Below are 110,845 nucleotides of genomic sequence, written 5' to 3'. Positions count from 1 at the left end.
CCCTACTTCCATACCCCACCTCCCCACTCCCATTCCCACCACCATCTCCACTACCTCTACTCCCACCCCCACACCCCCAATCCCTACCCCTACTCCCAACCCCTCACCTCTACCACACCCATCCCTACTCCCATCCCCCCACCTCCCACCCCCACACTTACTCCCAACCCCTCATCTCCACTACACCCATCCCTATTCCCATCCCTCCACCTCCCACCTCTACCCCAACTCCCAATTCCCCACCTCCCACCCCTACTTCCATCCTCCCACCTCCCCACTCCCATTCCTACTACCATCTCCATATCTCTACTACCTCTACTCCCACCCCCACACCCCCAATCCCTACCCCTACTCCCAACCCCTCACCTCTACCACACCCATCCCTACTCCCATCCCCCCACCTCCCACCCCCACACTTACTCCCAACCCCTCACCTCCACCACACCCATCCCTACGCACATTCTCCCATCTCCTACCTCCACCCCTACCCCATCGCCCCACCTCCCCACTCCCACCCCTACTCCCATCTCTACCACCTCTACTCCCACCACCCACACCCCTGCCCCAATCCCCCCATCCCTACCCCATGCCCAAGGAGGCCTTCGGGACCGCGCCACCCCGGGTCCCGCTCCGCCTCCCAGCACAGCCGCCAGGCCCATCGGTCACTTTCCCGAAAGAGTGAATGCTTCCAGGATTTTCCTGAACTGGGGTTATCCCCCAAAGTGAGCAATAAAGAAACGAGAGTCAGGAAATGCTGTGAGAAGTCTGGATTTATGAGCAGGAGTGGTTGGGGGGCGGGAGGAGGCTGCTGGCAGGATCTCAGTGCCGCTGACTTAGACGGAGCAGACGAAGGGCAGTTGCTTGTTGCATTTAGCTCGTCGCCAGTAACCTCCTAGCAGCAGAGAGCACAGTGAAGTCAACCGCCCCGCGGGGTCTGGCCTGGGCTTCATCTCCTTCCCTCCTCAGGGGCCCCCTATGTCCCCATCAATGGCCATCGTCATCTGCCAGCTGTGTGCTTGCCCCACATCCCTACTGGCTCACATTTGCTGAACTCTTACTGCAAGCTAGGCTGTGTGCTAAATGCATTAGATGGACTTAGGTGGACTATTGCATTTAATCCTTACCACGACTCCAAGAGGTGGGTGCTGCCATTATCTCCATTTCACAGATAAGGAAACCGGGGGCTTAGTGGAGATAAACAATGTGCCTGTATCTCAGTCAGCAAGTGGCTGCGCTGAGATGTGAACTGCAGGGTCTTTCTCCAGCACATATGGTCTTAGCCACTATACTAAAGTCCGTCACATCCGGCACCCATGCTGCCGCCCACATCTGCTGTTGGAGGCAGGCATCTTGTCTCTCAGCCACCCCTAATTTCCCCATCCTTCCTTTTCTCTCATCCACACCTTATATCCACTTCTGCCACTCTCATTGGTCACATCTGTTGTTGGAATCTATTGCCCTCATATCGAAGGAGGCAAAGAATTTTCCCACACACACACCTTCCAGCCCACCCCCCACCCCCTCTCCGGAACTCCTATCACCTGGTTTTGCTTTGAGGATTCCCTATGTCTCAGCCCTCCTCACACACAGGACTTTGATTTTTAAGTCAGCAGGAGGGTCTGAGTCTGGGGAGGTGTGTTCAGGCAGCTCAAAGGGGTAGTATTAAGAATTCCACTTTACTACCCCTTCTCCCTGCCCTGGTGCCCTTCCCCCTCACCTTTGGTGCATAGGGCCACACAGCACCCACGCCCATTCCCAGGTTGCCCTGAGGACCAGTATGCAAAATTCCAGTGGCTCCCATCAGTCCAGCAAAACCGCTTCCACAGGAACTAGAGAAGCGACAGGCTAGGTCAGAGGGCAGAGGTTCAGATCCAGGACCTCACAGAATACCCCCTGTTGACTTCTCTCACTGCCTACCCGGCCAGGAGCCAGACACCCTAGAGACCCACTCCTAAGAGTTTCCAGGCAGTGACAAGAAGAGCAACCATCTCTGTCAGCCATCACACAGAGCAGGCTTCTCAAACTTTACTGTGTGTACATTATCTCCCGGGGATCTTGTTAAAATGTAGGTTCTGATTCGAGAGGTCTGCAGTGGGATCCAAGATTCTACAGTTCTAACAAGTTCCCAGGTGATGGTGGCACTGCTGATCTATGGACCATACTTTGAGTACCAAATATAATGTCACTTCTTCACCCACAATTCCAGAACCACCCTGAGAGAAGAAGGTCCCCATTTCGGGGATAAAAAAAAAAAAAAACAAGGCTCTGAGAAACTTATTTAGCTAGCTTTCTAAGTGACTAAGCTGGGTGGGCCTGGACTCTGTCTCGTGACTCCAGTGGTATGCTGGTAAATGTTTATACCAGCTCTTGGGGTGGTTGGAAGGATGGGGAGTAGAAAGGAGCCCTGATGTGTAGCAATTGCCAATTTCTTGTGTGTAAATACTCCCACCATGGCTGATGTCAAGCTGCAAGCATGTAGTCACTGAGCATGGAGTTGGGAAGAGATGTGCACCATCAGTTCTCCTGAGCCAGTACACGCCAGCTCCAGAACATCATTGCCTGCCACATTAAGGACACTTTAGCTGCTGGCCTGAAGCTTGGCACCATCAGGTGCTACTTTAACACAATCAGAAAGAACTTACTGCACCCGAGAGTTCGCCCCTGACTTACCCAGCCCCTGAGGATGCCTCCAATCCAGACCTGGGCCTGGTTGGTTGTGCTAGCATAACGCTGAATGCGATAGTTGAAGTTGAAGTTGTGGATGGAGAGAAGGTTGCCTCCGTAGCATTTGCTGCAGACGTTCTGCAGACAGAAACAAAGTAGAGAATTTCCTCTTATTTATTTCAAGTTTCTGAGTCTCCAGGCAAGAGCCCAGCATCCCTTTTCAGGTTAAAAATAAACCTACTTGGGCCGGGCGCGGTGGCTCAAGCCTGCAAACCCAGCACTTTGGGAGGCCGAGATGGGCGGATCACGAGGTCAGGAGATCGAGACCATCCTGGCTAACACAGTGAAACCCCGTCTCTACTAAAAAATACAAAAAACTAGCCGGGCGCGGTGGCGGGCGCCTGTAGTCCCAGCTACTCAGGAGGCTGAGGCAGGAGAATGGCGTAAACCTGGGAGGCGGAGCTTGCAGTGAGCTGAGATCCGGCCACTGCACTCCAGCCTGGGCGACAGAGCGAGACTCCGTCTCAAAAAAATAAATAAATAAAAATAAAAAAATAATAAAAAAATAAACCTACTCGCCTCCCTTAATCCTATCTTTTGCTCTTTCATTAGCTGTCAGGACAATCCTGCCTTTTATTGAGGCATAAACATATTGTCAATAATAAATATTGTCATATTTATTATTGACAATAAAACCACCTTTTATTGAGAGTTTATTATGACCCAGTGACTATTCCAAACACTTTTCATGTATTATCTCATATAATACTCACCACAACCCTAAGAAGTTGGTGCTATATATCTTCATTTTACAAAGGAAGGTGCTCTGAAAGGCAAAGCGACTTGCCCAGGTAACACAGCCAATAAAAGGCAGAACCAGAATTTAACACAGGTGTTTCTAACACTGAAGCCTTTTGTTTAAATCAGTGGTTCTCCACCAGACCAACAATATCATCATCACCTGGGGATTTGTTTTAAATGCAAATTCTCAGGCTCCACCCCAGCCCTCCTAAATCAGAAGTTGTGCGAGTGAGGCCCATAAATCTGTTTTAACAATACCTCCAGGTGACTCTGATGCACTAGCCTAAATGAATAGGGAACAGAAGACTGAATGTACTCTCTTCTCCCCCAGGTCCTCCGCAGTAGCCTCCCTACTACTTACCTGAGCATTTGCAAACGTTGTAGGAGTCCGCACCAATAGGTAGTGGCAGGCCTTGCACCTTGGACTTCCCTGCACTTCAACTATATCTTCTTCCCTGGGACACTGAAAGTCCTTGTCTAAGGCAGCTGGGTCCGACTCCATGGCTTCCTCATCCTCAAAGGCGTCTTGACAGGCAGAAGCCTTGACCTCCTCTCCCTCTGCCTGAGTCACCTCCTTGGTCAGAGCCAAGTCTCTCTCCTGCTCCCTTGAACTAGCTAGATCTTGGCCTAGGTCTGCCTCTGTCTCTAGGCTCTCCAGATGGGGGACATCATTCTCTGGGAAAAAGAGGTAACCTGCCATCAGGTCAAGAGCTTCTTTGTTCCAGCACCGTGGACAGCTCCAGCAACTTCCCTGGAGCTTTCCTAGGAACTCCACCTGCAGCCAAGCCTGGAAGATTTCCTTGGTGTTAGGTAAGGAGAGATCTCTCGGGTCACACCCACAAATGGACAAGAACCTGACTCCTGGCCGACACCATGAGTGCATGTTTTGAAGGTGGGAGAAAGCACGTGTGAGAAGCCCAGAGCAGTCACCAGCCCTTCATCTTAACAGGTGGGTGGTTTTTCCTTTTGAAAGTACAGGTTACAGTTGGCCAGGCACGGTGGCTCAAGCCTGTAATCCTAGCACTTTGGGAGGCCAAGGTGGGCGAATCATGAGGTTAGGAGTTCAAGAGCAGCCTGGCAAATATGGTGAAACCCCGTCTACTAAAAATACAAAAATTAGCCGGGTGTGGTGGCATGTGCCTGTAGTCCCAGTTACTCGGGAGGCTGAGGCAGAAGAATTGCTTGAACCCGGGAGGCGGAGGTTGCAGTGAGCCGAGATCGTGCCATTGCTCTCTAGCCTGGGCAACAGAGTGAGACTCATTCTCAAAACAAAAAACAAAAAAACAAAAAAGAAAGTTCCAGGTTACAGTTCTGAGTCCAGGTGATATCTTACCGGAGATGAGCTGTATCGGCTAAAGAGGGAAGGCTGTGGTCCTGACCTCATGAGTGCAAATAAAAGCTGGGGGAGGGGAGTGTAGGAAAAAGGAAAAAAGAGAAAGACGGATGAAGAGGGAAGGGAGAGACTTACCCAGATGAAGAGCAGAAACTGTTCCCAGCAGAAGAACGGGCAGGAACAGGAGGCGTTGCATATCTACTGTCTTTTAGTGAGGACGCTACTCCACCTTCCTTCTGCGGGCTGTCTTTGTGTATCTAGTGTAGCCCCTGGCACATAGTATAGAGGGAATGTTTGTTTAATTGTTTGATTAAAGAGCAAACTCGATTGCTTTCTCTTCTTGCCATGAACAGACGCTGAGCTGGAGAGTCTAGAAAAGGAATAGTGGGAGGGATAACTCAGGTACAAAAGTTCGTCTTCCAGTCTCCGTTGCTGCTCTCCAGTATCACCTTCAGCCCAGACTCCTGCCCCGGCGGGGACAGGTCTGCTTAGCCATGATGTTCCTAAGGACAGGCCTCCTACATGTTTGCCCTATGAGGTGCTTCTTCTTCCCAGGGCCTACATTGGTCCTGCCTGGGCAGCCGGAAGAGAACTCACCTTCCAAGAGTCTGAGACCTCCACTCTCAGTGCCTCTGCCTTCGGGGCCCAGAAGCAGCCTTTATACTGGGTTTCTGGGGAAGTGGGAAGAGGCCAGAATGATTGCTCTAGGTCAGCGTTGGGGACAAAGGAGCTGATAACGAAGTTTGCTCAGTTATCTCAACCCTGTGCCCTGCTCTCTGCTGGGACTGCAGGGACCTGCCTCCTGGGGCCTACTGCCATGTGTGGGTGCCCCATACCCTGGTTTGCTTCAGGAGGCCCTGGATGTTATGTCCATTGTCCAGGCATAATTATTATTTATGCCCCCTAAAGCGCCCCAGTCTGAACAACGCACCTTAACTCCAGGAGTAGCTTCCTGTTTGTGGAGATCCCAGGGAGCTTGTGGGAGACAATGAGGGGAGGCAGTAAGAGGGGAAGGGGAGGCTCAGTGCTCCCAAGCTCTCACCCATCCTAGGGGTGTTGTGGGCAACACACCCCTCACCCTCATCTCCACCTCGTCTCCACCAGGCATGTATGACCACCCCTACTTCACAGAGGCAAAATGTGAGATTCAGAGAAAGAGAGAAGGCAACTTGCAAAGGTTCCGTGGGAAGTAGAAGAACTGGAATTTCTAAGTCTTTTTGACTCCAAAACCTTCTCTCTCTTTCTTTCCTCTCTCTCTCTCTTTTCTCTCCCTTCCTCTTTCTCACTCTTCTTTCTCATCTTTTTTTTTTTTTCTTTTTGAGATGGAGTCTTGCTCTGTCACCCAGGCTGGAGTGCAATGGCGCGATCTTGGCTCACTGCAACCTCTGCCTCCCGGGTTCAAGCGATTCTCCTGCCTCAGCCTCCCGAGTAGCTGGGATTACAGGCGCCCACCACCACACCTGGCTAATTTTTGTATTTTTAGTAGAGATGGGGTTTCACTATGTTGGCCAGGCTGGTCTCGAACTCCTGACCTCGTGATCCACCCACTTCGGTCTCCCAAAGTGCTGGGATTACAGGCACGAGCCACTGCGCCTGTCTGCCTCTTTTTTTTTTTTTTTTTTTTTTTTTTTTGAGAGACAAAATCTTGCTCTGTCACCCAGGCTGGAGTGAAGTGCTGCGATGATAGCTCACTGTAACCCTGAATTCCTGGGCTCAAGTAATCCTCCTGCCTCAGCCTCCTGAGTCACTGGGATTACAAGCATGAGCTTTCTCATCTTTAATGTGTGAAAAATCTACATCCCTTCTTCTGTGCTGTGGATCTAGATCAAGGTTCCTCAACCTTTGTGTTATTAATGTGTGAGGTCAAATAACTCTTTGTTGTGGGGGACTGTCCTGGGCGTTGTAGGAAGTTTAATGGCCCCTCTGGTCTCTACCCACCAGATATCAGTAGCACCTCTCCCCATCCCCGCAGATGATCAGAAACGTCTCCACATGTTTCCAAATGTCCTCTGGGGAGAAAAATGGCCCCAGCTGAGGATCTCTGATCTAGAATATGCCACCTTGTCCAACCTTAAGGCATAGCTTCAGGGCTGGCAAGAGGCAGCATGAAAAGCTCCACGCGGAGTCTCTCCAGCATTCTGTAGATCATCCTCTCCACCCAACCCTCCCCTCCTCACCTCCCATCTCCCACCAGCCTTGTGTCACCCCAAGGTCTGGACTAGAATCAGGCAGGGGAGGTGCTCAACTCAGGGACACTAAGAAATTAAGGGGATACTAAGAAATTCACTATTCGAGATAAATGAAATAGTGAAATAGAAATGAAATATTTCTTGTAAATTGAAATTAATGCAAAACAAAACATCAAAATTTTAACTGACCAAGCTCTAACCAAATTTGCTGCATGTTAAAGAGAGGCCAGCATGTCTCAAACCTTGAATTTGCCAGATACCTCTGCCAAGAGCTCGTGGACTTGTCAGGGTGAACTCAGAGGCATCCTTGTGGTATGCTTCTCAGAACATGAGTATGCCTGGCACATGAGTGGAGGGTGACCCTTGTCAATTAGAAAGTGCAGATTTGTAGGGCCGAGCACGGTGGCTCATGCCTGTAATTCCAGCACATTGGGAGGCCTGGGCGGATGGATCACCTGAGGTCAGGTGTTTGAGACCAGCCTGCTCAACATGGTGAAACCCCATCTCCACTAAAAATATAAAAATTAGCCGGGCATGGTGGCAGGTGCCAATAATCCCAGTTACTCAGGAGACTGACGTGGAAGAATCGCTTGAACCCAGGAGGCAGGGGTTGCTGTGAGCCGAGATCATGCCACTGCACTCCAGCCTGGGTGACAGAGTGAGACTCTGTCTCAAAAAAAATAAAATAAAATAGGTACAGGTTTATTCTCCATATTCCACCCCAGCCCTCCAGGGCTCAGGGAGCAGGGACAGGCAGCCCAGAGGGTAAGAAGACCTAAATTCCTTCCCCTCCTCTGCTCTCCCAAGGTGACCCACAAATGGAGAAGTAACTGAGAGGCCACTTCTGAGTCTGATTGCAGAGTAACGGCCTTGATCACTATCTCCTTAGCCCAACGGACCAAACCCTCCACTTATCTACTTGACTGTAGGAGGATGGGCCAGGTCCAGGACCTAAAAACCTGGTTGCTGAATTCCAAGCTTGAGACCTCCCTAGTGGTGGAGGGTAGAAGCATAGACCCCCATTTGCCATTATTCTTCCTCATCCATTGACCCAGGTCAGGGGTACCATTTCACTTGGTGATTGGGATGACTAATAAGGTTGGCTGCTCTCAGGAACCAATGCCACCTTAAGCCTCACACTCACTCATTGTTTCTTTTTTCTTTTCTTTTCTTTTCTTTCTTTCTTTCTTTCTTTCTTTCTTTTTTCATTTTTTTTTTTTTTTTTTCTGAGACAGTCTTGGCTCTGTTACCTAGGCTGGAGTGCAATGGCATGATCTCGGCTCACTACAACATCCGCTTCCCAGGTTCAAGCGATTCTCCCGCCTCAGCCTCTCGAGTAGCTGGGACCACAGGCACCCGCCATCATGCCTGGATAATTTTTTTTATTTTTGTAGAGATGGAGTTTCACTATGTTGGCCAGGCTGGTCTTGAACTCCTGACCTTAGGTGATCTACCCACCTTTGACCTCCCAAAGTGCTGGGATTACAGGCGGGAGCCACCACACCCGGCCTCGTTTCATTTCACAGATGGATAAATGGCATCTCAGAGATTTTAAACAAGTTGCCCAAGGTCACACAGTAAGTAGAGACAGGCCTGAACCATAGGCTCCCAGCTCCTTATACACCCACTAGCTGTGTTTCTCTAGCCTCCTCCCATCAACCTCCCTCCTGAACAGACCATTCCCTCTTTCATGTCAACCCTGTTTTCATTGTATATAAACCCTTGGCAAAGATATTCCAATGACCTCAGTGACCTTTTCTGTCTGATTTAAAACAAGAAAAAACTTTTTTGAAGGTCTTCCATGGACCAGACACTATGCTTCATTAAGGTTTTTACATCTGTTACTTAACAACCGCTTAATCCTTAAAAGTCATCCTACAAATTGGGCATTGCCATCTCTAGTCTATATATGTACTACAAAAACTCAGAGAAGTCAAATGACTTATCCAAGTTTGCACAACTAGTAACAAATGATGCATCAGATCCTAGCCTGTCTGACTCCCAAATCTTTGCTTTGGATATGTTACTTCCAGATGATCTAGCCAATGATGCCAACATTGTTTTCAGCATCCGTGGAACCCCAAGCCTCTGGCTTAATGTTTGCATTTATGTTCATAGGGGTTTCAAACTCTGCCTCTTGTTCCAAGATTCAGTCCATCCCCTCATTATTCAGAGGGTAGGCCTTGCCATCTTGAGAGGCAGTGTAGGATGATGTATAATGAAATCACAAGTTCCAGGGTCAGCCCCTCTCTGCCTCAGCTTTCTCATCTGTAAACTAAGGCTAATGACAAGATTTGCCTCCTGTGAGATCAGCTTAAGCAAAGCTCTCAGAAATATGTCTGGCACATGGGTTGAGTGAGGGTGCCCCTTGTCAATGAAAAAGCAATGAGTGTACTGTTGATTGAACCCCTACTCTGTGCTCTGCACTGTGTAAGGAACTCCATGGATTCAATGATAAAAAATCATTGATAAACTGTTTCACAGAGCTTAGTTAGTATCTTACAGGAGAGGAAAATGCACACACAAACCCATATTTTGCAATATTAGCCCAGTCCCTTTATTTCATGATTTTTACTTTTTAAGAAAAAAAAAATCTATTTATTTCTTTTGAGATGGAGTTTCGCTCTTATTGCCCAGGCTAGAGTGCAATGGCACAATCTCGGCTCACTGCAACCTTCGCCTCCCAGGTTCAAGCGATCAAGTGATTCTCCTGCCTCAGCCTCCCGAGTAGCTGGGATTACAGGCATGCGCCACCACGCCTGGCTAATTTTTTTGTATTTTTAGTAGAGACGCGGTTTCTCCATGTTGGTCAGGCAGGTCTCAAACTCCTGACCTCAGGTGATCTGCTCATCTCGCCCTCCCAAAGTGCTGGGATTACAGGCATCAGCCACCGTGCCTAGCCAAGAAAAAAAATTTTTTTTTTTTTAGACGGAATCTCGCTCTGTCGCCCAGGCGGGAGTGCAGTGGCGCAATCTCGGCTCACTGCAAGCTCCACCTCCCGGGTTCACGCCATTCTCCTGCCTCAGCCTCCCAAGTAGCTGGGACTACAGGCGCCCGCCACCTTGCCCGGCTAGTTTTTTTTGTTTTTGTTTTTGTTTTGTTTTGTTTTTTGTATTTTTTAGTAGAGACGGGGTTTCACCGTGTTAGCCAGAATGGTCTCGATCTCCTGACCTCGTGATCCGCCCCTCTCGGCCTCCCAAAGTGCTGGGATTACAGGCTTGAACCACCGCGCCCGGCCCAAGAAAAATTTTTTAATGAATGTACACTGTGCTCCTATAAAGCACACTGTAGAGTGGACTGCTCGGGGAGTCTTTGTGGTGAACACACCAATGTGAACATGCCTAGGTCGAGATACAGAATGTGACTAGGAGCCCTGCAGCCTCCTTCATGCCACTTCTTGATATTACTCCCCCAAAGAAGATCTCTGTGGACTGGAAGTCAAACTTCTGTCAAAGCACACACCCATAGCAGCAGAGATTTATGAGGAACCAGACAAAGCTCACCTACCATTTAGCACAAAACCTGATACCTAGTCAATGCTTAATAAATGGGAAATATTATTACCCTTTGTTGTTAATATTGAAATAAGGGAAGCAATGCCTTCCCACACTAGAATATGAAGTCCAATAGGGCGAGGAGTAAAAATTCCACCTCAGTTTCATCCTCACAGCACTCATCACAGGGCTGAACCCATAGTCCACCATCTTTGAAATCAACAGATTCTCGTAGAGCAATAGTTGAAATGGACCTGAGTTTGATTTCTTTCTCAACTTACTGTGTGACCTTAGACAAGTAGCATCCCTTCTCTGTGCCACACTCCAAAAAAAATAGAGTTCTTGTTTCACCCCTCTCTGAGCCTCCAATCATATATGAAGATCTGTGAATTGGAGGCATGGTGGAGAAAAAAATGGCTTTAGAACTTTGAATTATTTTCTTCTGCTGACCTCTGCAGTAGAGAAGGGGTTGAGAATGCCTTCCTCCCTCCCTTCTGATTAAAGCTGTCTCACCTCCAGCTGGGCCAGAGTCCTGTGTCCCAAGATAAACCCAAGAGTGAGACAGTCTATCTTTCCTCCCGCTGTGCTTCATCCCCGTGTGATCCTAAGGGGAGTAACCAGCTGTAAAAGCACAAGGGTTAAAGGAACATGCTTTGGAGCAGAGTTGAATTTCAGTATGGGTTGCATTTAGAGGTTCAGTCTCGGGCAAGTCTTTTGACAGGTCCTAACTTCTCTGAGCCTGGTTCTGTAAAATAGGGCTAATAATTATTGATCACATGAGGTCGTCTAGGCAGGGTGCCTGCCACAGCAGGGGGTATGTTGTAGGCACTCAATAAGCGGTAACAACTAGTAGATGTTTTTGTGCCTATGTTACAAACAACCATATATCCCAAGTGCCAGGGAACTACGTCTTGTATTCCCAGGCCTCATTCAGAGTCTGACACATGGCAAGCTGTCTTATATCAGGTTTCCCCAGAAGGAGATCCTGAGACAGGGAGTTGCGTACAAGTGTTTATCTGGGAGTTGCAGAGAGTAGGAAGGAGCAGAGAATGCAGCTGAGGAAGGGAAGGCAACCCATAAAATGCATGAAATAAGGCCAACTAACACAGCAGGCCACTGGGAAACGGTGCCCAATACATGTTAGGTTTATTCCACTTGAGGGGTCGGGGATTGGGGTACTTATACATTCATTCCTGAGAGTTGTGGACTGTTCTCAGGGACATGTTAATTTCCTTACATATCAAACCAACCACAGTTCTGGGGTTGGAGAGAGAGAGAGAGAGAATGCCTTTGAGTACAGAGATGCAAACTGGGCCATTGGGAGTCTACCTACAACCTTGAAAGGCCCTAGCAGCACCTATTTAGGTGCCCAGTAATGAGATGTTCTATGAAAAGAGCCAGCTGAACCCATTCCTCCATCTCCAAAAGGCTCCATAGACCCAACTCCACCCTCCATCCTCCTCCTCAAGTAGTGTTAGCTTCTGACCCTTCTATGAAAGGTGTGGTGTGGGGAGAGTGGATCAGCAATCAGATGAGAAAATAAATCTGTTTTAGTAAAACTCATTTTATTGCAGGGAGGTGGAGGGAGAAACGGCAAGCAGAGGAGGGGAGGCAGCTGCCCAGGGGAGGATAGCTCTGAACTGCTGGCTGAGACCAGCTCAGTAGGAACAGATGAAAGGAAGTCTTCTGAGGCAGTGGGCTCGACGCCAGTGGCCTCCTGTAAAGGCAGAACAGAAAGGGACTTTCAGCCTCTTGTCCACCCCAATTCAACCCACAGAAGGGCCTCTTCTCCCACCCACACACCACTGTGGAGTCGAAGTATACAAAAGACCCAGGAAACCTCTCCCTCAAAGGGTCAGGCTCTTCGTAGCAACTCCTCCTTGGGGCACTTCCCACCTCCCAGACCTTTCCATCGTTCATCCCCAGCCCCACCTCACCTCGGGTACACAGGGACACACAGTGACCACCGCGGGACCAGGGCTGGTGAGCAGCCCAGTACGCAAAGTTCCAGCGGCTGCCGTCAACCCACTGAAAGCGTCTGCAGCGACCCTGGAGAAAGCAAGAGGGGAAGAAGGGATGGGGCAGAGGGAAGGCAGAGAGGCAGATCTGGCCCTGTATCTGCCAGCTCCTCCTGCTGCCCACTGGGCAATGGGCCCTTCCCTGCTGGACCATGATGGGAACTGTCCTGGTCATCTGAAATGCTGATCCATGGCAATCATCACCATCAGATTCTATGTATCCCAGTGACAGGCTTATCCTTCCAGCCCTAACAAAAGGTTGGCAACAGGGGTTGCCAACTCATCCTAGAGATGAGGAAGCAAACTCACGGTCTTGTTTTTATTTATTGTTATTTATATATTTTTTTGAGGCGGAGTTTTGCTCTTGTTGCCCAGGCTGGAGTGCAATGGCTCGATCTTGGCTCACCGCAACCTCCGCCTCCCAGGTTCCAGTGATTCTCCTGCCTCAGCCTCCCGAATACCTAGGATTACAGGCATGCACCACCATGCCCTGATAATTTAAGTTACGTAGATAGTGAGAGATGGAAAGGAACTTATACCCAAACCTCCTGATTCTAAATTCTTAGCTCTTCCCTGAATGCCCAGGCAGCCCCCTCGGTGTTGTCTGTGGGTGTCCATCTATCCCCGGTTCGTCTGGAGATTATAGAGGAGAAAAACAGACAAATCTGCCGCAAGTTCAGTACTGGCTGAGATCAGCAGGTGCACACCATTTAGTGTTCACACCTCTCTTACCGAGCCTGTGATCCTGCCTCCAATCCAGACTTGACCCTGGTTGAGCGCTCTGACTGACCACTGGATTCGGGAATTAGTATTGAAGTTGTGGATGGAAGCCAGGTTGCCCCTGTAGCACCTCTGGCAAGTAAACTGCAGGGCAGGATAAAAGACAAAGAATGGAGCATCCTTCCTACATGAATTCATGTGGGTCTTGAGTTCCCACAATTCATGTCCTCCCTCCCTGCCACAACCATTTAAAGGTTGGAGACCAAAATGCCACCTCTGTTTCTAGGTGGACTTCCCCTCTTACCCCAACACCTCTGTGAGGCTCAGGTTCTACTGAGCCCTCACATCTACTGAGACAGGGCCTCTGGGACATCTACTGAGCCTCAATGGGGAAAAGAGCCAGTGATAGCAATGCTAGAGACATGTCCCACACCCCTCCCATGCTCCCGCCTCAGCCTCAGCCACAGGTCACTCACCCAAGCTTGGTTAAACGTGTGAGGACTTCTCACCAGGAGGTAGCGGCAGGTCGGGCACCCAGGGATGCCCACCACTTTTACTGTGTCCTCTTCCTCAGGACATGTAAGGTTTTTGTCTACCATATCTGGGACTGAGATCAACTTAACAGCCCCATCTTCCTTGGAGGCATCTTCACTTCCAGAGCCCCCCTCCTCCTCTTCCTCCAGCTCCCTGGAAAGGATCTCCTCCACCTCCTGTTCTGGCATCTCCTCATCCTCAGGCAGGGTCTTAGCACCCAAAGTGCTCTCAAAGGTGGAAGTCTCAGGCCCTGGCAGGGAGGATGGCCAAGTGTCCTTCCTTCACATCTCCCCTTGTTCCTCCCCAGAACCACGGACAGCTCCCACCTTGCCCTGGGCATCAGAGTGCTCAACCCTGCCTGGGAAGAGGAACCCGGAACCCAGTCTCCATGAGGGGAACCCAACATGCCTGACAAGGTCAGGGTGGTTAAGAGTATGGACTTAGAGTTGGGCAGTCATGGGCTTGGGTACTGGTTCTATCATCCACTAGCTTTATTTATTCATCTGTGAAATGGGTATACAATACCACCTACTTCATGGAGATGCTAAGAGAGTTAAAGAAGAGAAGGCATGGAAAGTGCTGTGTACCCAGTAAGCTCAAAGTAAGCATCATGGAGAAAGGACAAAATTGGGGGTGTCACAGCAAAACCAAGACCACAGACATAACAGAGGCCCTGAAAAATTCTTTCAACTCATGGCCATAGGGTCCCCATCCCTTTAAGCACAAAGAAATTCAGAAATAGAAGACGATCAAAGAAGGGGGTGGGTGTGTAACTCTGATCTCATTTACTATAGAAAGGAAAAAAATGGAGAAAGAAAGACTGAAGGCAAACAACACTTACTCAGATGAAGAGCAGAAACTGCCCCAAATAGAAGAGCCAGAAGTAGGAGGAGTTTCATCTTGGCTTTATCCTGCAATGGAGAACACAGTTTGTCATTGACACACACAGACACACACACACACACACACACATCACAATCACGCCATTAGGGGACTGTGGGAGTCAGGTGGAGAAAAAGAAGGCCTGAATAGAAATCGGGATGGGCCAGAAAATCTCACGCCACGCTCAGCTCCCGATGCTCCAGGATCCAGGACACAAGGACCTCTTTCCAAACAGGACGCAGCAAACCCTGAGGGGTGGCTGAGGCTGGCTTTCCTTCAGGCCTGGAAGTAAAGAAGGAACTATTACACTTGTTTGTTTGTACTTAATGGGTCCCTCAGAGTCTATGACATAAAAGAGGAGGGAGAAGCAATGATTATTGGCTTTCCTAGGAACACACAGGACTTAGAAGGTATGTCCCCTCCTCAAAGCTCAAGAAGCCATCCAGGCTCTCCTTCATGTCTCCACCGTCTTCCCCAGCCAAGGAGCGCTTTCACATCCCACAGAAGGAATGTGCAAGGCAGAGGATGCAGGCTGCCCCTGCCGACACCTCGTAACCTGAAAGCCACTGGTAGACCCCTGCCAGCCCTCCAGAAACCGTCAGCCACAGCTAGGGACCTCCTGGGAGAATAAACTGTCGCCAGCTCCACCACAGCAGAGAAAGCACTCACTCACCTAGAGACCTTCCTGGGTCTTTAGATCTTCCCAAAGCCCAGGTCCTTCTCGGCTCCCTCTCACAAAGACATCTTATATAGAGGCCTTGGAGGAACTTCCCCCAGGGGGAGAGAGTTTGCCTGTGTCAGAGGGAGATAGCAAGGCTGATAAGGACCATTTCATCACTTCCCTGGGGAAGTCCACTCATTCAGTGAAGATTTCTCTCCTGGTACCTCCTTCAGGAACCCAGGGACCATCTGCAACAGCCCTGGGCAATGGTTCTCATCCTGGTCTACACTTCAGAATCGCCTTGGGTGCTTTTCCAAAATACACATCTCCCCTGCTTTACTGGTGTTTTGAATTGCCACAAACATTTTGAGAGCAAATCTGTCCATATCTATTAGAATAAAAAATGCACATTTGATCAGTTTCACTCTTTGGAGACCATCCTTTAGACATAAAAGCACCTATAAGTAAGAAAACTTTTACAGAGTTGTGTTATTGCTTGTCTGTTTGTAGAAATGAAAGCAATCTTGAGATCCATCAATCGGACACTGAATAAAATGTGTTATCTCTCTTCTACAGAAAGTTATATGGCTATGAAAAGAAGAGCTGGACCTGTATCTATAAACCTGAAGAGATGTGTGCGTGACATTATGAAGTGAAAAAAGGCAAGATACTGAGGAAAGTATTTAGTATGTGAATAGTTTTACAAGGAAAACAAACCCACACAGGTGCTTATCTGTGGGCGTCCTTATGTGGCCATTGATGGAGGGAATGCTAAGAGGAATCACACCAAATAGTTGACCTTGTTGCCTCCAGAAGCAGGGGAGGAGAGGGAAGAAAGCGGGAGGCAGATTGTTGTTTATCCTCTTTTTATAACTTTGCACTTCTTCAGTGATTATGGCAAATGTGTGCTGAACCTGTAATTTTGAGGCTGCCTTAGTAAATATTTTTTAAAATATGCAGATGCCCTGACCAGAAACTTCTGATTGGCTAACAGGTCTAGAGTGAAGGTCAGATGTCTGCATTTTTGCTTAAAGTTTCCCAGCTGATCGTGATGGAAGATGGGTCTAGGAGTGACTGTCCTGAGGATATTCAAGTACAGGAAATGTTCACATACGTCTAACTGCTTTCCTTCTGAATCACACCACTGAGTTGGCCAACCTACCAGCCTTCATGTGGTAACATTTACTGAACATTTTTAAATGCCATGCATGGCAAGCGGCTGGATGCAGTGGCTTATGCCTGTGATCCCAGCAGTTTGGGAGGCCGAGGTGGGCGAATCATTTGAGGTCAGGAGTTTGAGACCAGCCTGGGCAACATTGCGAAGCCTCGTCTTTACTAAAAATACAAAAATTAGTCTGGTATGGTGGTGCCTGCCTGTAATCCCAGCTACGTGGGAGACTGAGGCAGGAGAATCACTTGAACCCAGGAGGTGGAGGTTGCAGTGAGCTGAGATTGCACCACTGCACTCCAGCTTGGGCAACAGAGTGAGACTCCATTTCAATCAATCCATCAATTAATCAATAAAATGCCATTCATGGCAAGTATCACCTCATTTAGCCTCTTTTTAAAAACCTAGTGAGGTAGGTGGTTGATACCCCATTTTCCAAGTGAGAAACTCAGGCTCTGTGTGGCTCCTGACCCCCCCGCAACACTGCCCTTATTGGATCAATGCCCTGTATACACCCTTTTGTAGCTCCAAGGGCTTGTCCTTATCACAGTCATTTTACTTTTCTTGTGAGATTACTTGGTTAATGGATTAACATCGGTCTTCCTTCATGATGGAGAAGGCTGCATCTCTTTACTCACCATTGTGTCCTTGGTGCTTAGTATAGTGCCGGGCACATAGTAGGTACTCAATAAACATATGTTGAAGTAATTAATGGTTAAGTAACGTGGTCAGGTAAATAACAGGGTTAGAATTCAAATCCAGTTCTTTCTGGCACCAAACTTCTCTCCCCTCCCATGTGTCTGCTTATGTGTCAAAAATGATGCTGTCCAGGTGGAGATAAAAACAGAGCGAAGCGTAGATCCTGTATTCAATTTGCTTACAACCTAATTTGTAAGATGAGTAAATCGACGTCAAACAAAAGGAAAAGGGTTAAGACCAACCTAGGAAACACCCTCTGCTAATTCAGAAGGAAGTCCATCCATAGTAAAAGAGAGCAGAAAAGGCTCCATGAACCAAGGAGCTGATTCCTACCTGGATGGAAAGGTGCAACTAAAAGGGAAGGAAACAGGCATTTCAAGTAGAAGGAACAGCTTGAGCAAAGACGTGGAGGTTGGACAACCTTGGCGTATGCACAGGACACTGTTATTGCCTTCATAACTAAAGTTAACAGTACACACATTGGGAAGGAATCAGAAAAACAAGGAAGGATGCCTTTCATCTTGAGCCGAGGATGGAGATAACCGTCCACTGTCTCCATTGATTTAAAAGACAGAAGCAGAAGAGGACAGACTCAACAAGAGCCTCGTCAGGAGCTTCGAGCTGGGTTCTGCCCACTCCCATCTGCAAGCCCTCCCCGCAGGGCCTCTTTGGCAGTTGGACAGAGGATTACCATCAGAAGGTGATGAGAGGGAGCCCATTCTTGGAAGCCAGTTGACTGCTCAGGGACACTCACCCCTAGGGAAGTCTCTCTTTTAGGTCACACAATCCAGGATCTGAAATCCACAGCTTAGCCACCCTGAAAATTTCATTTCATCAACATTCACTGGAAGTATACAGCAGTGTCTGAGAGGGTGGGTTCTGGAGTCAGACAGTCCAAGTCAGACTCAAAGTGACTGGGTCTAGCTCTTAACAGCTGTGTGTCGTGTCCCTGGACAAGTTCGTTAAACTTTCTGTACTTCATTATCATCATTTATGAAATAGAGATGACAATACCTACCCCACGGGGTAGGGTGAGAAATGAATGAGATAATTCACATGTAGCATGCGTGCTGTGAGATGCCCAACCACCTCACCCCTTTCTGTGGTTTCTGGGATTCCATTTCTTATGGATCTTGGTGGAGGGTAGGCCTCTCATTTTTTAAGACAAAAGTGCCTAATAGATTTCCAGCTTCCTTTGCAGCTAAGGCATATGACTGGGCTCTATCAAAGAGAAGAAGCGTCTGTTCAAGACTTTGAATCTGGAGCTAGTGACCAAAAAGATGGAGGCCAAGAAGGCCTCTCTCTGGCAGTGGCGTTGGCAAGATTGAGTACCTGGAGTTGCAGTACCCACAGAGGCACTGCAGGATACATTGATCCAGGGTCTGAGCCCTACAACATCCTGGGTGCCAGCCACAAGGTCTAGGTCTCAGCAGCAGTGGGATTCTCCCTAGACCTGTTCTGCAGCCTGACTTTGGCTCCATGTCTGGTTTTCTGGCCCTTCCTGCAATTTCATGAGCTACTCCATTTCCTTTCGGTCCTGGATTTTTCTACTCAGATCTGCCGTGAAGAGTTTCTGTTGCCTGCCATTAAGAGCCCTGACTGATGCAGCATTTAGCTCAGGAACTGGTATTTAGTTATTGCTTAGTAAATGAATGCTACCCAGGGTCTTTGGGTGTGACCGACATTAATCAAACTCTCAAGAGACTGATGTCTACTTCTGGTGCCAATGACATAAATGAGGTTGAACTGTACTCACACGGGGCCCACTTGCCCAGGCTCTCTGATAAGTACATTCTCTCTCCGCATCACAACTATGGTGTGCTTAGGACTTGAATTTTCAATAGGAGCAAAGAGCTGGAGGCCTTTGGGTCCGGTGCCTTTGAGCAAGAGAACTGATACCCATCATCTCCATTTAATCCTCGGCCCTGCCTCCTTCCCCAAGAAATGTTGACTCAACACTGCAGGATCCTGAATCTTAGGCATCCTCCTTTCTAGCCCTAAAGTTACTACAGAGGCTTGGAGGTTCCTCAACAGACTCAGTCAATCCTCTCCATACCAGCACTCCCAAAGGGGACCTGACAGATCACCACTGCATTTAGTCTTTTCTGATCTCATTCTCGGGGACTTGTGGGAGAGTGTGCTATAGCCCCTGGTACAACCTGTCTAGTGTCAGACCTGGCACTGAGGGATCTGCCCCTCTACAAGGGTGGGCTGCTGCAACAGGAGAAAAACGTGTGCACCAGGCAGAGCACAGATCACCTTGGAGATGGTGCCAATACCAAGGAGCTCTCGGGATGCCCCTTGCATGCCCAACCCCCAACACATGGCAGCTTAAAGACTAAAAAAAAATCACAGCTCTAGATACGCAGCTCACACTATTTAGCCCTCACCTCCGCCTGCATCCCTCCCCACACCCTGCAGCAGAACTTTTCAAACTGGAAACTACGAATAGGCTTCAAGGGACCGTGAACCCTGCAATTATAGACAACATATGGTGTGATGTTTCTAGGGTGAGGGTCCAAACCCTCCATGAGATTCTGTGATGACTTCCCAAAAGGCAAGAGAACCTCTAACTTTACTGGGTGATTTTTTTCCAGAAGAACCAAGAATGACATCCCACTGTTCTTCACCAAAATAATTCTGCTTGGCCCTTTTGATAGGCAGGATTCAGTTGTCCCCTGGTGCGCTCTGCATAATCGCTGGGACTGTAAATAGGATGGATTTTACTCCTGTGGTTGTGTGATGTTACATGCCACAGTTGACTTTAAGGAAAAGGGACTGCCCTGTATGGGTACGATCTAATCAGGTGATCCCTTAAAAGGCACAGGGCTCTCTTCCTGAAGTCAGAGATTCCAACCATGTGTGTGATTCAATACAAGGGAAATTCTCCATTGCTGGCTTCAAGGATGGAAAAAGACCACGCACGTGGCAAGGAATGTGGGCAGCCTCAAGGACCTGAGAGCAGCCCTCATCTGACGGTCAGCAAGAAAACAGGACCTCAGCCCTGCAACAACCCCAGGGAACAGAATTTTGCCACAACCACATGAGCCTAGAAGAGAACCCTAAACTCTAAATGAGCACACAGCCCAGACAACATCTTGATTTTAGCCTTGTGAGACCCTGAGCAGAAAACCCAGCCACGCTGGGCCCACACTGCTGATGGACTCACGGTGAGCTAATAAACATGAGTTGTTTGAAGCTGCTAAATTTGTGGCAATTTGTTATGCAGAATAGAAGACTAATACAGCCCTCAAGGCCCATCTCCCTCCCATGGTGAAATTTACAGTGGGTGCAGGAATTGGCAGAGAAGGGTCCCACAAGAATGGGCTGAGCAGCTGCTGGAAAATAACCCAGGGACAGCAGAGAAGTAAGATGGACAGTGAGAAAGAGAGGTTTGATTCAGGCCAGAGATCTCACCATTCTCTCCCTCAGACCACAGGAAGCCAGGTGGCCCTTCTAGTTACAAGTTCTGCTCCAGGATTCTCTCCCCGCCCTCAGAAAAGTGATGGACTCCAGGGACCTGCCCTCTGGGGCTGATCAACTGCTTGTTAGCTGGGCTTGGCCAATATCCTCACGGGGCAGATAAAAGCTGGTGAAAGTGCTAACACCACCGCAGGGGCGAGTGGCCCGGGAGATACGGACTGGGCTGTTGTTCTGTGAAATTGGCCTGGACAACAGTTCCCCATTTGGATGCCCCAACGATTGACATAGACCAAGACTATTGGCATGTGAGATCTGGAAGGCCCCTTAGAAACGAGCCAGCCCTGTCCCCATGCTCAGATAGGTTCTTCCCGCTTCCTCAGGAAGTGACATTATCCTCCTTCCCCTCCAGGGACCTCTGCTCCCAGAGACCATGAACATTCAGTGAGCTTAGAAGGAATATGACTTTGCAGTAATTGCCTCCCCTGCCCCACCTTCCACCTTCCCCAGTCCATCTACTTCTCCCCACCTCTGCTGCCACCTCACTAGCCCCTGTGACCATATTTGATAACATGTATCACAAGCCATTGTCCCTATGCTTCCCATTCAAAGTCTTCCCACATACTAGCAATTAACTCAAACCCATTACAACCATCTGCAAAGTCTTTCATGATCAGGCTCTTGTCTACCAGCTCAAACTCACTGGCATACCAAGTGACCCTTGTCATACTGGTCCCCGCTCCATTGGCCAAGCTAAAGCATTTGTACTGGTTAAAAGTCTACCTCCTCAGACGAGCCTTCTCTGAGAACTCTTTCTAAAAGAAGCCCACCTACCCCATTCTCCTATTTGGAACTTTTGTTCCACGTCATCATATTTATTTCCACCAGAGCATTTACCAAAATGATACAATCTTGCTTTCTTACTGGTTTCTTGTTTATTGTCTGTCTCTTTCAGAAATTAAACTTCATGACGACAGGGACCTTGTCTGTCTCGTTCACGGCCCTATAACTTACCCAGATCATAGAAGGAGTTTTTCCATTACATCATGAATTAATTAATCAATTGACTAATCAACTTGAACTTTACCCCCTGGAGAAAGTTTAACTGTGTTTAGGTCAGAGTACAAGTCTATTTATTTCGATTCTGCAGGTATTTTCTGAGCCTCATCCACCATGCACACAAGCCTCCGCCAGACTCTGGATCATCCATTCATTCATTCATTCATTCATTCATTCATTCATTCATTCAATAAATACTTAAAGAGAACCTCTAGCTTCAGGGAGGTTTAAGGTAGCTGATAAATAAGGCAAACAGGATGAACATATTAGTAAAACAGGGCAATGTATTGAGGAGACACTCAGAAGTGTAGAACTAACATGAATGGAAGACACACACATTTTCAGTGCTGCCAGGATCACATAAAGGGCAAGGGCAGGCAGAATAAGGCTTTCTTGAGGAGAAGTGCTGATCCTGGGCTCAACAGACTGACAGACAGGATAGGATAAGCAGAGGAGAAGTGGGATGGCATTTTTGGGGGCCAACCATGTCCTGGTAGTGCTGGAATTTGAGCCAGGATATGGATGATTTTGTGTTTCTTGGAGGTTAAGTCAATGAGTGAGCGGGCTTCTCTGATTTGCACCAAAGCCAAGCTCCTCCAGCAAGCAATGTAGACTCGCTGACCACTTCCTCAACACCCTCTTCCTCCTCATACCATAGCAATCTTGTTTCTGTTATCCCTATTGCTCCACCAAAACTGCTTTTGCCAAGGTGCCCACTGACCACCCCATTGCCAAACCCAACAGACATTCTTCAGTTATTATTCTACTTGACCTCTGCAGTAGTGATACCTCTTCACTTCCCCCTTCTTAAGAACTACTTCCCTTCTCAATAGCCTTTGTGGCCATTCCCTCCCAATTTCTGTTGGCAGGCTCCTCTTATTCTTCTGGATGGTTAAATATTGGGCATCACCTGGCTTCTTGGTGCACGTCTTTCCCAACTCTGCACACCCTCCACAGGTTATGTCATCTCTCGTGGCTCAAGCTACCAAATATATACACAGGTCATTCCCAAGTCTTCATCTCCAGCCCCAGGCCTGCTTCTGAGATGCACTCACACATATAATCACCCAAGATGCTTCTCCACTCCCATGGGCATTGTGAATCCAACACATCTCAGACTGAGCTCAACACACAAACACACACACACCACACACACACACACACAAACCCGCTTCACTTTTTGTGGGCACTTTCTCAGAAGAAATCATCACCTTCCAACTAGACCTGCAAGGCAGCACTCTGGGCATCCTTCATCCCTCCTGCCCGTCATCCACACATTAGTAAGTTGTAGTGCTTTCTTCACCATCTCATCCAGCCACCCATCCCCATTTCCTCTGCCACTTTCCTAGTCACCTGCTGACCATTTTTCATCTGGATCATTTCAGTGGCTCCCAAATTACTTTCCCTACCTCCAGTCTTACCAACTCCTCCACCTCTGATGCACTGTCTACAAGCAGCCAAAATGAGCTTTCTAAAACCCAGAACTGATTACACCAGCACTTTCCAATTACTCCTTCTTGCTCTCGGGCACACTCTCTTTATGTTTTGGCCCCTACTTACCTAAACCTCTCAACACTGTGGACATTTTTGACTGGATACTTTTTTGTTACAGAGGCCTGTCCTGTGCGTTGTTAGATGTTTAGCAGCCTCTCTAATCTCTACCAAAACGGTACTAGTAGTACCTTCTCTGCTGGGCTGTGACAATTAAAACATGTCTCCAGACATTACCAAATGTCCCCTCTGGGACAAAACTATGCTCAGCTGAGAACCATTTCGTGACAACCTCAGTTCTCCCCCTCACCACACACACACAGTGCTCCAATCATGTTGAACACCCTGCTGTTTTCCTAACGTGCCATGATCGCCCATATTTTGTCACATGTCATTTCACCTGCCCAGAATGTCCTTTCCTCCCCAACCACTGCGCTCATTCCTTTTCTTCATGGAAATTTCAGCCAAGGATCACCTCTTCCAGGAAGCCTGCCTTGGCTCTCCCGGAGAAAGGTAGCAAGGAGACCAATCAGGGCTTCTCTCTAGTCCAGCCCCCTTCCCACCTCATTGTAGCAATCTTCTTGCTGTTTCCTCAGTACAGCCAGAGCCTTGCCTCCTTCACCTGTGCCTCTCTGGTCCTGCACAGTTCCGGAAACACAGTAGAGGCTCAATGCATGTTTGCTGTGTAAGTGAATACATGAAGAAAAACAATTTTTGTTTAAGCCTGTCAAAGATTGAGTTGGGCTCCCTGAAATGAGATCTTAGGCAGGAATTTCTAGGTGCTAAGTATGTTAAGTGCTCCATATCATTCAATCTTCTAAACAACTTTAGGATGCAAGTGCCATTAAACTTCCTAAATTACAGACAAAAGACTGATCCTGGGAACAGTTAAGTCACTTGCCAGGCAAGTGTCAGAGCCAGGGTCCGAATGAAGAGGCTGCGTTCTTGTGCATGCCTCACTTCCCCGTGGTGGTGAATAACTAGCACAAAGCCATTTGCGTACAGTTCTTTAATGTAACTTACCCTTTGCTTACGTTCTTTGTGTGTACATTCTTTAATGTAACTTACCGTTTGGGTATGTACATTCTTTAACGTAACTTACCCTTTGCTTATGTTCTTTGTATGTACATTCTTTAATGTAACTTACCCTCTGTGTATGTTCTTTAATGTAACTTACCCTTTGCATACGTTCGTTAATGTAACTTACCCTTTGCGTACTGTTCGTTAATGTAACTTACCCTTTGCGTACTGTTCGTTAATGTAACTTACCCTTTGCCTATGTTCTTTAATGTAGCTTATCCTGTAAGTTGCATGGGGTAGGTGATGATTTGGAAAGCACAAAGAATGTGGTCCTTGGATTTTAAAAGACCCTGGTTCCATTCTTGGTTCTGCTGGACCACCTTGGTAGTTCCCTCATCCCCCCCAGTCTCCTGTTGCTCATGTGTGAGTTGTTAAGGATGACCACCTCGCAGATGTTGCAGGGCTTGAGGAGGACCAACTGAAATGTGGTGACTACTAAGTGCCTGAAACATGGTGCCCCTAACAAACAAACAACAATCCTGAATATTGTCCTATGTTAGGGATAGAAAAAGCAAGGCCTGGAAAACTTAAGTGGTGGTCCAAATTTTGCATGCCAGTAAATGGTGGAGCTTGGAAAAGAACTCTAGTTGTTCGTGAGGAGAAATTTTCTGAGCCTCTTCTACATAAATGCTCATTACCACGTGAGACACATCACAGTCCCCACCATCAGGGAACTAGAAGCTCAGAGTTGGGATTGTAGGTTGAATCTCTCTCTCTCTCTCTCTCCCCCCCGCCATGTGTCCAGTATTTATGAAGCCTCCATTCTGTGCTAAGTAGGGTACAAATTTCTTAGGATACAGTAGGCAATAAAAAATATACAGTTACTGTCTGTGTGGAGTTCCCGAATGAAAGCCTAATGGAAGACACACCTGAATATTTTTAAAATCCTATGATGCTGCAATAAACATACGTGTGCATGTGTCTTTATAGCAGCATAATTTATAATCCTTTGGGTATATACCCAGTAATGGGATGGCTGGGTCATATGGTACATCTAGTTCTAGATCCTTGAGGAATCGCCATACTGTTTTCCATAATGGTTGAACTAGTTTACAATCCCACCAACAGTGTAAAAGTGTTCCTATTTCTCCACATCCTCTCCAGCACCTGTTGTTTCCTGACTTTTTAATGATCGCCATTCTAACTGGTGTGAGATGGTATCTCATTGTGGTTTTGATTTGCATTTCTCTTATTGCAGCACTATTCACAATAGCAAAGACTTGGAATCAACCCAAATGTCCATCAGTGACAGATTGGATTAAGAAAATGTGGCACATGTACACCATGGAATACTATGCAGCCATCAAAAAGGATGAGTTTGTGTCCTTTGTAGGGACATGGATGCAGCTGGAAACCATCATTCTTAGCAAACTATCACAAGAACAGAAAACCAAACACCGCATGTTCTCACTCATAGGTGGGAACTGAACAATGAGATCACTTGGACTCGGGAAGGGGAACATCACACACAGGGGCCTATCATGGGGAGGGGGGAGGGGGGAGGGATTGCATTGGGAGTTATACCTGATGTAAATGACGAGTTGATGGGTGCAGCACACCAACATGGCACAAGTATACATATGTAACAAACCTGCACGTTATGCACATGTACCCTACAACTTAAAGTATAATAATAATAAATTAATTAAAAAAAAATCCTATGATGGTACATTAAACTGCAACTGTGACAAGCTCTATGCCAGAGAGGTACCTGGTGCTATGAAAACCAGTACTAGGAAACAGTACAGAAAGGAAGGGATATCTGAGCTGAGAACTGAGGGAACTATAGGAGTTAGCTATAGGTTAGGTAGGATGCATTCCACAGAAACACAATAAAACTGTTTCACGGCCAGGCCTGGTGGCTCATGCCTGTAATCGCAGCACTTTGGGAGGCTGAGGTGGGTGGATCACAAGGCCAGGAGTTTGAGACCAGTCTGGCCAATATGGTGAAACCCTGTCTCTACTAAAAATACAAAAAACTTAGCCGGCGTGGTGGCGCATGCCTGTAATTCCAGCTACTCAGGAGGCTGAGACAGGAGAATTGCTGGAACCTAGGAGGTGGAAGTTGCAGTGAGCTGAGATCACGCCATTGCACTCCAGCCTGGGTGACAGAGCAAGACTCTGTCTCAAAAACAAACAAACAAATAAAAAACTGTTTCACTGTCATATAGTGTACTTGACCTGTAATATGATTTTGCATATGTAATAAAAATTAGTAACTGCCATTAATGAAGGACCTACTATGTGCCAGGGCCGAGCACTTTTCACGTGGAGACTTACGTATCCTTATTACTCTCTGAGGTGGGCACTATAGGTAGCAAACAAAGGCACTAAGATGCTTCATGACTCCTAAAATGACACCTGATCTGAGAACGTGATAACAGGACTCAGATCTGTCTGCCTGCACTCTTCCCCAGGCCAGGGCTCTGAAAGGAATTCATAGCCTCGCCCCTGATAACTGACATTCCTGTGCACTTGGATTCTCTCTGTTGACTGCTGGGGAGACAAAAGTATCGCAAAATTTGAATGTAAAGATTGATATTTTTCATTGACTTTGGCTTAAGATTTGGAGTAATTCGAAAGTCTTTTTTTTTTTTTTTTTTTTTTGCCTTTGAAGTTTTCCCATTCCAAATAGTAAAGAACTTGTGTTATTTTGTTAGGTGGAAACAGGCTAAGGCAAGTGCTTGAGGGGAGGTTTTCCATCCTGACCTATAGTAGTGGCATTCCAGACTCCACCAGGAGTGAAATGTGGTGCAAGCTCTGAAGGGCGCACAGATGTTACTAATAACACCTGCGGCCACACACAGCACATCTGCTACAAGCCAGGTGGTTGATATTGATCACTCACTACATGCCAGGTCCTCTTTGAAGTGCTTGATGTTCGTCCAGCCACTCAATCCTTACGACTCTATAAAGTATTCCTATTGTTACTCCATTTTACAGATGAAGCAGTGGAGGTACCAGGAATCTAAGTGCCAGAGCTTGTGTTGGGAGGAACTGGAAGTTGGTCTTGGACAGTCCATTTCCAGATGGACTGTCCAGAGCCCAAGCTGCTGCTACCTTTTATTCCCAAGGTTAGTCCTTGCAACAAACCCCTGTGGTACCTATTTCCATTACAGCTGAGGAAACTGAGGCTCAGGGTGGTTAAGGTCACACAGCTGGTCAGTGCCTGCAAAGCACAGAGCCTTTCCCACACACCCTACTGCTCTAGCCTACCTGCAGGCCTGGGAGGTGACACTGGACCCAGGAAAGAATATGCTGAGGGGCCTGTGCGCAGATGTTTGGAATTAGAACATAAAAACTCAAAATCGGGCCGGCTGCAGTGGCTCACGCCTATAATCCCAGCCCTTTGGGAGGCCGAGGTGGGAGGATCACGAGGTCAAGAGATCGAGACCATCCTGTCCAACATGGTGAAACCCTGTCTCTACTAAAAATACAAAAATTAGCTGGGCGTAGTAGCACCCACCTGTAGTCCCAGCTACTCAGGAGGCTGAGGCAGGAGAATCACTTGAACCAGGAGGCGAAGGTTGCAGTGAGCAAAGATTGTGCCACTGCACTCCAGCAAACAAACAACAACAACAACAACAACAACAAACACCTCAAAATCCCTGAAGAGTCTGGTGTGAACACAAGCCATGGTCCTGGGTTTAAGACTCACTCAGACATTGTCCTGTCTGTGAACTCCTTATCACCAAAGGACTGGAGCTTATTATGCCTGGAAGCCTGGATGGAAAATGTTCTTCCCAAAGAATGTCAGAGGAATGACTCACTGCTGTGCCCATGTCACACCTGAAGCATTTGAGAATCATCTATCCCCTGAGGGGCTGGCAGGAAAAAGGGCTCCTAGACATAACCACTGGGACCATCACTCCAAGCTTTGAATTTGGGAAGGATTGCTCGAGCCTGGGAGGTCAAGGCTGCAGTGAGCCATGATCTTGCCACTACAGTCCAGCCTGGGTGACAGACTGAGACCCTGTCTCAAAACAAAAAAAAACAAAATAAAACAAAAAATTGTTGCAGGAGGAAGGCTCTTAGGGCAGAAAGATGAGATCTGTGCCTGTGGGTCGCTTCTCCTGCTTACTCCCTCTCGCCCATCTTCCCTAGAAATCATCTCTGATTCTCACAGAATAGAAGTGTTCGTGGCAGCACCTGGGCAGGACCTGCCAGCACCTTCAGCTAAAGCACAGTTAGCACCAGATTATGGATGGTGATTAGCAGGTGTGAGGTCGTTCTCTGGAATATCCCAAGGTGCTCTTTTGTGATAAGCCCACTTGACAACTGCTCGCCCGTCCGCTGAGTGTTATTATTATTTGTACTCTCTAGTCTGCTGACCGAAGATGCCCTCTGGCTCACCACCATCTAGGACCCCTGCAAAAGCAGGGAAGGGGAAAGGGAGTAGGGGGTGGATGGGGATAAATAAGGTATGGCAGAGCCATGAGATGGAGTTGTGAGCAGCCATTTAAAATCATGGTTTTGGCTACTATTTGATTACATAAGGAAAAGCTTATGAGATAATTTTAATTATCACATACATCCAGTCAAATGACAGGAGGGAACATAGCAACATGTTAACCATGATTATCTCTGAGTTGTCCATTTAATAGTGATGTGTCTTTTTCATGCCCCTCTTTATTTTCTCATCTGTTTTACAATGATATCTTTCTTACAAGAGAATAAATGCAGGCTGGGCATGGTGGCTCATGCCTGAAATCTCAGCACTTTTGGAGGCCAAGGCAGGAGGATTGCTTGAGGCCAGGAGTTCAAGGCTGCATTTAGGTATGATGATGCTGCATTCACCCTGGGCAATAGAGCAAGACCCCACCAGAAGAAGAAGAAGAAAAGAAGAGGAAGAAGGAGGAGGAGGAGGAGGAGGAGGAGGAGGAGGAGGAAGAAGAAATGTAAAGTAAAGGTAATGTCTAAATGAATGTGACCTTGCAAGTCAGACAGACCTGGTTTAAATACCAGCCCCACAATGCACTAATGGGTAAACCTGACTTTCTTCATCTGTGAAATGGGGCTGATCATATGCACTTCCCTGGGCTGAATAGGCTTAAAGGGGATCATCACACAAAGTTCCTATTTCATGCTGTTTTCTGTTCCTTACACAGCAGGTGTTCTCCCCCGATGGAAGGGCCCAGGTTGGCACTGCGGGGGTGTGATGGGGGCCAATTCATCTCCAGTTCCTCTCTACTGAGGCTGGTTGCAGGAGAGAAGGGTTGCATTGGAAGCCCATTGCTGATTGAAATCAAAACTTGTGAAACCCCTGGGTTGCTTGCTTCCTCATTGGTTCCACTTGAGGAAGAAGTTGCAGGAGGTGCCAGGTACAGTGGCTCACACCCATAATCCCAACATGTTGGGAGGCCAAGATGGGAGGATCACTTGAGCCCAGGAGTTTGACACCAGCCTGAGCAACAGAGTGAGACTCCCCAATCTCAATAAATAAATAAATAAATAAATAAATAAATAAATAAATAAAAGATTAGCCAGACGTGGTGGCATGAACCTGTAGTCCCAGCTACTCAGGAGTTCAAGCAGGAGGATTGTTTGAGCCTGGGAGGTCGAGCCTGCAATGAGCTGTGATCATACCACTGCACTCCACCCTGGGTAACAGAGTGAGAACCTGTTTCAAAATCAATCAATCAATAAATAAAGTTGCAGGAGAAAGCCTCTCAGGACAGAACGATGGGAGCTTCGCATGTGGCCGCTTCTCCCACTTACTCTCCTCCTGCCCATCTTCCCCAGAAATCATCTCTGATTCTCACAGAAGTGTACTGTACACTTCCTGGGGAATCCAGGCATCTTTTCTTCCTTTAAATAACAGTTTTATTGAGATATAATTAACATACCATAAGTCCACCTGTTTTCATCACCCAAAAGAAACCCCTTCCTCATTAGCGATCACTACCCATGGCCTCCACCCAGGCCTACCCAATCATGAATCTACTTTCTGCCTCTACAGATTGGCCTATTCTGGAAATTTCTTTTTTTTTTTTTTTTCTTTTCTTTCTTTCTTTCTTTTTTTTTTTTTTTTTGAGACAGAGCCTCACTCTGTCACCCAGGCTGGAGTGCAGTGGCACAATCTTGGCTCACTGCAACCTCCACCTCCCAGGCTCAAGCAATTCTTGTGCCTCAGCCAACCAAGTAGCTGGGATTACGGGTGCATGCCACTACATTTGGCTAATTTTAAGTAGAGACAGGGTTTCACCATGTTGGCCGGGCTGGTCTGGAACTCCTGGCCTCAAGTGATCTGCCCACCTTGGCATCCCAAAGTGCTGGGATTACAGGCATGAGCCACTGCACCCTGGCCCGACATTTCATATTTAAATGGAATCATTAGCAGTTTCTTGTGTTTGGCCTTCTTTCACTTCGTCTAATGGTTTCAAGATTCATTCGTGTTGTAGCACGTCAGTACTTTTCTTGATTGCCAAATAATATCCCAAACATGGTACATTTCCTTTGTCCGTTCACCAACTGATGGACATTAGGCATCTTTTTTTGGTTTTAATATATCATCTGTAATGCTAGCTGTGATCTGTTCAACCTACCAGGTGCCGAGCATTCGACCGAATTTGTAATCCTTACAACAGCCCAGAGAGGCATGTCTATTTCTCCCACCATACTGACAAAGAAGTTGTCCATCCAAAGTCACAGAGCTGATAAAGTAAGTGACAGAGCTGAGATTTCCAGAAGGGTTTTTTTCCACTGCACCACACTGCACCTCCCCTACCCCCATGTGTTTTTTCTGGCTCCTTCTAATTGGTTCTGAGGCCAAAACAAGAATCCACTCATTCAGTGATCATTCATTCAACAAGAATTAGCTGACACCATGTGGATGGTAAGCACAGATTAATTAGAGCCAGGTGAGACCAGACCTTGCCTCCTGGAGTTTGCTGCCCAAGCAAGGGGTGGGAGGGTCATGATGTGGAGGCAGATGCCAGTCACCAGGAAGGGTGTAACCAAGTGCCAGGGACTCAGACATGCTGGAAAGCCTGAGTAATGATTTTTGGAGAAGATGACATTTTGAGCAGGATCCCAGCAGACCAGATGGATTTCACAAGCTGAGGCAGGGTGAGCCGCCCACACAGAGGAACTGGTGCACACACAGACCCAGAGACCGGGAATCTTGGTCCACGGGGATGGGTTCTGCCCCTCTGTTGGTAGGAGGTAAAGAGGGCAGGGGAGAGGTTGAGATCACACTAGTGACAGCCTTGAATGTCAGGCTAGCATCTGGGTTTTTGTCCTGTGGGCAGTGGGGAGCTGCTGAAAGCTTTTGAGCAGGGTAACAAGACCAAATTCAGCCATTAGATTTAGATGCTGCTCACAGACACCACTAGAACTCTGGTGTCCACCCTCAGACCCAGGCTCTTGGGCCCCTGGAAAGTATACCCCGATGCCTACAGGAAGAAGGAAGAGCTGGGCTTCAGACCCTTCTGCATCTTTATAGCCCCAGCACCCAGGACAGGGCCTGACACGTGGCAGGTCCTTGATAAACATTTATTGAATGAATGGATGGATGAACCTGCCTGCCAGCCCCCTGCCTTCCACCCCCATCCCCGCGCCTCCCACCGTTCTTCCCTAATCCCTCTGCTAACAAGGTGGGAATGAGACAGCTGGTGTGCCCCAGATTCTCCCATCCCACCCACCTGCCATCTCTCCTCCTGCACCCTCAACTTCTCCCTCTTTGCCTCCGTCCTCCCCGAGGGTCATGAGTAAACACAGGAGCAAACCCTCATGTGCTCCCACCACGTGCTAGGCAGTCGAAATGACTTTACACTCTCACCATCACCGTCAGAGATAAAAATGATTACCTGTACTTTGCAAGTGGGGAACTAGTGTCTCAGACTGGTTAAGGGGCTTGCCCAGCTGCTGAGGGGCAGAGTTGAAACTCAAACTAGGACTTTCTGATTCCATCCAGTGCTCTAGCTGGGGATGTGGAGTGAGGGGTAGGGTTCTGCTGAAGGTTAAGGATGTGGAGAGGAAGAGGAAGCAGAGGGGTTCCTGGAGGAGGAAGTCTCTGGGCCCATGTGCCAGGACCAGCGGGGTGAATCATAGACAGGGTTCTCGCCCCACCTCTGGGTCCAGCTGCCACACTAGGATGTGTAGCCAGATTTCCTACGCTCTTCTCATGCCAGGGTAGGGCCTCCTCAGAAACACACACATACACACACATATACACATACACACACACACACACACACACCCCAGCCCCAAAGCCTAGAGAGATGCAAACAGTAGTTGCCTTAGACACAGAAGTTTTATTTTTCTATAAAATTATTCCCCAGAGAAATTTTCTTTTAAATGCCCAAAGTAAATAACTTATATCCCTTCTTGAAGAGGAAAACATCCCCAAAGATAGTTTGTCAGAAATCCTTCGGTCAAGCAGGTCAGCTGGCTCCCATGGCCCTTGCAGTGGCCTGACTCTGTCACTGTCCCTAAAACCTTCTAGGACATCTGCTCCAGGAAGAACCTTCAACACCAAAACTCATCTCAATTTTACAGATGGGAAAAGTGATTCTGAGACCAGACCAGGGTCAGGCCAAGGTCATCCAGCATCAGTGGCTGGGCTGAGACTGGGCCCAGGGAACCCTGTCTGCTCCTCTTTTTCCCAGAGCTGTGAGTTCTGTAGCCAAGGCTGCACTCTTGAGGGAGAGCTGGGAAGTATAGCTGAGGCCAGGACAACCTCACTCTTCACCTGAAAATTTAACCCGTGGCAGAGGATCCAGGCACACATGGGCTTCAGAGCCAAACAGGCATAAAGAAGTAGGTGACACACTTCCTCCCCCGTGTCATCTCCCCTGGAGTCACCAAGGCTAAGTGCAAGGAGACACTCCTGTTTTGAAATAAAGAAGTTCCACATGCCTTTGCTTTGAGTCTGTGCAATATCAATCTGCTTGGCAACTGAGATTCTTTTCTTGCTGCTCAAACGTCCTTGTTAACAGTTAAATATGTCTTTGCGTGTGTGTGTGTGTGTGTGTGTGTGTGTGTGTGTGTGTGTGTGTGTTTGCTGGGATAGGCAGTCTTTTGGGACACGAGGTCCTCAAAGGTGGAGAAAGATGAACAAAACCATCCTCAGGGCTGAAAAGTGAGGGCTTCTGAACTATGCAATTGCAGAGGGAGTTTCTTTCCAAGTGCGGCATTCCCGGTATACCAGAAAGGGGTGGACGAATGTCAGAAGAATGGCAAGCATGAACATCACATTTACCTGCAGGGAGAGCAGAAGTGAGGTGAAATCCAGGAATTCTGAACAACAGAACTGTTGCTCAATGAAGGAAGCACTGATCCATTCCATGACCAATGAAGGGACCAGAAGTCTACCGAGTTTATATTCTACTTTTCACCCAGACACTATGGTGCCCCGGAGGAAGGATTTTCAGTTACTTTTCATTCTGCACTACGGGGTGGGGAAGGGGAGGAATATTAAGCCCATTTCACAGGTAAAGAAACAGACGCCTAGCGAGCATTCAATGTCATGTTCACGGTCACATGTGAAGCTGGTAGAGGCACCAGCTAGAATACATATCTGATTACTTGGTCATCTGATGTCACAATCAAGTCATTCGCCTCAGATTTCAAGTTTAGTCTTTTGGCCATGCACAGTGGTTGACGCCTGTAATCACGGCGATTTGGAAGGCAGAGGCGGGTGGATCGCTTGAGGCCGGGAATTCAAAACCAGCCCAGGCAACATAGCGAAACCCCAGTGTCTATCAAAAAAATAAAAAATAAAATAAAATAAAAAGCTGGGCATGGTGGCACATGCCTGCAGTGTCAGCTACTCAGGAGGCTGAGATAAGAGGATCACTTGAGCCCAGGAGATCGAGGCTGCAGTGAGCCGAGATTGTGCCACTGCACTCCAGCCTGGGTGACAAAGCAAGACCCTGTCTCCAAAACAAAAACAAAAAACATTTAGTCTTTCTTTTCTCCAATGATGGACTTAAACTCCTATTCTACAATTTGCTGCTCTTTTTTAAAAAAATGAGGCAAATAAGAGCTGTGCCGTGGTCAAAATACAGAATTCAAGGTTGAAAGGCTTTTGCTTCTTAGCCAGTGCCTCTGAACACATAAGTAACCTCTTTGAGCCTCAGTTTCTGCAAAGAGCAGGAGAGTCATGCCCACTTCCTAGAGCAGGACCTCAGAGCATCCCTCCAAGTGTAAGGACACAGAGGTGAAAGCACAGAGCTCCTGTCCCTGGGGCCAACTGTGGAAACCCTGCGTGGGCCTAGGGGAGAGGCCAGGGTGGGCCCACACTCACCACAGGCAGGCAACACCTTTGAGGTCTCAGGATTTTGCTTGAAGTTTTGTGAGAATTTCCACCCTAGTCCAGAATGTCTGTTTCCTCACACACAAAAATACTTTTGCCCCAAATATTTGAATAACACACTCTTTGGGAAGCTGCGCCACGCTACATACCCAGGCCATCACAGCCAGATTTGGGGCAGCCAAGGCCTAAGGCCAAGGCCTCCTGCCAGGGATGCCCATCCTCCCAGTACTCACGTAAAATGGGTCATTCTGAAGGGGGCCTTTGATGAGCGTGAAGATGGGGAACTGGAGCAGAGACACCACAGCTGACAAGGCCATCACCAGCCCAAAGAGCTTGCCAAAGTGCTCCGAAGGGAAACTGGGGAGAGAAACCAGAGGAGTTCCAGTGAGCTTCAGGGACCCTCCCTCCAAGCAGGAGCCTGGCTTCAGGGGCCTCTGTCAGCTGCTTGTTCCCAGCTCCCCTGTCCTAGGCCTGCCCCTCCACCCACACCTGTCTGGCCTTTCCCTCTTCACCTCTGCTCAGACATTTGACCCACAGAACCCAGAGAAGGCACATGCGGGGCCCTGGACAAACAGAGAGGACCCTCATGCAGGCTACACCAGGGAAGAAAAGACAGGCATGTAAATGGATAGCATGCCAGACAATGCACGTACTAGCAAAGGAAGTAAGACTAGAGTACTAAGGACACAAAGAAGGGAAGACACTTCTCCATCTCTTCCCTGGAGAACTGGAACAGAAGTGGGCCTCAGAGGATGAATACAAGTTCACCAAGTAGAAAACAGAGGGAGAGGGCACCGCAGATGTAAAGGCTCAGGTGCATGAATGTTCTATCCTTCCCACCGCCTCTGGTCTCACCCCCTCCACACCTGCCCCCAAACCCAGTCTCCCGCACCTGACTGCTTCCAGGCCCAGCCTCACATCCCAACTTCTTTACCTCCAGCTTCTCTTTGCCCCAGTGTGTCCCATTGCATAAGAGCCCGCCCCAAGGCCACTTACGCAATGGTGAGGAAGGCCGCGTTGCTCCCATAGAGGAAGGAGCGGCTGATCACTTGCAGGATGAAGGTGAGATACTGGAGAGGGAGGACGGGGACTGAGGCACAGAGGGCGAAGCCCAGGCACAGCAGGGATGTCAGGGCCAGCGAAGGCACCGTCGAGCAGAGAGCCACTGCCAAGGTGGAGGAACCTGGGTGAACAGAGAGGAAAAAGAGGGTCTCTGTAGGCCAACCCAACAGAAGTCAGGGAAGGGCCAAGGAAGACTGGAAAAGGGGGAGGAGCCACTATCCATTCACTGCCCCAACAGAAACCTGGGAGTCATCCTCGAATCCCTTCCCCACAGGCCCCACCTCAAATTCATCAATGATGCTGATCATTCACCTCCTACATACCATTCAAATGTGCCCACTCCTCTGCAACCCCACTGACTTGTCCTAGCTTTAAACCACCATTAACTCAGTCATGGATTACTGCAATGCCCTCCTTACAGGCTACACACATCTGCCCCTCCCCGCCCTGAACATGTGGCCAGATCCTCTTTGTAACACTACCGGTAATAGCAAAAGGCTGGAAACAATCCAAATAGCCGTCAGTACGGGAACGCTGCAGCAACTAGGTTGCAGCCATATAATGGAGACCCAGGCAGTGGTTAAAAGGCATGAGGAGAGGTCCCTGCTACACAGCACCCTCAGGATAGAGCTACACCAAAAAAAAAAAAAAAAAAAAAAAAACCCTGCGGAATAGTGTGTACAGTATACTACCTTTTATCTAAAAGAGAGGGAGACGTATTGATATGGTTTGGCTGTGTCCCCACCCAAATCTCACCTTGAATTGCATCTCCCAGAATTCCTACCTATTATGGGTGGGACCTGGGTTGGGGAGGTAATTGAATCATGGGGGCCAGTCTTTCCCATGCTATTGTTGTGATAGTGAATAAAGCTCACGAGATCTGATGGGTTTATCAGGGGTTCCTGCTTTTGATTCTTCCTCATTTTATCTCGCCACCACCATATAAGAAGTGCCTTTCACCTCCTGCCATGATTCTGAGGCCTCCCCAGCTATGTGGAACTGTAAGTCCAATTAAACCTCCTTTTCTTCGCAGTCTCAGATATGTCTTTAGCAGCAGCATGAAAACTAATACATGTATATACACCTACGCAATGTTTATATTAAAAAACATAAAAATGGTTACCTAAAGAAGAGGAAAAGGGGTACAAGAAACAGAGAGGGAAACTAAACTTTTTTGAATATATCTTGTTTCACAGTTTTAGCTTTGGGAAAATGTAAATGTCTGATATGTAAATGTTTTACAAATACAATTAAATAATAATAGGAAGAAAACAAGTAAAACAATCTAAAAAATCGGAAACAAAATAAAATAAAATGAAACCAATGAACATAACTCTATACCAAGCTGGTAATCCTTAAAATACAGTAATTTGGCCCAGTGTGGTGGCTCACACCTACAATCCCAACACTTTGGGAGGTCAGGGCAAGCTTGAGCCCAGGAGGTCGACATTAGCCTGGGCAACACAGACCCTTTCTCTACAAAAAAAAAAAAAAAAAATTAAATTAGCCAGACATGGTAATGCACGCCTGTAGTCCAAGCTACTTGGGAGGCTGAAGGGAGAGGATCACTTGAGCCGAGGAGGTTGAGGCTGCAGTGAGTCGTGATCGTACCACAGTACTACAGCCTGGGCAACAGAGTGAGACCTCATCCCTAAAAATAAAAAAGAAAATATGGCAACTTGACTGTACATCTCTCATGGGATATATCCTAAGGATGAGAAAGGAATAAGAAAGGACAGAAAAAAGGAAAGAAAGAAGTAGCAACAGTATTTAGCAATTGTACTGTTATCAAGTAACATCAATATTGCTAAAACCAGTAATTATATTTAAAATACTATATATGTGTATGTACGTGTATATATGCATATGTTAGGAACCAAGATTATCAGAGGAAGAGAAAGGGCTGCAAATGTAAAATCAAGGAAATAAAAATTCGAATAAAAATATCAGTATTAAGTATTTATGATATTTTTCTTATCAAAAATTGCATACATGTTAACTCTATCCAAAGCACAAAAGCAGTGACAATGCAGGAGCAATAAGAAACCTCGGCATCCAGACTGTAGCCTCTAAATACCATTTCCAATTAAAGAAACCCAGGGTCAGTTGGGAAAAAAACGACGATTTCAGGTCTGGGGCAGGAAACACACCTAGTGAAATGGACCTGAACATTTAATTGTGCTAGAAAGTAAGGATACTGTCTAGAAATCATATGATTTTGTCTAAAAGACACAGATTCTGGCTTGGTAAAGTTTTCAACGGCCAAAGGTGAGACAATTTGAGCATCAAGAAGAATCATGACAGAACAGATTGAAACATGTCAAATATATTTTAAAATGAAATTTTATTTTAAAAAATGAGTAGCCATGTCTGGAGGTCACTAGGGTACCAATTCATTATTTCGGACTGGTAAATAAACATGTAAACCAAGCATTTATTTCTAGGTAACAAAATAGTAAAGAATGTTTTTCTTTCTAAAAGAATTCTAGTGATTAAAAGCAGAAGATAGAAATAGAAAATCATCCTTTTGGCCAGGAGCAATGGCTGTAATCTCAGCACTTTGGGAGGCCGAGGCGGGTGGATCACCTGAGGTCAGGAGTTCGAGACCAGCGTGGCCAACATGGTGAAACCCCATCTCTATTAAAAATACAAAAATTGGGCCGGGCGCGGTGGCTCAAGCCTATAATCCCAGCACTTTGGGAGGTCGAGACGGGTGGATCACGAGGTCAGGAGATTGAGACCATTCTGGCTAACATGGTGAAACCCCAGTCTCTACTAAAAAATACAAAAATCTAGCCGGGTGAAGTGGTGGGCGCCTGTAGTCCCAGCTACTCGGGAGGCTGAGGCCGGAGAATGGCGTGAACCCAGGAGGCGGAGCTTGCAGTGAGCTGAGATCCGGCCACTGCACTCCAGCCTGGGCGACAGAGCGAGACTCCGTCTCAAAAAAAAAAAGACAAAAAAAAAAAACAAAAATTAGCCAGGTGGTGGGTGCCTGTAAAGCCAGCTACTCGGGAGGCGGAGGCAGGAGAATCGCTTGAACCTGGAAGGCGGAGGTTGCAGTAGGCCAAGATTGTGCCACTGCACTCCAGCCTGGGCAACAGAGTGAGACTCTGTCTCAAAAAAGAAGAAAGAAAAGAAAATCATCCTTTTGTAATCCTAATAAAATAATGGGCCTAGGCATTGATCATTAATGGCTGCTAAAATCACTAAGTATATGGTTGATGGGAAACTTTACAGCGGATGGATCAGACTGGCAATGTCTAAACCAGTTGATCAATCTTAACACAGCAACAAGACAACAGACACCAGGGCCTGCTGATGGGAGACCAGAGGAAACCCACAGCTCTACCTCTGAGTTATTCATGCAAAAAAAAAAAAAAAAAAAAAAACCCAAACAATTAAACTGTGTTTCCTCCAAGCTTCTAATCCCACTGTTTACAGGAAATACCCAAGGAAAGGAATATTTTAAATAACACATTAAAACAATGCCAAATCCAAAATATGGGGAAATGGCCCAGTTTCTTCAACAAATAAATAAGAAAAGTGGGGAGGACTCTTCTAGATTTTAAAAGCTATAGAAGACACAGCAACCAAATACACTGCATGGACCAGGCATGGATCCTAATTTGAACAAACCAAATGTAAAAAGATGTATTTGAAATGATTGAAGGAATTTGAACAGTGACTGCACAGTAGGTGATATGAGAAATTATTGGTTTTTTTAGGTGTGGCCATGATTTTATGGGGATGTTTAAGTAAAAGAGGCCTTATATGTTAGAGAAACATTTATGGGTATAGAGAAATATTTACAGATGAAATGATATGATGTCTAAGATTTGCTTTGAAAACTCTAGCAGGTGTGGGAGAAGCAGGTGCATGGGGTGGGAGAAGGGATAGATGAAATAAGTATGTAAAATGTTGGTCTACTTTTGTCCCTCCTGCCCCAGCAGGTTAAAATACCTCAGCATATCTCTACTCCTCCAACCATATCCAAGGACCAGGCCAAAACTCCCTGATGTGGTAAACAGCCTGACCCCTTCTTACCTCTCTCTCTCCAGCCACTTCCCTAAGATTCCCCAGGGCTCTGTGTCCTAGCCAGCCTGATTCACCTGCCCAGATCCCTCAGTGTTTCACTCTGTCATTCACCATTTCGACCCCACTGTGCTCCTGGGCCACTCTCCAAGGCCCCACTTCTTCATCTCCTCCCTTCTTACTCATCCTTCAGGTCTTGGTTTAGATGCCACCTCCTCCAGGAAGCCTTCCCTGGCACCAATCCCATCCTCACCCAGAATAGATTATGTGCCCTTCTTTGTGCCCCCATAGCCCCCTGTGGGCTTGCTTCATGGATTGTAACTGCCTATCTGCCTTTCTCCACCCTCTAGACTGAGAACACCTTGAGAAAAAGAACACATCTGTCTTGTCTGCTGTTGAATTCCTGGTATCTGGTACCATGGCTGACACATAACTGTCACTCAGTGACTAGTGTTTTAATGAATCAATGAGTGTAACCAGACAGGGTTAAGAACACAAAAGAAGACTGAGCATGGTGCTTCACGCCTGTAATCCCAGCACTTTGGGAGGCTGAGGTGGGCAGATCACCTGAGGTCAGAAGTTCAAGACCAGCCTGACATGGTGAAACCCCATCTCTACTAAAAAGACAAAAATTAGTAGGGCATGGTGGCACACGCCTGTAATCCCAGCTACTCGGGGAGCTGAGACAGGAGAATCTCTTGAACCCAGGAGGCGCAGCCTGCAGTGATCCAAGATCACACCACTGCACTCCAACCTGGGCAACAGAGTGAGACCCTATCTCAAAAAAAAAAAAAAAAGAGAAAGAGAGAGAGAAGACGTCATGGGGTAAATGAAGACTCCCTTCCTGGTTCTCTGACCAGCCCTGCCCTCCCCCGCATCTCACCTGTCTTTCTTGCTTCCTTCTGGTACTTCTGTTTAAGCCGGTCCATGAGCAGGCCATTCCAGGGAGCACACAGCACTCCGAACTGAGTGAAGGCAAAGGCATTTGTGTAGGTGCTGACTACAGAGGGAAGAGAGAGGTTGGTTGATGAGAAGTTTCCAAAACTCCCTTCCAGGCAGGGACTCTCCCACCTTGCTCTTGTCTGCACGTCCCTCCTCCCCACACCATCAGACCCTCCTCTGGTGTGTACAGCCCTGCTGGGAGGCTCTGTGTTCCCAGCTGGGATGTGCAGATGGGCTACCTCCCAGCCCCACCACATACCTCGTGCCACGTCCCCACCGGCCATGTTGGTCAGCAAGGAGTTGAGAGTGCCAATGAAGAGGTAGTGCCACAACTGTATCACAGACAGCCACACCAGGTGCCAGGCAAAGCGCCGAGACAAAGCGTAGCTCCAGAAGGAGCGGGGTTCCTGCTTCTGCCCTTTCCCTGGGGTCTCTAACGGGGAGAGGAGGATCTGGGCGTGAATTGCGAGGAAAGTGGACAGGTAGGATGGGGAGGGTGGAGGCTTCAGTGGAACATTTCAGGTCCAGGCCCACCTTCTACCCTTGGCTCCCATAACTCACCCGGCATGCTCTGCGCCTGCCTCAGACTCACACATCCCCACCTCCCTGCTTTGTCATGCTGGCCCTACCACCTTGGATGACCCTCTGTGTTCTTCTCTATTGAAATCCGATCTGTCTCTCACAGCCTGGTCAATGACACTTCTTGCAGTAATACCTTCCTGATCTTTCTCAGCCAGAAAGGTGAAAGGAATGACAAGGAGAGGAGAAAGTCAGAAGGAAGACGAGGATGAGTGTGGACACTCTGTTCTAACCTGCTCCTCAGTGCCTCCCTTTCTTTTGGTACCAGTATCCTGAGTTTCCTTAGGAAATCTTCCTCTACCTTAATCTTCATGATCCAGATGGCACCGTGAATTCAGGGTTCTGTTCCTCTCTCAAGGTTAACCAATGAGATGGTTCCTCATAACAAGGCAGACCGGCCGTAAGTTTAGATTAGGACGGACCTAATCTAAAATAGGTCCTACATCCTGGCAAGTTCAATTTCCTCCCTTGATTTTGGAAGCTTCCCAGAACCCTATTCTTCTTTCTTTAAAACAAATAAATAAATATGTGTTTTGGATCCAACTGTCAGATGGTAAAAAAAAAAAAAAAAAATCAATTTTATTGTGTATATTTAAGATATACAACATGAGGTCATAGGATACATATAGCTACTAAGATGGTTACTATAGTAAAGCAAATTAACATATCCATCATCTCACATTTCTACCTGTTTTGTGGCAAGAGCAGTTAAAATCTACTTGTTTAGCAAAGTCCCAGACACAATGCAATTTGATGACCTAGAGTCTTCATGCTGTGCATTAGATCTCTAGGCCTGTTCCTCCTGCTCATCTGCTCCTTCATGTCCTTCAACCTGCATCTCCCATCTCCTCTCCCACCCCGTTCTTATTTCTACTGTAGCTAGCTGCGGTTTGTGATGTGTGTAATCAAAGACTCAGAACAGAGAGGAAGGAAAGGAAGCAGTGATAGAGTTGGGACAATAAGAGAGGACAGACCCAGGAGACCTGGAGAAATGGGGACATTGCACCAGACTTAGTGCAATGGCATCACAGAAGAGGGCAGAACCGAGGAGTTGGGGGAAGGGAGGGCAACCCATGGAAGGCAGGCTGGAAGTAGGGGAAAGTGATGGGATGTGAAAGAGAGAAAAGAGGGACAGAAAAGAGACAAAAGCCCTGCCCCCTCTCTGGAGCCTCCATTAAGTGAGGGGGTTGGAAAGATGCCTAAGGTCCTTTCTCTGTCCTGCCTTTCCTGATTCAGGGCCTCTGGGGGAGCTCTGGAGGTGAGGGGCCAGGAAAGGCACAAGGAGAGACTCAGGTCTGGAGGAGAGAGAGATTAGTCAGCAGGGCTCACCTTCCTTTGCTGAAAGGATCTCCTTTGACTGTAGCTCCCCGTTTTCATGCTCAGCTGTTTCCTTCTCTTTCTTCATGGTGCCATTCTCAGAGCACAGGCTATGGAAACAAAAGCCCCACCAGCAAGGCCAAGGACTGTGAGCTGAACCTGAGACTCAGACTGGAGGGAACAGTATAGTGAATCCCACATTTCACCGCACTTTGGAATCACCTTTTAGCCACCCTGACGCCCAGGCTGCAGACCAGACCAATTACATCAGTATGTCTGGAGGTGAAAGTCAGGCTTCCTTTTCTAAGATCTCTATGTGAATCTAGTGACTCTAATATGCCGCAAAGTTTGGGAACCACTGGAAGTATGAAAAGAGCAGGGCAGGCCAGAGTTCAAATCCCAGCTCTGCCTCTTCCTAGCAACAGAAAGATGGCTCAGACTTAACCCTTCTGAGCCTCATTTTTCTCATTTAGAAAATGGAGATAAGGATATCTGAGAGGATTATTGTGAGGATGAAATCAGAGAGCACATGGGGTCTGACAAATAGTAAGTGAGCAGCAAAGGAGCACCCTTCCTCTACTCCTTGTGGCAACTGACTGCAAAAATGATCACATGTTTTCACCTCCTCTGTATTTACCCCCATTTGAATGAGACTTTGCAGCTCTATTTCCCCATGCCCTGAATCTGGGCCAGCCTTGTGAACTGCTTCAGCCAAAAGAATGCAGCAGAAGTGGTTGTGCCAATTCCAAGCCTAAACCTCAAGAACACTTGTGCGTTTCTGCGCTCTTTCAGAACCCTGAAATCACGGTGTGAATGAGCCCACGCTGGCTTGCTGGAGGATGACAGCCACGTGACCCAGGCATCCCTGTCACTCCAAACCTATTTGAATGAGGCCATCCTAGCATAGTCAGCCCCCTTGTAACCCTCCAAATGATCAGATGCATGAATGAGCCCTGTCAAAATCATCTACATCTGACCCTGATCAGTAGAACTAGCCAGCTACCCACAGACTTGTGAAAAATGATAAATGCTGAACGTTTTAGGCTGCTGAGTTTTGAGGTCATTTGTTATGCAGCAATAGCTAACAGATGCACTGCTCCAGTCCTCCTCCTCTCCTGTGACAGGTTTGCTTTGCCCTGTCCATCCCACCCTAGGGCCAATGAGGGGCTCTGGCCCACAATCGCCAGATAGTCCTTACCCGTAGCTGTAGTTGGGGGGCAGTGGGTATGGGATGTGCCCCCGGGGCATCAGGAGGAAAGTGCGTGCTACATGCCAGGTACTGCAGACAGAGAGGAAGATGAAGGAGGCCTTGAGGCTGATGCCCTTTTCATAAAGAAGCTGCAGAAGGAGGAGGAAAAAGTCAGTGTCACGCCATGTTCACAGCAGCACTATTCACAATAGCCAAAGGATGGAAGCAACCTAAAGGTCCATCAGCAGATGAACAGCTAAACATAATGTGATCTATACACACAGTGGAATATTATTCAGCCTTTAAAAAGGAAGGAGGCCACCATGCTGGCTCACACCTATAATCCCAGCACTTTGGGAGGCAGGAGGACCACTCGAGCCCAGTTCAAGACCAGCCTGGACAACATCACCCCTTCTCTACTGGATGTGGTGGCACACACCTGTAGTCCCAGCTACTCAGGAGGCTGAGTGGTAGGATTACTTGAGCCCATAAGTTTGAGGCTGCAGTGAGCCATCACTGGGCCACTGCACCCCAGCCTGGACAATGAAGCATGACCTTGTCTCCAAAAAAAATAAAATAAAAAGGAAAGAAATTGGCATACACTACAACATGGATGAACTTTAAGAGCACTATGCAGGGCTGAGCTCAGTCGTTCCTGCCTGTAATTCTAGTGCTTCAGAAGACCAAGACAGGAGGATTGCTTGAGTCCAGGAGCTTGAGACCAGCCTGGGTAACAGCAAGACCTCATCTCTACTAAAAATAAATAGATAAATTAGCTGGGCGTGGTGGTGCATGCCTGTAATTCCAGCTACTCGGGAGGCTGAGGTGAGAGGGTGTGATTACATGATTACATGATTACATGCCTGTAATCCCAGTACTTTGGGAGGCTGAGGCAGGCAGATCACTTAAGGCCAGGAGTTCCAGACCAGCCTGGCCAACATGGTGAAACCCCATCTCTACTGAAAATACAAAAATTAGCAGTGCATGGTGGCACGCACCTGTAATCCCAGCTACTCGGCTGGTTGAGGCAGAAGAATCGCTTGAAGCCAGGAGGCAGAGGTTGCAGTGAGCCAAGATCCTGCCACCGCACTCCAGCCTGGGCAACAGAGCGAGACTCTGTCTCAAAAAAAAAAAAAAAAAAAAAGGTTAAGATAGTAATATTTATGTTATGCATGTTTTATCACACACAAAAAACATCAGCAGAAGAGGCAGGAGCTGGAACCCTGTTTTCTAAGGAGTCCGAGTACAAGCCATCACCTACCATCCTGGAAGCTGATTAGGGATACCTGGTACACATATGGCGCCACTCCAAGACACACCCGGCAGTAGAGGAGTCCTCATATGACCCTTCCCCACAGCCGGTGGAGCCAGTGCCTTTCTTCCCCCAACAACAGCAAAGGCCTTTTGTTCAAAGGAAATTTTACACAAAAATTCAACTTACAAAACACATCAATGGGGAGCTTGCCAGTCATCTCCCTCTTTATTCTCCTTGGTGACTGGCATGACATCAAAGAGAATCCCTAAGTTCCTCGATGCTCAGTTTGAAACCACTGACCTAGCCCAACCTCCTCCCATTTTACAGAGAGTGACATTGAGGTCCAGAGAGGTGCAGTAAATTGCTCAATGAATTGTCAGAGTAAGCAGCAGCAAAGTCAGATTAAACTAAGAATTCCCACTCCTGCTGCCTTTCCCCTTCCAACTCTAGACAGACAGGAGAGAGGTTGGGCATGGTGGTTCATGCCTGTAATTTCAGCACTTTGGGAGGTCAAGGAAGGTGGATTACTTGAGGTCAAGAGTTCAAGACCAGCCTGGCCAACATGGCGAAACCCCATCTCTACTAAAAATACAAAAATAAGCCAAGTGTGGTGGCAAGCCTATGGTCCCAGTGACTCAGGAGGCTGAGGCAGGAGAATTGCTTGAGCCCACTAGACAGAGGCTGCAGTGAGCCAAGATCCCACCAATGCACTCTAGCCTGGGAGACAAAGTGAGACTCCATCTCAAAAAAAAAAAAAAAAAAAAGAGGAAAGAAGGGGAGGCATACCCAGGGGAAGGAGGAAGAGCCTGGAAAGTGGCTCTTGTGCCAGGAGTAGAAAGGCTTGAGTGCCCCAGGGACTCAGTCTCTGTATGACTCTCCAAACCTCCAAAGCTTATAGGACTAAGCTAGACTCATGTCTGGGTAGTGACTGCCAGAGATCCTCTTCTCTGCCCCCATAACCGACATGGAATGCCAACTGCCTCTGGCCTAACACTAAGCCCAGAGAGAAGTCCCAGGTTGGGTGGCTTGAGATCCACACTCTTCCCTTCCTTTCACTCAGCCATCTGTGGCGTGCCGGCTTTAGTACTCCAGCTTGTTGTCTCATAATTGAAGCATGGTTGCCACAGCCCCAGCTATCACATCCTCACACCGCAACATTCAATGAGGAAGACTTCATTTGTACTCTGCTTTCACCCTCCGTCAGGGAAGAAAAGCCCCTTGAGTCTTCTAATATACACACCCCCTTTATCTCATTAAAAAGGACTGGATCCTATGCTGACCTCCATCCATCACTAGCAAGGGGTAAACGGATTGCTGTGGTTGGCTTTGATCAATCAGGATTCATCCCCTGGGCTAAGCAGGTCACTGCCCAGATAAAACCATTCACAATGAATAAGGCAGAATGGTTGTTGATTGACCTTTAATAGCCTTGGCAACAGTTCATCCCCTGAAACCTCAACATCAGCCATTGGGACAGCTGGACAAGCCTCCGTGTCTGCCCCTGCTGTACCCACTAGCCACTTGCCACCTTCTTGTCCAAATTAGAAGCTCACAGCAGCAAACACCCCACTCTGAAGGGCCCCCAGCCTCTGCCCAACATTGGCCCAAGCACATCATGACCACTGCCACAAAAGCTTGGGCAAGGCTGAAGAAGGAGCTTAGCGGTTACAAGCTCAGGCTCTAGAACCAACAAGCCTGGGTTTGAGTTCCAGTATCATGGCTACTAGCGGCAGAACCTTCATTGTTAAAAGCTTTTTAACCTCGGAGACTCAAATGCTTCGTCTGTAAAGTGGGGGCAACATAGTACATACCTCACCGAGTTGATGGAGAGAAATAATGCAAGGTTCACAAGACAAGCGCCTGGCATATACAAGTGCTCAATGAATGTAGGCTGTTGCTATATTTACCTTAATAATAAGGAAGACTGCCGAGGAAGAGTCAAATGCTCCATTGTAGAGAGTGATGATGGTCGAACGGTGTTGGCCAAATAGGTTCCCAATCTGCGGATGATAGGACCAGCCTGGATCACGTATTTATTCATGAAACAGATATTTCCTGAGGATCCAGCATGTGGCAGACCCTCCTTATACCCAAAGTCACCTTCTACCGCTACAGCTTCCACCTCAGCTTGAGCCAACCCCATCTGAGGCAGCCAATTATAGAAAAGGGTCTTACCTTCCCTCCACCTTCCCTCCACCTTCCCTCCACCCTGCCAAGTGCCTGGGATTAGGGAAGACTCCCACCTGCAGGTTGGTGATGAGAAACAGGATTCCCCCAATGGTGAGCATTGGCATGGCCAGGAAGAGCAGCACAGCTGAGCCTGGACCATCAAAGTCAGAAGCAGGATGGCGTCATAGTGCAACCCAAACATGGAGCCCCAACCTCTGCTCCCACCTGCTCCAAATTCCCAACAATCCTAGTGTCCAGGCCCCAGTTCGAGCCAGCATTCCAGCGTCCTTCAAGGGTTTTTAGGATACTGGCCAAGGTTTCCCCAGATATCTCTGTGGAAGTCTCCTGAGCCACCTTCTTCCCAGCCAAAGTGGGTCCTCAGTCTGTGGCAGGCCAGAAAGTTTACAGACAGAGGCAGAGCTCTAAGTGAAGCCACCTCTCTTTTCCCTCAGTAAACCACAAGCTGCCTCTCCTTTTCATCCTTGACACTCTAGGAAAAGAGGACCCTGGACTCAGGTGCCAGGCTCAACCCTCAAGCCCATCCCCTAATTCATGGCATTGGCCTTGAGCCTCAGTCATCTTATCTGTTTAATGGGAACAACAGTTCCTGCTCTTCCGGCTTAGGTGCTACGAGAACTGAGAAAAGGACAATGGTCTTTTCTTTGTTCACTAAACTCTGAGCACTTCCTTGGTGCCAGGCAGTGTGCTTGGCACTGGAAATACAGGATGAATAAAAGATACTCCTTGCGCTTAAAGAGACTGACATGCAAACAAATGGTTATAACAGGTCTGGTAAGTGTGAGACCGCAGCAGAAAAGCTCAAGAGCTGGGGGAGGGGAACCCTTGACAAATTATTCCTCCCCAAACCAGACTTCTGCCCACCATTATTCTGGCCATAACCTATGCCTGTCTTATTATTTGCTAAAATGTTTTAAGTTGACTCACTCTTATCCCAAAAAAAATCTATTTTTAAAGGACACTTTATTTCACTACTGTAGATGAAAACACTGGCATTGCTTGTCATGAATAGGAAGTAACTGTAAAAATAAATGCAATGAAAGGAAAACAATGTTATTCAATTGTAGCTGGATGCATTTGCCCTTAGAATGTTCAAAGCCTAAGACCTGCTCTTTCCATCAGTGTTAAAATCACACTGGCCCCACATCAAGACATTCTTTCATGAAATCAGAAGGACTGAAAGAGACATAAAAAGGGAATAGCTGTTCTGTCAGGTGATTTGATGTTTGTTAGTGTAGTTGATGTAGTATGCGTGTGCCCCTAACATCCTCTTAACTACCGTGCTATACCTTAAGAAGCACTGCCAAGAGCCAATTTTAGAGTATTCACACAATTTACCATTCAATTTCTGTCATTATAAAATGTACATCTCTCCTATTGCTAAAGGTTGGAGGCTTCTTTCACAATACAGTCCTTGTGGGCTCAATGCTTTTTTCAAAACCGAAAATCCCTCTACTATGGAGGAAGAGGAAGATTGTTGCTCAGACAATTTGCAAGCACGAGTCAAATATTACCCAGCCACCACCTCCACATCCAGTCGCTTAAAAATCATTTACAGGCTTTTAGAGTAGATGATGCTGGTTTGATAAGGAGAGTGGTTTGAAATAATTGGTTTGAGGTGCCAGGCCATCTCATGAGATCTGTGTGGACAAAGACACTCAGTCTCTGTGTTTGCCCAGCGTGAGTGCAGACAATCTCATGATGCTGGTGGGCTTTAGCAGAGCTTACACACACAAGAGTAATGTACTCTTCTTTCCTAAACCAAAAACTGAGCCACAGGTCTGACACTAGGGAGGAACCTCGGGAGGCATCTCGTGGCCACCATAACCAAGGCAATGAGAGAAAGAAGAGTCAGGGATCAGGAGGCCTGCATACCAGGCCCACCTCCCACTCGCTTTCTCTGTGGCCATGGACGTGTCTTTGCAAAGGGTCCCTTTGTGACCTCAGTTTCTCCTCTGTGTAATCGGTGGAAGGGTGGTGGAGAACAAACCAGATTGGAATTCCAGACTTACAGACTGGTAAAATTTGAAAAAAAGATTTTGAGTACAATAGGGTTGTCAACTTTTACCCTGCTAAGTAAGGATATTTTCAAAATGGTCATTCATATAATCATTTCATTAAAAAGAAAGAGAACATTTTAACACATAAAAGATGTAAAAGTTTTTTGTTGTTTTGTTTTTTAGGGTTTGTTTGTTGATAGAGTCTCACTTTGTCACCCAGGCTGGAGTGCAGTGGTGTGATCTCAGCTCACTGCAACCTCTGCCTCCTGGGTTCAAGCAATTCTCCTGCCTCATCCTCCTGAGTAGCTGGGATTACAGGCGTGCACCACCGCCCAGCTAATTTTTGTATTTTTTTTTTTTAGTAGAGAAGGGATTTCACCATGTTGGCCAGGCTGGTCTCGAACTCCTGACCTCAGATGATCCACCCACCTCAGCCTTCCAAAGTGCTGGGATTCCAGGAGTGAGCCACTGCGCCCTGCCAGATGTAAAGTTTTGAATAAATTCTACTCTATAAAGTAATCCCTCTCCATTGTCCTTGCTTTTCACATTTTCTCAATAGACTAAACTGTTTTCACAGATCAGCAATAACTCAAGATCCTTCCAGGATTCTTTCAAGCTACAGATCTCTGAATAACCACGTGGTCTGTATGTCTTGCCTATAGCTCTCTACTCACACCTGCCCCAGCCACCAGGTGCCCCTGAGCTTGCATCCCTCCCACCCACCTGACAGCACTCACCTGCAGAGGTGAAGGCTATGATGAGTGTGGCGGTGGTGTAGAAAAATCTGAAACACAGACCAGGAAAAGGAGAATATTGTCAAGAAAGGAGAAACCTGGGAGACAAACGTGATTCTGCTCACCCAGCCCACAAGTGTAGGACTTGACCGCACCCTCAGCCTGGGATGCAACGGGCACTGATGCCTCTGAGCCCCAGGCTCAAAACCAGGTGAGAAGCCGCGATGAGACTGAGATGTGGTCCTGACCTCATGGACAGTGCATTTTGCTCATTCTGAGGCCCAACGCTAGCACAGGCAGCCTTGGACAAGGAGCTCAGCTGATGACGTGGTTGGCTTGGGACTTAGCCAGGACAGAGTGGGCAAAGCCAAGATCCTCCCACCTGGAAGCCCCAACAGCCCAACCCCTTGGAGAAAGAGGTTAGTGCCTGGTCTGCAAATCAAGACCTTGAGTTCTAACTCCTCCTCACTCTGTGACCTTGGGCAAGGCGCTGTCCTTCTCTGGGCCTCAGGAGCCTTTTCTATAAAAAGAAATGATTGGACTGACTAGCTCAGAGTGCTATGATTTCAGGATTACAGTCCCAAGGTTATAAGGCTCCCTTAGCATTTAGGGGTCTTGTAAGGCATGGAGTCAAAAAAAAAAAAAAAAAAAAGCAATGTCCTAAGGCTCGAGAAGAGGGAGGGGACAAAGGAAGGGGAGGAAAGGGGAGGTAGCAGGGAGCCAAGGACCAAGAAGGACTGAGATACAGTCATTCTGCATCCAAAGGCTTAAAATGTAAGGGACTGGCTTTACTCTCTGGCTATGTCCAGAAAGGCAGGCCCAGCTAGCCCTCCCGTTCCTCTCTCTGACAGCTGATCTCACATGTGCCTCCCTGGGAGCACCTGCTCTGAGCTGTATCAGTCCCCAGCAGGGCGCTGATTATCGCTGAGGCTGCCCACAGAGCACGAGATTAGGATGCAGCAACACACTGTGTGTGTGAGATCACGTCCCGAACCTTCTGACTCATCTGCACAGGAAACCCCCACTGCCTCCCCTCCAGTCAGAAAGGACCTGAAATTCCACCAGTGGCAATACCAAGGAAACTTCCTATTAGCTAAGCCCCTGGGGAGTGATGGGGGAGGGAGGCGGTGAGGAGGATGAGGATGAAGCCTGAGCAACCTGGATGTGAGGCTGTGCAGGGGATGAGGACAAGGATCGTTGGGGTGAAGGAAGAGAAGAGCAATTTTAGTTTTTGCTAATTTTGTAACCTGGCTCTAAGCCAGCCCTTACAGGAAGTCAGCCTGGCCTCCGGCTCAGTTCAGCACGTGATAGGGAAGCCACATTCAGGCGGAGCAGGGAAAAAGGTAAGGAAATGGAAGCGGGGCTGTGGTGAAGTGGGGAGCCTACAAATCCCCGCTGCCTGGGGCTGTTCCTAACAGCCGCTGGGAGCTAGCAGCAGGTGTGGTGCCTGGCAGGGCGGCCGGGCCATCTGACCTGGATTTCACTCCAAGCTGGGCTGCAGCCTGAAGGATTCCTATCGCCCACCTTTGCCTGGGCTGGGCCTTTCGGACTTACATGGCTATGAGGCGTGCCACGGTGGTCTTGAACCGGTCAAAGATGTAGCCAGTGGGGAATGTCATGAAGTTGTTCATGAAGGACCCCAGGGTGAAGATGAGTGAGAACCTCTCATCCTGGGCTTTGCAGTCTGGAGAAGAACAAAGGTCTCCCATGCATCCCAGCCTTCCTGCCAAATGAGCACACAGCCTGGGCTCCCCCCTCCACCTCGGACAGCTCGTCAGTCAGAAGCTCGTCCCTTCAGCTCAGTTGAAATGTGGCTGCCCCTAATTACCCCTCAGGAGCTGGTGCCTCCCTTCCAGGCACTTCCCAGACCAAGTGGGCTGAGGGCTGCTGAGCCTTCCTCTCATCATAGAAAGAGGGGTGGGCAGGGGGCAGAGTCCTTCCTGCTCCTTGCCACCACCTGGGAGCCAGACTTAACTTCCTTAGAAGAGTCATCCCTGCCCTTACCGGCCTGCCCTGTGGCATTGCCAATCGGCCCAGCATCTTGTCCACACAGCTCCTTAAAGTAATCCTCATTCTTGAAGACAAACACTAGTGAAGGCCAGCCAAAGAGGACGCCAGCAAAGCCCAGGCATTCCAGCAGCCCCGTCAGCAGTGTGGCCACGTGCAGGGGCAGGCCCTGGCCCGCCATGAGCAGAGGTGGAGTGGATCTTCAAATCCCACTTTGTCCTCCTGGACGGATCACAGGCGCTGTAAGCCTGGCGTTTGAGCACTTGGAAAATTCCTCTGGCAAGCCAAGCCCTTGCCTTCCCGTAGCTCTCTGGTTCTGTTTCAGGCCTGGGCAAAAACCGTCAGCGGGTGATTCTCTGGATCCTGTAAAATAAAGACAGAGGCTGCTGGAAGAGGAGGCCTGCGGGAAAGGCAAAGGTGGACTAGAGTTATTTGTGGGGTGCATTAAGAGGCAGGGTGATCATGGCCGCTGGCAGCAAATATGGGGAATAGATACTTCAATACACTATCTTAGGCACTGCATTTGAGTAACCACGTGGTAAGTAGAGAGGCAGATCTTAATTGCCACCTGGAGTCACAGGTGAGATAAACGACTTACCCAATAGCTCCCCGGCAGCAGGTGGAGAAGCGGAGGCTCCTGCGCTCGAATTCTGAATACCGTCCACTAAAATAATGACAGCAACTCAACCAGGTGCAGGGGCAGGGAGGCCCTACACAGAAGACACACACTCCCGCTGCCAACTTGGTGTTGTTATCTTCAGTTTATTGACAATGAAACAAAAACTCCCGCAGATTTCAGGAACTTGCCCAAGATCACAGGGCTAGTTTAGTCACGAGGCAGGCCATTCTACTGCCAGAAATACCCCAGCTCCCATGACCCTCGCCTAGGACTCGCAAACATGGTCCCCGCTGCCCTTCCTCGCATCAACTTCTACCAGGAAAGCCTCGGGGGGCCGCTCCCCGCCAGCCTCCGCACCCCGCTCCAGCCTGCGGCCGGCCCTCCCCGCAGAGGAGCCCGAGGGGCCAGCCCGGGCTCGGAGCCCCAAGGCCCCCGAAAGGGGACCCCTCGCCCTACCCGCGTGCTCCGCGCCGGGGCTCTCCGCGCCCTTTCGTTCGCATTCGCGCCTCTCGCCGCCCCTCCCAGTCCCCTGCTCGCCTCCGCCCCTGCCTGCCCTCCCGGAAGGGGTTGGGGCAGGCCTCCCATTCTCCATCACTTCCTTCTTCTTTTTCCTTGCTCACAGCCTCCCGCGCCTTTTTTTACCTCTCCCTTTTGAAACTTCTCCCTCTAGGATCCCCTATAACCCCAGCGGTGTCTTTCCCTCCCTCCTCATTGCCTTTCAGCCTCCCAGCCCCCTTGCTTCTGCCTCCCCTAACCAAGTTAGTTGAATGCTGTTACACGCTCAGGCCCACCTAGGAAAAATGTCACCCACTCACCCACTTACCCAGAGGACACGCAGACAGCACATGCGGGCATAGGGACACACACACTCTCTCTATTTGTGCATTTTGCCTTGACCGCTGCGTGGGCAGGGAACATATTTTTCCTATTTGCTCACCACCTCAACCCTCTCTCCCAGTTTCACAGTCCCACAGCTGCCAAAAACATCCCAACCACAGAATCAGGCAGCCAAGAACCAGGACTGAGGGCTTTTCAGAAACCACCGCCTGGAGGACTGCCCCATCTTTTCGCTCCCGAAGACCCCTTAGATGACTCCTGGCCTCACCCCCACCCCCAGGTTCTGAAAGAGCCTTCCCAGCAGACTGCATTGATTAACTATTCATTCATTGCCCCATTTTTTATTAATCAAAGACATATATAATTGCCCATCGGAGCTTGTGATCAGCGTGAGGTAGCCAGTCTAAGCAGCTGCCTTACCATCCTTCCAGTCCAGAGCACGTGAGCTGATGTCTTCTTTGGCCTGAGTGGCTGTTCCCTTGTCAAAAGCTCAGTTTGGGGGAGAGCTTCTTGCATATTAGATGCAGTCTGCAGACTCCCAACCCCAGCTACCTGGATCCCGTGGGGGCCCAGGAACTCCAGCTATTCCAAGCCCACTCCTCTTTTTTTTAAGAGGAAGAAATAGAGGTTAGGATAGGGGACAGCCAGAACTGAGTATTTTCCAGATCCAACTGAGTATTTTCCAGTTCACCACCAAAACACAAAAGATAAAGTCTGTGACCACTCTAGTGACTTGACTGAATGGAGGAAGGGTGGCTGGGGTCCTGTACCCCAAGCTACTTGCTAGTTATACAACCTGAGGCAAGCTCTTTGGCTGCCCCACCTGTAAGACAAGGACAATAGGACCTTAATTATAGGAATTGTCTTAAAAGAAGTATGAGATGGGTGTATGAGGTCCCTGCATGGCGCAGGTGCTGTAGGCAGATTGTAGGGTAGTGGATTTCTAGTCTGCAGTTATGTAGACAGAGCCAGAGAAGCAGCTTTGGGGAGGAATTTTAAAGGAACTTGCCCATGGTCACTCTACGAAGCCGCAGTACCTTCCCAACTCTGAAACCTATGCTCTCATCACCCCATCTTAACAAACATTTGGACATTAGAGAAAACAAGTCTCTTCTTAAAATAACATTTTAAGTTATTTTAAGAAATACATTTTAATCCACAAAAATATAGCAGCCCGGGACAATCAGGGCTTAAGATGCAAGATTTTCTATTTTACTGCAAGACAGACTCTGAAATTAATGCATGCCCTATCTTCTGGTCTTTTAGTCTCCTGAGGACCTTGAGGGTTCAGTAAGTGTGGAAGTAGCAAGGGAGAAACCGAAAAAAGTCAAAGCAAAGAGAGAATCTTATCTTGTTACCTCTCTTGACTCAGAGCCTCCACTACACACCTCCCAACAATGTCTGCAGAAGACATGGGCCTCTACTAACACACGTCTTACTGAACTCTTGGGACAGGAAATTAGAATATCCTCTGAACCATTCCCATGTTCTTTGGTTCGAATTCCAGCAGCTAGAAAAGGCAGATGCTATTCTGATCACTCTCCTGCCTGGCTCCGATGAGGATTAATGAGTAACATCGGAGAGAGAAGTGACTATAATAAGGTCTGACGGCACACCCAATGTCTTCATCCCTTTTCTCTTCGCCTCCTTCTGCGTCATCTCACATCCTTTTTTTTTTTTTTTTTTTTTGAGACGGAGTCTCGCTGTGTCGCCCAGGCTGGAGTGCAGTGGCCAGATCTCAGCTCACTGCAAGCTCTGCCTCCCGGGTTTTTACGCCATTCTCCTGCCTCAGCCTCCCGAGTAGCCGGGACTACAGGCGCCCGCCACCTCGCCCGGCTAGTTTTTTGTATTTTTTTTTAGTAGAGACGGGGTTTCACCGTGTTAGCCAGGATGGTCTCGAACTCCTGACCTCGTGATCCGCCCGTCTCGGCCTCCCAAAGTGCTGGGATTACAGGCTTGAGCCACCGCGCCCGGCCATCCTTTTTTTTTTAATTGATTGATTGGTTCAACAAATACCTGTGGCACCCCAGGCTCTGTGCCAGGTGCTGGGATTCATAGAGAAGAGATTCAGTGCCTGCCCTCAAGGGGCTCCTTCTCTAGTGGGAGAGACAAAGAAACGCAAGATTTCTGGAGTGAGAGAATGGTCTTCCAGGCAGAGGCCAGCACAGCACATTGAAAGGCACGGAACCTCAACAAAACAAGAACATATGGGAACCAGCTAGAGCACAGGTTTGTGAAGAAAGTGGCAAGATTTGAGGCCAGCGTCACTGTCTAAGTGAGGACATTAACATTTCAGCCCACATCAGTCAATCATGTCCTATTGATTTCACCCCTTAATATCTCTCCTATCCATCCTTGACCACTGCTCTATGCAGACACTTATCATCTCTCACGCAGGCATCATCTGCTTCCAAGCCATCGCCATTCTGCTGCAAGAGTTTATTTCCATGGTTGCCACTGGATGACTTCACTTAACTGCTCAAAACCCTTCTGAGGTCCAGTCAACTGGCTGGTAAGGACCAGTCCAGGGTCTGGGAACGCCAGCCATGGGACATTGCTTTGAGGGGAAGAGGGAGCATAGAACGGGGTCTCCTGTATCCTGCTACCGAAGTACCAATGCAGGAGGTGGTTCTCCTTCCCATCATCAGCAGATCTGGATACCCAGGATCCACCCTATGGATGTTTTTATGGGCAGAGTGGGAAGATGGATATGTTGAGGTCAGGGAAAGAGGGTTTGCCAAACAGGGCAGTGTAAGTGAGCTGCACTCCATCATCCCCCTGGCACAAGCAAAGGCTAGTATCCTCTAGTCCTCAAGAGCACCACCTTCCAATGCAGCCCCCACCTCTCCACGGACCTCTCTCCTCAAGCTTCCTCTGAACAACCTCAGAGAGGGCAGCTGCCACTCCCTGGGCCGAGTCCAGATGTTCTCTCCTACCCTCTGACATCACTTTCTAAATTTGAATATGCAGATAAACTCTGAGCCATTCACATAAAGGGCTTTGATTTCCCATACCCCAAACACATAAACAAACAAACATCAGCTTTCCTTTCACAGTGGGCTCCTGCAAATTAAAATGTTTAGTTTTCTCACCTACGGTCTTGAAAGGGATTTCTAGAGCCTGTTTTGGAAGTCAGAGAGCAAAAGGTAAATGCAAACATCATTTCACCTGCAGAGAAAGTTCTAATCCTCTTGAGGCAGTGCCAAAAATAATACAAGCACACTGCTATCAAGCCAATGACTGATTATCTCCGAGCTTCCGTCTCCTCATCTGTAAAATTGGAATTGAGTTGTATGGATTAAAGATAATGTATGAAAACTGCCCAATTAGTACACTATTAATAAATAGCAGCTACTGTTGTTAACAAATATGATTGACTTACCAGAAAACAAAGTCACATTTAGGGAGAATTTTAAAGTGTTCCTAACCCAAAAAAGAAATAAATTAGGAGTGAAAAAAAATCCACTAAGTAATGGGTGAGCTCAGTTTACCTTGCTTAAGAAGCCCCACCCTAGAGACCTGATCTCTAGATAACACCCAAATGTTATCCCCCAAGTGCAACCCCCCAAGACTGTCTGGGCTTAAGGCAGGGGCTTGGATTGTCCTGTAAGCTGTGGGAAGTCTGCTCGTGAGCCAGAGTAGACAGGAAGGGGATGGAGCCTTAGAGCTGCACTCTTCAGGGTATCTCCTAGTGTGTTCAAAGCAGTTCTCAGGAGGGTGGGGAGCTACTACACAGCCAACATGAGGCCTCCTTGCTCTGGGGAGACTTTCTGTTAGAGAGGAATCTGAAAGGACACCCAAAGAGGCACTGGAGGGAGGGGGCCACTCTGGCCCCTCAGAGCAGCCAGCTCAGCTTCAGTGGATGCGAGAGGCAGCAGAGGTTGTACCTGGATCAGCCTCCCTTTCATCATGCAGAAAACAGAACTCCTCCACCAGACCAGACACTGGAAGCGCTGGGCCAGGCCTAATAGAAAGAGGAGCCCCAGGCCCCATCACACCAGGCCGTATGAGGCTCCTGCTACTCACCCTCCCAAGCCCCAGCTCCACTTCCATGTTCATCAAGCAACCGTTTACTGGTAACTGGACTTCCCAATAGACTTTGCCAGAAAGGAATGCCTCAGTGCACTGACAATATCTAAACCTGCAACTCTGAGGACCAGGCTGGGGAACAGTGTGTCAACGTGCAGGCACGTCCCGTCCCTGAGAAGAAAAAGAAGAAATATCAATAATACCTGCAATGCACTGAGCAATGACTATGTATCTGATTCGAAGCGCTTTTTGCTTAATCTGTCACTGAATCTCACGATAGGTGTTGTTATTAGCATCTATTATCTGGGCCAACTGAGGCCCAGAGGGATGAAGCAGCTCCCCCAACATCACCAGGTAGCAGTGCCAGGACTGGGACAGAAACCTGATGCTCTGAATGCAGCGAATGCTTTTTGTTTTGTTTCGTTTTGTTTTGAGAGAGCATCTCACTCTGTCACCCAGGCTGGAGTGCAGTGGTGTGATCTCAGTTCACTGCAGCCTCCACCTCCCAGGTTCAAGTGATTCTTCTGCCTCAGCCTCCCGAGTAGCTGGGATTACAGGCGTGCGCCACCATACCCAGCTAATTTTTTTTTGCATTTTTAGTACAGATGGGGTTTCACCATGTTGGCCAGACTGGTCTCAAACTCCAGGGCTCAAGTGCTCTGCCTGCCTCGGTCCCCCAAAGTGCTAGGATTACAGGACTGAGCCAACATGCCCAGCCAGTGGATGCTCTTAATCTGTGCCCTACGCAGCCTTCCTGGGAGGCTTCCCAAGAGCTGGACAGAGCAGGAACTCTGGAATCGGGTTGATGGGGGTACCAGTTATCACCAATAGGAATGAAGATGGGTAGTTCTTTCAGATGGCACCCTTGATGAAAACAAAGAGAGTAATGCTGCCTGTCTGTGATTCTGTGTCTCCCTGCTCTGCTCACACAGACACCCACACCCACCCACACGCATGATCATGAAAAGAGGAAATGGATCCAGGAGGAGGAGACAGGACTCCTGAGTGAAAACAACGGGGTTTTTCACACTGGGAGCTTTGCCCAACTCCCCCAAGATGAAAAGAGCAGGAAACTGCTGGGGCCAGTTGAACATTGGATTTTTGTTGTGAAAAAAGGCAAAGGGAAGCAGGAAAAGACTGGAACAGTTTCCATGGCGCTGGCGGGTGGGGAAGCAGGTAGGGATTAGCTGGAGGGAGAAGGAGAAGCTGGGGCGGAGGGGAACCTCCACTTGCCAGGAGAGCCCATGTAGGATGGGAACCCCAGATGATACTCGAGGCATGGCATTAGACTGGAAGCAAGTCTGTGGTGAAATTAGGGAAGGCTCCACTGGGGACTGTAGACAGAGCACTGGACAAGGAAGTGGGAGACCCAGGGTCCAGTCCCGGCTCTGGAGCCCCCTGGGTGGGCTACCCCGGGCACCTTTCTCTCCTGGGGCCTCCATTCCTACCTCTGTGAAGCGAGTGCTGAACCTCTCTTAGCCCTGACTTGCTGAAATGCTGGGACTCCATACAGAGGCTGACAGTGAGCAGGGATCTGTCGTGGGGTGCAGGAGTGTGCCTCCAGATGCAGCACGGGAGAGGGCAGAAAAGGCCTGTATGGTGAGTCTGCCCTGGGAGCCTCTGCTTGGAAGCTCAAGTGGCCTAAGAGTGACTCAGAAACCACGGAAGTTCCCGGGGCTGATGGGTTCTTATAGATTGTACATGCAGCTCTCCTCGTGGGTTGCAAAACCGCAAGATGGGCTGTGACCACTCTCAAGGAAAGAGCCCTATCTGCAAAAAGCATTCTGCCCTCCAGGTCTTAAAGCAAACACAGACTCAATTCTTATTCCTTTTAAGACAAAATTGCCTCAGGGGCCTCAGGGAGGCAGCAGGCCTCAAATGTGTGCCTGTCTAGAATTCTCAATGAAAGCACCCTTTTGGGTATTAATAATGGCAACAGTAATGACGATCATTTACTGAGTGTTGCTTTTGGGACAGGCATTGTGCTGAGAGCTCTATGTAATATATATTATTATTTAATGCCCACAGCCACCCCATAAGGAGGGGAGGTACTATCATTATGCCAACTTTAAAGACGAAGAAACTGAGGCCTCAAGAGATGAAGTCACTTGGTCAAGTCACTCAGTCAGTGAATGGGAGGAGATAGACTTCCAGCCCAGATAGGCAGACTCCAGAGTCCATGTTTTCACCATTATGCTGAAGGACCTCTTTTCCTGTGCCAGTGTGATCTGCCTCCAGGAATCCTGTCTTGATGTTCCCTTCCCCATACAGAAGTCCTCTCTGTGTCCTCTTCAGCCTAATAGTATATCTTTTCATACCATTCTTTGGACATCTCTGTTATACTACTCCAGTGGTGTTCCCTTCCCCGCCCCTCCCTGGGAGCTTAGTTGTTGTGATTAAGTCTAGGGGAAATGACCCACACTAAACCAACTCATAAGAGACTGATTGATAAACCTGAAATGCAATTTATTAATTTACACTGAGAAATAAAACCACCCAGCAGACGGGAATCCTAAGGCTGACTGGTCAGCACAATCTCTTTCAGGAAGGACAGGCTTTTGGGAAAGGAAATCAATACCAGAAGGTTCTTTGTTGAGTACAAAGTCAGAGGGAAGGGAGTTGATGGATTAACACATAGGTGAAGCTTGACATACCACTATAAAGCCTCCATCCAGCCAAGGATCAGAATATCCAAGGCAAGGAGCCATCTGGGTGTCCTCTCCTTTGGACAGTGCTGGATTTTCCTGGATCCTAGGAAGAGCTTACTTTTCTGGCTCCATTTATCATGATTGTGGAAGGCTTGTGTTTCCTTGTTTGCTTAGATTAATTTCTGCATATTTAATAGAACTGAAAGGCAATTTCCCATTGAGACCCACTGAAGAGAAATAATCAATACACACTAGCTGTGCTGCCCTTTGCAGATAATTCACTTCCGTGTTGTCACTGTATCCTCGCGCTTCCTTACAATGGAGGGACAGAGATGGTAAAAACATGGACTTGGAAGCCAGACTGTATGGGTTTGAATCCTGGCTCTGTTATTTATAAGCTTTGTAACCTCGGGCAGATTACCTAAGTCAGTTTCCCTTTCTCCGAATTGGGGATAATAATAGCACCCACCTCAACATTTGTCAAGAGGATTCAATGAGGGGATACACATAAAGTGCTTAGAACAGTGTCTGCCATCTGGTAAGCAGTCAATACTTGTTAGCGATGATTAAGAATTCATTTCATAGATGAGAAAACTGAAGCCCAGAGAGAGAAAAAGTCAACTAAGATCATACAGCCAATAAGTGGTGAAGATATCATTGAAAATCAAACTGGCATCCTTTAGGCACTGAATTCTTTCCTCAGACTAGTTTCTTACCCACTCGCTTTCATAACAAGCTGTTCAAAACTGCAGGTATATCCCCCCACTGGAATGGGTAAAATTTTAAAGAATGAAAATATCAAGGTGGGGCTTGGACACAGAACAACTGGAGGGAGTGAGCAGTAACAGCCACTTTGGAAAAGTGTCTGGCAGTTTTGAAATGAGTTAAACAAACACTTAATGAATCAGCCAAGTTCAACCAGGGATGCGGAACCACTCTCTCTGTGGATTGCTGCAGGGATTTGGCCTTACTCAATTGTAAGAGGTGGTTAAGCAATCTTGTCAGGCTATTACCTTTGCATGTCATGTTGCAGTTGAATGCCACAGGTCAGGCAGTTGGGAAGGGAAGATGCATATAAAGTGGGGAAGACAGAGCAAGCTGAGGCCCATAAGTATGAACTGGAACTCCAGGAGGATGAACTGAAGCCTTTAAATCCACATCAGCTTTTGTTGTCTCTGTCGTTGTTAATGTGAGTATTTTGCAGAAGCCCGGATTCACTGCATGGAGCTAACCACAGGCACACCTGGCCCTACAGCAGGCAAAGCCAAAGGAGAAGCCAGCTGCCTGCCAACCAGGTGTACCAGCAGTTCAGCCACAACGTGTGTGAGCCACAAACGGATTGCTGCTTCCCTTCTGCCCTCCACATTCCTCCAAGAGTCACCCTCATGTTCCAGTCTAACCAGAAATGCACAAGAAAGGGAATTCAGGATAACCAAGTCAGCCCATTACAAAGCCAACACACCTACCTTATGATCAGGTAATTCCACCCAAGGTATTTACATGAGCGAAATGAGTGCATATGCTCACCCGAAGTCGTGTACAAGAATATCCATAGCAACTTTATTCATAATAGCCAGAACCTGGAAACAGCCCAAATGCCCACCGATAGGAATACAGATAAGCAAATCATCCTGTAGTCACACGACGGAATACTGCATCACAGCAAAAAGAACCAACCTTTCATACGCACAGTGTAGATGATTTTCGCCGATGTTGAGCAAAAGACACCAGATGCCAAAAAGTACATAATGTGTGTGTGTGTGTGTGTGTGTGTATATATATATACTTTTTTTTTTTTTTTTTGAGGCAGAATCTCACTCTGTCACCTAGGCTGCAGTGCAGTGGTGCAATCATGGCTCAATGCAGCCTCAGCCTCCCAGGCTCAAGAGATTCTCCTGTCTCAGCCTCTCAAAGAGCTAAGACTACAGGCATGCACCACCATGACCAGCTAATTTTTTTTTTTTTTTTTTTTTTTTTTTTTTTTTTTTTGTAGAGTTGGAGGTCTCACTATGTTATCCAGAATAGTCTCCAACTCCTGGGCTCAAGTGATCCTCCCGTCTCAGTCTCCCAAAGTGCTGAGATTACAGGCGTGAGTCACCATGCCTGACAATGTATATCTGTGTGAAATTCAAGAATGGCCAAAACTAATTGATGGTGAGAAAAGTCAGAATAGTGGTTCATTAGCACTGGAGCAGGAGAGGTGGGTCTGTTACTCTGCTGGGGAGGGGTATGATGGAGTCTGAGTGCCTGGAAAGTGTCTTGATCTAGGTGGTAGTTATATAGCTGTATAGATGTGTAAAATTTCATTGGGTTGTATGCTTAAGGTCTGTGCCCTTAACAGTAGTATGTATGACATACTTTCATCTTTTTTCTTTTTTTTTTTTTTGAGACAGAGTCCCGCTCTGTCACCCAGGCTGGAGTCCTGTGGCACAATCTTGGCTTACCGCAACCTCCGCCTCCCGGGTTCAAGAAATTCTTCTGACTCAGCCTCCCGAGTAGCTGGGACTACAGGCGTCTGCCACCATGCCCACCTAATTTTTGTATTGTTAGTAGAGACGGGGTTTCACCATGTTAGCCAGGCTGGTCTCAAACTCCTGACCTCATGAGCCTCCCACCTCGGCCTCCCAAAGTGCTGATATTACAGGCGCGAGCCACCGCGCCCAGCACCGATGTACTTTAATTTTAAAATGGATTGTAGATTCCTAAGCTCTACCCACAGAGACACCTGATGGCCTGGGTGCAGTTCAGGGGTGACTCTTGGGAGAGCTCTGAACTGTGCCTTATTTCTTCCCAAGTTTGCTCCCCATTCTGTATGGTCAGTCATTCTTGAATTCACCCTAAAACCAAATTTTTCAAGGATGGAGAAGAGCCAACTTTAATCTTACTTCTCTGGGATTTGAAAAAGCAAATTCCTGTTCATAAAGGTACCCACAGGGTGGGATGTCATCAAACAGAGCTTCTTCCTAATAATGGCGACGGTGTTGTAAGGTGTATTAACAATCTCCAAACTGGAACCACTCTTGGTTTTAAGATGCCAAGTAGCTTAATGCTTTCCTATCACTAGGAATTGGAGCATCTCTGGTTTCATAAGACTTTCCCATGTCCCAAACACCACTCACTTGCCCTCTCCCAGTGTGAACAGAACCCGCCCAGGCCTGGAACTGCTGCCTCCATTTTGAAAGGCTGAACCTTGTAAGGACTGGAGGTCCTCACCCCCTTAGGGGAGTGGTGTCCTCCCTGGGGAAAACTCATGAAGCTCATAAGAGTCCTAGACACAAATGGCCCAAGCTTCCACAAAATGCACATTATCCCCTTTCCTCCCATTTAAAACACAGATGTGGCCAGGCGCAGTGGCTGACACCTATAATCCCAGCACTTTGGGAGGCTGAGGCAGATGGATCACTTGGTCAGGATTTTGAGACAAGCCTGGCCAACATGGTGAAATCATCCTGTCTCTACTAAAATTACAAAAATCAACCAGGTGTGGTGGCAGGCACCTGTAATCTCAGCTACTCGGGAGGCTGAAGCAGGAGAATCACTTGAACCCGGGAGGCAGAGATTGCAGTGAGTCAAGAGCGTACCACTGCACTCCAGCCTGGGTGACAGAGCGAGACTCTGCCAAAAAAAAAAAAAATTAAATAAAAAATAAAATAAAATAAAACACAGACATGCCTGTGGAGGAAAGGGCACTAATATGAACTGAAGACCCTGCTGGCTCCTCCCTATACCCCTCCCAGAGCCTCAGTTTCCATTCTTCATAGCTGAACATGGGCCGTGGGATGCTGATTCCTGTTGGAAAGAAAGGGAAGGGACAGAATAATCACTCCTATTTACACAGTTCTCTACATTTTGCAAAGCAAGGCACTTCCACTTGCCCTCCCTGAGGCCCCCTACTCCATTCCCACCCCCACGCTCCAGCCCCCGCAAGCCTGAAGTCATGGAGGAAGCGTCGTTTAGGCGGACTTGACCTTGCTTTTTGTCTGGTTTCGGAGTTCCCAATAAGAAGCAGATACCTCCCCCGAGTAACTATTCAGGTGTCAGCCCCCACCTGATAAGTATTTGGGCTCAGGGGAGGTGATACCTAAGAGGTGACACGGAGAAATTAGGTGATTAGGCACACGCCTAGCACCTCAGCAGGTGGGCCGGGGCAGGGGTGGGGAGCGATACCCAGACTCCATGTTGCAGTCAGAGGCCCAAGGCTTTTGGAAGAGCAGACCCAGGTTAAGTGTTCTTTATGTGCAATCTCATTGTGCCATTAGGTGACAAGTCAGAGAAAGAACCTTTCTTTCTTCTACCAAAGCCAGGCAGCTGGGGCAGCCAGAGCACCTGGGCTGCTGCAAGAAGGAAGCCTTCCTGTATGCTCCACCCTCAACCACGGAGCGGCTGGGCAGGCCTCCCTACACTGCGGCCTGGGCTGGTTGTGGCTGGACTTGTCTAACCCTCCAACTTGTGCACCTCAACGTCGGGGCTCCTCGGTTTTTTTTCTACCTCTGACAGGGTCTGCCATTAAGCCATATTAAGGGGCAAAGGGCAAAGAAGGGACCTGAAATCAAATCTGAAAATTTTAGATAAAGCAACCCACCCAACAAAGAAGTCTAGGCCGGGCGCGGTGGCTCAAGCCTGTAATCCCAGCACTTTGGGAGGCCGAGACGGGTGGATCACGAGGTCAGGAGATCGAGACCATCCTGGCGAACACGGTGAAACCCCGTCTCTACTAAAAAATACAAAAAACTAGCCGGGCGAGATGGCGGGCGCCTGTAGTCCCAGTTACTTGGGAGGCTGAGGCAGGAGAATGGCGTAAACCCGGGAGGCGGAGCTTGCAGTGAGCTGAGATCCGGCCACTGCACTCCAGCCCGGGCGACAGAGCGAGACTCCGTCTCAAAAAAAAAAAAAAAAAAAAAAAAAAAAAAAAAAAACAAAGAAGTCCAAAGTAAGTGATGGGATTGGAGGAATTGCTGACAAGTAGAACTCAGGGACGCCAAGCTGGCAGATTGCTCTGGAAAGGACAACAGCAACGAACGGCTACCATGAGGCTCAGTCTGTACATCACCAAGCCAATGGATTGGGTCCAGCGAGGATGCAAGATGTATTGAGTGTGGTGTGCCTCTTCTGCACACACCTGCAGCTCGCTGGGATTCAGGATGAGGAGGGACTGAGAGCTGTGACAAACCAGGTCAGGCCACAGACTCTGGATTTAGGACAATCAAAAAGTAGGTGGGACTCGTACCTGGGGAAAGTGTCCAGGGAAGTTGGAAACTGACCCTGAGGCAATTCTGGAGGTGTCTAGGCCCACTGCTGCAGGCACTGGCTTGACAGTGCTTTCGAGAAAAACACAAAGTATACACTGTTTTTTGTTTGTTTTTATTTTTGTGTTGAGAGGTAGTCTGGCTCTGTTGCCAAGAGGCTGGAGTGCAGTGGCCCAGTCTCAGCTCCCTGCAACCTCTGCCTCCCGGTTCATGTGATTCTTCTGCCTCAGCCCCCCGAATAGCTGGGATTACAGGCATATACCACTGCACCTGGCTAATTTTCGTATTTTGTAGAGACGAGGTTTCACCATGTTGGCCAGGCTAGTCTCAAACTCCTGACTTCAAGTGATCTGCCACCTTGGCCTCCCAAAGTGCTGGGATTACAGGCGTGAGCCACCACACCCGGCCCACACTGTTTTCTGTCCCTGGCCCTGACTCACTTGTCCTGATTTCTCAAGAGAGGGACTTTCAGAAAATGAAAACAGAGAAAAAAGAGAACTTTTACTAAAGATCTTCAGTATTGGTAAGAAGAGAACCCATCCTCTCTCAGCAAGGACAGGAGATCTGCGTCATGGGAAGGGGACAGCACAGCATCAGCAGGAGGGGGAGCGACAATGTCCCCAAGACCACAGACACCTGTCAGGCGTGTTTGGGAGGGCCTGGCCCCCACCAAGTCTACAGAGTTGAGGCTTGCTGGTCAAAGTCATTAAGATCTTTGTACAAGCCTTGGATGGTCACCCTTTCTCCATAAACCTCCGCCCCGCACTGAAACACTCCCTGTGTGTCCTTGAACAAATCCTGCCTCCTCTGAGCCCCATCTCAACCAAAAAAGAGAAACGAACTTGCACTGAGCTCCCTCCCAGGGCTCCATGAACATCTCATGAGATTCGAACCCCTAGCTCTAGGCTATCACAGTCCCATCCTTTATGCACTCCATCGTCATCATAGGATGTAAGCCCAAGAGCCCTGGCAGAGTGAGAGCTACTCACTGAGAACAGCTTGGTGCTGAGACCCTGGGGCATGCAGAGGGCCAGGAAGTGGCCAAGGCGGGGCAGAGCCACTTGTTTTCCCTGAGATGGTCTGCCTGGGCCCTAGCACTTCCATGGCTGCCATATCAATGCTGAGATCCCAGAGGTCCTGGGAGGAGCCATTGCTCTCCCTTTACTAAAGTGACCTGAAACTTTGGACAGGCTGCCAGTGCTCCCTGGCCTTTTCTTTATTTATTTGTTTTAATTGTTATTTATTCTTTTCTTTCTCTTCTTCCTTCCTTCCCTCCCTCCCTCCTGTCTTTCTTTCTTTCTCTCTCTCTCTCCCTCCCTCCCTCTCTCTCTCTCTCCCCCTCCTCCCTCCCTCCCTCTCTCTCTCTCTCCCCCTCCTCCCTCCCTCCCTTCCTTCCTTCTTTCCTTTCTTTCTTTTTTTGATGGCGTCTCACTGTCTCCCAGGCTGGAGTGCAGTGGCGTGATCTCGACTCACTGCAACCTCTGCCCACTAGGTTCAAGAGATTCTCATGCTTCAGCCTCCCGAGTAGTTGGAATTACAGATGTGAGCCACCATGCCCAGTTAATTTTTGCATTGGGGTTTCACCATATTGGCCAGGCTGATCTCAAACTCCCGATCGTAGGCGATCCACCTGCCTCAGCCTCCAAAAGTGCTGGGATTACAGGCGTGAGTCACTGCGCACAACCTATTCATTCATTTTTTAGACAGGATCTCGCTTTGTCCCCTAGGCTGGAGTACAGTGGCACAATCATGGTTCACTGCAGCCTCCACCTCCTAGGCTCTAGCAATCCTCTTACCCCAGCCTCTTGAGTAGCTGAGACTGCAGATGCATACCACCACACCCAGCCAATTTTTAAAAACTTTTTACAGTGATGGAGTCTCGCTATGTTGCTCAGGCTGGTCTCAAACTCCTGAGCTCTATCCATCAGGAGCTCTCTCCCATCAGCCTCTCAAAGCCCTTGGGATTACAAGTGTGAGCCACCACACTCAGCCCTCCTCAGCCGTTCTGCTCCTCACTGCCCTGTAGGAGAGTCCACTGGGTCCTCAGTGCCCAGCTGAGCTCATGCAGGAAGCCCCAACTCTGGGTCTCACTGCCTCACCCCTAACTAACTCTTATCATACTTCAGGGCATGGCTCAAATGTCACTTCCTGAAGGACATTGTTCCTGATCACCAGACGGGCACAAGTGCTCTCCCGTGGCCCATACTCCTTCATCATAGAATTTATCCCTGCTTATAATTATATATTTGTGTTTGGCTTACTTGATTTCCGAGCTTTCCCCCCATCATGCACGTACATAAACACACACACATACACATAAACACTGTTAAAACAAATGAAAACCGAGGTCAGGCCTGAAGATCCCTTGAGCAAGCAAAACTAGTTAGGCTTCATAAGTGACCTAAACCTTGCTTAATTTGAAAACATAAGTGGCCTGGGCCTATCCTCCTCTTCCACACTAGAAGGTTTTCAGGCTCACACCTGTAATCCCAGCCCTTTGGGAGGTCAAAGCAGGAGGACTGATAGAGCCCAGGAGTTTGAGACAAACCTGAGCAACATAGAAAGACCCCACCTCTACAAAAAATAATTAGCTAAGCATGGTGGCTCACAGTCTCAGTTACTGGGAAGTCTGAGGCAGGAGGGTCCCTTGAGCCCAGGAGTTGGAGGCTGCAGTGAGCTACGGTTGTGCCATTGCACTCCAGCCTTGATGACAGAGTGAGAATCTGTCTCTTAAAAAAAAACAACAACAACAAAAAAACTAAACAACCAAAAAAACATAATGGCTGGACATGGTAGCTCATGCCTATAATCCCAGCATGTTGGGAGGCCAAGGTGGGCAGATCACCTGAGGTCAAGAGTTCGAGACCAGCCTGGCCAACATGATGAAACCCCATCTCTAATAAAATACAAAAAAATTAGCTGGGCATGATGGTGCGTGCCTGTAGTCCTAGCGACTCAGGAGGCTAAGGTCAGAGAATCGATTGAACCGGGAAGACAAATATTGCAGTGAGCCGAGATTGCGCCACTGCACTCCAGCCTGGGTGACAAAGCGTGACCCTGTTTCAAAAAAAATTTTTTTTTGAGCTATTTCTTGTAAATGCTTATACATGTGTTGCTTAACAACAGGAATACGCTCAGAGAAATGTGTCATTAGGTGATTTTATCTTTATGCAAACACGAGAGAGTGTATTTACACAAATCTAGACAGTACAGACTACTACACACGTAGGCAACATGGTGTCGCCTAGGCTACTTTGCTCCTAGGTTACCAACCCATACATGTTACTGTACTGATTACTGTAGGCAGTTGTAACACAATGGTAAGCATTTGTGTAGCTAATCATAGAAAAGGTACAGTAAAAATAGAGTATAAAATATTAAAAAATGGTTCACCTGTATAGGGCATTTACCATGCATGCAGCTGGCAGGACTGGCAGTTGCTCTGGGTGAGTCAGTGAGTGGTGAGTGAATGTGAAGGTCTAGGACATTGCTGCACACTACTGGAGACTTTATAAATACTGTATACTGGCTGGGCGTGGTGGCTCATGCCTGTAATCCCAGCACTTTGGGAGGCCGAGGCAGGTGGATCACCTGAGGTCAGGAGTTCGAGACCAGACTGGCCAACATGGTGAAACCCCCCCATCTCTACTAAAAATACAAAAAAAACAGCTGGGCATGGTGGCTCACACCTGTAATCCCAGCACTATGGGAGGCCGAGGCGGGTGGATCACTTGAGGTCAGGAGTTCTAGACCAGCCTGGCCAACATGGCAAAACCCTGTCTCTACCAAAAATACAAAAATTAGCCAAGTGTGGTGGCACATGCCTATAATCCCAGCTACTCGGGAGGCTGAGGCAGGAGAATCTCTTGAACCCGGGAGGCGGAGGTTGCAGTGAGCCCAGATCATGCCATTGCACTCCAGCCTGGGTTAAACAGTGAAACTCTGTTTCAAAAACAAAAATGCAAAAAAACTAGCCGTGCGTGGTGGCAGGTACCTGTAATCCCAGCTACTCAGGAGGCTGAGGCAGGAGAATCACTTGAACCCAGGAGGTGGAGTTTGCCATGAGCCAAGATCATGCCATTGCACTCCAGCCTGGGCAACAACAGTGAAACTCTGTCTCAAAAAAATAAAAAATAAATAAAATAAAAGCAATGTACACTTAGACTACACTAAGTTTATGCAAAGATATTTTTCTTTTTTCAATAAAAAATTTACCCTAGCTTATTAGCTTTTTTACTTTATAAACTTTTAAATTAAAACTTTTGACTCTTTTGTATTAACACTTGGCTTAAAACACAAACATTGAACAGCTACACAAAAATATTTTCTTGCTTTACATCCTTATTCTTTAAGATGTTTTCTTTTTTTTTTTTTTTCTTTTGAGACAGGGTTTCACTCTGTCACCTAGGCTGGAGTGCAGTGGCACAGTCACAGCTCACTGCAGCCTCAGCCACCTGGGGTCAAGTGATCCTCCCACCTCAGCCCCTCGATTAGCTGGGACTATAGCCGCATGCCACCACACCCGGCTAATGTTTGTATTTTTTGTAGAGGTGGGGTTTCACTGTGTTGCCCAGGCTGGTCTTGAACTCCTGAGCTCAAGCAATCCACCCTCCTTGGCCTCCCCAAATGGTGGGATAACAGGTGTGAGCCACTGTTCCTGGGCAGCATTTTACTATTTAAAAATTTTTAAATTTTATTTTAACTTTTTAAACTTTCTTGTTAAAAGCTAAGACACAAACACACGCATTAGCCTAGGCCTACACTGGGTCCTATCGTCAATATCACTGTCTTCCACTTCCACACTAGAAGGTTTTCAGGGACAATAATAGGCACGGAGCTGTCATCTCCTATGATAACAATGTCTTCTTCTGGTCTTGAACTCCTGACCTTGTGATCCGCCCGCCCTTGTGATTCGCCCACCTCGGCCTCCCAAAGTGCTGGGATTACAGGCGTGAGCCACCACGCCCAGCCAATTTCCCTTTTCAATGAGGCCTCACTGACCTCCATACTCCACTCCTCCATGTGGCCCACTCAGCTCTACTTTTTCTTCCCCATAGCACTCACGGCCTCCTAACATACTATGTAAGTTATCTATTTACTAGGTTTACTGCTTACTTTCTGTCTTCCTCTACTAGAATGTAAACTCCATGAGAATAGAAATTGGTGCCTTTTTATTTAGTGTGGTGTCTGCAGCCCCGGCTTAGTCCCTGGCGGAGACAGTCACTCCGCCCACGGCTGTTGAATAAGTGACTAAAGGTTCCTGCCCTCATATTGTTATGAGGGGGTGTGCAGGTGGTTAGAGAAAAATCTGAGGCACAAGAAAATGTATAGAGTTTAAGAAAAAAAGCAATCCATGAATTGGGGTAGTTTCAGAGGTAGTTTTTCAGTCATGACAGATTTCAGTGGCTTCACTGAGCCCAAGTTCTTTCACCTCTCTAGGACTTTATTTCCTTATTTCTAGAACGGGGATAACACAAACTTCATAAGGCGGTAATGAGAGTAAGAGCTGGTATAGGGTGATGCATAAGGACAGGATAGAGCAATGGTGAGACCGCTCAGATGACAAAGCGTCAGAGACCTGCCCGAGGCTGTTTTACAGTTAGCTTTTTTATAAGTATAAGGCGTACACTCTAAAATAATGATAAATAGGCCATGCGTGGTGGCTCACGCCTGTAATCCCAGCACTTTGGGAAGCCGAGGCGGGGTGATCACTTGAGGTCAGGAGTTCAAGACCAGCCTGGCCAACATGGCAAAACCCCGTCTCTACTAAAATTACAAAAAATATTAGCAGGGTGTCATGGTGCACGCCTGTAATCCCAGCTACTCAGGAGGCTGAGGCAGGAGAATCGCTTGAACCCAGGAAGGGGAGGTTGCGGTGAGCCAAGATCACGCCACTGTACTCCAGCCTGGGTGACAGAGTGAGACTGTGTCTCAAAAATAAAATAAAATAAAATAAAATAAAGATAAATAGTATAGTAAATACATAAACCAGTAATATAGTTATGTATTATCATTATCAAATATTATGTACTACATGTAACTGTATCTGCTATTCTTTTATATGACTGGCAGTGCAGTAGGTGTGTTTACACCAGCATTGCCACAAACGTATAAGTAATGCGTTGTGCTATAACATCAGGACCGCTACGCCATAGACAACAGGAATGTTTCAGCTCCGTTATAATCTTATGGGACCACCATTGTGTATGTGGTCTGTCCTTGACCAAAATGTCATTATGGGGCACATAACTGTATTAAAGGAAAACAAAACTTAAGCTTAACCGATCAGAAACAGCCAACAAACTTAAAATTAGAGAACTAGGAACTTTCAAATGGAATAGACCAGACAGGGCACCTGTATAACTGTAACCAATCAAATAATGTTTTGAGCCAGGGTCTCACTCTGTTGACCAGGCTGGAGTGCAGTGGCAAAATCAGAGCTCACTGCAGCCTTGAACTTCTGGGTTCAAGTGATCCTCCCACCTTGGCCTCCCAAAGTTTTGTTATTAGTTGTGAGTCACTGTGCCCAGCCCAAATAATTTCTTTATCATGCTTCCACATTTCCCTTGTAAATACTGCTCTCTGACGCTTTGTCATCTGAGCGGTCTCACCACTGCTCTATCCTGTCCTTATGCATCACCCCATACCAGCTCTTACTCTCATTACCGCCTTATGAAGTTTGTGTTATCCCCGTTCTAGAAATAAGGAAATAAAGTCCTAGAGAGGTGAAAGAACTTGGGCTCAGTGAAGCCACTGAAATCTGTCATGACTGAAAAACTACCTCTGAAACTACCCCAATTCATGGGTTGCTTTTTTTCTTAAACTCTATACATTTTCTTGTGCCTCAGATTTTTCTCTAACCACCTGCACACCCCCTCATAACAATATGAGGGCAGGAACCTTTAGTCACTTATTCAACAGCTGTGGGCGGAGTGACTGTCGTGTGCCAGGGACTAAGCCGGGACTGCAGACACCACACTAAATAAAAAGGCACCAATTTCTATTCTCATGGAGTTTACATTCTAGTAGAGGAAGACAGAAAGTAAGCAGTAAACCTAGTAAATAAATAACTTACATAGTATGTTAGGAGGCCGTGAGTGCTATGGGGAAGAAAAAGTAGAGCTGAGTGGGCCACATGGAGGATTGGAGTATGGAGGTCAGTGAGGCCTCATTGAAAAGGGAAATTGGCTGGGCGTGGTGGCTCACGCCTGTAATCCCAGTACTTTGGGAGGCCGAGGTGGGCGGATCACAAGGTCAGGGGCTCAAGAGCAGCCTGGCCAATATGGTGAAACCCCGTCTCTGCTAAAAATATAAAAATTAGCTGGGCGTAGTGGCAGACACCTATAGTCCCAGCTACTCAGGAGGCTGAGGCAGGAGAATCGCTTGAACTGAGGAGGCGGAGGTTGCAGTGAGCTGAGATCATGCCACTGCACTCCAGCCTGGGCAACAGAGCAAGACTCGGTCTCAAAAAAAAAAAAAAGAAAGAAGAAAAGAAAAGAGGAATTATGAGCAAAACCTTTAAGAAACCAAGGACTTGGAAGAGATCTGCCTGGTTCCTGCTAGCTCCAGCCCCTGGCCCCATGCTTGGCACCCAGTAGTTGTTTCATAAATTATTAAACAGATGAGCCAGGAGCAGTGGCTCATGCCTATAATCCCAGCATTTTGGGAGGCAAAGGAAAGCGTATTGCTTGAGCTCAGGAGTTGAATACCAGCCTGGGCATCATGACGAAACCCTGTCTCTACAAAAAATGCAAAAATTAACTGAGTATGGTGGCATGCACCTGTAGTTCTAGCTACGTGGGAGACTGAGGTAGGACGATCACTTGAGCATGGGAGGGTCACTTGAGCCTGGGAGGTTGAGACTGCCATGAGCCATGATCGAGCCACTGCACTCCAGTCTGGGTGACAGAGTGAGACTCTGTCTTATAAAATAAAATTTAAAAAATCAAAAACCAGATGAATAGGTAAATAAATGGATGGATAGTCTTTCTTTTACTACATTTTATGTCCAGCCAAGATGCTGTGACCTGGACCTAGGGATCTGGGGTAGACATTGTGTTTGACATCTCCCAACATTGTGTTTGACATCTCCCCACTGTTCAGAATAATGTGGCTTGGGGTTTGATCTCATCTGCAGAGCTGTCCTGATGAGCCCAAGACAATCATGACAGTATCACACTCCTTGCCCAAGACTGGCTCAGGAATCCTGACTTAAGACAATCAGTGCATACGACCTTCCTGGTGACAGTCATTGGTTCCAGGTGGGTTTTGACCTAAGCAATCCCAGACAGAAAGGAAACTCTTTCATTCCATGACTGGGGAAGAGCCACTTTCTCCTTCTGAAGATGAACAGGGAGGCATGCAGCGTTGGCTGGCCCAGCAGCCAACTTGTAATCAAGACAAGAACAACCTGACTTAGGATTAAGCTGGCCTTGCAGACAGAGGTGCTAAGACAGAAAGAACCTGGGTCCTTGATGACATCGTTAAGCCACTGGATCAACCAACCCTGGAGTCCCCTACCTCTGGACTTGCTGCTGACTGAGATAGATAATACAATAGAGCTTCTTACTATTTAAGCCAGTTAGGGCTGGGTTTTCTTTTTTTTTTTTTTTTTTTTCTTCTTTTGAGATGGAGTCTCGCTCTGTTGCCCAGGCTGGAGTGCAGTGGCGTGATCTCGACTCACTGCAACCTCCACCTCCTGGTTTCAAGTGATTCTCCTGCCTCAGCCTCCTGAGTAGCTGGGATTACAGGCACACGCCACCTCGCCCAGCTGATTTTGTATTTTTAGTAGAGGTGGGGTTTCACCATGTTGGTCAGGCTGTTCTTGAACTCCTGACCTCATGATCCGCCTGCCTTGGCCTCCCAAAGTGCTGGGATTATAGGCATGAGCCACCGCGCCTGGCCAGGGCTGGGCTTTCTATAATTTGCACCCTCCAAATATTGTAACTGATGAGGGGCATTCCTTCTACTCCTACTGTGTGCTGATTTTATAAGTGTCACCCTCGCAGGTCAACTTTTCGCTTTTTGAGCGGTCTCACCATTGCTCTATCCTGTCCTTATGCACCACCCGGTACCAGCTCCCTTAATCTCACAACCATCTTATGAAGTATGTGTTATCCCTCTTCTAGAAACAAGGAAATAAAGTCCTAGTGAGGTGAGGAAACTTGGGCTCAGTGAAGCCACTGAAATATATCTTGACTGAAAAACTATCTCTGAAACCATCACCAATTACTGGTCAGAGAAAGGAGAAGATAACATCTTCTACTGAAAAGAGACATAGAGAGGGAGTCCCTAGGTCCCAAAGGTGTGTGGAAGCGGCATTCAGACCTTAACATCTTAACCTCTCCCACCTGGGTCCACTGATGCTAAGCCTGGATGCATTAGGCTGTTCTTGCATCGCTATAGAGAAATACCTGAGACTGGGTAATTTATCAAGAAAATAAGCCTCCTGGCTGGGCACGGTGTCTCACGCCTGTAATTCCAGCAATTTGGGAGGCTGAGGTGGGCAGATCACCTGAGGTCGAGAGTTCTAGACCAGCCTGGCCAACATGGCGAAACCCCGTCTGTACTAAAAATACAAAAATTAGCTGGGTGTGGTGGCGGGCACCTGTAATCCCAGCTAGTCGGGAGGCTGAGGCAGGAGAATTGCTTGAACCTGGGAGGTGAAGGTTGCAGTAAGCCGAGACTGCACCACTGCACTCCAGCCTGGGCAACAGAGCCAGACTCCATCTCAAAAAAAAAGAAAGAGTGAGAGGAGACAGAGAGAGAAGGAGGAGGAGGAGGAGGAGAAGAGAAAGAAAGAAAGAAAGAAAGAAAGAAAGAAAGAAAGAAAGAAAGAAAGAAAGAAAGAAAGAAAGAAAGAAAGAAAGAAAGAAAGAAAGAAAGAAAGAAAGAAAGAAAGAAAGAAAGAAAGAGAAAGAAAGAAAGGAAAGAGAGAGAGAAAGAAAGAAAGAAAGAAAGAAAGAAAGAAAGAAAGAAAGAAAGAAAGAAAGAAAGAAAGAAAGAGAAAGAAAGAGGGAGGGAGGGAAGGAAGGAAGGAATAAAGAGAGAAAGAAAGAGAAAGAAAGAGGGAGGGAGGGAAGGAAGGAAGGAATAAAGAGAGAAAGAAAGGAAGGAAAGAAAGAAAGAAAGAAAGAAAAGAAAAGAAGCCTCTCATCAATTAACGGAGTGCCTAGCAGGGCTGGTGTGGTCATGTCGGTGAGAGGCAACACTGGGAGAAGTTAGAATTCTCCGTGATCTGTTACTCATATTCCCAAACCTATCAGGTTAGCCTGAGGCTCATGATTCTGCAGGCTATACAGAAAGCATGGCGCCAGCATCAGCTCAGCTTCTGGGAGGCCTCAGGAAGTTTTACTCATGACAGGAGGTGAAGCAGGCGTAGGCGTGTCACGTGGCCAGAGCCGAAGCCAAAGAAAGTTGGTGGAGAGAGGTGCCACACACCATTTTTTTTTTTTTTTGAGACGGAATTTCGCTCTTGTTGCCCAATCTGGAGTGCAATGGGGCGATCTCAGTTCACTGCAACCTCCGCCTCCCGGGTTCAAGCGATTCTCCTGCCTCCGCCTCCCAAGTAGCTGGGATTTCCCATGGGCCACCACACCCGGCTAAGTTTTGTAGTTTTGGTAGAGACAGGGTTTTGCCATGTTGGCTAGGCTGGTCTCAAACTCCCGATCTCAGGTGATCTGTCCACCTCGGCCTCCCAAAGTACTGGGATTACAGGCCTGAGCCACCACACCCGGCCCCATACACCGTTTAAAAAATCAGATTTCATCCATAGGTCAGTGCCTGCAGGGCTGCTGTGGGCACGTCGGTGAAGGAGACACTGGGAGAAGTTAGGATTCTGCATGACCCATGTTACTCATATTCCCACACCCGTCAAATTAGCCTGTGTCTCGAGGACAGTCTGATGGCTGGGCAAACCCTGCGGCAAGACGAATCCCCAGCCCTCCCCTCTCAACCAGAGTCCTTGTGATACATTATTCTGGGCAGCTGTTGTTACCCGTGTCCTCCATGTTCTTCCAGAGATATCCATGCATGCATCAGCATATGTGTACAATTATTATATCTATATTTCATCCCACAGGCTTTTGACATCAATAGTAGCATATTATTAAATTGTTCTGTACCTTATTTTGTTAACTTAGTATCTTTGGTACTGCTCAATATAAGAACATATAGACCTAGCCAGGCGCAGTGGCTCACGTCTGTAATCCCAGCACTTTGGGAGGCTGAGGTGGGCGGATCACTTGAGGTCAGGAGTTTGAAACCAGCCTGGCCATCATGATGAAACCCCCATCTCTAATAGAAGTACAAAAATTAGCCAGGTGTGGTGGCAGGTGCCTGCAATCCCAGCTACTCAGGAGGCTGAGGCAGGAGAATTGCTCGAACCTGGGAGGCAGAGGTTGCAGTGAGCCGAGATCGCACCACTGCACTCCAGGGTGGGCAACAAAGCGAGACTCCATCTCAAAAAAAAAAAAAAAAAAAAAAAAGAACATATAGACCTTCTTTATTCTTTTTGATGGCTGTAGGTGGATGTTCTAAAATTTATGTAACCAATTTCCTATTGATAATATTTAGGTTATGTCTTCAGCATCATATGCTACTTACAAACAAAGTTGCATTGACTATCCATCTATAAATGTCTTTTTGAACATTTCAAGAATAACTGCAGGATAAATTCCTAAAATGAGAATTTCTGGGTCACAGAGGATATGCATTTTACATTTAATAGCTATTTGTCAAATTGTCTTCCAAAGTGGTCGCACCAATTAACACCCCCACCTGTAATAAATGAGAGTGCCTTTTTTCCCCACACCCTAGAGAGGCAAAAAAATGTATAGGCCCACTTTGGAGTGCATGGTGGAGGAAGCTGGTAGCCTGTTATATAACCCTCATCATTAACAAGCCTGGGGGTCGGGGGAAAAGATAGGTCGGTTAGTGGATGCAAACATACAATTAGATGGAAGTAATAAGCAGAGTAGGGTGACTATAGTTAACAACAATGTATTGTGTATTTCAAAATAGCTAGAAGAGAGGACTTGAAATTTTCCAACACATAGAAATAATAAATGCTTGTCTGCAGCCATACCACCCTGAACATGCCAGATCTTGTTTGTTCTTGGAAGCTAAGCAGGGTTGAGCCTGGTTAGTATTTGGATGGGAGAAATGATAAATGCTTGAGGTGAGAGAGACCCTAAATACCCTGTCGAACATTATACATTCTATGCCTGTAACAAAATATCACATGTATCCTATAAATATGTACCAATATATCAATAAAGAGAGAGCTGGGCACTGTGGCTCACACCTGTAATCCCAGCAATTTGGGAGGTCAAGGTGGGAGGATAGCTTGAGGCCAGGAGTTCAAGATCAGCCTGGGCAACATAGCGAGACTCTGTCTCCACAAAAAATAAAAATAAAAATGAATTAGCCAGGCCTGATGATGCATGCTTATAGTCCCAGCTACTTGGGAGGCTGAGGCAGGAGGATTGCTTGAGCCCGGGAGTTTGAGGCTGCAGTGAGCCTATGACTGCACCACTGCACTCCAGCCTAGGCAATAGAGGGAGACCCTGTCTCTAAAAGAAATAAATTAAATTAAATAAATAAAAATAAAAAGACTGAACAGCAGAATGGTAAGAAAAAGGACTTTGAGGCTCAACAGGACTAGCCTTGAATCCTGGCTGTTACTTACCCATCGTGTGATAAGCAAATGCCTTAACCCCTGTGTGCCTCACTTTTTTAACGTATAACATAGAAGTAAAATATCACACCTGCTTCAAGGGTCATTATAAAAATCCAATAGAGATAATGTATATAAAGCTTCTGGAATAATGCCTGGCACACAGTAGCAGTTTAAGAAATGGAAATTCATTGTTGTAGTGTGCAGGCTTCTGAATCTGTGTCCTCTTTGTCCACTAATGCCTTTGATCTGGATTTGGCTCAGGCAAGACCTGGGAAAGTGCTGAGACTGGGGGCAACTAGAGGTATAGGGTGGTCTGAGCTTCCCCAGCGGAGTGAGGCTGGGAAAGCTCTGCGGGAGATGGACCAGGCAGAGGCTGATAAGATGGGAATGGGAGGCTGGAGCATAAGGTAGTTCACTTTTTCCCAAAGGGGGGTGTACAATATGATCTCAAATGACTACTTTATACTGTTAATGTTTTCATTTTATTGTGCACTGAAAAATAAAATCAACACATTTAATGAATGATTCCAAGGGGATTCCTGCTTTTACCAAAAATGCTAAAGTAGGCATTCACTTTAAATTAAAGTGAGTTGGTTTAAATTTTAAAATTACTAAGTCACAGTACATAATGTGTGAGCCACAGCTATCCCCAAAATCATCATAGTGATACATTAATGACTGAAGTTCTTTAAACATTGACCTACAATGCCAATTCTGGAATTCAGCTCAAATTCTGTAATTACACAGGCTGGGGTTGAAGCCCAGCTTTTTTGCTGACTGTGTAAAATTAGGCAGGAGGGCTAACCTTGCTGAGTCTCAGATTTCTAATCTGTAAATTCAAGATAATACTAGTTTTTAATCTCACAGGGTTGTTGTGAAGATTCAATGAAATGACAAAATGTGAGGACGCTCTGGCTGTGACCTCTGTCACCCCACTGATCTCCAGAGTTGATTCGGCTGATCAGGCTGGCTGGGCACCTGTCCCCTTTCTCCCTCACCACTCCACATGTATTCCTCCTGAAACTGCACACTTGGTCAAAGAGGAAGACCTTTCCTGATAGAGGAGGATCATTCTTCAGTCAAGGGTATATGAGCACCTGTTCTCCCCTGCCAGAATCTCCAAACGAGCTCTCAATAAAATCACAAGATTTTATTGTGCATGGTAGCATGTGCCTGTAATCCCAGCTACTCAGGATGCTGAGGTAGGAGGATTGCTTGAGCCCAGGAGTTTGAAACCAGCCTGCACAAGATAGTGAGACCCTGTCTCAAAAAAAAGAAAAGAAAAGAAAGTAAGAAAAGAATAATAATAGTAATAAATCACCTGTGCAACGCGCTCACTTCTTTCTTTGGAATGTAGCAAGTGTACCTAATAAACGTGATCATCGTAATCATCATAGTGAGCACAGTCTGAAGCATCTTGACTTTATTCTATAAGCAATAAAAGAGGATTTGTTTTTACAGAACGCATCCTGTTGTGAAAATAATTTTTCAACATTAACAAAGAACATTCTTCAAGTAAAAGGAAAAACACCCATCTTTCTCCCAACCTTCAATAATTTTCAATTTTGCATATTCTCCAGACTTTGTCAATACGAATATTTACTTTGCATGGTCGCCATCAGTGTTCATGCAATTTTTTTATCCTGCCTTTTATAAACAAATATGATGTTATAAACTGGTTTCCATGTTTCTGCATATTCTTCATAATTATCATTTTGCGGCTGCATAATATTGCATTGACTATATTAACCATGGTTTTCTTAACCATTTCACTGTCTGGGGAAATGGAGGATAATGCCAGGGTCATGCCTGGAGCTTTTTTTGTCTATTGCATTATATTCTTAAGATCAAATCCCAGCAGTGAGATTAGTCAGTCAAAAAGTAATAATATTTTCAAGGTTCTTGTTATATTTTACTAGACTGTTTTTCAGAGTTTTGCACACTGCTTCCAGAGATGTAGGAACACAGACGTCATCCAACCTTGCCAGTGCTGGGTGATGGTGTTTATAAAATTCTGCTAATTTAATAAGTATGAAATGCTATCCTCACACGGCTTTCATTTCCATCTCTTTGATCACTAACAGGTTGAACTATTTTCCAAGTATTTGTTTACTCGCTGCATATCCTCTTGGGTGAAGTAGTCATTCACATCCTTCACCTGTTTATCTGTTGAAGTCTTGAGGCTTGTCCTATAAAAGTGAGCGAGCACTTTGGAGTCGATAGATATTAATCACTTCCAGCCAGATTTGGCCATTGCGGCTTCTGAGCAGGGTGATGCATGATCAAAACTATACCCTGGACAGATTAACTTTAAATTAATTGGAGAAAATGGGCTGAGAGGCAGAGACACGTGTCAGTGGCCTACTGTGTTTGATCCTACAGTGGGGGCCTAAACTGGAGCAATGGCCTGAGTCCCCCACTACCAGTAGCAGGAGGCTCCATGTCCCCCATATTAGAGCTTGCGGCACTTCCATTTGCCCCACCTCCTACAATACCCTACATACATGTACTCACTCTCTCTTGCAAATCTAGTGGCTTCAACCCCCAGAATTTAAGGGGAAAGGAATTGATCTGTCCTGTTTACTTACTGTAGAAATGAGAAAAGTGTTGCCCACTTGGGGACACCTAATGAAGGGATGCCATCCCCAACTGGTGCCTATAAGGAAATGGGGGAGGGTTGGACAGTTGGTGCAAAAGGCAACAGGGAATAATCAGTCTCTGCCCCATGATAGAGGGTTCTCGGATTAAGAGAGTCCGAGGCAACTACAGGAGGCAGAGCTTGCAGTAAGCCGAGATCGCGCCACTGCACTCCAGCCTGGGCGACAGAGTGAGACTCCGTCTCAAAAAAAAAAAAGAGAGAGAGTCCCAGGCAACTAATCTCACGGCCACACTGGGCAGGGCTTCCCAATGCTTCCCCAACTCCACCTCCATCCTAGACTTTACCGGCTCCGCTGAACACAGATGTGACCTATAGCACCTCACACCACGATTATTTGATGAGCGCCTCCCACAGCAGACTATGTTTCTGATAGGTCAGCAACATTTGCTGAGCACCTACTCTGAGTCAGGGCTGTGCCAGGTGCACGAAATAAACAAAGCCAAAGAAAACACGGACCCTGAACTCAGCAAGTTCAGAGTCAAGTGGGATAGGGAGGCTCTCTTCACTGGAAGGTAACTCCGAGAAACAATGGGACTCAACTTTCTAACCAGAGAACTCCAGGGAGCCAAAATTCTGACTTCTGGTTAAGACTGGTGTGGAGCTTCATTAAAGAAGAAAAGATTTACGCAGACCTGAGTTCATAGCCTGGCTTTGCAGCTTTTAAGTCATGTAACCTTTGATGAAGTTATGTGACCTCTCCACCCAGCTGCCCCTAACACTTGCAAGGACAGGGCTGGAGCGCAAAGGGAGGCACTGGTACCACAGCTTGGGAATCACTACCCCACTAGTACAAGCCGGGCAACCCCTGTCCACAAGGCATCCCTAGCCTCCCAACTGCAAGCATCACTCTTGCATTTTGAAAGGAACCTGACCTTCGAAATCTAGATTCAAATTTAGAATGACCCAACTCCTTGAAGTTCTACATAGAAATACAGCCAGCAGCCAGGCCCAGTGGCTCATGCCTGTAATCCCAGCACTTTGGGAGGCTGAGATGGGGGGATCACTTGAGGATAGAAGTTCGAGACCAGCCTGACCAACATGGTGAAACCCCGTTTCTACTAAAAATACAAAAGTAGCCAGGCATGGTGGTGCATGCCTGCAATCCCAGCTACTTGGGAGGCTGAGGCAGGAGAATTGCTTGAACCTGGGAGGTGGAGGTTGCAGTGAGCCAAGATCGTGCAATCACACTCCAGTCTGGGCAGCAAGAGCAAGAGCGAAACTCCATCTCAAAAAAAAATAAATAAATACACCCAGCTCCCCTCCACTTCCCAACCACAGCTCCATCTCAGGCAACAAAGAGCCTCATATCCATACATGTGAATATCCCACTCATATGTCTAAGGCCCAGCCACACCCTCTCCAAACATCTGCCCCTTGGCTACCCTTTGGCCATGGGTTCATGCACTGGCAGAAAGGTAGTTCAGAGAAGAAGCCCACAAAGGCCCAGGAAGTCAGCTTGGGCTTTTTGAGATTCCAGGGTCCAGGATACCCTAAGTGTGGTCTAGAAGAGAGATGCAGCCTCTGGGAGGCACATCCCTTGGCCTTAGGGACTTCTTGCCCCATTCAGGGAAACTGGCTAGAGGAGGGCCAGAGCAGAGCCCTCTAAAGCACAGGGCTCAGGAAAGGACTCTTTTTGCCCAGATCTAAGAGCAGCACCACCTCTCTGAGCCTGTTTCTCCATCTGTAAGAAGGGGATATTAATAGACTTTCCCCCATAGAGTTACTCTACATCAGCCAGCACACATAAGTTCATGACATGAAGCAAGGGCTTAATATATACCCATTATATTATAAATAATAGGCTGGGCATGGTGGCTCACACTTGTAACCCCAGCACTTTGGGAGGCCGAGGAGGGTGGATCACAAGGTCAGGAGTTTGAGACCGGCCTGGCCAACATGGTAAAAACCCGTCTCTACTAAAAATACAAAAAATTAGCTGGGCGTGGTGGCATGCGCCTGTAGTCCCAGCTACTCGGGAGGCTGAGGCAGGAGAATTGCTTGAACCTGGGAGGCAGAGCTTGCAGTGAGCCAAGGTCTTGCCACTGCATTCCAGACTGGGTGACAGAGAAAGACTCCATCTCGAAATAAATAAATACATAAATAAATAAATACATGGACAGGGACCCTAAAAACGAGACAAGGAAAGAGAAAAACATGTTCTGACAACCTTGCCCTTTATGCTAATCTAGGTTTTCTTCCCTGTTTTAGAAAGGGCCTAGAAAGGAGCCCTGTTCCCCTTGGGCCAGGCAGAACAGGGCGTGGAACTCACTGTGGAAGGGTGTGGGTGACAAGCGCACCTCCGTCCCTCCACCTCCCAGCACAGTAGGCAGCACGTGGGGCCACTGACTGGCTCAGGAGCAGGTCTGGTGACCAGTGGGAGAGCTGAGGAGCCCAGGGTGGGGTCTGGAGGAATCCCTAGAAAATCTGATTCTCCCCCGTGCCCAGAGCTGGGAAAGTGGAGGCAGCGTGGGATCTAACTGAGAGGCTCCATTTTTGGTAACTTCTAGTTTGGCAGTCATGGAGACACCCAGATGATACTAAGATGCAGCTTTGCAGGACTCTCAAGAATATAGAGTCCAAGAGTCCAAGATATTCCCTTCAATGATGGGACCCTGAAGCCCAGAGAGGAGAGGTCTGTCCCAGTTACTCAGCTGTCCGGAGGCAGAGTCCACGCTGGAACTCAGGACTTCTAATTTGGGCCAGGATTCTTTTTACCACAGTGGGCATCCCTGGCAAGTGCCAGGTAGGGTGGAGCTGTGAAGGTCATCTGAGGGGTAGTTCACGTGGGTAGGAAGTCATATCTAAAAAATGACCCCCAGACCTGGCTCTGCCACTCACTCCTTATGAGACCACAGGTGCCGGGTGCAGCGGTTCACACCTGCAATCCCAGCACTTTGGGAGGCCAAGGCAGGCAGATTGCTTGATTCCAGGAGTTCAAGACCAGCCTGGGAAACATAGTGAGACCCCCATCTCTACAAAAATTAGCCAGGCGTGGTGGTATCTGCTACTTGGGAGGCTGAGGTGGGAAGATTGCTTGAGCCTGGGAGGTGGAGGTTGCAGTGAGCCGGGATCATGCCACTGCACCCCAGCCTGGGTGACAGAGTAAGACAGAGTGACACACTATCTCAAAAAAAGAAATGACTGCAGGTCATCATTTTTCTTTCTGCCTCTAGACTGCAATGCCTATTTCTCCAGATTGTCATTAGGCTAAAAGTAAAAATAATATTATCAGCATTTATCAAACACAGGGTCAGCTACTCTGTTATGTTCTTTCATGCTTTGTTTCTTTTACTCCTCAAACAACCCTATGAGCTGGGAAGCAGTATGGCCCTCCTTCCTCCCACCTTATTTATTTATTTATCTATCTATCTATTCATTTATTTATTTTGAGACAAGGTCCTGCTAAGTCACCAGGGATGGTCTCAAACTTGAGCTCGGAACTAGCGTCAACACCCCCCAATTTCTTTTATTGATTGACTGGTTAATTTTGAGGCAGGGGTCTCGCTAAGTTGACAGGGCTAGTCTTGAACTCCTAGTCTTAAGCAGTCCTCCCGCCTCAGCCTCCCAAATTGCTGGGATTACCAAGACGACCCACCATGCCCGGCCCCTCCCATCTTCTGAATGGGAAAACTGGGGTTTGAAAAAGGAAGCGACTTGCCCAAGGTCCCCGCTCTAGCTAGAGAGCCGCAGAGCCAGGGCACAAACCCATCAAAGCCTGTGCTCTCGACCACTGAGCCACCGCACCTCGCACACTAACCGCCAAGCGTTCTACACAGTGAAGGTGCCAAAGCGGTGAAGGGAAGAGCCAGGGAGGTTCTGTGGACTCACTGAGCGGGTATGCCCAGAGGGAAGTGGGATCTTGGGTGGCACATTGACAGTAGCTGCGCTGTTAGTAAGTGGGAACTCGGAAGTCCAGACTCATCCAGTCTGTGCCAATATACTCCTCCTTCTACCTGGTCTCCTTTCCAAAGCCCGCTGTTCTCCAGACAATGGGGTGGGCGGGGCGGGGGGTGTCCTCCTCCTTTCTTTTTTTTTTTTTTTTTTTTTTTTTTTTTTTTTTTTGAGACGGAGTCTCACGCTGTTGCCCAGGCTGGAGTGCAGTGGCGCGATCTCGGCTCACTGCAAGCTCCGCCTCCCGGGTTCCCGCCATTCTCCTGCCTCAGCCTCCTGAGTAGCTGGGACTATAGGCGCCCGCCACCGCGCCCGGCTAATTTTTTGTATTTTTAGTAGAGACGGGGTTTCACTGTGGTCTCGATCTCCTGACTTTGTGATCCGCCCGCCTCGGCCTCCCAAAGTGCTGGGATTACAGGCTTGAGCCACCGCGCCCGGCTGTCCTCCTCCTTTCTAGGGAAAATCCGTCGCTGAGCCCATCTCCAGAGATCTTGGCTTCCCGTGGGGCTGCAGATCCACCTAGAGCCACCAGAGGGCGGGCCAGCACTGCGGCCGAAGCCTGAAGACCCAGCACCCCAAAGCCCGGCCAAGCCTCCAGCCCAGAGTCCAGCCAGAGGCTGAGTCCTCGATTACACCTTGCCATCAGCTTACTCCTTGGATCTCAAAACGTCTAACTGCAGAAGCCCAACTCATGTTCAGGCATGGTGTGTCTGATTCTACTGGGACAACAATCGCCACCAAAGAATTACTGCCAAAATAGTAACGACATCACCTACCTACCACCCCTCCACACACACAGAGCTCATTTTACCAAGCACTTTCTCATACGTGGAGTGCCTGGAGACTTAATGCAGCCTCGCGATGACCGGGTAGCCTCGCCGTACAGATGAGGAAACTGAGGCACAAGGAAGGGGAGTACATTGTCTAGGGTCACCTGGAGAACTCTGATCTCCAGACTCAGGTTTCCAATTCTCCCCCCTCCCCCCAACCCTAACTGGAGCTGGGTGGAGCGAGGACAGCAAATGTGGATGGCGGGAGGAAAGAGGGGTCAGAGTTCTCTACAGAGAAGACCAAATGCTTTGTGGCACCTACTGTAAAACGAGACCAGCCAACCATCCAAAAGTCTTCAGTGGGCACCTGCTGGAAACACAACAATGGATGACACGAGTTCCCTGCCCGCAAAAAGCTGGTAGTCTAGTTGGGTGTGGAGGGGATGAGTCAGCAGATAATTATGGGAAACCGTGACACCTGTATAAGGGGCGGTGATGAGCAGAGGGGCTGCGACTGCCTGGAGCCAGGGATTCCTGGACGGGGCTTCCCTTTCCTCGCAGCTCGTCCCGGGAGGGGGAACTCCCCTCCCAGCTTCGGGGTTCCGCCTGCGCTGGGGGCCCGGGGTCGCCTCCCACCCCTCTCCGAAGAGCGCGGGCCCCGGGAACCGATGACAGCACACCTGAGTCAGCCCGCCGCCCACCCGCCCCTCAGCGTCTGTCTCCGCATCTTGTGATATTTCGCTCCCCGGGAGCCAGCCCCACTGCGCTCCGGAGGCAGCTCGGCAAACAAACCCAGCGACAGATTGTGCCGCGGCTCATTCCGGGGAAGGACGCCAAACCCCACCCTGCTACCCCCAACACTCCCTCCCCGCCGCCGCCTCCAGGCCCTCCCCCCAGGCGCGGGCCCTAGTCGGGGTGGGTCCTGCCTCCCGGAGATAGGGGGAGCCCGGGGTGAGGGGAGACGGGAACCCCAGAGATGTTCCCTTCTGTTTCTACCTGATCTGAAAACGAGAGGGGCGGGAGAGGAAATTTAGGGGCACAGAGAGGAGCTGGGAGCCCCGAAGGTCCAAAAATGGGACCAGCAGGGGGCGCCCGAGAGCCGAGGTGCCCGCGGGCCGGGAACTTGCGAATGAAACTGGGGGAGAGGGAGAGAGATAGGGAGGCAGAGACACCGAGACACACAGAGACGAGAGACAGAGATGCAGGGAGCCCCGAGGGGGAGGAGGAGAGAGACGAAGACACGGAGAGACAGTGAGAAAGAAGACCGGGCAGGGAAACTGACGAGTAGAGAGAGGAAAGGCCCGAGAGAGAGAGGCAGGGAGGGAACAGAGACGGAGACCACGAAATAGGAATAAGAGTCGGGGGAGAAAACCAGAGAAATCGAATGAAAACGCAAGAAGAACGAGAAACCGTGGAAGGAGCAGAGAATGAATGGGAAGAATAAGACCAACATTTATCAAGCGCCGACTGTATGCCAGGCACTGCGTTGGACGCTGGCACGGATAGGAAAGGAGGAGCCGCGGCGCGGGCGGCGGGGCGAGGGGCTTCTGTGCTGGCGGGAACGGCAGCGCAGGGGGCTCAGGGGTCCGGCACGGCCGCACCCGCGGCTCCAGCAGCCCCAACCCCGCCGGCGCTGCCTGGCCACCGTACCCGAAGCGGCTCCCCCGAGGGCCCCGAGCGTATCCCACGCCGGGGCGGCTCCGCGGACGAGCTGGACCGAGTCAAGACCTGGGAGCCTTTGTAGGGAAGTGCATAGGTGATGGGTCGGCTGATACCGCCATGAAGGGCCAGAGGGGCTCCAGTGAGACCATAATCCGCCCCTCTTTAAAAGGGGGTAGAGGAAGTTCGCACGAAACCAACAGTCTTCTCCCCAGCTTTGGGTCCTCTCCTGCACCCCCGCGGGGGATAAGATCTCCCCTCCCGGACGCATCACACATACACAAAAAAACGCACACACTCGCACACGTGCCCAACTCGCACCCGCTCGTAAATGCGCTAAGGGGCATACACACACCGGGCACATATTTCTTCTCCACCAATCCCCAAGATCGCAAGCGCAAAACCTCTCACAGCCTCACGTTTCCCACCAGCCTAGACATGCACGCTGGCGGACTCGCAGCCGTTCACCCGTGTGCACACTCACGTGCCCCCCGCTTCCCCAAGCCCGTACAAAGGGTAACGTGCAAGCATCCTGAGTCACACCTGCACAAGCATCCTTGCGCGCACGTGCACGCTCATATGCACTCGATCTTGCACGCACAAACTCTTGCATATGCTATTCTTATAATCGCACACTGGGCTTGAGGTCTGGGAATGGAAGGAAAAGTGGAATCTTGGAGCTGTCCCAGGGGACAGAAACGCTGGAGGCCGGGGCACTGGCGCGAGGGACGCGGCTGGGGGCGGGGGAGGGGGTGACCCAGAAGCTCATCTTCTCCTGGAAAGTTGGGAGGGGGGAACAGGACAAGTCCACGGGGTTCCCCTAAACTACCGCATTCCCCCAAGAAGGGATTTCTCTAGAAGCGTGGCGCCGCGAGGACGATCGAACACAGTCCTTCGGGTCCCTTGAGCGGGGGGAGGGGGGTGGGGTGGAGGGGGGTTAGAAAGCCGCTCCCGCCTCCTAGTGGTCAAGAAAGGGTTAAGTCGGCAAGTCAGCAAGCGAGGGAGGAGCCAGCGAGTGCGGGAAGGAGTGGGGGTGGTTGGGAAGAGCTTCCTCGCTGTCCCCACTCTCCCTCGGCTAGCAGCCTGGGCGCACGGACCGACGGACTGACGGACTCTCGAGCTGACAGTGCAGCTAGCGGGGCGCGGGCGCTGGGCGTTGACGGCCAGCCCCAGCCCTCCCCGCCCCGTCGCGCCCCGCCCCGTCCCGTCGGGGCCGATGGCTCCTCCCGAGGCCCGCAGCCCGGGGGGCGCAGGGTAGAGCGCAGCGGCCCGGCCACGCAGCCCGGGGACTCCCGGGCCCTCCCGGAGCCCCGCGGGGTCCCCGCCGTGCATCCGGCGGGCTCAGGGAGCGAGTGGGAGCGCCCTCCCCCCGCCGCCCCCTCCCCCGAGCGTCGAGACAAGATGCTGCCCGGGCTCAGGCGCCTGCTGCAAGGTAAGAACCCCGGCGGCGGGAGAGCGGAGGGCATCCTGGGGAGAGAAGCAGGGCGTCCCTTCTTTCAGGGATCTAGGGTGGGGCAGTTGGGGATGTGGGGTAACCTGGGGAAGGGGAAAAGCTCAGCGCTGGGGCCGCGCCCCCGCCACCAGGGCTGCTCTCAGCAGGAGGGCACTTGGCTAGGAGCCTGCGGGCGCGTGCGAGGAGCTCGTGACCGAGGTGGGACGCTGGGGGCAGGTGGACCCGGCCCGGAGCGGGGAGGGAAGCTCAGGTTCCACTGTCCCGGCTCCACCTGCTCCGGGGGACGCCGAGGACTCGGGCCGGCTGGGGAAGCGCCGACTCAGCAACTCCTCCTGCCCGGTGCCTCAGCACTTTCTGGCCACCTGGGAAGACAGGAGGTGTGGGTAGGGGGCTGTCTGGGGAGGTAGGAGGCGCAGAGGGAAATCCAAGTGGCCCTCTTTGGTAGGACAGATGGAGGGCGCTAGAAAGAGGATAGTTCTACTGATTGAGTGACAGATAAGGGTGTGGGCCAGAGATTGGGGGTGGGGTGGGGAGGGGTCAGGGGGAGAGTGATAGGAAGGGGAAGTCAAAGATGGAGAAAGTGGTGAGGGAAGCTGAAAGGAGGAGGGAGATGGAGCGGGGGAGGGGGAGAAGGAATAAAGGTTAGACGGGAAAAGCGTGGAGGGAAGTGGGACCCAGGTGAAGACCAAGGAAGAGGGAAGGAGAGGAAAGACCAGATCAGGCGAGGGGTGGGAAGAAGACTAGGGATGGGGACCCAGAATCCGGAATGGAGGTAGCAGGAAAGAGAATTAGGACTGGGACCCTGGGGACCGGAATGGAAAAGGAGAATGGAAAGATCAGAAACCAGAGAAGGATGGGGATGGTGGCTAGAGAAGGGGCATCAGGAACCGGGGAAGAGGGTTGGGGACCGGGAACCATGGGTGGGAGAAGGGCTGGAGAGGAGGGACAAGGAGGAGGAAGAGAAAGGCTGGGAGAGAGGGACTGGGGGCTGGGGGGTGCTGCCCAGGGATGAGACAAAGAGGCTTCTGGTAACCACTTCCACGTGGGAAGCCCTCCATTCCCAAAGCGCCTGCCTGCCACATTGCTTCTCTCAGGGAGTGGCTGGTGGGCCAGATGGGGGGTGCTCTGAGCTCAGAGCCTTGGGGGGGGCTGTGAGGGACAGAGGGTGAAGACTTTGGAAGGGGAGTGGCAGCCTCTGAGGGTGGGCAACCAGGCTGGCTCCTGTGCTGCCATTTATTTATCCGGCCCGGACGTTGGATTCTGCAGCCACCGCCACCACCACGGTGGCTGCTTATTTTGGGGTGTTACATTCTGGCAGAGTGAGAAGCTGTTTGCAGCAGCTCTAAACCTCCGTCACCCGCGTCAGTGCCTCCCCAGGCCCCTGCGTCACTGGTATCACCACCACCTCCATCCCACTCCTCAGCTCCCACCTCCTCAGCCCCTGCCCCCTCAGCATCTGCCCGCAGGCCCTGGCCCCTCCCTGAAGCAGCCTGTGGGGTGTGGAGCCCTTGCTTCTCGTCTGGGACCCTGTACCCCTCCTTTCAGAGCAAGAGGCCTCCGCTGCCTTTCCAGGGAGCATCCCACTCTCCACCAGAGACTCTGCCCTGTGGGTGGGTAGCCTGGATCCTGCCCCCTACCTTGGGTCTAGTTTTCTCCTTCTCAAGTTCCTTCTTCTACAGGGGCCTCCAGCCCAAAGAGTGGCCTGTGGGCTGAGAACTTTGTTTCTGAGCCTTGGTACTCCAAGGTTTAATAGCCAGAGTCCTGGACAGTGGTCCCTCAGTGAACGGATACTTTTGGCTCTGGATACTTCAGCCTTCCGGGATCAATACCATGTTCTAGCCTCTCTTGGCTCCCTCCCCTGGTCAGTTCTGGCCATATCTTCTGGACAGGGGTCATCTCTTCTTGACTCCCAAATGTAATTACTACTGTAGAGCAACTGCAACTGGAAGCCTGGGAGATGAAATTTGCAGAGAGAGCTGGAGTCCCTTTCTTGCCTTGACCCTGAAATGGTCACAAAGACTCAGCATTGTGGCTGGCCCAGCCCTAGGCACCTGTGTGCAGTTTTTCTCCTGTCTTTACCTCAACGGCAGTGTCTCACACATTCAGGTGTGGTTTCTGCGGAGGATGTGATGACCTCTTAAAGAAAGGTCAGAGAGTCTCTCTGACATGGGCTTGATGCCCCTCTTTTCCAATCTGGGTTCCACCTTGTACTAGCCGCATGACCTGAGGCCACTGTGTCATGTTTCTGGGGCTCCCTTCCTTCATCTGCAAATTGAGGACCACAATACTGACCTCTAGGGGGTTATGTGTGTGGTGTTTAATGTATAAAGAAGTTAACATGTACAAATGCAGTGCCTGGGACAAAATAGGTGCTTCCTGGTTTCCTCCTACCCTGCTGTACTCTCCCCTGCAGCTCTAGCCATCCCCTGCTGACTTTAGAGGAGGGGCGAGCAGAGAGGGTGGGGGAGGCTGCTACAAAGGGCTTTCCTCTGTCCATGAAGTAGTGGAGGGATGAAATGAAGGCTTCTGAGAAAGACAATGAGGGCAAGCTGTAGAGATCTGGTCAGGAGGCCTGGGGTGCTCAGAAACTGACACTGCCCCTCCCCAGCTCTCAGCGGTGTTACCTGTGACATGAGGGGTCGGCTCTAGGTGGCCACCGAGGTATCCCCCTTTCCAGCTCTTGACACTCTGTGCATCTTGCCCCAGTCTCCACCGGGAATTCACAAAATGAAGGCCAGGAGCAGAGCTGTGGTCCTCGGGAGAGAGAGGAGGCCTGGGCCTGGAGGGAAGGAGTGGTGGTGAGGAGGTGTGAGAACAGGGGGTGGGGAAGGGACATGGCAAGAAAGAAAAGGGCACACACTGGGCAGGGCAGGGACCGAGGGCGGGAGAGGGAGGGAAAGGCACAGCTCTCTGGTCCTCCAACCCCCCAGTCCCGCCACCTCTGCCCTGGAGTGCTCACTCCAGCCCCAGCAGGCCTGGGGGCAGTGAAGCCCAGAGCCCCCCACTCTCCCCTCCTCCTTGCCTCCAGTGAGAGCCGCAGCGTGAATTATGGATGAGCTCCTTGGGTTACAGCTGCTTTGCACGGCAGTGGCAAGGGCCAGAAATGGCAACAGAGTCACTGTTATGCAGCAGCTGTTATGGAGGGGCGCCCAGCACGGGGTCGCTCTTCAGAGGGCCTGCAGGGACCACTGTCATGGGCTGGGGGAGGTGCCCTGGCTGAGGGAGACATGGGAACAAGACGGAAGGAAGGAGCCTGGGGAAAGAGAAGAGAAGCAGTCTAATGCGGGCAGGTGGGGAGCAGGAGAGTCTAGGGAAAGAAAGAGGAGTAGGCACCCTTGCCAGCTCCTGCAGAGTTTACCCTCAAGCCGGAAGGAGCCCTGGTGCCAGGGGAATGGGCCATGCCTCTGGGACCCTCTGAGATTGCACATCCTTCCCTCTGTCCCTCCTGGGGCAGCGGTCAGTGCAGAGGCTGGGGAAGAACTCTGTAATCCTCCAGGGGCTGGCGGCCATCAGGGCTCACACTCTGGTGAGCTTGTGGATAAGGGGTAGGATTAAGGGATCAGAGAAGGATTTGGCTTCTTTTGGTGTCAAGTCCTTAGTGAGATAGAGATCAGAGGGTGACTCTGACAGGAAGGGAAGTGCCCTGGCTGGGCATCGAGAGACTTTTCTAGCCTTTTCCCTGCCAACACTTTGCTGTGTGACCTTGGGTAAGTCGTTTGCTCTCTCTGAGCTCCAATCATCACCTCAGTAGAACAGATGCTTGAACCAGAGGAATCGAGGGGACCTTTCCGGCTTTGAAATCTCCAGTTCTAAGCCCCAAACCTCAACCCTCATGAAACCCACTCAGCATCCCCACTGTGCTTCCACACTCCACCTCTGCCTGGTTCAGATGAGGGGTGAGAGACACTGCTCCTCCACCCCACGTGGGTCTGAGAAACTCAGGAGGAGAAAGTAATCGTGAAACGCCGCACGGGGGAGGGGTGAGAAGGGCCGAGAAACGCGGAGGTGGTGTGAACGAATGGAACAGCAGCCGCTGTGTCACTGAGTATTACATCACACCCAGCCTACACACGCACGGGGCCCGGCGCTCACACACACGCGGAGGACAGCCAGCACGCACCGACGCAGCACCGACGCAGCGCCGGGAGGGGCCGGGGACACTCACGGTGGGGCCCAAAAGCGGGGAGCAGCACACTGGGAGTGTGGATCTTCCACCCCGCACCTGTGTGCTCCCCACTCTGGAGGAGGAACACCAGGACAGCTGGGATGCCAGCACCACACTCGGGGCCTGTCAGTCCCATACGTGCACACCTGGCTCAGCAGCACTGCATTTGGTGAGCACCTGGCTCACACCACTACCCAAAATCACAGACACATACACACATTCACACACACGGCAACCTCAGGAGCGTGACACATCACATACAAAACAACCACTAAGCATGTGCAGTTTGCAGCCTTGGAGATCCCACACTCAAAATCACCAGCCCCTCAGTCTCTCCCAGGGTCTCTGGACCCCAAGGAGCCCCAGGATCTCAGGGTGCAGAAACAGCTCTTCCTCCCCTCTGCCTTCAAAAGCCTAGGATGTTGCTTGAAGCAGAAGGTGTTCAGTCACCGTGTGCCCAGGGAATGACTGCCTGGCTTTGGGGGTGCAGGCTCCCTTTCTCCCCAGGCAAAACTGCCAGAAGAAAATCCCAGGAGTCACCTGGAAATCATGAGAAAGTGTAGAGGTCAAGCGAGTTCCAGCCTAGAACTTTATCAGCTATAGTGACGGCAGGAAGGTAAAGGCCAGGGATGATGGGAGTCCCTGCACCCCTATTAAAGTATGAGTACAGGCACCTGCACTCCACTTTCTAGTCCCCAGGCTCTCTGGGCCTGCTTTTCCATCAGTATCGTAAGAAGGATGGATCATATTCAACCTTCAAAAGTTACTTTGGGAAAAAAAAAAATTTTTTTTTTGGCTAGATGCGGTAGCTCATGCCTGAAATCCCAACACTTTGGGAGGCCAAGGTGGGAGGATTGTTTGAGGCCAGGAGTTTGAGACCAGCCTGAGCAACATAGCAAGACCCCATGCCTACAAATTTTTTTTTTTTTTTTTTTTTTTATGGAGTCTCACTCTGTCGCCCAGGCTAGAGTACAGTGGTGCAATCTCAACTCACTGCAAGCTCCGCCTCCCAGGTTCACACCATTTTCCTGCCTTAGCCTCCCAAGTAGCTGAGACTACAGGCGTCTGCCACCATGCTGGCTTTTTTTTTTTTTTTTTTTTGTATTTTTAGTAGAGACAGGGTTTCACCGTGTTAGCCAGGATGGTCTCGATGTCCTGACCTCGTGATCCACCCACCTCGGCCTCCCAAAGTGCTGGGATTATAGGCGTGAGCCACCGCGCCCGGCCAAAATTTTTAAAAAATTAGCTGGGTGCAGTGGCATGGGCCTGTGGTCCCCACGACTCAGGAAGCTGAGGCAGGAGGATCGCTTGAGCCCAAGTGGTTGATTACAGTAAGCTGTAACCGTACCACTGCACTCCAGCTTAGGCAATGGAGCAAGACCCTGTCTCCAAAAGAAAAAAAGAAAAAAGTGTTTAAGTAACTGCGAATGAGGAGAGCCTGGGGTGTAAAATGCAGATTCCCAGGCTGTCCCCCCAGGAATTCTGCATCGTGCCTAGGACTGGCTGGTGGCCTCACTTAGGGACCCTGACCCTTAAGGCCCCTCCCAGCACAGAGAGGCTCTGACTCTGCAAGGGTGAAAAGTACAGGAAAGTAGGGCACTAGGCACCAGTGGGCTGGCAAGCCCAGACCCCAGGGTGAGTCCATTTCACACGGGCCTCAGATCTCCAAAGGGTCCCAAGTTACTTCCAGTCATTCTCCAGTAGAGTGACTTTGCCCCACAGGGGACATTTGGCAATGTCTGGAGACATTTTGGTTGTCACAACTGGAGGCAGGGTGCTGCTGGCATCTAGTGGGTAGAAGACAGAGATGCTGCTAAGTGCCTTATATAGGGCTGCCTCCACAACAAGGAACTATCCGGCCCAACTGTCAATACTGAGGCAGAGAAACCCTGACGTTAGTCTTTTGACATTAATCTCTAGACAAGGTCAAACATGCAACACAGGAACGAAAAGATGATCATTCTTCAAACAATTCACAGTGCTTTCTACAATGGCCTTTCGGCATTATTTCTTAATGTACCAGAAGCCTCAGAAAGTGGAAATGGCCAGGCCACTTGAGGCTGCAACGTTGTCCCTTGAGCCCCCAGACATGGGAGCGCCAGGGCTCTAGGCCTTTATTTTTATTTTTTAATTATTTCCCCCGAAACAGGGTCTTGTTGTGTCACCCAGGCTGGAGTACAAGGGTGTGATCATTGCTCACTACAGCCTCAAACTCCTGGGCTCAAGTGATCCTCCTGCCTCAGCCTCCTAAGTAGTTGGGACTACAGGCACATGCCACCGTGCCTGGCAAATTTTTTTTTTTTTTTTTTTTTGTAAAGACAGAGGTCTCCCTATGTTGCCCAGGATAGTCTCAAACTCCTGGCCTCAAGCAATCCTCCTGCCTTAGCCTCCCAAAGTGCTGGGACTACAGGTGTGAGCCACCATATTCAGCCGGATCTAGGCCTTTACCAAGTGGGTGGGCTGGCACTCCTGCCCTGGAAGCCCACCTTGTAAGTTTTGCTTCCCCTCCCCACAGCTCCCGCCTCGGCCTGCCTCCTGCTGATGCTCCTGGCCCTGCCCCCAGCGGCCCCCAGCTGCCCCATGCTCTGTACCTGCTACTCATCCCCACCCACTGTGAGCTGCCAGGCCAACAACTTCTCCTCTGTGCCGCTGTCCCTGCCACCCAGCACTCAGCGACTCTTCCTGCAGAACAACCTAATCCGCACGCTGCGGCCAGGCACCTTCGGGCCTAGCCTGCTCACCCTGTGGCTCTTCTCCAACAACCTCTCCACCATCTACCCGGGCACTTTCCGCCACCTGCAAGCCCTGGAGGAGCTGGACCTCGGTGACAACCGGCACCTGCGCTCGCTGGAGCCCGACACCTTCCAGGGCCTGGAGCGGCTGCAGTCGCTGCATCTGTACCGCTGCCAGCTCAGCAGCCTGCCCGGCACCATCTTCCGCGGCCTGGTCAGCTTGCAGTACCTCTACCTCCAGGAGAACAGCCTGCTCCACCTACAGGTGAGCCTGCCCTGCGCCCACCCTCAGCCCCTTTCTGCTCTCCTCTCTCTGTGGGCCCCTCTGCTCTCCGACCCTGGTGTGCATCCCTCCTCTCTCCCCAGGCCACCCTTCCTGCCTCAGCATCTCCATTTCTCTCTGTCTCGTCTGTTTTCTAAGTTTCTGTCTCTTTCACATTCTCCAGGGGCTTTACTTTGTCCCTTCTATCTCTCTACCTGTTTAGGTCCCTTGCTGCTCCTCTCTCTCTCTCTCTCCCTCTCCCTCTAACTCCACAACCTTCACCTCTCTGCCTCTGCCTGTCTGTCTGTCTATCCCTTTCCATCCATCACTGCCTCTCTCACTAACTTGCCTCCCCCATCTGTCTTCTGCCTCTTCTGTCTGTCTCCCTTCACACACCCACTCTGCATACACCCCCATGTCTGTCTGCGTGTGTGTATCTGTCTCTTTCTCTGATCTCACGTGTTTGCCTTCAGGGTACTCTGCCTTCCCCCAAGGTCCACTGCCCAAAGGCCTTTGCAGCTGTTTTTCTCACCCACCCTCAAATCTGCCCACATCACAGGGAAGTAGAGAGAGAAGGCAGAGCCACAGCCACCGGCATCCCACAGAAAGTTGCGCTTCTCTCCAATTCACTGGGTAATGGGACGGGAGAAGCCCACACCCCTTCTAGATTCTCGTTGTCCAAACCTGTCATCTCAATGCAGGGGAAGAAAGAAAAGGGTAAATCTCTGTTATGCAGCTGGAGAATGGATGCTCTGAAAATGGAAGGAATAACAGTAATTGTTATTTATTGTTATTATTATTGATCTAATTATTGTTTATTGTTGTTGTTATGCTGACTGTTTGACACGCAAATCCTCCCGCTCCATTTCTCCAGGAAGCAATAACACACCCTCCAAGCCACCCTGAGAAAATCTTCCCTTGGCTACAGAGCCTCTGGCTGGAAGGGGGTGAGGATATCCAAATTCTGCCCTCTCCCTACTGGAACCTGGAAGGTGCTGCCTCTGCCTCATCCAGGGCTAGTGCCTAACTAGTTACCAATCTGCTGGTTGGAAAATCAGGTCAGTGCTGATGATGCTAATGATAATAACAATAGCCATAACAATCTAACAAATATACTGAGCGCCCACTACGAGCTAGGTGCTAAGAATACAGCACTGAACAGAACACACCAAACCCCCTGCCTTCGCAGAGATACCATTCCCATGAGGAGGGGAAGAAGTAAAATGCACAGTATATTGGAGAAATATGTCTTCTGTTATTCTATTGTTGCCTAAATAGTGACAGTAATAGCAGTAGCCGCCACCACTTAGTGGGTACACAGGGTCAGTCCCTGTGCCAAGCTCTTTACAGGTATCCACTCTGCCATTTACAAGCGTGTGGCTTTTTTTTTTTAAACCTCCTCAGACCTCAGTTTTCTCATCTGTACAATGGGGGTAGCAAGAGTACCCATCTCCTAGGGATTTTGAAAGCATTAAATGCATGAATAATTTGTAAAGCACTTAGAATAGTGCTTGGCATACGGTAAGTGCTATATAAATGCTTGTTAAAATACCATTTTAAAAAAAGAAACGAGCCTTATTTAACATTGGTTTCGGTGAAGTGGCCCAACTTGGACTCCATCCTGAAGATGTGGGTCAACTTCAAGGATTATACTGAGGTCATGAGTGAGTCCCAGACAACACCCTCCTTTTGTCCTCTTCCTAAATTTGCCTAGCACCTCACAGTTTATGAAGTGCACTCAGCCACCTCATCTCATTTCTATAGTCCAGTTGGGAGATTATTTTTGCCTCCTTGTTAACAATGGAGAAGCTGAGGCTGGGGGCCCTGAAGACTCTATAGAGATATAGTCACCTCTAATCATAAATCTTTCAACCATTGTCGATGTGACTGGAGGCTCATGTCTTCTCACCATCACATTCAGCCTCACAACAGCCTGGTGATAGGGACAGTTAGGGGCACTAGGGACATGGAACGAATGTTCCTGAGGCCATATAGCCAGGAAGAGCTGGTGCTTGAATCTCGTGATCTGGCTACAAGGGGACAGTACTCTGGAGTACCATGAGCAGGCTCATGTTTGAAAGCACACACTTTGGACTCAGCAAGACCTACGTTCAAATCCTGGCTCCTATATAACTTTAGACAAATTACTTAACTTCTCCCAATCTCCATTTCCTCATCTCTAAAATGGCAATCAGGATAGTACTAAATAATAATCTTTTTTTTTTTTTTTTTTTTGAGACGAAGTGCCACTCTATCGCCCCGACTGGAGTGCAGTGGTACGATCTTGGCTCACTGCAACCTCTGCCTCCCAGGTTCAAGTGATGTTCCTGCCTCAGCCTCCTGAGTAACTAAGATTACAGGCGTGTGTCACTACACCTAGCTAATTTTTGTATTTTTAGTAGAGATGGGTTTCACCATGTTGGCCAGGCTGGCCTCCAACTCCTGACCTCAGGTGATCCACTCGCCTCGGCCTCCCAAAGTGCTGGGATTACAGGTGTGAGCCACCACGCCCGGCCAATAATAATCCTTATTTAAGAAGTTTTGTAAGGATTAAAATGTAAGGCATTTAGCACAAGGCCATACTCTCAAGATATGGGCACTATAATAACAATTACTACTGCTACTACTGAAATCAAATACTACTACAAATTGATCATGCATTTAATGCTTTCAGAATCTCCTTATCAATATATATTAGTTGTTTAGGAGGAATTTGGAGTCAGAGGTCCTGAGCTTGAATCCCTGGTCTGCTATTTTCTGACTTATTTAACTTTTGGCAGGTTGCTAACCCTCTCTGAACCTCACTTACTTTATCTACAAACTGGGAATAATGAAAATAATACCTTCCACCAAGAATGGCTGTAAATAGGAAACGAGTTAGTGTATAGAAAGCCCATAGTTCAGGCCTGGTATGGTGGCTCATGCCTGTAATCCCAGCACTTTGGGAGGCCAAGGTGGGTGGATCACTTGAGGTCAGGAGTTCAAGACCAGCCTGGCCAACATGGTGAAACCCCATCTTTACTAAAAATACAAAAATTAGCCAGGCGCGGTGGCAGGTGGCTATAATCCCAGCCACTAGGGAGGCTAAGGCAGAAGAATCACTTGAACCTGGGAGGCAGAGGTTCCAGTGAACTGAGATCATGCTACTGTACTCTAGCCTAGGTGACAGCAAGACTCCATCTCAAAAAGAAAGAAAAAAAAAAAACATAGTTCAGTGCTGAAAAAATGTTATTATTATGATCCCATCCTCCATTGACTCTCGGGCCAAGAACAGCAATCAGGACCTGAGGTCAGCAAAGGCTTGGGCAGAGGGGACCTCAGGTGGACACTGAGGTCTTCTGAAATAGGAAGTGTTTGTTCTCCACGCCCCTGGCATGAATGGTACTAGGCATCATGGGAAGGAAGCAACTTCACACCTGGCCTTTTATAGAGGAGATGGAAAAAACAGCCTCTGCCTGTGAACTGCCTGGTGGAGCTGGGCTGGGAGATGCCACAGGAAGGTGAGGAAATATGTGGGTTGGGGTGAGATCTGCAGGGTACAGGTGTAACCCAAGATGGAGCCAGGCCTGCCCTAAAGGGGAGCTTTGGAGGAAGCTCCACCAGAGGACCACAGCTTTTCAGATTGCGGAAGGTAGACACGGAGATGGGGTTGGGTGGAGGTTCTCAGGGACTGTCTGCTGTATGCCAGGCACTGTGCCAGGTGAGTTCATTCATCAACAGATATTTACTGAGTACCTACCACATGCCAGGCAATGTTCCAGGTGCTAGGGATTCAGGGGAGAACAGAAACAGTGGCCCTGTTCTGCCAGAGCATATTCCCTACTCAAGTGTAGACAGATGATAAAGATACTTGTTTTCTATTTTTTTATTATTATTATTATTATTATTATTATTATTATTATTATTATTTTGAGATGAAGTCTTGCTCTCTTGCTCAGGCTGGAGTGCAGTGGCACAATCTCGGCTCACTGCAACCTCTGCCTCCCAGGTTCAAGTGATTCTCCTGCCTCCGCCTCCCAAGTAGCTGGGATTACAGGCATGTGCCACCATGCCTGGCTATTTTTTGTATTTTTAATAGACATGGGGTTTCACTATGTTGGCCCGACTGGTCTCGAAGTCCTGACCTCAGGTGATCCGCCTGCCTAGGCCTCCCAAAGTGCTGGATTACAGGTGTGAGCCACTGTGCCTGGCCGAGATTTGTTTTCTCTTTCAATCATTACAATGGCCTGCATGGTTTTTGTTTGTTTATTTTGTTTTGTTTTTGTTTTTGAGATAGAGTCTCACTATGTCACCCAGTTGGAGCACAGTGGCGCAATCTTGGCTCATTGCAGCCTCACCTCCTGGGGTCAAACAATTCCCTCATCTTAGCCTCACCAGTAGCTGGGACTACAGATATGTGCATCCATGTCCAGCTAATTTTTGTAATTTTATAGAGACGGGGTTTCACCATGTTGCCCAGGATGGTCTTGAACTCCTGAACTCAAGCAATCCACCCGCCTCGGCCTCCCAAACTGCTGGGATTACAGGCATGAGCCACTGTACACGGCTGGCCTGAATGGTTTAAAAACAGTCTTTACGCTCAAGCAGATCAGATCTCAGTTTAAATCCCAGCCACACCTCCAATTTGCTCTATGGTTTTGTGCAAGTTATTTAACCACTCTGTGCCTCGATTGACCCATCTGTGAAATGGGAATAACCTGTACCTTGGGGAGCAGGGGTTGTGAGGATTAAAGGAGACACTACTGAGCTCAGCCCAGTGTCTCATACGAAGTGAGTATCCAATGAATGGTAGCTATCCATTAACATTTACCAGGGAGGATACCAACTGAAGCCCAGCAAAATAAAAGCACAGTCCGAGGTCACCCAGCTAGTAAGGAATGTGACCTAGAATTGGCCCAGGTCTGTCTGACTCCACAGTGCAGTTGTTCAGTTGTCTCTGGAGTTGGGAGCCACGTTACTGCATATTAGCTGTTGGACCCTAGGCGAGTCACTTCACTTCTCTGAGGCTCCCTCTCCTAATCTCTGAAACAGAGATAATAATAGTATCCACCTCATAGGGTTGTGACGATTAAGTTACTATATAGGATCTGTGTAACACAGAGCTTGGCACACGGTAAGAGCTCAGTAAGTTACCTGCTTGACATTGCTGACGCCGATGATGACGATGATACCCATCCTAGACTGATGAGCTCTGTGAGCGGGGGTGCCTGGCACAGAGTAGACACTCGGTACAGCTCTGTTGAATGAATGAGGCACATCCCAGAACTCACCAATTCATAAAAATCAGATGCGGATGGGATCTTAAAGATCACCTATCCCAAGGCCCTTGTTTCACAGATGAAAAGACCAAGGCACAGAGAGGTGCTTGGAGCTGTCCAAGGTCACACAGCCCAGCAGCTGATTTGATTAGCGTCAGAGCCAAGAGCTGGGAGTTTGGAGGGAGGCAAGGTTAAGAACAGGATGCTGTCAGGGAAGCGGGCAGGGATGCCGCGTTAAGATTCCAAATGGATGCAGGGAGCTGTGAACCGGCCAGTGGGGAGGCGAGGGAAATGTGGTTTTCGAAATGGAAAAGGATGACTTTAGCAGAGGCTCTCAGCCCAGAGGGAGGGGAGATAGGGAGGGGCGGAGGAAGAGCTAGGGCTGTGAAAGTCAAGAGCTTATTAATGCACAGAGAATGGTTTTAACAGGGGAGAGAGGAAGGACCGGATTTGAGAGCTACAGTCAAGGAAGTGGCAACGGGATTTGGCAACAGCTTGGATAGCGGGAGGGGGCAATGGACCCCAAGGTGGAGGCTCAGAGAAGGGAGGGGCAGGACTTTTTGCAGAGAAACAAAAGGAGAGGAGAGGAGGTTGGAATGAAGAAATTCTGTGTGCCAAAACCTGGGGCTGTGGGTCAAAGGTACCTGAATTCCCTAGGATCTCTGAAGCTTTGGTCTACTCTTCCTGACCTCCTGAGGTCCCCAAAATGTGAATTACCCCTGCTCCCTCTCCCCCCACCCCTGGCCCCTTATCGATCCTCTGACCATACATCTCTGGGTGTGTCCTACTCTTGCTGACACTCCATAAAAAGAGGAACCCTATTTAGGTGTTTGAGTGGCAGGGATTCCAAGCCTACCCCCTGGATGGGCCTAGAAGAGAAAAAGAGCACCAGGCCATGGTGAGCCAGTCTGAGGCCAGGGAGGTGCAAGGAGCCAGCTGGAGGCCTGAGCCAGGATTTGGGGTGGTGGCAGCAGGGGGCGGAGAACGCTGGTGTCAGAGGCAGCCGAGAAGGTTGAGGGGGACGGATCTCAATGTGGCCAAGAGGAGGGCTCTTGGCAGGCTCAGTTCCTGTAGCGAAGAGGGCGGAAGCCAGATGGGAGGGGGCGAGAACAGGCAGGAGCACAGGAAGGTGGAGGCTGTGGGTGTGGGCTGGGAGTCAACGCCCTCCCCCAACCTGAGGCCTCTGACCAGGCTCCTGGGTGGCAGGCACGGGGAGGGGAGTGTCTCCCCAGGCAGTGAGGGAGGGAGAGCCACAGTCAGGGAACAGGCCCCCCGGGGTGAGCTGGCCTGAGCAGAGTGGATGCTCCTGTTCTGAGACCCGGACCTCCTGGAACCTGCTGACCACAGTGATGCCCTGCACAACGAGGACCTCAAGGCAGTGAGGTCAGGGAGCTGAAGTCCTGCTCCCCTCGCTGGCAAGCCCTTATCTCTTTGAGCCCCGGTGCTCTCCTCTAAAAAAGTGAGATGGGCTGATGGGTGCCAAGGCATTAGCTCCCAAGTCAGCTGATCATCAGCTCACTAACCCTGGTGAGGTGGTTATAATGCAGAGTCCAGGAGTCCCCACTGCCACCATGGGCCACACCCCCCTCCACCCCCGTTAATTCTGAACCATAGTTCCAAGGTCCTTTCCACACTAACGTGGCCTGATTAGGTGACTCCCTAGCCCCAGGCAGGTGGGACAGCGCCTCTAAGGGGAGTAGTAATACAATGCGGCTTCCTTCCTCTCCTCTCCTGCCGCCTCTGGGGGTGGAGCTGATGCCCCTCACCGCAATGCCCAGCCTAGTAGCAGGATTTTGGTTCCCCCAGGGAGCTCCTCTTTTAAAGAAAAGGGACAGGACCCAATTCTAACTGAGCCTCTATTGTCATAGTAGCCACCAGTTATTGATGGTTGACTATGCACCTGCCAGATACTGTACCCTTAACAGCATTTTATCATCCAGCCCTCCTTTAGCCTGCTGAGGGAGTTATACATAATAAGGAATGTTACACATACTGAGGAAACTGAGACTCCATGAGGTTAAAACTTGCCTAAAATAACACAGCTAGGGAAAAGGCAAGCTGGATTTTGAACCAGGGCTCTAAGTGCTGAGTCTGTGGGCTTCATCATTGGACTGAATCCGTGTGCTGGGCACGTGTCCAGCACTGCCCTCATATGATCTTTATGTGAACCATCTTCTGGAATCCTCAGAACAAACCCAGGAAGTAGGTACACTCATCCCCATTTTACAGATGAGGAAACAGGCACAGAGAGATGACTGGCTTGGCCAACTTAAGAATAATGGCTAACAAACAAAAACAAAAACAAAAATTAAAAAAATGGCTAGCTCATGGAACGCCACAAGGAAAGGTGTTCTAAGCACCTTCATACATGCTGCTTAATTTAACCTCCACATTATACAGATGAGGAAACTGAGTCACAGATATCCTGAGTGATTTGCCCAAGGTGGCATCAGTTAATGACAGATCCAAGATTTGAAATCAGAAAGGCTGGCTCCCCAGTCTCCATACTTCACCAAACCATAAGTTCTGAAGCTCAAACTGTGGTCCTGCCATGGCCGCATTGGCTTCCCTGGGGAGCCTGTAGACATGCGGATTCCCAAGCTGCACCCCAAACCTCCTGAATCAGAAACTCTGCCCCCCACCCTGCCGCCCACTCAGAGATCCGCAGGGGATCCTAATACACCCGAAAAGTTTAAAAACCACTGACCTCACCAATACCACTTTTTCCACAGCAAATAGGTTAGAGGAGGCAGAACTCAAATCCAGGATGCAATGAATCAAAAGGTCAACCCTTTCTCTCCTGCCACGGTGCACCCCCTTCCCTCCCTCGGCCCAGGCCCCAGCGGGGTCCGCACCCTGCCTTAGGTCCCACTCTATTCTTCCGTGTCCCACCCCACCCCACCTAGGATGACCTGTTTGCGGACCTGGCCAACCTGAGCCACCTCTTCCTCCACGGGAACCGCCTGCGGCTGCTCACAGAACACGTGTTCCGCGGCCTGGGCAGCCTGGACCGGCTGCTGCTGCACGGGAACCGGCTGCAGGGCGTGCACCGCGCGGCCTTCCGCGGCCTCAGCCGCCTCACCATCCTCTACCTGTTCAACAACAGCCTGGCCTCGCTGCCCGGCGAGGCGCTCGCCGACCTGCCCTCGCTCGAGTTCCTGCGGCTCAACGCCAACCCCTGGGCGTGCGACTGCCGCGCGCGGCCGCTCTGGGCCTGGTTCCAGCGCGCGCGCGTGTCCAGCTCCGACGTGACCTGCGCCACGCCCCCGGAGCGCCAGGGCCGAGACCTGCGCGCGCTCCGCGAGGCCGACTTCCAGGCGTGTCCTCCCGCCTCACCCACGCGGCCGGGCAGCCGCGCCCGCGGCAACAGCTCCTCCAACCACCTGTACGGGGTGGCAGACGCCGGGGCGCCCCCCGCCGACCCCTCCACCCTCTACCGAGATCTGCCCGCCGAAGACTCGCAGGGGCGCCAGGGCGGGGACGCGCCCACCGAGGATGACTACTGGGGTGGCTACGGGGGTGAGGACCAGCGTGGGGAGCAGACGTGCCCCGGCGCTGCCTGCCAGGCGTCCCCGGACTCCCGAGGCCCTGCGCTCTCGGCCGGGCTCCCCAGCCCTCTGCTTTGCCTCTTGCTCCTGGTGCCCCACCACCTCTGACTGCGGTGCTGAGATTGAAGAGGCCAGTGTCCGATCCCCGCTTCCCGTCCACCCGGGGCTGCGGCTCCGGCCCCAGTCCCGCCCCCGCCCCTGGCCTTGCTGGTTCCCTTTCCCCTCCCAGCTCCTCTCCTTCCCCGGGGACCAGGCCTCCTCTCCTTGCCTGCCTCCTGGGCTGTCCTGACTTATGGCAGCCCCAAGAGGGCGCGTGTGGTGGCTCAGCCCTGCCCTCCCCAACTCTGGCCATTAATTCTTCCCCATCCCATGGCTAGGGTGGGGCTCCCCAGGCAGCCGCTGACCCGCGCTCCTAAGGGCGCACAGCGGACCCCAAGGGGCTTTTGTCTGCAGAGCATCTTCCACCAGCAGAGCCTTTGGAAGCTCCCCCAGGGAGCCCCACCCAGGACCCTTTGGGGGATGCCTCAGTCAGGGCCAGGCTGATCCTGACCCCTGCTTACCCTAGTCCCCTCAACCTCCTGACACTGGAGGAATACTTTTCTCCTAAGTCTACCCTGGACACTTTTTAGGGCACCTGGAGAGAACTTTCCTCTCCACTGTGGCCCCTGCGTGGTGAAGATCAAAAGAAGTTGTTTGGGAAAAAAAATTTATTAAAAAATTCTATTATTTTACCTACTGTAAGATTTCTTGACTTGGGACCCCAAAAGTGGAATGAGGTCTCAGAATGTAAGGATTTCCGGGCCAAGAGGGTGGGAGAAGGGGAGCCTTCCCACGCCATCAGAGAGCTTCCTGGTGGCTGGAGGTGGTGTGCGCTCTCCCTCATGATGAGGAACTGAAGCCCTGCATTCCAGGTGAGACGCAGTGTGGCAGCCAAGAGTGGGTGCTGGTGGCACCTCTTCTCTTCATTTGTCCAGGGGAAGAGCGGCAGCCAACCCTGAGTTGTCTGGCGCCTGAGGAACGAAGCCTGGAGAAGCCCTCCTGGCTGGTTAACAGCCTTCTTCCAGACCCTGTTCCTTCAGGAAACAAGAGCAGTTCTGCAAGGAGGAATCATGTACACACTCCTGATCACAGACAGCCCAAACATGACTTTGGGTAAATGTGAAAAAGGCACTGCTCCCTCAGGGAAACGCAGCCCCGTGCCAGAGCAAACATCTTAGCAAACAGAGACCAAGGCTGGGTTTCAGCACACACTTGCTTCCTTGGCTAACTGCCCTTTTGCAGTGCACAGCCTACACACCTGCACACAGCAACCCTGAGGATATGTGGTCTCTCTCTCAGCTCCTGTGAGGTAGAAGCCATCAGGGATGAACCAGGTCAGAGAAGCAGGTTTCCAAACAGGCTAGAAGAGGGACTGAGGAGCTAGGGTGATCAGAGGGACAGGAATCCCAAATTGGGATACATGACTGGCTTGAGGTACAATCAGAACCTTCATCTTTCTGGTGTGTGGAAGAGAGGCTGGGAACTGGGAAGGGCTCAGGCTAAGAAGTACTTGCATTGGAATTTAGGGGTAAGTCTCATCAGACTGAGCACTTGGAGAGAAGTTTGGTAGTTTGAATTTGGGGTTAAGAATCTAGCTTGGGCTAGACTGGGTGTGGTGGCTTGCACCTGTAATCCCAGCTAATTGGGAGGCTGAGGTGGGAGGATCACTTGAGGCCAAGAGTTTGAAACTAGCCTGGATAACATATCGAGACCGAGTCTCTTAAACATTTTTTATAAAGAATCTAGTTTGAAGTGGGGTGTGGCGTCTTACACCTGTAATCCCAGCACTCTGGGAGGCTGAGGTGGACAGATCACTTGAGGTCAGGAGTTCGAGACCAGCCTGGCCAACATGGCGGAAAACCCGTCTCTACTAAAAATTCAAAAAAATTAGGCAGGCGTGATGGTGGGTGCCTAGAGTCCCAGGTACTCAGGAGGCTGAGGCACAAGAATCGCCTGAACCCAGGAGATGGAGATTGCAGTGAGCTAAGATCACACCCCTGCACTCCAGCCTGAGTGACAGAGACTCTGTCTTTAAAAAAAAAAAAAAGAAAAAAAGAAAGAAAAAAATCTAGCTTGGGAGGTGGGAATAGAAAGACAGAGGGGGCCTAGATGCTAGGGCTTGAGGAGGCAGGCTGAGGTTCTGTGACTCTGGCTGGGTAGGTCAAATGATCTTGAGAAGAAGAGGAAGAAATGAGAAGAAATCAGCATCTAAGCCTGAGGCAGGTAGACTGTGGTTAAGGGTGTGGGGTGGGTTGGGGGAGAGTGAGAGCAGCTGGCCAGGAACCCAGGGAGCTCGGAGTCTGGGGTCTTGCAGGGAATTGTATCAGGCTGGCTCTGAGGAGGTTAATGGGTTGGATTGGGGGGACAGCCAGGCAAGAGCTCTGGTGGAGGAGGGGCTGCTGGGGCCTGGGCAGGGGGAGGGGGGCTGCTGGTAAATTAGAGGCAGGCTGTCCAGGTCACAGAATTATCATTGTGAAATATTCATGGGCCTTCGGTCCAGATGCTATTTCAGAACAGTGAAAGCAGGAGGAGTGTGTGAGCATCAGGAAGAAGCCTGAAGCAAAGCCACTCTCCACCAACCCCCACCCCTCCCACCACCAGCCCAGACAGACCCACGGACGCCCATCACGTGCACACCCACACTTCTGAGCTCTCACACACACTCACACCCAGCAGAGCCATGTAGCACATGCAAGCACACCAACCACCCACGGCAGGTGCCCCCTAAATTCTGACATGCACACTGACATGCACACCCACTCAATCAGGACCCAGCACAGAGACCACCTCCAGTGATCTCACATGCACAGACCCCCAAGCTCTCCAAACAACCCAGATTTACCACCTTGACCCACACAGCCTGAAACAGGAGGAATGTTAAAGGCCATTCAGCCCAACCCCCACGAACGCTCTGATGGGGAAACTCTGATGGGGAAACTGAGGCCAGAGAAAGGAAGGGATTTGTCTGAGATTCCTCTATCCCCTGAAAAAAGCAAAATTCATTCACCTCCCACATTGTTAGTGTACCCCCATTCTGCATTTTCATCTGCCAGACACCCAGCCTAGTTGTAATTAACTCCTCCCTTTCTCTAATTTCCTGTATCTATTCAGTTACCCAGTCCCCCACCCAGCCCTAGTCTATTCCTTCCTTCCCATTCTCCCCACCACCTCCCTGCTCCAGCTACTCATTACCTCATGCCTGGAATATAAAAGAAAACTGCGATAACCTCCTCGCTGATTTCCTGTATGGAATCTCTCCCTCCCTCCCACCCAGCCATACCATGGTGACCAGATTCATCTGATCAAAATTTGCATATGTTATGATGTCACTCAGGAGCCTATAATGGCTTCCTGATGCCTATAGGGTAAAGGTAAAACACCTTAGCAAAGCATCAAAGATCCCTCAGAGTCTGGTTACCAACTGCTTTTCGAGCCTTTTCTCTCACAATCTCATCCCAAACCTTCACTCCAGCTAGAACGTTTACATCATACTGGCCACCAGTTATCATGTATCTGAAACCCACCAACCGACTTTGAGTGCCCCCTAAAATTTCTCAGTCTCCCCTGAAGTAGGAAACCTCTCCCCCATCCTCAGATCTCAGACTCTAGAGCCCTTTCCCAAGGCCAAGACTGCACCTCTCTGACCATATATGGGGGTTCTTCAAAGCAGCAGATAGAGGCTCGGGCTCTGGCTTCCTCCAAGCAGACGGCTGCCCCCGACTGGCCACCTGGGGAAGCACAGCCAGGCTTCAGTCGTCCAGAGCTGAGGATGAACATCTAACTGCCTGGGGAGAGGAATAGAAGGACACCAGATGATAAGGTTTATAAGCCCTTAAGCCTCTAAGGTTCTTACACCCAGAGTAGGGGGAGGGTTCTCAGCCCTGTTTTCCTAGCTGCACGCTCCCAACTTTCGATCCCTAATCCGAGACGAACTCCCCTCCTATGAAATACAGACTTGGGAGTCTCAGGACACTGTGGAAGCTAAGTTTCCCAATGGACTCTGCGAAGCCAGGAGGCCAGGGATAGTCCAGATGGCAGGCCCAAGGTCCAGCTGGGGTCAGGTTTCTATATGAATTTTTAATGCTTCCAGACAGACCTGTCAAATGTTCTGAAACCTGAGCATCTCCTTTCATCTCTGTACATGATGCCCTTTTCCAACCCCATTGACCCTGCAGGAGGGCAGGCCTGGGACAGATATTCAGCGGCCTCTGGAGAAACGGTTTGGGGACAGTAGAAGGGTGAATGACCTAGTTATGCTCCCACTAGTAAGCTGTGTGACCTTGGGCAAGTTACTTAACCTCTCTGAACATTAGAGTTTTGTGTTTTTTGTTTTGGTTTTTTTGTTTGTTTTGTTTTATTTTGCTTTTGTAAGCTGGGGACAATAGTGCCAGCCTAAATCAATTTGTTGTGGGGACTCAGTGCACTAGCCCATGGCAAGGTGACCTACATGCTTGCTGTGATTATTCTCTTTCCTCAAGTTCTGCCTCCCTCTTCCGGCTTTTCTTCCAACCCCAAAGGTGTCTCTGGCTATTGCTTAGAAGGCAGGAGCTTTGGTTGGTTCTTCCCTCTCCCTTCAGGCCCAAACTCCCCACTTCAAGATCCTTTGGCCTTTGTAGAAACTTCAGGTGAGGAGGTGGCAGGGAAATAAGAAAGTGAGCAAGGCTGGTGGAGTGAGAGAGGAGGATAGACGGCAAAGCCCTAGCAGAGGGGAGGGAAGTGGGCAGTGGAGAGAGGAAGGGAAGACCCTGCTCAGAGAGAGAAGAGCCAGGTGCAGACTCATTCCTTCATCTCTCCTTCCTTCCTTTTTTCCTTCCCTCCCTCCCTCCCTCCCTCCCTCCCTCCCTCCCTCCTTCCTTCCTTCCTTCCTTCCTTCCTTCCTTCCTTCCTTCCTTCCTTCCTTCCTTCCTTCCTTCTTTCCTTCCTTCCTTCTGTCTGTCCATCTTCTCCACACCTGGTACCATCACACAGAAGGAGAGAGGACTACACTTGGTGAGAGTTTCAATTCTCCTCTGTGGAGAGATGAGCACTGAGGAGGGCTGGGGGCTGTCGAAGGAGACTTGCCCAATCTTTCCAGCCCACCAATCCCTTGCCCAGTGTTTCTACAAAATAGGGGCCTTTTGCATCTGATTTAAGTAGGAAGCTGATTCCTGAGCCCCTCGGATCTGCTGAATCAGATAGCTAACGGGGCCCTGGAATCTGCATTTTAGCAGGTGGAGGTGGGTTATGAAGCACTCCAAAGTTTGAGACAGGCCTCAAAGGTGGAGTGGTCCGTGAGGGGCAGACGAGAAAATGCAAACTGGGAAGGGGTCACACTTGGGGAAGGTTTCAGACAATCCTGAGTGGAAAGGGTGTTGCCAGGTGTGGGGAATAACAGATGGAGGAGGCAAAGTGAGTGGAGACCAAGCCAGACCGGGAAGGAGGGGGCCACAGCCAAGGTGAGACAGGTCAGCAGCCAGAAACCAAAGCAGACACTTGCAGGGTGCGCCCAGCCCTCTCTTAGTGGCGATCTGAGACGCAGGATGTGGAGACCCTGGAGAGCCCCCCACCTTGTTTCTGGGGCGGGGGTCAGAGAGGAAGCCTCTCATCCCCAGGCACCAGCGGCCCTCCCCGGAGGCTCAACACGCAGATATCTGGATAGGCATCAATCACTCCCCTGGCCAGATCCCACCAACGCTCCTCGAAGTCCGACCTTGTCCCTCCTTCTACCCCACATTCCCCAGTCCTAGCTCATCTGCATAAAGCTCCAATTAACACGTTTTTCCTTTGCTATTTGCGATCCCAGAACTCCATCCCCACCCCGAGCCCGTTTCCCGCCGCCCCCTCGCCCCTGGGAGGGCGGCCCCATTAACCCTCGCGACCCGGGCCGCTCCCCGCGGTCCTGACCCCACCACCCCGTCCTGCGGTGGGGGGTTGGGGGTGAGGGGCGCGCCCTGGGGCGGAGGATTGCGCGGCAGGGTCTGCCACAGGCCAGAGGCCAGGGCTCTCCGGGAAAAAGGCAGGCGCATATCCGCCCCCCTTTCTGGGAAAAGATGGGGAGGGGGGCTTCTCCTGGGAGACTCCGGGCATCGAAATTCCTCGTTCCCTATCCTCCGGCCCCCGCACCCCTCCTCCTCCCCGCCACGCACCCTCTCCCCTCCCCAGCCATCTGTTCCACTCCGCAGCGCCGCGACAAACACGGCTCCAGCTCGCTTCCGCCCCTGCCCAGCCCCCTCCCCAAGCCCCGGGGAGTGGGGGAGTGAGCAGACGCCCTTCTCCTAGGAGGCCGAAATTCCTGCCTCCATTCCCACCGGGGTCCGGCTGGCCAGCGGCAAGCGTCGAGACACCCCCCCCCCCCCCGCCCCACCACCACCACCGTTGCGAGGGTCGGTGAGGCTGCAGATAACACTTGCAAGGATAGGGGTCGGGGAGGGTGTAGGGAGAGTTTAAAGGACCGGCAGAGCAAGCACCAGGTAGGGGCTCTGGAGCCCGAGACCCGGGAAGAGGCAGGGGTTTTCCCTCCTGGTTCGCCGCCCCCCCGCACCCTAGTCGCCAGCCGCAGCCACGCAGCGCCGCCTGCTGGGCACACCAAGGACCTGG

The 110,845-nt window shown here is 49.4% G+C and overlaps 4 protein-coding genes across 9 annotated transcripts; 1 reads left to right on the top strand and 3 right to left on the bottom strand.

Moving 5' to 3' along the window:
- Nucleotides 1–752: 752 nt before the first annotated feature.
- Nucleotides 753–5,432, bottom strand: PRG3 (proteoglycan 3, pro eosinophil major basic protein 2). Its single transcript, XM_005577864.4, has 6 exons — nucleotides 5,396–5,432; nucleotides 4,934–5,067; nucleotides 3,827–4,140; nucleotides 2,671–2,802; nucleotides 1,718–1,829; nucleotides 753–892 (listed from the first exon to the last, which is right to left on the bottom strand). Exons 2-6 carry the CDS (start codon nucleotides 4,992–4,994, stop codon nucleotides 834–836), a joined length of 678 nt encoding a protein of 225 aa, XP_005577921.3. The 5' UTR covers nucleotides 4,995–5,067; nucleotides 5,396–5,432; the 3' UTR covers nucleotides 753–833.
- A 6,593-nt stretch (nucleotides 5,433–12,025) lies between these two features.
- On the bottom strand, nucleotides 12,026–15,358 carry PRG2 (proteoglycan 2, pro eosinophil major basic protein). Its single transcript, XM_005577863.4, has 7 exons — nucleotides 15,309–15,358; nucleotides 14,813–14,917; nucleotides 14,595–14,664; nucleotides 13,696–14,003; nucleotides 13,232–13,363; nucleotides 12,419–12,530; nucleotides 12,026–12,198 (listed from the first exon to the last, which is right to left on the bottom strand). The coding sequence occupies exons 3-7, from the start codon at nucleotides 14,650–14,652 to the stop codon at nucleotides 12,140–12,142; spliced, it is 669 nt and encodes a 222-aa protein (XP_005577920.3). The 5' UTR covers nucleotides 14,653–14,664; nucleotides 14,813–14,917; nucleotides 15,309–15,358; the 3' UTR covers nucleotides 12,026–12,139.
- A 17,090-nt stretch (nucleotides 15,359–32,448) lies between these two features.
- Nucleotides 32,449–58,923, bottom strand: SLC43A3 (solute carrier family 43 member 3). Of its 6 annotated transcripts, none has more exons than XM_045371863.2 (14): nucleotides 58,709–58,923; nucleotides 52,374–52,439; nucleotides 51,773–52,138; nucleotides 51,323–51,452; nucleotides 49,772–49,818; nucleotides 47,091–47,167; nucleotides 46,755–46,847; nucleotides 43,602–43,741; nucleotides 42,416–42,513; nucleotides 40,767–40,940; nucleotides 40,449–40,565; nucleotides 35,468–35,654; nucleotides 34,705–34,828; nucleotides 32,449–33,415 (listed from the first exon to the last, which is right to left on the bottom strand). In XM_045371863.2, exons 3-14 carry the CDS (start codon nucleotides 51,954–51,956, stop codon nucleotides 33,311–33,313), a joined length of 1,476 nt encoding a protein of 491 aa, XP_045227798.2. In that variant the 5' UTR covers nucleotides 51,957–52,138; nucleotides 52,374–52,439; nucleotides 58,709–58,923; the 3' UTR covers nucleotides 32,449–33,310. The 6 variants fall into 6 exon arrangements, with proteins under 6 accessions (XP_045227798.2, XP_015290194.2, XP_005577919.2 ...); XM_015434708.3 differs by lacking the exon at nucleotides 58,709–58,923 and adding an exon at nucleotides 53,218–53,270; XM_005577862.4 differs by lacking the exon at nucleotides 58,709–58,923 and adding an exon at nucleotides 52,851–52,908.
- A 28,952-nt stretch (nucleotides 58,924–87,875) lies between these two features.
- Nucleotides 87,876–104,961, top strand: RTN4RL2 (reticulon 4 receptor like 2). Its single transcript, XM_015434707.3, has 3 exons — nucleotides 87,876–88,244; nucleotides 94,946–95,427; nucleotides 103,589–104,961. Exons 1-3 carry the CDS (start codon nucleotides 88,214–88,216, stop codon nucleotides 104,336–104,338), a joined length of 1,263 nt encoding a protein of 420 aa, XP_015290193.1. The 5' UTR covers nucleotides 87,876–88,213; the 3' UTR covers nucleotides 104,339–104,961.
- Nucleotides 104,962–110,845: the final 5,884 nt, after the last annotated feature.

The sequence above is a fragment of the Macaca fascicularis genome, chromosome 14 (assembly GCF_037993035.2).
Source record: "Macaca fascicularis isolate 582-1 chromosome 14, T2T-MFA8v1.1".
Classification (NCBI taxonomy): Eukaryota; Metazoa; Chordata; class Mammalia; order Primates; family Cercopithecidae; genus Macaca; species Macaca fascicularis.
The sequence above is the reverse complement of the archived record's forward strand: the minus strand, read 5'-3'. Positions and strand labels throughout refer to the sequence as shown.

Bases quoted from the DNA above. Each gene is read 5' to 3' on its own strand.
- PRG3 (XM_005577864.4), bottom strand. From the start codon at position 4,994: ATGCAACGCCTCCTGTTCCTGCCCGTTCTTCTGCTGGGAACAGTTTCT. The intron at 2,803-3,826 runs GTAAGTAGTAGG...TTCTGTCTGCAG, and splicing joins CAACGTTTGCAAATGCTCAG to AACGTCTGCAGCAAATGCTA. The intron at 893-1,717 runs GTGAGGGGGAAG...CTCTGCTGCTAG, and splicing joins TGTGGCCCTATGCACCAAAG to GAGGTTACTGGCGACGAGCT.
- PRG2 (XM_005577863.4), bottom strand. From the start codon at position 14,652: ATGAAACTCCTCCTACTTCTGGCTCTTCTATTTGGGGCAGTTTCTGCT. The intron at 13,364-13,695 runs GTGAGTGACCTG...CCTGCCCTGCAG, and splicing joins ACACGTTTAACCAAGCTTGG to TTTACTTGCCAGAGGTGCTA. The intron at 12,199-12,418 runs GTGAGGTGGGGC...CTGCCTTTACAG, and splicing joins TGTGTCCCTGTGTACCCGAG to GAGGCCACTGGCGTCGAGCC.
- SLC43A3 (XM_045371863.2), bottom strand. From the start codon at position 51,956: ATGGCGGGCCAGGGCCTGCCCCTGCACGTGGCCACACTGCTGACGGGG. The intron at 42,514-43,601 runs GTAAGGACTATC...TTGTTTCCATAG, and splicing joins CCCCCCAACTACAGCTACGG to CCTGTGCTCTGAGAATGGCA. The intron at 35,655-40,448 runs GTGAGATGCGGG...CTGTTCACCCAG, and splicing joins GAAGGAAGCAAGAAAGACAG to GTTCCTCCACCTTGGCAGTG.
- RTN4RL2 (XM_015434707.3), top strand. From the start codon at position 88,214: ATGCTGCCCGGGCTCAGGCGCCTGCTGCAAG. The intron at 88,245-94,945 runs GTAAGAACCCCG...CCCTCCCCACAG, and splicing joins GCTCAGGCGCCTGCTGCAAG to CTCCCGCCTCGGCCTGCCTC. The intron at 95,428-103,588 runs GTGAGCCTGCCC...CACCCCACCTAG, and splicing joins ACAGCCTGCTCCACCTACAG to GATGACCTGTTTGCGGACCT.